The following is a 144179-nucleotide window of genomic DNA, read 5'->3' on the forward strand; positions in this document are numbered from 1 at the left end:
GTCAACAGACCAAGAAGAGAGTTGTGGTGTTGGCTGAATATATTGTTTACATTTGTGTGTGTGTGGGTGTCTGTGTCTGTGTGTGTGTATGTGTGTGTGTTTGTGTGATATCTTTTGTTTTCTTTTCTTCTCATATAATGTATAAGATATCTTGACTTTATATTAGTATTTAAGTATTGTTAATTATACATTATAGTATTTAAGTTATGGGATATAATGAAAAGAGTAAATATTACTCAAATACTTTATCTTCTCTTCTGGGAAAGGGGTCTGTGCTTTTTCTGTTTTATTCAGGATAGCTTTATTATGTCAGGTGGTATCATGACCTTGTCATTGTATTTATTTGAAGATTAAGTATGGGTTAAGGAATGGGTTTAGGTGCCAACTTAGTAAAAGGTAAATTTGTGTTGGTTAATTTTATGTGTCAACTTGACTGGGCTAAGGAATATCTAGATAACTGGTAAAACATTATAACTGGGTGTGCCATGATGTTTCCAGAAGAAATTGGCATTTGAATTAGTAGACAGAGTAAGGAGAATCAACCTTCACAAATGAAGGTGGGCAACCATCAATCCATTGCTAGTTCAAGTATAACACAAACATGAAGAAAGGACAAATTTCTCTCTTTCTTCTTGAAGCAGGACATCTATTTTCTCCTGCTTTTGGATATCACAGCATCTGGTTCTCAGACATTTGGATTCCTGGACTTAGAACAGCACCCCCAAACTCCCACTCCTGGAATACTTAGGCCTTTAGTCCTGGACTGGGAGTTACAACATTGTCTCCTCTGGTTCTCAGGCTTTCTGAGTCAGGCTGAATTACATCATTGGCTTTCCTGGTTCTCCACCTAGCAGATGGCATACTGCGGGACTGTTGAGCCTTCATAATCACATGAACCCATTTTCATAAGTTTTCTAACTGTCATCTATCTATCTATCTATCTATCTATCTATCTATCTATCTATCTATCTATCTATCTATCATCTATCTATCTATCATCTATTTATCATCTATCTATCTATCTATCTATCTATCTATATATCTATATATCTATATATCATCTGTTTATCTCCTACTGGTTCCATTTCTTTGGAGAATACTGATCAAAATAGTATAATTTTAATCTTCTTAAATTGGCAACACTTGTTTTGTGGCATATGTGATATATCCTGGAGAATGTTTCATATACACTTGAGAAGAATTTATATTTTCCTGTTGCATGAAAGTTCTATGTATGTCTTTCAGGCCCATTGGGTCTGTAGTGATTTTCTGTTGCTTATCAATTTTTTTTCCTGGATGTTTGTCCTTTGTTGAAAATGTGGTAATTGAAATATTCTATTATTGTATTGCTGTCAATATCCTTTTAAATCTGTTAGTCTTTCTTTATATAGTTGGATGTTCTGATGTTGGGTGCATAGATATTTACAATTGCTATATTTTCCTGTTGAATTTACCCTTGTATAATTATATGACACTTTTGGCCTCTAGGGACAGTTTCACCTTTAAATCTACTTGTCTGATATACATATAGCCACTCCTGGATTTTTGAATACTATTTGCATGGAATTATCTTTTTCATTTCTTTACTTTCAATCTGTCTTTCAATTTAGAGTAAATTTCTTGTAAAGAACATATAGTTCAGATTTTATCTATTCAGCCACTCTATATCTTTTGATTGGGAAGTTTCATCCAATTACATTTAAAGTAATAAACTGCAGGGAAGGATTTACTAGTGTCATTTTGTGAACTCTTTTCTGTTTGTCTTGTAATTCTTCCATTTCTTTTTTTTTTTCTTATTGTCTTTGTGTTTCTTTTTTTGTATTGATAAGTTTTAATTCTTCTCTTTTCCTTTGTGTAATATCTATAGATTTTTTAGAATGGTTAACATGGAGCTTATGTGTGATATCTTTTAGTTATAACGGTCTAAGCAGATAACAGCTCAACTTCACTTGTAGGCAGGAAGTGTATACTTTTACCTCTTCTGACCACCCAAAATGATATTGATATCACTATTAACATTTATTTATTTATTATGCTTAATTTTCGGGGTACATGTGCAGATCCTGCAGATTTCTTACATAGGTATACACCATGGTGGTAGTTTGCTGCATCCATCACCCCGTCACCTTCATTAGGCATTTCTCCTAATGCTATCCCTCCCCAATTCCCCCATCACCTGCTATTCCTCCCTATCCCCCCAACCTCCAGGTCCTGGTGATGTTCCCCTCCCTGTGTATATGTGTTCTCATTGTTCAACATCCACTTATGAGAGAGAACAACATCCACTTATGAGAGAGAACAACATCCACTTATGAGAGAGAACATGTGGTGATTGGTTTTCCGTTCTTGTGTCAGTTTGCTGAAAATGATGGTTTCCAGTTTCATCCATGTCCTTGCAAAAAATATGAACTGCATAGTATTCCATGGTGTATATGTGCCACATTTTCTTTCTCCAGTCTATCATTGATGGGCATTTGCGTTGGTTCCAAGTCTTTTCTATTGTGAACAGTGCTGCATTAATATGCGTGTGTATGTGTCTTTACAGTAGAATGATTTATAATCCTTTGGGTATACACCCAGTAATGGGATTGCTGGGTCAAATGGTATTTATATTTCTAGATCCTTGAGGAATCACCACACTGTTTTCCACAATGGTTGAATTAGTTTACACTCTCACTAATGGTGTAAAAGCATTCCTATTTCTCCACATTCTCTCCAACATTTGTTGTTTGCTGATTTTTTAATGATTGCTATTCTAACTGGTGTGAGGTGGTGTCTCAATGCAGTTTTGATTTGCATTTCTCTAATAACTAGTGATGATGAACTTTTTTTATATATGTTTGTTTGTTGCATATATGTCTTCATTTGAAAAGTTTCTGTTCATATCCTTTGCCCACTTTTTGACGGGGTTGTTTGTCTTTTTCTTGTAAATTTGTTTAAGTTCTCCATAGATTCTGTATAGTAGCTTTTTGTCAGATGGGTATATTGCAAAAAATAATTATGATTTATTGGTTGCCGGGTCAATCTATTGATAGTTTCTTTTGCTGTGCAGAAGCTCTTAAGTTTAATTAGGTCCCATTTGTCTCTTTTGGCTTTTGTTGCCATTGCTTTTGGTGTTTTAGTCATGAAGTCTTTGCCCATGCCTGTGTCCTGAATGGTATTGTCTAGGTGGTCTTCTAGAATTTTTATGGTGTTAGGCCTCACGTTTAAATCTTTAATCCATTCAGCATTAATTTTTGTATAAGGAAAGGATCCAGTTTCAGCACTCTGCATATGGTTAGCCAGTTTTGCCGACACCATTTATTAACAGGGAATCCTTTCTCCATTGGTTTTGTCAGGTTTGTCAAAGATCAGATGGTTTTAGTTGTGTGGCAGTCTTTCTGAGGTCTCTGTTCTTTTCCATTGGTATATATCATGGTGTTGGTGCCAATACCATCTCTGTGGCATTCTTTCTGAGGTCTCTGTTCTTTTCCATTGATCTATACCAGGGTTTTATTACCAATACCATGCTGTTTTGATTACTGCAGCCTTGTAACATAGTTTGAAGTCAGGTAGCGGAATTTTTGAGACAGAGTCTTTCTCTGTTGCCCAGGCTGGAGTGCGGAGGCTCACTATAACCTCCACTTCCTGGGTTCAAGCAATTCTACTGCCTCAGTCTCCTGAATAGCTGGGACTACAACAGCATGCCACTATGCCAAGCTAATTTTTTTGTATTTTTAGTAGAGATGGGGTTCCATGTGTTAGCCAGAATGGTCTCAAACTCCTGACTTCGTGATCCACCCCCCTCAGCCCCCCAAAGTGCTGGGATTGCAGACATGAGCCACAGCACCTGGCCAGATACACCCATTTATATTGTGCATCCATTAACATAATTTAGTTATAGTTACTTTTAATACCTATTTTTAAACTTTTATTCTAGAATTAAAAGCAATTTTCCCACTGCCATTATAGTAATATTGCCTGTATATTTATCTTCACCAAGAGTTTCACACTTTTCTATGGTCTTCTGTTGCTGTTCAGTGTCCTTTCATCTCAACTTGAAGAACTTTTCTTAGTATTTCTTGTAAGGCAAGTCTAGCAGTGGTAAACTTTCTCAGCTTTTGTTTCTCTGCTAGTCTTTATCTCCTCATTTTTGAAGGACAGGTTTTCCACATATAGTATTTGTAGTTGGCAGTTTTCTTCCTTCAGCACTTTCATCATATTCTTCCACTCTCTTCTCACCTGTAAGGTTTCTACTGAGAATTTAAAACCACTCAGTCTTAATGGGATTTCCTTGTACATGATAAGTCACTTTTTCTTGCTGCTTTCAGAATTCTTTTTTCTAATATTTAAAAATTTGATTATAATAGTGTCATGATGTGGGTCTCTTTAGTGTTTTGTTTGAGGACCTCTTGGATCTGGATGTTTATTTCTGTACTCAGTTTTGGGAGGTTTTCAGCCATTATTCATTTGAATAAACTTTCTGTTTTTTTCTTCATCTTCTTCTAAGAGTCCCATAATAAATATATTCTGTGGCTTGATGGTGTCCCATAAGTTCCTGAAGCTACCCTCACCTTTTCATTTTTTTTTCTTTTTGCTCCTATAGCAGGATGACATCAATTACCTGTACATATTTGAGTTCACTGATCCTTTATTCTGCTTGTTATAGTATGCTATTGAACCCTTCTTGTGAAGGGTTTTATTTCAGTGCAGTTATTGTATTTTTTAGCTCTATGATTTCTGTTAGGTACTTTTTAATATTTTCTATTTCTCTTTATCACCTGAAAATGTTGTGGTAGGTGTGTAGCCCAATTCCTTCTATCCTCAGGGAGAAACTGAAAGTGGGAGTTTATTGCTGGCTGGCTCTGCACTGAGCTGAGAAAGGCAACTGTGACAAATGCCTGCATGCTCATTCAGATTGCATGCACTTTCAAAACATTGCTTTGCTCTCTGTCCCCATACAAGCATAGCAAATGCTGGGCACCATCAGCTCACGAAGACAGGCAGATTAGAGGCCAAACTCTCAGGAAGCAGCCAGAAAAGTTGAGTGGGTAGTAGAGATGTATGGTCCAACTATTCCAGAGAAAAGCTGGACATTTGGTTTTATTGTTGAAGCAAGTTAGAAAAGAGAAGCCAGGGAAGTAACCACATGCCCATTCAAGTGTCCAGAGAACTAGTGATGGTCTGCCACTCAGCTCCCAGAAAAAAGCTAATTAGAAGCCAGATGCTCAGACAGCACTAGAAAAGTTGGAACTTCAGCTGTACAGTATTTTTTCACAAAGGAACTGAAAGCTGGGCTTTATTCTCTGAGAAGTCTGCAATGATCTGGAAGAAGAGATGTGAGAAGCCCCTGCATACCTACTTGAAACTTTCATTTTGTTCTCTGTGGTCCTGGGGAGGTAGTAAATACTTGAGTGTTACTCACTCATTCCCTTCAGCTTCCAGGGATAGTGAAGTCAGGGGCTAGTACCTCAGGACCCTTTGGTCCTCACTCCTTGGGGCAAAGCTGGAAAATGGGGGTTCCTTTCAGATTGCATGGTACTGTGTTACAGGTAGGGTTAATAGTGAGACTATCTTAGTTTTTCTCTACCAATTTTGATGTATTTTCTAAGTTGTCTAGTGTGCAGAAGACACTCAAGTAGTTTCCGGATCTTTCTCGGAGGGTATGATCCAAGTTTAACTGTTTATTTGGTATGTCTGTGGGTAAAGGGAGAGTCCTGAGCCTCACATTTTGCCATCCTGCTGATATTCAGAAATGATTCTTAAAAGGGGGAGAGAAGATGGGTTCTGGAACATAAATTATGAGAATGCCTTTTGATAACAAAAAAGACATTTATTCCATGGCAAGAATAAAGATAATTGACATATATATGTAAGTTGTTTAGGATATTATGAAAATGATGGTGTTCCCATCTCATGATTTGTATATTCTCAATTCTGTTCAAAGAGAGCCACAGCTGAATGTGTTGGGGAGGGTGGAAAATGAATGACTGGAAACGCATGGGTAAGTATGTTATAGTCAAAGCGGAAAAAAACTGAGATGATAAGATGGAGACTTGTATTGATTGATAACATGAATTAGGGTGAAAAGAAAGCTGTGGACCATTTGATGAGCTTGACAGAGAATGAGACATAAGGACCAAGAGGTGAGTATGTTACAGCAAAATGGAAGGGCATTCATAGGCACCGAAAGCACAATAGCCTAGAAGGAACCACGAGGTACAAGAAACACACCACCTCTTGACAGCAATATATGGTTTATGAGAGTTAGAGCCTCCACTTCAGTGGATCAAAAGTAAAATGGTATCCTCCAGGAACACAAGGTTTCTAATAAGGCAAATATTTTGAAGGATGGCTTTGGGAACACACTGAAGATTTATAAGGAATTGATGTACTTAGGTTTAGGGTTGTAAGAGGGCTTGGAGGAAAACTGGGAGACAGAGACAGAGAATGAGAATAAAGAAACAGAATATTATACATGACCAGAATTCAAAATCCTTGTAAGAAAATACAAATTCCCAACACTTACACTTAGAATTTCTGATTTAGTACATCTGGGTGACAACCAGGAATATGCATTTTAAAAAATATTACAAAAGTTTTGTTTTACACTCTAGCCTTGAGAAACATTTATGTTTTGTTGGATGCTGGGGAGTAAGGTAATAAAAACTTCATGTAGTGATTTTTATGGGGGAGAAAGAGCTATCACTGTGTATGAGGTTAGGTGTGTTGAACTGAGAAACACTTATTCATTGACATTTTCAACACTTTCACTTTATTGTTGAAATGTGACATAGTATACAGATAGTAATCACATAGCTATAATTCTATCTCTAAAAGGATTAGAGTCAAATAGTTTACATAGATTAAATGTCAAGCAACATTAAATCAAGAAATGAATATTCTGAATAAGGAAAAGCACGGCAAGAAGTTTATAAAATAAACTCCACTGACGTTTTTAGTGCTGCATTTTAACTTTGATTTTAATTTATTGAAGACATTGCTCCAAGTTTCTTTGCATGAAAGCCATAGTAATAAATCCCTTCACCAGTAAAACAGCAACAAATATAACAGGAATGTCAAAGAAAGATCATCTTGGATGTGGTTCAAACTTGGCTTTTGTTATACATGTTAAAATTTGCCTACAAATTTACTGTAATTTGGGGAGAATTAACAGGAAGAAATGAAGGTTATTAGAATGATAAATACATGGATAAATATAAAAGATTATTTTCTTTCTCTCAATTTAAAAAAATGTATATAACGACTTAAAGCAAAATTTGTAACATTGTCTTCTTGGTTTAAACTTAGCATAGATGAAATACAAATAGCAACTATAAGCATAAATAATGGTAAATCCAATGGAAAAAAACAGGTACTTATTCAGCATAAGGAAACAAATCTGGTATTATTTTAGTCTAAATAACCTCCTTTAACATTTTTTTTTTTTTAAAGAAAGAAAGGAAAAGAGAAAAGGGGGAGAGAGAACAGGAGTCTTGCTCTATTGCCCAGGCTGGAATGCAAACTAGAAACAGATATTAAAAACCTCTTTTATGCTGATGATTGTGCTTAACAGCAGAGACAGGAAGGAATAAGGAAATAAAATAACAAACAAACAGCCAACCAATATTTCGTTTAAATCTGTGAAATGCTGTGCAAGTGCTGAAGAGTGATTTGCTTCCATTTATGTGGTCATTTTCAAAATAGATGTAATGTGATACTAAAAGAAAAATGTATATTCTGTGGACCTGGGATGTAGAATTCTATAAATATTCACTGAGTTTACTTGTTCCAGGTCTGAGTTCAAATCATAAATGTCTCTGTTAATTTTCTATCATATTGATCCGTCAAATATTAACAATGTGGTGTCAAAGTCTCCCGCTATTCGTGTGGGAGTCCAAGTCTCTTTATAAGTTATTGAAAACTTGTCTTATATATCTGGGTGCCGCTATATTGGGTACATATATATTTATGATCATTGACTCCTATTGTTGCATTGATTTTTTTATCATTATGTAATGTCCTTCTTTGTTTCTTTCAGTCTTGGTTACTATTGTAGTCTATTTTGTCAGAGATGAAAGTTATGACTCCGGTTTTTTTGTTTGTTTGTTTTCTTTTTCTTTCCTCTCCATTTGATTGGTGAGTTTTCCTCCAACCTTTTGTTTTGAGTCTTTGTTGTCCTTGCTTATGAGATGGATCTGGATACAGAGTGCTGATGTGTTTTGACTTTTTAATTCAGTTTGTGTGTCTGTGTCTTTGATTGGGGCATTTAATCCATTTAAATTCAGGATTAATATTAAAATTTGTGAGTTTAATATTGTCATTTAATGCTGGTTGGCCATTTTGCCCATTAGTTGATATAAATACTTCATTATGGAGATACTCTTTATCTTTTGGTAAGGTGTTGGGATGACTGATACTGTTTGTTCCTTTCTGTGTATAGTGTTTCTTTCAGAAACTCTTGTAAAGCAGGCCTGGTGGTGATGAAATCTCTGAGTGCTTGCTTGTTTGTAAAAAATTTTATTTTTCCTTCATTTATAAAGCCTACTTTGGCTGGATATGAGATTCTTGGTTGAAAATTCTTTTCTTTGAGGATATTGAATATTGACCCCCACTCTCTTCTAGCTTGTAGGGTTTCTGCTGAGAGATCTGCTGTAAGTCTGATAGGCTTATTTTTATGGGTAACCTGACCTTTCTCTCTAGCTGCCCTTAGAATTTTCTCTTTTATTTCAACCCTGGTGAGTCTAACAATTATGTGTCTTGGGGTTGCTCTACTTGAGAAATGTATTTGTGGTGTTCTCTGTATTACCTGGAGATGAGTATTGTTCCACCTTACTAGGTTAGGAAAGTTTTCCTGAATAATATTCTGAAGAATACTTTCCAGCTTGGATTCATTCTCTTCATGACATTCAGGTACACCTATCAAACGTAAATTAGGTCTTTTCACATAGTCCCATATTTCTTGGAGACTTTGCTCATTCCTTTTTGCTTTTTCTTCTCTAATCTTGTCTTCTTGTTTCATTTTATTAAGTTGGTCTTTGACCTCTGATATCCTTTCTTCTGCTTGATCAATTCGAGTGTTAAAACCTGTGCATATTTCTCAGAGTTCCCATATTGTATACTTCAGTTCCATTAATTCACTTATATTTCTCTCTAAATTGTCTATTCTCGTTAGGATTTCATCAAATCTTTTTTCAAAGTTCTTAGTTTCTTTAGATTGGGCTAGAACATGTTCTTTTAACTCATGGAAATTTCTTATTATCCACCTTCTGAAGCCTAATTCTGTTATTGGAATGCACTCATTTTCCATCAGGCCTTGTTCCCCTGTTGATGAGGAACTGTGATCCTCTGTAGAGGGAGAGGCATTCTGATTTTGAGTATTCTCAGCCTTTTTACACTGATTTCTTCCCATCATTGTAAATTTATCCACCTGTCACCTTGTAATTACCAGCTTTCAAATTAGGTCTCTTAGTGGGCGTCCAACTTGTTAATTCCTAGGGCCAAAATGCGAGCAACCCACTGCGCCGACTAAAACCGCAGCATCAAGATTCTTGGTGCTTTTCTGTCCGGGAGTTTCCCATCTGGCTTCCCTCCTGAATCCCTTCTTCAATCAGCTCCAAACGTTGGCCAAAAGGGGAACCAGTGCCGTTTACTTTGCATCAAGAACCACCGCACCGGGGCACCAGCAAAACCGCAGAGCCGGCTGCAAGAGTTGTGCTGGCGACCTGTGTGGCTCCTCCGCTGGGAATCTCCTGGTCCTTGTGCAAGAAAGATTCGTCTGAAAGTGTGGCTTCCTCTCGTTCTCTGTACTTTCACTGGGAGCTACAAGCCTGAGCTGCTAGTGGTCAGCCATCTTGGATCTCTCTCCTCTTAACATTTTTTAGACATGATCCCTAGCTATAAATTCTTCTAGATATCTTTTATCTGAAGCTGCCTTTATTTTACCTTTATACTTAAAGAATATTTTTATTGCCTATAGAATTCTACTTTGACAGTTTTTGTTTATCTAGCATCTTAAAGATACTGTTTCATTTTCTTCTGTCCTTTAGAGCTTTGATGAGAAGCGAGACATATTTCAAACTGTTATTCTAATGTGTAATTTTTTTCTGACTCCTTTCAAGAGTTTGTTTTAATCTTTATTTGTGAGTAGTTTGATTTTAATGGCCTATGTATGGTTTTCTTTGCACTTTTTCAATTTTAGGTCTGCGGAGTATCTTCATACCTTTGGGCTTCTCTAACAAAATATTATAGAATGGATGGCTTAAACAACAAATACTTATTTTTCATCATTTTGTAGGTTGGGACGTCCAATATTAAGGTGCAGTCCTATTTGTGTCTCTAGAGAGGCAGAACTAATAAAATGAATGTATCCTATTTGTTAAAATAGGATCCTTTTTCTGGTTAACAAATTGCTACTTTCTTATTGTATCCCCACATGGCAGAGAGAGAGAGAGAGAGAGAGAGAGAGAGAAATTTCCACCGACTTCCTCTTTATATAATAATACTAATCCAATCATGGAGAGTCAATCATCTAATCATGGCTTCATCTAAACTTAATTACTTACAGAGGGCCCTTTATCTTTTTTTTTATTGCATTTTAGGTTTTGGGGTACATGTGCAGAACATGCATAGGTACACACGTGGCAGTGTGATTTGCTGCCTTCCTCCCCTTCACCCACATCTGGCATTTCTCCCCATGCTATCCCTCCTCAGCTTCCCCCCCGCCGTCCCTCCCCTATTTCCCCAATAGACCCCAGTGTGTAGTGCTCCCCTCCCTGTTTCCATGTGTTCTCATTGTTCATCACCGGCCTATGAATGAGAACATGCAGTATTTCAATTTCTGTTCTTGTGTCAGGTTGCTGAGAATGATGTTCTCCAGATTCATACATGTCCCTACAAAAAACATGAACGCATTATTTTTGATTGCTGCATAATATTCCATGGTGTATATGTGCCACATTTTTCCAGTTCAGTCTATTATCGATGGGCACTTGGGTTGGTTCCAGGTCTTTGATACTGTAAACAGTGCTGCAATGAACATTCGTGTGCATGTGTCCTTATAGTAGAAAGATTTATAGTCCTTTGGATATATAACCAGTAATGGGATTGCTGGGTCAAATAGAATTTCTAATTCTAGGTCCTTGAGGAATTGCCACACTGTCTTCCACAATGGTTGAACTAATTTACACTCCCACCAGCAGTGTAAAAGTGTTCCTATTTCTCCACATCCTCTCCAGTATCTGTTGTCTCCAGATTTTTTAACGATCACCATTCTAACTGGTGTGAGATGTTATCTCAATGTGGTTTTGATTTGCATCTCTCTAATGACCAGTGATGATGAGCATTTTTTCATATGTTTGTTGGCCTCATGTATGTCTTCTTTTGTAAAGTGTCTGTTTATATCCTTTGCCCATTTTTGAATGGGCTTGTTTGTTTTTTTCTTGTAAATCTGTTTGAGTTCTTTGTAAATTCTGGATATCAGCCCTTTGTCATATGGGTAAACTGCAAACATTTTTTCCCTTTCTGTTGGTTGCCAATTCACTCTAGTGACTGTTTCTTTTGCTGTAAAGAAGCTGTGGAGCTGTATTAGGTCCCATTTGTCTATTTTGGCTTTTGTTGCCAATGCTTTTGGTGTTTTGGTCATGAAGTCCTCGCCTACTTTTATGTACTGAATGGTTTTGCCTAGATTTTCTTCTAGGGTTTTTATGGTGCCAGGTCTTATGTTTAAGTCTTTAATCCATCTGGAGTTAATTTTAGTGTAAGGTGTCAGGAAGGGGTCCAGTTTCTGCTTTCTGCACATGGCTAGCCAGTTTTCCCAACACCATTTATTAAACAGGGAATCCTTTCCCCATTGCTTGTTTTTGTCAGGTTTATCAAAAATTGTATGGTTGTAGGTATGATGTGTTGCCTCCGATGTCTCTGTTTTGTTCCATTGGTCTATATCTCTGTTTTGGTACCAGTACCATGCTGTTTTGATTACTGTAGCCTTGTAGTATAGTTTGAAGTCTGGTAGTGTGGTGCTTCCTGCTGTGTTCTTTTTGCTTAGAATTTGCTTTGAATGCAGGCTCTCTTTTGGTTCCATATGAAGTTCATGGTGGTTTTTTCCAGTTCTGTGAAGAAAGTCAATGGTAGCTTGATGGAGACAGCATTGAGTCTGTAAATTACTTTGGGCAGTATGGCCATTTTCATAATATTGATTCTTCCTAACCATGAACATGGAAGTTTTCTCCATCTGTTTGTGTCCTCTCTTATTTCATTGAGCAGTGGTTTGTAGTTCTCCTTGAAGAGGTCCCTTACATTTCCTGTTAGTTGTATTCCTAGGTATTTTATTCTCTTTGTAGCAATTGTGAATGGCAGTTTGTTCTTGATTTGGCTCTCTTAAAGTCTGTTATTGGTGTATAGGAATGCTTGTAATTTTTGCACATTGATTTTATATCCTGAGACTTTGCTGAAGTTGCTTATCAGTTTCAGGAGTTTTTGGGCTGAGGCAATGGGGTCTTCTAGGTATACTATCATGTTGTCTGCAAATAGTGACAATTTGGCCTCCACCTTTCCTATTTGAATACCCTTTATTTCTTTTTCTTGCCTGATTGCTCTGGCTAGAACTTCCAGTACTATATTGAATAGGAGGATAAGAGAGGGCATCCTTGTCTAATGCCAGATTTCAAAGAGAATGCTTCCAGTTTTTGCCCATTCAGTATAATATTGTTGTTGGTTTGTCATAAATAGCTTTTATTATTATGAGATACATTCCATCAATACTGAGCTTATTGAGGGTGTTTAGCATAAAAGGCTGTTGAAATATATAAAAGGCCTTCTCTGCATCAATTTATATAATCATGTGGTTTTTGTTTATGGTTCTGTTGATGTGGTGAATTATGTTTATAGACTTGTGTATGTTGCACCATCCTTACATGCCTGGGATCAATCCTACTTGATCATGATGGATAAGTTTTTTGATGTGCTTTTGCAATCGGCTTGCGGTATTTTATTGAAGATTTTTGCATCTATTTTCATCATGGATATTGGCCTGAAGTTTTCTTTTCTTGTTGAGTCCCTGTCGGGTTTTGGTATCAGGATGATGTTGGTCTCATAAAATGATTTGGGAAGGATTTCCTCTTTTTGAATTATTTGGAATAGTTTCAGAAGGAATGGTACCAGCTCCTCTTTGTGTGTCTGGTAGAATTCGGCTGTGAACCCATCTGGACCTGGGCTTTTTTTGTGTGGTAGGCTCTTAATTGCTGCCTCAACTTCAGACCTTGTTATTGGTCTAGTCATAGTTTCAGCTTCCTCCTGGTTTAGGCTTGGAAGGACACAGGTGTCCAGGAATTTATGCATTTCTTCCAGGTTTACTAGTTTATGTGCATAGAGTTGTTTGTAATATTCTCTGATGATGGTTTGAATTTCTGTGGAATCTGTGGTGATTTTCCCTTTATCGTTCTTTATTGCATTTATTTGGTTATTCTCTTTTTTCTTTTTTATCAATCTGGCTAGTGGTCTATTTTGTTGATCTTTTCAAAAAACCAGCTTTTGCATTTATTAATTTTTTGAAGGGGTTTTCATGTCCCTATCTCCTTCAGCTCTGCTCTGATCTTAGTTATTTCTTGTCTTCTGCTAAGTTTTGAATTTTTTTGATCTTGCTCCTCCAGCTCTTTCTATTTTGACATTAGGGTGTCAATTTTGGATCTTCCCACTCTTCTCATGTGGGCACTTATAGCTATATATTTTCCTCTAGAGACTGCTTTAAATGTTTCCCAGAGATTCTAGTATGTTGTATCTTTGTTCTCGTTGGTTTCTAATAACTTCTTTATTTTTACTCTCATTTCATTGTTTATCCAGTCAACATTCAAGAGCCAGTTGTTCAGCTTCAATGAAGCTGTGTGGTTCTGAATTAGTTTCTAAATTCTGAGTTCTAACTTGATTGCACTATGGTCTGAGAGACTCTTTGTTATGATTTCAGTTGTTTTATATTTGCTGAGAAGTGCTTTACTTTAAATTATGTGGTCAATTTTAGAGGAGGTGTGATGTGGTGCTGAGAAGAATGTATATTCTGTAGATTTGGAGTGGAGAGTTCTGTGAATGTCTGTCAGGTTTGCTTGTTCCAGGTCTGAGTTCAAGTCCTGGATTTCCTTGTTAATATCCTGTCTGGTTGATCTGTCTAATATTGAGAGTGGAGTGTTAAAGTTTCCCACTATTATTGTGTGGGAGTCTAAGTCTCTTTGTAAGTCATTAAGAACTTGCCTTATGTACCTGGGTGCTCCTGTATTGGGTCCATATATATTTAGAATCGTTAGCTCTTCTTGTTGTATCGATCATTTTACCATTATGTAATGGCCTTCTTTGTCTCTTTTGATCTTTGTTGCTTTAAAGTCTATTTTATCAGAGATGAGAATTGCAACTCCTTTTTTTTTTTTTCCTCTCCATTTGCTTGATAAATCTTCCTTCATCCCTTTATTTTGAGCCTTTGTGTATCTTTGCATGTGAGATGGGTTTCCTGGATACAGCACATTGATGGGTTTGGCTTTTTATCCAATTTGCCAGTCTGTGTCTTTTGATTGGTGCATTTAGCCCATTTACATTTAGGGTTAATATTGTTATATGTGAATTTGATTCTGCGATTTTGATGCTAGCTGGCTGTTTTTCCCGGTAGTTGATGCGGATTCTTGATTTTGTTGATGCTCTTTAGCATTTGGTATGTTTTTGGAATGGCTGGTACTGGTTGTTCCTTTCTATCTAGTGCCTTTTTAGGAGCTCTTGTAAAGCAGGCCTGGTGGTGACAAAATGTCTGAATACTTGCTTGTTTGCAAAGGATTTTATTTTTCCTTCTCTTATGAAGCTCAGTTTGGCTGGATATAAAATTCTGGGTTAAAAATTCTTTTCTTTAAAGATGTTAAATATTGGCCCCCACTCTCTTTTGGCTTGTAGGGTTTCTTCCAAGAGATTAGCTGTGAGTCTGATGGGCTTCTTTTTGTGGGTGACCCGACCTTTTTCTCTGGTTGCCCTTAGCATTTTCTTCTTCATTTCAACCCTGGTAAATCTGATGATTATGTGCCTTGGGGTTGCTCTTCATGCGGAATATCTTTGTGGTGTTCTCTGTATTTCCTGGAACTGAATATTGGCCTGCTTTCCTAGGTTGGGGAAATTTTTCTGGATAATGTCCTGAAGGGTATTTTCCATCTTGGATTCATTCTCTTCGTCACATATAGGTACACCTATCAAACGTAGATTAGGTCTCTTCACATAGTCCCATATTTCTTGGAGACTTTGTTCATTCCTTTCAGCGCTTTTTTCTCTAATCTTGGCTTTTTGTTTTATTTCATTGAGTTGATCTTCGACTTCTGATATCCTTTCTTCTGCTTGGTCAATTGGGCTGTTGAAACTTGTGCATGCTTTGTGAAGTTCTCGTGTTATGTTTTTCAGCTCCTTCAATTTACTCATATTCCTCTCTAAGTTGTCCATTCTTGTTATTATTTTATCAAATCTTTTTTCAAGTTTCTTAGTTTCTTTGCATTGAGTTAGAACATGTTCTTTTAGCTCACAGAAGTTTCTCATTACCCACCTTCTGATTCTGTCATTTCATCACATGCATTCTTCATCTAGCTTTGTTCCCTTGCTGGTGAGGAGTTGTGGTCCCTTGTAGGAGGTAAGGTGTTCTGGTTTGGGGTGTTTTCCTACTTTTTGAACTGGTTTCTTCCCATCTTTGTGGATTTATCCACCTGTCATCTGAGTAGTTGTTGATTTTTCGATTGGCTCTCTGAATGGACATCCAGATTGTTGATGAAGTATTTCTGTTTTTTAGTTTTCTTTCTAACAATCTCTCCCCTCTGCTATAAAACTACTGAGATCCACTCCAGGCCCTGCTTTCCTGGGGTACACCTGTAACAGCTGTCGAACTACCTGTTTCTTCTTCTGCTATCTTTGTCCCTGAATGATGCCTGCCAAATGTCAGTCTGATCAGTCCTATGTGAGGTGACTCTTTGGATATGTGGGTGTCAGGGAGCTGCTTGAGGAGACTCTCTGTACTTTATACTTGAGGAGACAGTCTGTACTTTATAGGAGCTCAAGTGCTGAGCTGTGAGCTCCGTTGTTCATTCAGGGCTGCTAGGCAGGTACGTTTAAGTCTGCTGCAGCAGAACTCATAAAGCCCCTTTTTTTCTCAGTTGCTCTGTCCTGGGGTGTTAGGGCTTTATTTATGAGTATCCATTGCACTTTCCTGCCTAGCAGGAAGGCAGTCTAATCACTGCCTGCCTGTAGTGGTTATGCTGAGCTGCTGTGGTCTCCGCCCTGTTGCTGTGGGCTCCACCCTGCTGTCATGGGCTCTGCCCTGCTGTTGTGGGCTCTGCGGTTGTGGGCTCTGCCCTGCTGCCATATGTAAATCCCTGTAGTCCTGTTTATATGGGTGTGGTTAGAGCTTCTGTGGTAATGATGGCCTGCCTCTGTAGTGGCCAGTTCTCTTTGTTATGGTGGATTGACTTGGCAACAGCAGGCTGCATCAGCAATGGCAGTGTACCTCCCAAGTGCCTCAGTAATGGCAGACGCCCCTCCCTTTCTGAGCTGCACCATCCTGGGTTCAGCTGTGCTTTCCATGAAACTCTCAATTCTGAGCATTTCCAATTGCTGTTTTGTTTGTTTTTGTTGGCGTGGGACCCGCTGAGCCTGATCACCTGGCTCCCTGCCTCAGAGCCCTTTTTTTTTTTTTTTTAATGTTGATCAGTTGCCTCTCTTTCAGGTGTTCCAGTCGTCTGCTGAAAGGGTGCTGGGATCTGTGTGATTTTCTGTGCAGCCACCCACTGTACTGGCTGGAACCACGTTGCTGCCTGGGAATCTCCTGGCCTGGCTTTCTGTTTAAGTACCGTTTAATCAGATGAATATGCTAATCTGCCTTCTGAAATCTCCAATTGCCGGTTTAACAGGGCAACCAAAACAGTGAATTTTGTATGTAGTTCCGCTGCACTGTGGCCTGGCCCAAACAGCTGTGCCAGCCCAAACAGCTGTGCTGGTGGCCTGTGCAGCTCCTACACCTGGGTATCTCCTGGTCTTTGGGCTATAAAGATCCATCTGGAAATGTGGTGTGCACTCACCATTTGTGGTTTCAGTGGGAGCTACAATCCTGAGTTGGCCCTACAGAGTCATCTTCCTGGTGGGCCAGAGGGTTCTATATCTTAACACCATCCCATAGAGGGTTAGAGTTTCAACATAAAACATTTTGGGTGACACAAACATTCAGCCTATAACACTGATCTTCTTGCATATTTGCCAGATTTGAGAAACCCTGGACATTATTTCTTCAAATAAATTTTCTATCTTCCAGTTTACTGACTTGGTTCTCTGTCATCTCCATTTTGCTGACTAGTTCAACAAGTACATTTTTAAATTTTGGTTGCTACATTTTTCATTTCCAGAATTTTCATTTGGTTATTTTTCTAGCTAAGATTTATTGGAGATTTTCTATCTCTTCATTCACAACAAGCATTTGTTTTAATAACCACTTTAAAAATCATTCTCTGCTAATTCCATCATGTGGGTTATCTCAGTCTCCATTGGTTTTATTCTCTTTAAAATTAGTCAAATGTCCCTATTTGTCATGTCTGGTAATTTTGAATTGCATCTTGAGCATTATAAATGTGATATTGTGTTGGTAGTGGATTCTGTTATAGTCTTATGAAGAGTGTTTATTTTTTGTATGGTTTTGTTTTAAAAGGCAATTAAAGTGATCAAACTCAGAAATGCAAATTTGTTCTCAGGCAGAAGTTCAAATCTCAGATCAGATTTTTTAGACTTTTCTTGGCTACTTAGAGTCAGCCCCAGGCATGAGTCATTTAAACGTCAGTCAAACATACACAAATTTATTCTACAAAACTGAAGGCGTTCTCTTTGTCTCCTTTCTGGAAGTCTATCATTCACTTTTCCATGGCTATGGTTGCTCCAGTCTCTGTTCTCTGGTTCTTCATAACCGTAAGTTTATATTTTTTATTACAGTTTAACTTTTCATGGTGCAGACCAGGGTCTTCAATAGGTATAATGGCTTCTGATAAAATGAAATTTACACAATGTCATTTCCTTCTTCAAAGTCAACTTTGCTTCAGAGTTGATTTTGTTGCTTTCAAGAGTATTTACTAGAAAGTAGTTATTTTTCATATTTTGTCAGAGTTTAGTGTAGGGTAGTCAGTATGATAGAAACTTAGCAATTTCTAAGCAGATTTCTTTAAAGTATTTTGTTTAATAAAATTTGTATTATGCCATTTTTTACTCAAAGTTTTTGCAATGGCTTTTTCTCATGCTGAAAGTAATATCCAATCTTCTTTGCCTCACGTATGTCATATAGTTTCTAACTCCCTTATCACTTACAACCCTTGTTATTCAACAAACAATTTGTCCCAAAACACTGGCTCACAAAAGGTTAAGTTTCTTTTTGTCCTTAGGACTTTAATGTCCCCTTTGCCTGGGTCATTCTTTTCTTAGTATATCTAGCCCCTGAATTATATAAAGTTCAGTTCACTTCTTCAGAGGGCTCCTTCCTGGCAAAGCTATTCATTATTGATCCACCTATTGTTTATACTTTTAATTAACTTGTTTTGATTTTATTACATGTCTACCTATCTGAAGTTATTATTTACTGTTTAAATTTTACAATTGCCTATTGCCTGCCTCTGGAAAATAAGCTATACAAATATAGAAATTTTATTATATAATTAGGATTATTATAGTCACCTGGTAACTGGTGTTCAATATTTGAATAAATGACAAAAAAATTAAATCATAATGTATAATTTTAATTTCCATGCCAGTATAAATCAAATATTTTTACTGTCCAAGTGTTAGATACATATCAAAGTATTCTTTTATTAGTGATACCTCATTTTATAGCATTGCAAAGAGATAATGTAACCTATATACATATATTTAATTTATTGCAATATTCTTTGTTGTCTAGTATCTAATAAATGTTGGTAAATATTCCACTGGGATTTAAAAAGGAATCACAAAAGAATAGGTCATACTGCTTTTCTTCCTCCCATACAAACCCCCATACACAGAAACATAGATACATATATATATGTTAAAGTTTATGTCATTTGTGATGGCAGTTTTGTTGAAATATTTTTCTAAAAGCTTTTGTTTATATTGTACAATTCTATTTATTTTTAAATGAAATACTTCATGCCTGAAATTACTTTAAATTTTAAAGCTATTATTTGTTTTTTTAATATTTTCACTTGAATCTTATTTTAAGAAGTAACTACCATGACTCCTACTTTTTGTCATTGTGGTTGTTACTATTTTGTATATATTTATAATTTAGCTCTTTTCTACAACTTTAGGTTAGTTTATTGTAATGGCAACGCAGCTGTACTTATAAAGCAAATCTTGTTCTCTTTTTATACTCTCGTTCTAATTATTTTTGTGATGGGAAAAAATTGTATATAATAATGAAACAGATTAAATAAATGTTTCCTCTCATACATTTCTCAATTTAAAATTTTTCAGGTGATACAAGTGTTTTTTATAAAAATACTTCCAAAGTATATGATGTAAAAGTTTAAATGAGACCGAATTTAACCTTTTACATCATATACTTTAGAAATGTTATTACATAATTTATCATTTACATCATATACTTTAGAAGTATTTTTATAATATACTTTAGAAGTTTTTTTTACCTTTTAGAAGTAAAGGTTTAATTGAAAGATAATTTAAACTTTTATATCATATACTTTGAAGTATTGGTATAATAAAATTATTTCTATCACCTGAATAATTTAAAATTTAGAATATTCTCTTTTCATATTCCTTCCATTTCTTTACAACTCTCCACATTTATCAATGCCTAAATACAACTTTCTTCACTAGAGGTAACCATTGTTGTTAGCATAATATTTTTCAGACATGTCTATGTATTTATACATTCATATATATAATATAGTTTTATATAATGTTTACATAAATTTATTATATTGTATAAATTAGTCAGCAATATGAATTTTTAAATTTATAGTATGGCTTTATGAATCAATATATGTTAGCCCAATTTATTACTTTATGATGACATAATATTCTATGATATGACTTTACTGACATTTCTTTTTCTTCCTTTTGATGTATAAGTGCAAATTTTTTTGTTATAATAAACAAAAATTAATTAAGACTTTTTATGTATGTCTATAATGTATTAGAGGTATTACGTATTGTCTTAAAGTAGAATGGCATGTTGAATGGTATATACATTATTTTAATAAGTACTGCCATATTACTTTCCAGACTAGCTGTGCGGATTTATACCCTCAATAGAAGTACAAGTAAGCTAACATTTCCCCATATTGCCTGATCTCACATTTTTCTCATTAAAATTATTTTGCCTTTGTATTTATAAAATATATTTATAGGATAACTGGACATCTGTTCCCACTTGAATATCTAATAAATATCTACAACTTAAAAAAAATATATATATATATATTTATAGTGAAATATATACTGAAAACGAGTGAAACTATTTTCCCTAGTTTCTAGTTATTGTCTCCTAGTTTCTAGCTATTTAAAAACTTTAATCTTCAATGTCTTGTATTAAAGAAAGTTTTTAATTAGGGACATATTATTTTCCAGTTTTTTCTTTTTCTTTTTTTTTAATTGCATTTTAGGTTTTGGAGTACATGTGCAGAAGATGCAAGATAGGTGCATAGGTACACATATGGCAGTGTGATTTGCTGCTTTCCTCCCCTTCACCCACATCTGGCATTTTTCCCCATGCTATTCCTCTCCAGCTCCCTCCCTCATCACTGTCCCTCCTCTATTCCTGCAAATAGACCCCAGTGTGTAGTGCTCCCTTCCCTGTGTCCATGTGTTCTCATTGTTCATCACCCGCTTATGAGTGAGAACATGCGGTATTTTATTTTTTGTTCTTGTGTCAGTTTGCTGAGAATGATGTTCTCCAGATTCATCCATGTCCCTACAAACAACACGAACTCATTGTTTTTGATTGCTGCATAATATTCCATGGTTTATATGTGCCACATTTTCCCAGTCAGTCTGTCATCGATAAGCACTTGGGTTGATTTCAGGTCTTTGCTTTTGTAAACAGTGCTCCAGTTAACATTCGTGTGCATGTGTCCTTATAGAAGAATGATTTATAGCCCTTTAGATATATACCCAGTAATGGGATTGCTGGGTCAAATGGAATTTCTATTTCTAGGTCTTTGAGAAATCACCACAAGTCTTCCACAATGGTTGAACTAATTTACACTCCCACCATCAGTGTAAAAGTGTTCCTATTTCTCCACAGCCTCTCCAGCATCTGCTGTCTCCAGATTTTTTAGTGATTGCCATTCTAACTGGCATGAGATGGTATCTCAATGTGGTTTTGATTTGCATCTCTCTAATGACCAGTGATGATGAGCATTTTTTATATGTTTGTTGGACTCATGTATGTCTTCTTTTGTAAAGTTTCTGTTTATATCCTTTGCCCATTTTTGAATGGGCTTGTTTTTTTCCTGTAACTCTGTTTTAGTTCTTTGTAAATTATGGATATCAACACTTTTTAAGATGGGTAAACTGCAAAAATTTTTTCCCATTCTGTTGGTTGCCAATTCACTCTATTGATTGTTTCTTTTGCATGCAGAACCTATGGAGTTTCATTAGGTCCCATTTGTCTATTTTGGCTGTTATTGCCAATGCTTTTGGTGTTTTGGTCATGAAGTCCTTGCCTACTCCTATGTCCTGAATCGTTTTGCCTAGATTTTCTTCTAAGGTTTTTATGGTGCCAGGTCTTCTGTTTAAGTCTTTAATCCATCTGGAGTTAATTTTAGTGTAAGGTGTCAGAAAGGGGTCGAGTTTCTGCTTTCTGCACATGGCTAGCCAGTTTTTCCAACACCATTTATTAAACAGGAAATCCTTTTTTCATTGCTTGCTCTTCTCAGCACCACATCACACCTACTCTAAAATTGACCACATAGTTGGAAATAAATTACTCCTTAGCAAATGTAAAACAGCTGAAATTATAACGAACAGTCTCTCAGACCATAGTGCAATCAAGTTAGAACTCAGAATTTAGAAAATAACTTAAAACTGCACAGCTTCATGGAAACTGAACAACTGGCTCTTGAATGTTTACTGGATAAACAATGAAATGAAGGCAGAAATAAAGAAGTTCTTCAAACCCAATGAGAATGAAGACAAAAAAATCAGAATATCTGGGACACATTTAACACAGCCTCTAAAGGAAAATATATAGCAATAAGTGCCCACATGAGAAGAGTGGAGAGATCCAAAATTGCCATTCTATTGTCAAGATTGAAAGAGCTAGAGGAGCAAGATCAAAAAACTCAAAACCTAGCAGAAGACAAGAAATAACTAAGATAAGAGCAGAACTGAAGGAGATAGAGAAACAAAAAACCCTTTAAAAATTTAATAAATCTAAGAGCTGGTTTTTTAAAAATATAAACAAAATAGGCCACAAGCCAGATTTATAAAAAAGAAAAGACAGAATAACCAAATAGATGCAATAAAAAACAATAAAGGGGAAATCACCACAGATTCCACAGAAATTCAAACCATCATCAAAGAATATTAAAACAACTCTATGCACATAAACTAGTAAACCTGGAAGAAATGCATAAATTCCTGGACTCTTGTGTCCTCCCAAGCCTAAACCAGGAGGAAGCCAAAACTTTGAATAGACCAATAAGAAGGTCTGAAGTTGAGGCAGCAATTAAGAGACTACCACACAAAAAAAGTCCTGGTCCAGATGGGTTCACAGCCGAATTCTACCACATACACAAAGAGGAACTGTTACCATTCCTTCTGAAACTATTCCAAATAATTCAAAAAAAGGGAATCTTTCCCAAATCATTTTATGAGACCAACATCATCCTGATACCAAAACCCGACAGAGACTCAACAAGAAAAGAAAACTTCAGGCCAATATCCATGATGAACATAGATGCAAAAATCTTCAATAAAATACTGGCAAGCTGATTGCAACAGCAAATCAAAAAGTTTATCCACCATGATCAAGTAGGATTGATCCCGGGGATGCAAGACTGCTTCAACATATGCAAGTCTATAAACGTAATTCACCAAATAAACACACCAAAAGAAAACTCACATGATTATCTCAATTAACGCAGAGAAGGCCTTTGACAAAATTCAACAGTCTTTTATGCTAAAAACCCTCAATAAACTCGGTATTGATGGAATGTATCTCAAAATAATAAAAGCTATTTATGACAAACCAACAGCCAATATCATACTAAATGGACAAAAACTGGAAGCATTCTCTTTGAAATCTGGCACGAGACAAGGATGCCCTCTCTCACCACTTTTATTCAATATAGTACTGGAAGTTCTAGCCAGAGTAATCAGGCAAGAAAAAGAAATAAAGTGTATTCAAATAGAAAAGGAGGAAGTCAAATTGTCAGTTTTTTATTTTATGTCATGAATTATTTTATCTGATTCTGGAAGTTTTCTATGAGTAAGAAAAAAGCAAGAAAACTCCTGGCCTCAATTTTCTATAATTCAGTATCCTGATAATTAATAATCAGAATACTCTGTGATTACAGAGAGGCACCATCTTGGTCTTTACATATGTTTACTCTGTGGTTAGAGTTCTTTTTCCTTTGAAGTAATTTTTCTCATTCTTTTTTATCTTTTTTTCTCTATTCTTGTTTTTTCATTTTATTTCATTGAGTTGGACTTCAACCTCTGATATCCTTTCTTCTGCTTGATCAATTCGAGTGTTTAAACCTGAGAGTTCCTGTATTGTATTCTTCAGTTCCATTAATTCACTTATATTTCTTTCTAAATCATCTATTCTCATTAGGATTTCGTCAAACCTTTTTTCAAAGTTCTTAGTTTCTTTACATTGGGCTACAACATGTTCTTTTAACTCACAGAAGTTTCTTATTATCCATCGTCTGAAGCCTGATTCTGTTAATGGGATGCACTTGTTCTCCATCAAGCCTTGTTCCATTGTTGATGAGGAACTGTGACCCTTTTTAGAGGGAGAGGCATTCTGATTTTGAGTATTCTCAGCCTTTTTACACTGGTTTCTTTTCATCATTGTAAATTTATTCACCTGTCGTCTTTGTAATTACCAACTTTCAAATTAGGTCACTGAGTGGACGTCCAAGTTGTTAATTCCCAGGGCCAAAATATTAGCAACCCACTGCACTGGCCAAAACAGCAGGGTTAAGACCGATGGTGCTTTTCTGCCTGAAAATCTCCAGTCTGGTTTCCTTCTTGAGTCCATAATAGGCAACTCTGCCTTCCCAGAGCTCCAAATGTCGGTCAGAAAAGGAACCAGTACCATTTACTCTGCACCAAGAGCTGCCGCGCCGAGGTGCCCGCAAAAACCACTGTGCCAGCCACAAGAGTCGCACTGGCAACCCATGGGGCTCCTCCACTGGGATCTTCTGCTACGTGAGTAACAAAAATTTGTCTGAAAGTGTGGCATCCTCTCATTCTCTGCACTTTCACTGGGAGCTGCAATCCCAAGATGTTAGCAATCAGCCATCTTGGATCGTTCTGGGAGTATGTGAAAAGACCAAATTTATGTTTGATAGGTGTACCTGAAAGTGATGAAGAGAATGAATCCAAGATAGAAAATATTCTTCAGGATATTATTCAGAAAAAAATGTCTAACCTAGCAAAGCAGGACAATATTCAACCCCAGGTAATACAGAGAACACCACAAAAATATTCCTCAAGAAGAGCAACCCCAAGGCACATAATCATTAGATTCACCAGGGTTGAAACAAAGGAGAAAATACTAAGGGAAGCCAGAGAGAAAGGGCAGGTTACCCACAAAGGGAAGCCTGTCAGACTTACAGCAGATCTTTCAGCAGAAACTCTACAAGCCAGAAGAGAGTGGGTTCCAATACTCAACATCCTTAAAGAACAGAACTTTCAGCCCAGAATTTCATATCCAGGCAAACTAAGCTTCACAACTGAAGGAAAAATAAAATCTTTTATGAACAAGCAAGTACTCAGAGATTTTATTACCACCAGGCCTGCTTTACAAGAGCTTCTGAAAGAAGCATTACACATAGAAAGAAACAACCAGTATTAGTCTTTCTAAAAATATACCAAAAAGTAAAGAGCATCAACATAAAGAAGAATTTACATCAACAAATAGATAAAACGACCAGTTAACTTCATATGGCAGTAATCCTAAATTTAAATTGACTAAATCCCCCAATCAAAAGATACAGCCAAAACCCAAAGATATGCTACATGCAGACCCATTTCACATGCAAGGATACATAAAGACTCAAAACAAAGGGATGGAGAAAGATTTACCAACCAAATGGAGAGCAAAAATAAATAAATAAATAAATAAAAAGCAGAAGTTGCAATTCTCGAATCTGACAAAATAGATTTTAGGGATCAATTCAAGATAGTGCAGTAAGAACAACTCAGGATCACAGCTCTCAGTGAATGCGCAGAGGGTGAGTCAAAGCCACATTTCCAGATGGATCTTTGTTGCCCACAGAACGGGGAAATTCCCAGGTGTAGGAAAGACACAGGATGCAAGTGCAGCCATTTTGGCTGTTGCGGTTGCTTCAGCCGGCACAGCAGTGCAGCGGCACTCTGCAACACTCCACACAAAACACACTGGTCCGGGTTCCCTGCTAAACTGGCAATCTGAGTTATGGGAGGGCAGATTAGCATATCCATCTGATTCAATGGGAATTGGGCAGTGAGCCAGACCAGGAGATTCCTGGGAAGTTGCATTTGAGCCAGCACAGTGGGTTGCTGCATGCGAAATCACACAGATCCCAGTGCCCTAACAGTGGGCGACAGAAACACCTGGGAGAGAGCCATCCATTCAACTTAAAAAAAAAAAAAAGAAAGGCACTCTGAGGCAGGGAGCCAGGCAATCAGACTCGGTGGTTTCACCCCCACAGGGACAAACAATATGGCAATTCGAAATGCTCCGGGTGGAGAGTTTCACTGCAGGCACAGCTGAACCCAGGATGGTGCAGCTTGGTGGGGGAGGGGTGTGCACCATAACTGAGGCAATCTGCCCCTACCGAGGTACACTCCCATTACTGATGCAGCCTGCTTTTACAGAGGCAAACTGCCAAAACAGAGAGACTCTGCAGCAGGGCAGAGCTCGTGGCAGCAGGGCGGAGCCCGGGGTGGAGCCACAGCTGCAGGGAAGAGTCTGCAGCAACAGGGAGGACCCCACATCAGCAGGGCGGAGCCTCGGCAGGCAAATAGTGACTAGACTGCTTCCTAGCTGTGCAGGATAGTGCAACGGACACTCATAAAAAAGCCCCAACTCCCTGAGACAGAGCCTCTGAGGAAAAAAAGGGGTTTTAAGAGTTCTGCTGCAGCAGACTTAAACATACCAGCCTAACAGCCCTGAATGAACAACAACGCTCACAGCTCAGCACTTGAGCTCCTATAAAGTACAGACCATCTCCTCAAGCAGCTCCCTGACCCCTGTATATCCAGAGTCACCTCAAAAAGGACTGATCAGATTGACATTTGGTGGAAATCATCCTGGGAAAAAGATAGCAGCAGAAGAAACTGGTAGCATCCCTCACTTTTTTGCAGCTGATACAGGTGTACTCCAGAGAAGGAGGGCCTGGAGAGGACCTCAGCAGTCATACAGCAGAGAGGCAGGAACAGTAGAAGGAAAACCAAGTAACAGAAATACCTCATCATCAACAATCTGGGCGTCCACTCAGAGACCCAATTGAAAAGTCAGTAACTACTCAGATGACAGGTGGATAAATCCACAAAGATGGGAAGAAACCAGCACAAAAAGGAGGAAAACACTCGAAACCAGAACACCTTGCCTCTTACAAAGGACCAAAACTCGTCACCAGCAAGGGAACAAAGCTGAACAGAGAATGACTGTGATGAAATGATGGAATCAGACTTCAGAAGGTGGGTAATGAGAAACTTCTGTGAGCTAAAAGAACATGTTCTAAATCAATGCAAAGAAACTAAGAACCTTGAAAAAAGATTTGAAAAAAGGTTCGAGGAAATGATAACAAGAATGGATAACTAAGAGAAGAATATAAATGAATTGAATGAGCTGAAAAACACAACACGAGAACTTCGTGAAGCAGCACAAATTTCAACAGCCGAATTGACCAAGCAGAAGAAAGAATATCAGAAGTCGAAGATAAACTCAATGAAATAAAATGAGAAACCAAGATTAGAGAAAAAAACGCAAAAAGAAATGAACAAAGTCCCAAAAAATGTGGAACTATGTGAAGAGTCCTAACCTATGTTTCATAGGTGTACCAAAAGGGAATGAAGAGAACGAATTCAAGCTGGAAAATACTCTTCAGGATATTATCCAGAAAACTTTCCCCAACCTAGCAAGGCAGGCCAACACTCAAATCCAGGAAATACAGAGAACACCACAAAGAGACTCCATAAGAAGAGCAACCCCAAGGCACATAATCGTCAGATTCACCAGGGTTTAAATGGAGGAGAAAATACAAAGGGCAGCCAGAGAGAAAGGTCGGGTCACCCACAAAGGGAAGCCCATCAGACTGACAGCAGATCTCTCAGCAGAAACTTTACAAGCAAGAAGAGAGTGGGGGCCAATATTCAACATCCTTAAAGAAAAGAACTTTCAACCCAGAATTACATATCCAGCCAAACTGAGCTTCATAAGTGAAGGAAAAATAAAATCCTTTGCGAACAAGCAAGTACTCAGACATTTTGTCACCACCAGGCCTGCTTTACAAGAGCTCCTGAAAAAGGCACTACACATAGAAAGAAACAACCAGCACCAGCCATTCCAAAAACACACTAAATGCTAAAGAGCATCAACAAAATGAAAAATCTACATCAACTAATGGGCAAAACAGCCAGCTAGCATCAAAATGGCAGTATCAAATTCGCACATAACAATATTAACCCTAAATGTAAATGGACTAAATGCACCAATCAAAAGACACAGACTGGCAAATTGGATAAAAAACCAAAACCCATCGGTGTGCTGTATCCAGGAAACCCATCTCACATGCAAAGATACACAAAGGCTCAAAATAAAGGGATGGAGAAAGATTTATCAAGCAAATGGAGAGCAATAAAAAGCAGGAGTTGCAATTCTCGCCTCTGATAAAATAGACTTTAAAGCAACAAAGATCAAAAGAGACAAAGAAGGTCATTACATAATGGTAAAAGGATCGATACAACAAGAAGAGCTAATGATTCTAAATATATATGGACCCAACACTGGAGCATCCAGATACATAAGGCAAGTTCTTAATGATGTACAAAGAGATTTAGACTCCCACACAATAATAGTGAGAGAATTTAACACTCCTTTGTCAATATTAGACAGATCAACCAGAAAGAAAATTAACAAGAATATTCAGAACTTGAACTCAGACCTGGAACAAGCAAACCTGATAGGCATTTACAGAACTCTCCACCCCAAATCCACAGAATATACACTCTTCTCAGCACCACATCACACCTACTTTAAAATTGACCACATAATTGGAAGTAAAGCACTCCTCAGCAAATGCAAAACAATGGAAATCATAACAGTCTTTCAGACCATAGTGCAATCAAGTTAGAACTCAAAATTTAGAAACTAACCAAGAATCGCACAGCTTCATGGAAACTGAACAACTGGCTCTTGAATGTTTTCGGGATAAACAATGAAATGAAGGCAGAAATAAAGAAGTTTTTTGAAACCTACAAGAACGAAGACACAACATACCAGGATCTCTGGGACACATTTAAAGCAGTCTCTAGAGGAAAATATATAGCAATAAGTGCCCACATGAGAAGAGCGGAGAGATTCAAAATTGACACCCTATCATCAACATTGAAAGAGCTAGAGGAGCAAGATAAAAAAAAACTCAAAACCTAGCAGAAGACAAGAAATAACTAAGATCAGAGCAGAACTGAAGGAGATAGAGACACCAAAAACCCTTCAAAAAATCAATAAATCCAAGAGCTTGTTTTTTGGAAAGATCAACAAAATAGACAGACCACTAGCCAGACTGATAAAAAACAAAAGAGAGAACAACCAAATAGATGCAATAAAAAACAATAGAGGGGAAATCACCACAGATTCCACAGAAATTCAAACCATCATCAAAGAATATTACAAGCAACTCTATGCACATAAACTAGTAAACCTGGAAGAAATGCATAAATTTCTGGACACCTGTGTCCTCCAAATCCTAAACAGGAGGAAGCTGAAACTATGAATAGACCAATAACAAAGTCTGAAGTTGATGCAGCAATTAAGAGCGTACCACACAAAAAAAGTCCAGGTCCAGATGGGTTCACAGCCAAATTCTACCAGAGACACAAAGAGGAGCTGGTCCCATTCCTTCTGAAACTATTCCAAATAATCCCAAAACAGGGAATCCTTCCCAAATTATTTTATGAGACCAACATCATCCTGTTACCAAAACCCGGCAGAGACCCAACAAGAAAAAAAAACTTCAGGCCAATATCCATGATGAACATAGATGCAAAAATCTTCAATAAAATACTGGCAAACTGATTGCAACAGCAAATCAAAAAGCTTATCCATCATGATCAAGTAGGATTCATCTCGCAAATGCAAGGCTGGTTCAACATATGCAAGTCTATAAATGTAATTCACCACATAAACAGAACCAAAAACAAAAACCACATGATTATCTCAATTGACACAGAGAAGGCCTTTGACAAAATTCAACAGTCCTTTATGCTAAAAACCCTCAATAAACTCGGTATTGGTGGAATGTGTCTCAAAGTAATAAAAGCTATTTACGACAAACCAACAGCCAATATCATACTGAATGGGCAAAAACTGGAAGCATTCTTTTTGAAATCTGGCACTAGACAAAGATGCCCACTTTCACCACTCCTATTCAATATAGTACTGGAAGTTCTAGCCAGAGCAATCAGGCAAGAAAAAGAAATAAAGGGTATTCAAATAGGAAAGGTGGAAGCCAAATTGTCTTATTTACAGACGACATGATAGTATACCTAGAAGACCCCATCGCCTCAGCCCAAAAACTCTTGAAACTGATAAGCAACTTCAGAAAAGTCTCAGGATATAAAATCAATGTGCAAAAATCACAAGTATTTTTATAACCAATAACAGACTTAAAGAGAGCCAAATCAAGAATGAACTGCCATTCACAATTATTACAAAAAGAATAAAATACCTAGGAATACAACTCACAAGGAACATAAGGGGCCTCTTCAAGGAGAACTACAAATCACTGCTCAACAAAATAAGAGAAGACACAAACAGATGGAGAAACATTCCATGTTCATGGTTAGAAAGAATCAATATTGTGAAAATGGCCATACTGCCCAAAGTAATTTACAGATGAAAAAACATTCCAGGCTCATGGAAGAGTTAATTCCAGGAAGAATATTGATTCCAGGAAGAATCAATATCATGAAAATGGCCATAATGCCAAAAGTAATTTATAGATTCAATGCTATCCCCATTAAACCACCATTGACTTTCTTCACAGAATTTGAAGAAAAACAAACAAACAAAAAACCTTAAATTTCCTATGGAACCAAAAAACAGCCTGTATAGCCAAGACAATCTTAAGGAAAAAAAAAAAAAAAAGCTGGAGGCATCACAGTACCTCACTTTAAACTACACTACAGGGCTACAGGAATCAAAACAGCAGGGTATGGGAACCAAAAGTGAGATACAGACCAATAGAAAAGAACAGAGGCCTCAGAAATAATAATAATGCCACACATCTACAATCATCTGATCTTTGACAAACCTGATAATAATAAGCAATGGGGAAAGGATTCCCTATTTAATAAATGTTGTTGGGAAAACTGGCTAGTCATATGCAGAAAGCTGAAACTGGATTTCTTCCTTATACCTTATACAAAGAATTGGCTCTAGATGGATTAAACATTTAAATGTAAGACCTAACACCATAAAAACCCTAGAAGACAACCTAGGCAATACCATTCAGGACATAGGCATAGGCAAATACTTCATGACTAAAGCATCAAAAGCAATGACAACAAAAGCCAAAATAGACAAATGGGATCTAATTAAACTTAACAGCTTCTGCACAGCAAAAGAAACTCTCATTAGAGTGAACCACCAACCAACAGAATGGAAAAATTTTTTTGCAATCTCTTCATCTGACAAAGGGCTAGTATCCAGAATCTACAAATAACAAAAGCAGATTCACAAGAAAAAAACAAACAACCCCATCAGAAAGTAGGCAAAGGTTATGAACAGACACTTCCAAAAAGAAGACATTTATGCAGCCAACAACCATATAAAAAAAGGCTCATCAACACTGGTCATTAGAGAAATGCAAATCAAAACCACATTGAGATACCATCTCATGCCAGTTAGAATGGCAATCATTAAAAAGTCAGGAGACAACAGATGTTGGAGAGGATGTGGAGAAATAGGAATGCTTTTACACTGTTGGTGGGAATGTAAATTAGTTCAATCATTGTGGTAGACAGTGTGGCAATGCCTCAAGAATCTAGAAATAGAAATACCATTTGACTTAGCAATCCCATTACTGGGTATATACCCAAAGGATTATAAATAATTCTATTATAAAGACACATGCACATGTATGTTTATTGCAGCACTGTTCACAATAGCAAAGGCTTGGAACAAATCCAAATGCCCATCAATGATAGACTGGATAACAAAAATGTGGCACATATACACCATGGAATACTATTCAGCCATAAAAAATGATAAGTTCATGTCCTTTGCGGGGACATGGATAAAGCTGGAAACCATCATTCTCAGCAAACTGACACAAGAACAGAAAACCAAACACATGTTCTGACTCATAAGCAGGTGTTGAAAAATGAGAACATCACACACCAGGACCTGTGTGGAGGTGGGGTGCTAGGGGAGAGATAGCATTAGAAGAAGTACCTAATGTAGATGACAGGGTGATGGATGCAGGAAACAACCATGCCATGTGTATAGCTATGTGACAAACCTGCAGGATCTGCACATGCACCCCAGAACTTAAAGTATAACAATTAAAAAAAAACCCATATCAATTAAAAAAAAAAGAAAAAGAAAACCAAATAAAGCATGTCAATTTAAACAAAATAAAAATAAAATACCTAGTAATGGTATTGCTGGGTCAAATGGTATTTCTACTTCTAGATCCTTGAGGAATCTCCACACTGGAAACCATTATTCTCAGCAAGCTAACAGAAGAACGGAAAACTAAACACTACATGTTCTCACTCATAAGTGGGTGTTGACCAATAAGAACACATGGACACAGGGAGTGGAACATCACACATGAGGGGCCTGTCACGGGGTGCAGAGTTAGAGGAGGGATAGCGGGAGGTGGGGGAATAGGGGAGAGAAAGCATTAGGAGAAATACCTAAGGTCGATGATGGAGTGATGGATAGCAAACCACCATATCATGTGTATACCTATGTAACAAACCTGCACGTTCTTCACATGTACCCCAGAACTTACAGTACAATTTAAAAAAATAATAAAATTAATAAAAAATAAAGTCATTTTTGTGGTTTTTAGCTTGAAGAAAATACTGGAGCCTGGTGCTTCCAGCTTGAGATAAGTACAGTTGTGCTCATTAGATTACCCTTATAATAAATTTCCCCATTAACTATTTGCAAAACTGTCCAAACTTGCAGCCCTTTTTGTTTTTAATCTTGATGAGAATTCCAGGGTTCTATCCTGTCTATGCTTTCTCTGTATGATAAGTGGCTTAGACAGATTTTATTATCAAGTTATCCTTTTATATATCTTCCAAAATTCCTAAGTGCTCTGAGCTTATCAGTTTTCATGATCTGCTTTTTCACATTTTTATATTTCTTATATCATTTTAATGTGAGTTTAAGATAAAGGAGATATTAGTGCTACCATTTAGGCAGCCAGCTTTCTTTGACTGGAAGTTTACAATTAAAAACACCAGAACAAAAACTGAAAACATATTTTTAATGAAAATTATGTTATTAAGTTATAGGACAGGATACATAAAAATATTTCAGTAAAATTTAATCATTTATCAAAATTAGAAAATTTACTTACTAGAAAATACATTTTTAGTGATTGTCCAGACCGTTAGCCACTATTATTTAAAATCTTTAATAATAATATTTATAGACTGAATCTCCAAATAGGGAAAAAGAATAATCAACTAAAGTCTATATCGATTAAAAGAAACTAAAATTCTTATGCAATTAAAAAATTATCTCCCAATATTAAGGAATACAGAACATGCATAATTAATGTTAGCTCTCTGTCCCTATTTCCTAGTAAAGAATCATATACTCTCCTCTCACTCTTCCTAGGAAAGTATATGAAAGTTCTATATATACAAAATCTTAAAGTTTTATCTCCCCTAACATTATTTGATCATAAATTTCCCTCGTCAATGAAACATAGGACTTTTTCAAGTTATCCATGAAGTAAAGTGGATCAGAAATTTTCAGTGGATTAAATCCTTCTTTCACCAACTGATACTTCAATAGTTTGAATGTTCCTGTTGTTTCCATTTTTTCCTATAAAACAATTACCAGGATGAGTAGAATCATTTAATAGCTACAAAATATAAATATACAGTTACAACTATAGACAGTAATGTTAAATTATAACATTTTATATCTAGTGATATTTATAGTTGCTACTACTAATTTAATGTTAGAAATTTAAAAATGTGTTTTAGAATATTAAAATCTTTAGTTTGATTTACCTGTAAACTTTACTTAAATATTAACTTATTCAATATATAAGAGTTATGAACATAATCAACAAACTGATTGCAATTATGCCAAAAACACATAGGTTATCTCTTCAATTCAATGCCAATACAATGTTATGTACAGAGAATGCTATAAGATGCTAAGGAGATAAAAGCCACAAAAGACGGCAATTTCTACTACAAATTTATCACAAAAAGTAGAGTGCTATAAGAGCAGAAGGGGTATGGAATGTTCTCAAACATGGCTTAAATGTACCTAGAGGGGTTACTTGAATGCTCTAAAACTTGGGGTACCTCAGTGAATTTCCAGGGTCTTCACAGGGTATCTTGTTTTCAAGAGAAACTCAGTGACATCTATTAGTCACCACTAAGAAACTACTAGCTCAAGGTTCACAGTTTCAATAGTAATTGGTAATACATTTTTTTCAATGATGTCATATCTGTGCAAAATTGGGTTTTCAGTAGTTGCTGGGATAAAAATCAAGTGCAGCCCAAAATCATCATGGAACATGAAATCAGGCTGTTCCTATCCAGTCCAATCTAATTCCAAGGTCTGAAGAACTGTGTAGTGCCCAACTTACATCTCCTTAGTAAGTGATTGTGATTATTTGAAAATGAAATGAAAGCTTTTTAAAATTTATATGCATTATTTTTCAGGTGGCTACTAATTTGTTAGACCTAAATACTTATTAATTTGCTTTTTCCTTAGCTAATGAACAAATGTTTAGGTATTTGTTTTGAGCCAAGAGTGCTATGAGACATTAAAGATGCCATGAGTCTAGAAGGTTTAATAATCTCTGTTTCAAGGTGCTTAATGGAGACAAGAGTGCATTTCATTGTGAGAATCTCAGGCATGGATAAACAGTCTGTTTAAATTAGATGACATGTAGAGACCCATACAACATTCTATGAGTAGCTTGGCCATTTTTATTCATCCTTCTGGGCTATTTAAGTCAACTTCACTTGGAGCTCCCTTTCCTGATATTCCTTCCCTCCTCCATCTCCCCTGATCCAACACTATCGTCACAGCTAGATGTGCCTGTGCAAGCACACATATCCTTTTATTCTTTTTAAAAAATTAGAATCTCACTGTATTTATACAATTCGGTGTTCTAACATTTTTTAAGCTTAATATTATACAGGTATATTTTCCTGGGTCCTGTAATTTTATTCAAAATAGAACTTAGAGAATAGTTTTATAAGGTCTCATTTAATTATCATATTTTAATTAACCTTGCCTTTATTCTTGAACTTTTAGAGAATATCAAAAGTTTTACTACTATAAATATTCTTTTGAGAAATATATGCACATATAACTTTGATACACCTTTGATTACTTCCTAAGATGTATTTTGACTAAGTCAAAATATACACAAACTGTTAAGAGCCTGATTATATATTACCAAATTGTTTTATAGAGAGGTGATAACAATTGGTGTTTCCACATGCAGAATGAAAGAACCAGGTTTGTTTTATCCCAGCCACACTGAAGATTATAACCTTTCACATTTCTGTGAATTATTGGCAGAAAGCATTCTTCTAGTTCTACTTTGTGCTAAATAGATTTGTAATAAAATACTTGTTTGACTAATTTTGTTAGAAGTAACTTTTACTTTAGCATTCCTTTTATCAGATCATTTATTATTATAAGTCATGTATTAAACAAATATTTGACTTCTGTCAGGCTTTATTTCTAACTATAGCAAATATTATAATAAACATAACAGTCATGGTCCATGTTTTTTTCAGGTGTTTAAAGAGCCTAAAATACTTTCTTGTTTGTTTTTTTTTTTCTTTGGACAGAGTCTTGCTCTTTGCTCCTTCACCAGGCGCGAGGCTGGAGTGCAGTGGTGTGGTCTCAAATAGCCTAAAATACTTTGTAAATTTGTGCAAGGTTTATCTAATCTTCTAAAGTAGTCTCGTGCTAATATATTTCTTCTACTTAATGAAAGTGAATTTTGTGTTGAACTGGAAAACAATTCTTAAAATATTATCTGTCCTATGAACTTTCCACTCATCAAAATATATTACTTATGGGGTGAGGATGAGGAGGGATAAGAGGGAGCTGGGTATGGTTGTAAAAGGACAACATGAGGGAAACTTGTGATGTTGAAACTGTTCTTTATCTTTACTGTGGTCATGAATGCATGATGTTCCACAGGTGATAAAACTGTATAGAAAATATACACACAAATGACTGCAAGTAAAGCAGGAGAATTGTTAATAAGATGGGTAGATTATGTTAACATCATGATTGTGACATTTGCAAAATGTCATCCTTGGGGGAAAAAAGGTGAAGGACATCCAAGCTGTCTCTTATTGTTTCTTAAAACGGCATGTGAATCTACAACTATCTCGACAAAATTTCAATAAAAATATATTACTTCTGTTTCATATTTACTTACCTTTAGTGTTTCAGAGGGTTGTTGTTAAAACAATCTGAGACAACGTAAAAACTTAAAATTAAAAAGGCAAATGAAACACGTATTATGATCATTCAGAGGATGTGTCCCATTGAACAAGCAGTGAAGTGGCTGTAATGATTACTTGGTAAATACTGTAAACCTGAATATGACACAGATTGTTGCTCAATTAGGGGTCTAGTAGTGAAATAACAAATGTATTCAGAAAAGAAACTGGGTGGTTGGATGTTAAGAGATGATGAGTACTAATTTTGGAAAATTATATTTTAGGCACAATATTAAATAAATGATTGAATAAATGATTAAGTGAAGTTACCCAGTAGTTAAGTAAATTCATTTTCTTTTTACTATACTTTATGCCAGTAACCTCACAAGAGAAATTCCTCATCCCAAAATAAACAGACTTTGAATTTCTCACATGGGAAGGTTGCAAGTGAGGGGGAATTTGGACAGAACAGCAATAAAAATTAAAATCAGGATTGCTTAAAGCCAGATGCCTTTAGGTTCTGCACACATCTTTCAGTCTCTTTGATGTCTGCTTGATGAAACCTAATTCTGGGTACATAGCACCAAATGTCTTCACAAGATATGAGTAAGATGTGGTTTTGGATTGCCACCATCACTGGGACCATCACTGTGCTCTGATCCCTGACTGAAGAGGAAGAGAGCAATTCTATAATTAGGACAAAGACGGGTATGCCAAAGCATTTCATCATGCTCACTTTATAATTAGGCTTCAAACATGGCAACAATCTGCATCAACTCTACACACCATGCTTCTCATTATAACCTGCATGTTATCTAAAGGATACAATATTATTTTGCAATTAAACTACATCCTTGTTTTCTGGCCTTAAATTTGATAGTAAACTCCACCACTAAAATTACCTGAATTCTTAAAAATCGGGGGCATGCATAAGCTGGTAGAGATGTTACAACTTGTTCATAAAGTTTTTCCAAATCTAAAGATTTATTTGGTTTTAAAATAATAGAAGCCATTCCTGCTCTTCCTTCATAACCTGAAAAAAAGTTTGAAATAGAGTCCATTTTTAAGTACCAAATAAACTTCAACAGATAATTCTGTATACGCTAATTGACACACATGGAGACATTAAATCTATTTCAGTAATAATAAAACAACAGTAGCATAAAGGAGTCTGTGTCCTTCCCTGAACAAATGATTTACTCCCCAGAAATCATTTAAGGACAGGGAAGACCAGAGTCTCCCTCTAATTGTCTATAGTACAAAACAATTACATGGAATGGGAAACACTATAAATGACAATAAATTTGCATACTGCCATCACTAAAACAAATATTAAGAAAGAACATTTATTTAAAGACAACTATATTGCAGCAGAAATATACATCCTAAGCATTAATGTAAAATATTAAGTGTATATTTTTAAGTTAAGAAACTAAAAATTCATATTTTCATAATTAATTCCACAGATCATTTACTGCTTATGATGCCACCTGTGGCTTGCTACAGGTGTCAGAACGTCCTGGAAGCTTTCTCCAACACTCATCGGCTATTTATGAAGTTAACATTCCCTTCTTCTGCTCTCCTATCTAAACACTCACATCCCTGATCTCCTCAGCACCTAAAAGCATTCGCTGAAAAGTGGAGAATGGCTGTCTTACGACTTCTAATTGGTCACTTTTCTGTGATATTTTCAACATCATGAGACAATCATCATATGCATATTTATAAAGATAATGAGTCCAAATTTAAAAATAATTTTTAAAAAGATCCATCTTAACTGCAAGTCAGTATTTTTAAACACTTGAAGTAGAACATGTTCTTGTTTAGTGGTATGTACAATCACTAGTCATAAAAAGAAAAATAATAGATTAATAAAAAGCTGTAACTAATTTCAAGCAGTGAGCCATTGATCAGAGTTTTCAAGCTTTGCTTAAAAATACACATAGGCATTAAAATTAAGTAGATACCTTTTCCCTTGGTCAAAGGCATTACTTGCCAAGACAGTAATAAAATCTTTATCTTAATACACAAAAATTAAAATGTTGAATTAGTAAGACTATTACAAAACTAAAGAACAGTGGCAATTCTAAGAATCTTTCCAAATTATGAAATATATTTATACCTGATATAGCCACACCATAGACATTTGCTTCCTGTATGAAATCCAACATTCCAATAACATCAGCAACCTCTGTGGTTGCAACATTTTCTCCTTTCCATCTAAATGAAAAAATCAAATTCCAGTTAGTGCACCTGTATTTGAAAAACTAGGTACCAGTTTCAGTCTTAATGCCTTGCATTTGGCTGTGTGCAAGCACCTACTGACCAACATAATTGTAGTTTTCAAGATAAAAGGCATTTCTAAGGAAGTAATTCAACAAAATCAGTTTTGGTCTTTTCATTCAAATTACTTTATATCTCATTTGTATAATTTACTTTCTATAGTATGTATTGTAATATACATAAACAAAATAATTATAAGGATTATCATTATAAAAATCTCATTTTGTAAAATAATGAAGTACAAAGCATTCCTTTTATCTGGTAATAAGAACTGAAAGTAAAGCTCTAGTTGTCTTTTAGTATACTGACCCACTTTAATTTCTAGGTGTCAACCCCTTTGACTTCTCTAATGCTTTTGATGAATATTTTGCTTTAATTGAAATAGTTTTATATTAAGTGAGCTTATAACATGGTTCCAGAAGGCAAGGATGTAGGAAGTTACTTATTCATTCAAGCATTGATTCAAGTCATTGTAAAGCAAAAGAATTTCATAGGCCTAAAATAATCTTAGGGAATTAAAAAAGGAAATATGAGAAAGGGGATTTTTGCTGTTTCAAAATTTTTATCATTAGGTCCAGAATTAGACTACATTTGACCCAAGTGGTTTTCTGTTCTAACTCTACCATTTATCTTTTACATCTGTCTGCCAGTTTTACTTTCCTTAAAAAGAAGCTAACTGATTTGGTCTAAACTGATTCATTAAAATAATTATAAAATTTTACATCAAAATTTAACTGGTGGTTCAGTCTAGAAACAGATGGCCAATAAATTTTTTAATAAGGAGACATGGAGATAAAAGGGCTGTGTCTGCCCTGAAAGCTAAAGCATATGTGGTCTCTGACATTTCTATACAAGCACAGTTCACAATTACAGAACAAGCTGTACATCCCATGACATTACATACCTGAAAGTGTCTCCAGTACGGTCCCAAAAATAAAGGAAATTGTCCTGATCCTGGACTATCAAGTCTCCAGTGTTAAGGTAAACATCGCCCTTCTTGAAAACATCACAAAGCAATTTGTTTTTTGTGTGCTTGTAAGACCCAGCATAGCCAAAGAAGGGATTTTTTGCATGCACTCGAGAAATGAGAAGTCCAGGTTCCCCTGCAAGAAATAGCATTTTTTCAGCCCTCTGATTAAAACTACTGTTACACACACCATGCATGTGTTTGTATTATATCTGGCCATTACAACCAATGCTGCTTGTCTCAGCTTACTCTGAACCTATTTCTGTATTTGACATCATTTACCCTTGGCTCCTGTATCTAGCACATGCTTTCATAGATTACCACAAATACAAATTACTTTGGAAAAACTAATAAAAAGGGAATTGAATGGAAAGAAAAGGCTCATTGCATTTCTTGTACTTCCCAGGTGGGCAGACCAATGGCTGTTTTTGTTTTGGATTATGTAAATGTTACCACAGATACTACTGACATTTGTTATATAAATAAGTGTAATGATGGTGTTAATAAAATAATGATAGCATTTTATTTATTGTGCACTTACCATGAGCCCTTTGCAAATGTCATTTTGCTTATTCTGCATAGAAATCCTTTGAAATTGATATAATCCCTATTTCACTAGCAAGGAACTAGGACCCAGAGGGGTAAAGTAAGTTGCCATGCTCAAAGAGATAAATGGACCTAGAACTTAAATTCAAGATTTTATGGCAAAGTTTCTGTATAATACTATTTCTGATCCAATAAAGTCATTACTATAATAGAATGATTTATTTCTCTGGGATGCTATTCTGGAAAGCTTTGATGGGAAAGAGATGAAACACTGAAAAGTTTTCCTAGTCCATGGTACTTATTAGTTTCAGTTATGTTCAGATTCATTATCTGAAATAATTTTCCAATCAAATTTATTCAAATTAATTAAGATTTTTCTCAGCAATCTGCAAGGTAAAAGCTATTTCTAAAAGAAGGCAAGAGGACAAAGGACAGCAGCAATCACTGCTCCAGAAGTCTTCAAGGCTACTGTCCACTTGTTATGCCTGCTGTAAGGAGATGCGGTGTTCATGTGGACAGATGAAGTTGGCGTCCTGCAATCTATAATACAGAGTGATTTCTGTCTTTTTAATGCTCTGTAAAAAAAAATGTCTCACTCTTTCACCTAGGCTGGAGTGCAATGGCATGATCATGCCCCACCACAGCCTTGACTTCCCAGACTCCAGCAATCCTCCCACCTCAACATCCCAAGTAGCTGGACTACAGGTGCACACCACCAGGCCCAGCTAATATTTTAACTCTTTGTAGAGAAAAGTCTCACTATATGCCCGGCTGAACTAGAACTCTTGGGCTTAAGCAATCCTCCCATCTCAGCTTACAAAAGTGTTGGGATTACTGGCGTGAGACACCACACCATGCCAACAGGCTTTACTCAACTCCGATATCTCTTATTCCTGGGCATCCTGGCTTTCAAGGACACACAGGTCATGGGCAAAAGCAAATATCTGCTCCAGCAGAGTGTCATAGGATTATCATTATCATCATTGTCGTTGCCAACACCATCATCATCATCATCATCATTATCATCATCACCACTATTATACCCACTGAGCACTTTCTGGGTAACAGTCCCAGTTCTGAGTGTTTTACATATGTAATCCATTTAATCTTCATCACAAAACTGTAAGAAAGTCCCTGATAATATTTTCATTTTGAGGTTAAAAAATTGAGGTTTAAAAAAAGGAATTCACCAATGTTATACAGCTGTCAAATGCAGAGTTGGAGTTAAAAAAATTTTTTTTTATAATCAGGTCCTTCTGACTCCAAAGCCTTACTTCTGTGATATGTCAGTCTACATTCCCTATATTTCAGAATTTTTCAAGACTCTTGTATCTCCTTTAAACTTTACATTCTTTTTTTTTTCAGGACACAGGTGACAGTTTCTTCTCTGACAAACTAATTGTTGCAAATGTTTTAATAAGGCACAATGTATTCGTATCTTTCCTGTCTAGGCATAACTTACATTGTGAAAACACGGTGCTTAATGAAAAAAAAAATTGAGTAGCTCATAATGGGAATTCCAAAATAGAAAAACAGACATTTGGGGTCAACCAGCTTTTTAAGAAATCCTGAAGCTGCATAAGCACAGTTCTGGGATTCAAGTTTTAATACTAGATATTATTGTAATTTTAAGAAACGGAAGAGTAGAAAAGTGTGTTTAAAAGTTCTTTGCACTCTCCTCAGAAATTGCTTTCCCATGGACAGTGTCTATAGAATAGAATTAGAAAAACATATTTGACAAATTCCAGTAGGCTTGAAATTCAGAGATTCGGGAGATTTGTCGTTTTAATAGACAAAGCTTCTATTTTTTTTTTTTTCAGTCTCTTGGCTACCAGAAATTAAAACAGGTTTGCCACCTTTATCTTTACATTTGAAGTAAAGATTTAGGAAGTCATCTCTGAAATGTAGTTTAAACATATTTTAAGGCAATTAATTTTGGCCTGATTTATTCATACCAGATCTCTAAACAATTCTAAGTGCACATCTCTCCACTGCATTTTCTTTTTTTTTTTTTTTGAGACGGAGCTTCGCTCTTGTGACCCAGGCTGGAGTGCAATGGCGCAATCTCGGCTCACCGCAACTTCCGCCTCCTGGGTTCAGGCAATTCTCCTGCCTCAGCCTCCCGAGTAGCTGGGATTACAGGCAAGTGCCACCATGCCCAGCTAATTTTTTGTATCTTTAGTAGAGACGGGTCTCCCCATGTTGACCAACATGGTCTCGATCTCTTGACCTCATGATCCACCCGCCTCGGCCTCCCAAAGTGCTGGGATTACAGGCGTGAGCCACCGCGCCCGGCCCCTGCATTTTCTAATTTATTATTATATGCAGCAGCAAGTTAATTGAAGTACTTGCTTTCATGAAAATTTCTAACCTAAAATTGTAAGAAACTCTACCTTGGCAGTGTAGGGGAGTGAGAGGAAGAAGCTAAGGAGAGGAAAGTAACAAGCCACATACCAGGTCCCCCAGGAATATACATACATCTTATTTAATTGTCCACAATAACCTCACTTAATAAATAGTCACTTCTACTTTACATATGAAGAAAATAAGATTTAGACAGGCTGACTAACCTGTCCAAAGTTACACCATTTCTAAGTGTCAGAGACCTTGTTTAAATCCAGGTTGGTCTGACTTTTCATTATATCTAGAATGATAAATTAATTCACTAATTTTTATGTTATAGTTTGGCAACATAGGACATTAGACATTTGTCACTGTTACATACTAGACGTGGTGAATTAAGGATAGTATAAGCCAAATAGTTACCACTTTTTAATCTTAATAATTTACCATCTGAGTGATTCATCTGGGGCTCTTAATATCTAATAGTAAAATTTTTCCACCTACATTAAAATTCCAATGTTAAGTTACACAGTGAATCCAGTCATTATCTCCTTTTGAAATTCACTAATAACTACAGTGGGCCCTCCATATTAGTGGTTCCACATCTGTGGATTCAACCAACCTTAGAAAATATTTGGGGAAAAAAATAAAATAATAATACAACAAAATATAATACAAATAAAAATACAGTATGACACTATTTATGTAGCATTTGCATTGTATTAGGTATTATTAGCAATCTGTTTAAAGTATACAGGAGGATGTGCACATCTCATATGCAAATATTGTATCATTTTATATAAAGAACAAGTATCCATGAATTTTGGTGTCTACCCAGGGTTCTGGAACCAGTCCCCCAAGGATACTGAGAGATGTCTGTATGTAGGAGATCAGAAACTTCGCTTGAGGAGATGTACTAGTCTTACCTTTTTTCACACGAATACACCACCCCTGTTCATTTCTCATGGGTTCATCTTTCTGAAAATCAAACTTTATTAAGTCAAAAGTGAAAAGAAGCTGAAAAAAAAATCAAACAAAAACAAGCATTTAGTTACTTGTGCATTGACATCTACTATAGTAGACTTTATGTTAATTGAAATAAATAATTAGAATATGGATTTATTAAAACAACTAACTTTTACTGAAGACAAATAATATTTAAAAATCAAAACTAAAGTATTAGTAAGCAACAGTCATTTAGTGGCATTCACTTTCATTTCTTCTGTGGTACACTTTACTTTGCAAAACACTACTAATTTTAATCATGAATGAGTGGTATCAAGATACTGAAACCAGGCATTCAATTATATGCTCTGATAACTACATGTAAAAGGACCATTTTCTCCAGTCATTTATCTAAAATACCCCTTGAAATGAAAAGTCTTAATAAAACTAAACTGTAAGCTATATTAATGTAAAAATTGTGTTTGCCTTTTCCTCACAGTATCTTTTTCAGATTTTCTTTTTTTTCTTTCCCTTTTTTTTTTTTTTAATACTTTATGTACTGGGGTACGTGTGCAGAACATGCAGGTTTGTTACATAGGTATACATGTGCCCTGGTGGTTTGCTGCATTCATGCCCTCATCACTGACATTAAGTATTTCTCCTAATGCTGTCCTTCCCCTAGCCTCCCCATCACCCAACAGGCCCTGATGTGTGATGTTCCCCTCCCTGTGTCCATGTTTTCATTGTTCAACACCCACTTACAAGAGAGAACATGCAGTGTTTGGTTTTCTGTTCTTGTGTCAGTTTGCTGAGAATGATGGTTTCCAGCTTCATCCATGTCCCTGCAAAGGACATGAACTCATCCTTTTTTATGGCTGCATAGTATTCCATGGTGTATATGTGCCACATTTTCTTTAACCAGTCTATCCTTGATAGGCATTTGGGTTGGTTTCAAGATTTTACTATTGTAAACAATGCCACGTTAAACATAGGTGTGCATGTGTCTTTATAATAGAATGTTTTATAGTTCACTTAATGCTCCTAAACTAACATTTGATACTTATCTACACACTATAGTGTGAGATGGCCGATTTGTTCGAAAATGCCCATCGCATCAGGAACCAAAAATTGGTTATTTTCTCTCATCCCCAAATATTTTCATCTACTCTGCTCCTATCATGTCCATATGACCGTGTCATGCAGGCTTATTTGTCCACTAAATTTTCACCCTGGGAGAGAACTGCAGACTGGTTTAGTCCAACCTCCTCCTATTTTTTTCTTTTTTCTGTTTTTTTTGAGACAATATCTCACTCTGTCACCCAGGTGCAGTGCAGTGATGAAATCTCAGCTCACTGCAACCTCTGTCTCCCCAGCTCAAGCAATCCTACCACCTTAGCACTCCCATTCATCTGGGCTTACAGGAATAAGCCACTTCACCCAGCCCTCATTTTCATTCCATAAGAAAACTGAGGTTCTTGCTCAACAGTTAAACAATCTCAGTTCAAAAATAGTAAACCAACATGAAGGTAATAAAATTAAGTGACAATAAAATTATAATAGGAAGGATGAATTGAGGGAAAGCAGGAGAAAGGAAATGAACAAATATAGAACAAAAAAGTGGGAAAAGATAAGATGATGGAGATAGATGCAATAGTATTGTTTATTATCAAAGATTAAATGCAAATATCTCTGGTTCTTAGCATTAGTAAAATAAGCATGTAACTTGAGTTGTGACTTATTTGAATTAAAATATAAATGAGAGCAATTGATATTGATTGGGGGCTAATTATATACTAGGCACTGTACTAAGTGTTGAAGAGCTGTATTTAATTTAACTATCAAAACATGAGGTAGAAATTAATATCCTATTTTATGATTAGAGCTGATGAAAGAGGCAACAAAGCAAATATAGTTATTCTAGATATAAGACTGTTTATTAAAATGCGAGCTTGCATCTTGTTGATCTTTGTCTGTAATTGGGATAACAGGATATTGGCCACTTGCCTAATTGCTAGTAGAAAGAAAGAGTCCAGAAGTTCTGGAACTGCCTTTATCATCTTGGCCAAATAAGAACAGAGCCCTATTCATTACTCATTCTTTTCTCTCCTGTTTGAACATGCTTTGTTTTTTTGGAAAATTTGCCCAGTGACTTGTGATGTTACCTTTAGTGTTATTTTAGATTAATTGAGGAACCATGTGTGTGGGTGAGATTCATTCCAGAGCAAATTACTGTTCAGTGTGTCTGTTATCAGAAAATGGGACTCGATAGGCAGAAATGAAATAATTTTATAATTTCAATAAAATTAAATATATCACAACATTCTCTAGAAGTACATGGAGCAGAGGATCAATGCTCAGTTAGAAATACTTCTGTTCTCCTTCCTGCCATCAAGAGGTCCTCATGATATTACAAAAATGGCTGCATTATAATAACATAAATTTAAAAAATAGATGTCACACCTTAAAATCCCCCAAATGTACATGTTTATGTATGTGTATACGTGTACACATCTGGAGCATAGCTGCAGGATGTCCCATTCATAACAGAACTGTGCAATGCACACACACCTATGTGACTGTGCGTGTTGGCCCTGGGAATTTTTACCCATACCTACGTGCCTTTGCAGATTCAGATTTGTAAATTTATAAGTTGGAAAAGGAACACAAAGTTAATTTCCTTGATTAATACATGAGGAAAGTCTGAACCAAGAGAAAATTAACTTGTCAAAGTCACGAAGTCAATAGTTGTAGAGTCGGAAATAGATGTGAGGTATCAGTCCCTGTGTAGTAAAGAACTTAACCTTGCCCCCAAAAGAGGTCTAGCTTTCATCCCTGGCTTCTCAGAGGTGATCTTGAAGTCCTTGGAATGTCGTTCTTAATAGGAGTGCATTTTTTTAATCTAAGAACCTTGGGCAACTAGATGATAACAATATGATTTAGAATAGGGTCTCTAAGGCATAAAAAACTGTGATGGAGGGCGAAGGCTTTGGATCACCCAGCTTTACCTCCTAAAGGGGAGCAGATGGAGGCCAGCCATATGAGCAGTGAACCTGAATTACACAACCAAACCCACAGAAAGACTCCTGTGAGCTCCCTAGTTGGCATCAGGTCATGCATATTATTACACAATTCCAGGAAAGCAATGCTGTTCTGATTCTACAACACATTATAACTGGAAGCTTCACACTTGGTACTCTCCTGGATTCTCCTTTATGTATGCCATCCCTGGGCCAATTATAATCTAGATCCTTTAGATGTAGTAGGTGGAGTTTTGTGAATCCTTTTGGCTAATTATCAAATCTGAGAGTGGTCTTAGAGACTCCTGAAATTGCAGTTGATGTCAGAAAGGAGCATGGTCTTGGAACTCTTATTTTGAAGTTCTCTAACTTTCCTTATCCCTAAAAGATACCTACTTTTAAGATAATAAAATAGCTTATGAAAATGATTAATAAGAGTCATTTTATTAATCTCATATATTATTTTTAAATTTAAGTTTAGATGGTATTTAAATCTTAAATTCCATTGTATCTACGGATTTGCCAATATGACAGGAGAATAACCACTTCTTCCTTTCCTCCCTCCCAACTCCCATTTTTGGTAGTGTTATAATTATTTTTACATTGCCAGGTTTTATTACATGTATAAACAATTCAGAGTTGTTCAATCTTCTATATATGAATTGATTAAATGTTCACCATCAGACATTTTAACTGAAGGTGATTCTTTCATTTCTAAGTTACAGTTTATCTTCAAGTTTGGCCATAATTTTTCATTCAGTGGATTTTAGAAAGAAATATTGCATTCCTATAAATATGAGGGTATTATAGTTTCTGACTTCTTAAAACATTGAGAAAACCTCTTTGTTGACTGGATACTTGAGAAGCAACTTAGCCAAAACAAAAATTCTTAGGTGAAGACAATTCTTCCCTTTTTTCTAGACTTGAGTGTTTTGTTTTGAGAGATGCCTGAGACGTTTTCCATCCTCACCTGGGTTACATTTTAAACATTCTTTGCTTTTCCTACCTCAATATCTTCTTATATTTCTTTAATTTTTGTTTCATATTTTCATCTGGATGTATTTTTCTAATAATCATTCTGTCCCAGATTTTTCCTAGAAACATAGTGTACTCTTTTGCTAAAGATTCAAGTTTTCACTTTAAGGACATTTTCTTCTATTAGGGTAGAAATAATTATTTCTTTCCTTTGATCTGTTTTTCTGCAGAAACAACAATTAGGACACGTCAGATCATTGTCTATGTTTTCAAAATCCTTATTCTTAATTTTCAAATTATCATTTGCTTGCTCTTTTTATTGTGTTTAGGGGACTCCTTAATTCTACTGATCTTTCTCCCTAAGAATGTTTATATTCCTGTTGATTTTAAGTTCTTTTATGTAATGATCATCTGTGTAATAGTTACATTTTTCTTCTCTTTTTTTCTTTGAGCTGAGCATGCCTACTTTTAGTTCTTTTGTCGATTTATATTTTTCCTTGATCCTTCCTCTCTTTTGAGCTCTTATCTTCAAAGAGAATATGAATGGGATTTTTCAAGCCTGTGAGAAATTGTTTTCCTAAACATTTCCTGGCTGTTTTGGAGACTCTTACTATTTTGATGTGCATTCATATTTTTTCAGCTGCCTTTTATTTTTATTTATTTTCTCCCTTTTTCAAGCTTTACTTTATGTATTTTATATTTGTCTCTTCCTTGTTATTTTCCCCAGGTGAGAACACTACAGAAAAAGAGAAGGCAGTCCATCATTCTACTTGGGTTAGTCTCTCAAATACGTTGTCACTGAATTTTTTTATATTGTTTGTCTCGGGGGAATATGTGGGACAATATCTCTTCAGCTTTGTGCATTAAAATACTAAGTGTAGCACATAAAGACAATGAGTTGCAGGAACTTTGTGTTGCTGCCTTATCTTTCTCCTTCACTTGTAACATTCTATCTCTGGAGGCTGCTTCCCTCTGAGATAATAACCGTGATCCTCCATTAGGTTAGCATTTTAGAGAGACACTTATCAAATCTCCTCACTTAATTATGAGACAATCATTGAACCAAATTTTTCTAATTACCTGGTATCTAACAAAACAATGTGACTAAAATGATAAAAAACAAACTAGAAGTCATATAGTATCAGGCACAACTTTGTTCTTTTCATTTCCAAACTGAAAGGAAAACTAAAATGAGTTGAAAATCAGTTTTCCAAATAAATTGAAGACAATCATGACTTTTTACATGATTGACATTATTACAGTTGACAAAATTTAAAGTATTAGAAAATTATAATAAAGTCAGGAATATAAAATACAAATCATCATACTCTCATTGGTTGGTCATGTTAGAATGATTCAGCTTCACAATAAGGGCTCAATATCAATACCCAATTTGTAATGGAACCAGTGCAAAGAACTGAGAACATTAACTGCAAGGAAGGTAAAACTCAGTAAAATCAGCACTTACTTTCCCCAAAATCCTTTTGTTCAGAAGAAAGTGCATATCTGAGATGTCAACTATACTCTCAAAATCCCAAAAGAATGCATTATAAAAATAGTTTGCACCTTCTTTAGTTTTAGAGCTTTACTGTGATTTATACCAGCTTTGAATGGGCCACTAGACTGAAAAAGTGAGCTACTGTGGCATGAAAAACATGTCTGTCAATTACTCCCAGATACTGAAAAAAATCACCATGGATTAGAAAAGTAAATACTTTGTTGCTTCCAGGTGTTTTTTGAGGTATAGCAGTTTATTATACAGAAAACTACCTATAAAACTAAAGCAGTTAGGGATGAAAGTGACACAAACACACCAAAGTTCGCACTATGGGATTCTTAAGGATCTCCTCCAAGGCAGTTCTAAATATAGCTTCAGTAGGGTGCTTTGAAAACCTCAACAGCAATACTATATGATAGTGCTACTTTCAGGGAACAGGTGAGGCCACTGAGGAAACACATCTGAGGAGAGAGATTATCAGACAAAGACTTTCCTCATACATGTATGACTTTTGGAGTACTTTTGTTCTTGCAGTGTTTATGTCAGGTTTAGGAGTCAAAAAGTGAGTTGGGAAGTTTTTTCTCCTGCATTGTCTGGAAGAGTTTGTAAGAGAGAAATTATTTGCTCTTTGAATATTCATTATCCTCAGCAGGAAAGCTATCTGAAACTAAGGGAAGATGTTGGAGTATTAACTTATTTCATTTAGTGTGATAAAATAATTCTTGAGTCAATACCAGTAAGTTGTACATTTCTAGAAATTCATCCAATTCATCTAATAATTTCAAATTTATTGATATGAACTTACTCAACATATCCTTTATTACTGTCTTAAGTCTAAAATATCAGCAGCAATGTTCCGTTTTCCAGTCCTGATATTATTTGTGCCCTCTATCAATCAGAATCAATTTCTTTACTTATAAAAAATTATATTTCTATATATTTTTATATTCTTCATCAAATATCTTTTCTATGTCATTTCTGCTCTTTATTATTTCCTTTGAGTTTATCTTAGTTATCTTTCTAAAAATTGACTCATAGACATGGTTACTTAGTTCCATCCAATTTTCAGCTGTTCTTGGCTAAATGCATACATATTTTAATATAACACTTTCATTATGATTTAGCTTGTAGTATCTTCTAATTTCTAATAATATTTATTTCTTTGATGAATGGAAATTTAGAAATGTCTTATTTTTAAATATATAAGAGATTATCTAGTTGTCTTTTAAAAAAATTATTTCTACCAAAAATTAAACTATTTTCAGAGAACATAACAAATATATTCAATCCTTTGGAATTTGTTGGAATTAGCTAACTGGCCCAGTAACTTTTGTAAATGTTGCAAAAGTGCTTGAATAAAGTAGATACACTGCAATTGTTAGATGCAGGGTCTTTTATAATGTTGATTAGTGGTTTATTATTACAGAAGATGACTGAAGATTTATTTTCTCTTGCAGCTATATCAGTTTTGCTTTATAAAGGTTGGGACTGCTATGTTTACTTTTGCCTTTATTCTTAAAAAATTGTTGTTGAGTATAAGTTCCAGTTTGACAGTTATTGTTTCCAAGCTAGTTTAAGGTAAATGTCCAGCGTCTTTTGTCTTTTGTGGTTGCTAATGAGAAATCAGCTGTCAATCTTCTCCTCCTAAAACATTGGTTTATTTGGCTACTTTTAAGATTTTAGTGGTATCTTAATATAGTTTAAAAAATATTAAAATCCTGTATAGAATTGTTGAATTGTATCAATGATGGAAGATAAGTCGAAATACTGAAATAAAACTACTCCAGAAAAATGGAAACAGTCAAATTAATATATACCAGGGCCTATGCTTTCTATTTTTATATTATATCATTAAATTTGGAAACTGAACAAAAAAAGGCATCATTATGGTGATATGAGAGAGAAGACATAGAAGATAACTGAGGTTAGCATAACCTATAGCACCATCTCTCACCCACAGCCCACTACTCTATTTCTAGAAATTCTCAACTTAAAAATAGGTGATAATATTTACCATAATTTACAGGCACAACATCTAGAAAAGAGCTAGCAGACCTCAATATATTTCTTTCATAAGGAAAATGCTGTACTTACTTTGTAAAAGAAATTTGTTCTCCCAACTGCTCCAATTTTCCCAGTGTGGTTCATGAAAGATATGTTTGCTTCAGTAGCTCCATAAAGTTCACACACCTTTATATTTCCAAATCTGTCTAAAAATTCTCTCCATACTTCACTCCGTATACCATTTCCAATTGCCAAACGCACCTTATGATTTTTTTCTCCTTCTCTCTGTTAGAAGAAGATGTTTTACTTGTTATTAATTCCAGTTTCCAATTATTTCTTTTCTTCTTATTATTTAAATGTAAAGTATCCTAGAAGTAAGCTGCATATGTGCAATAATGAAAAGGCAGTTAAAATATGTGTGTAAGTCTATGGCAGAACTGTGTCCTAATTCTAATGAAACTAACACTGGCCATTGGTAGGAGTGTAAATTAGTTCAACCATTGTGCAAGGCAGTGTGGCAATTCCTCAAGGACCTAGAAATAGAAATTCCATTTGACCCAGCAATCCCATTACTGGGTACATATCCAAAGGTTAAATCATTCTAGTATAAGGACACATGCACACAAATATTCATTGCAGCACAGTTTACAATAGCAAAGACCTGGAACCTACCCAAATGCTCACTGATGATAGACTGGACAGGGAAAATGTGGCACATATACACCATGGAATACTATGCAGCCATCAAAAACGATGAGTTCGTGTCCTTTGTAGGGACATAGATGAACCTGGAAACCATCATTCTCAGCAAACTGACAGAAGAACAGAAAATGAAATACTGCATGTTCTCACTCATAGGTGGGTGCTGAACAATGAGAACACATGGACACAGGGAGGGGAGCACTACACACTGGGGTCTGTTAGGGGGAATAAGGGAGGGACAGTGGGGGCTGGGGAATTGGGGAAAGATAGCATGGGGAGAAATGCCAGATATAGGTGATGGGGAGGAAGGCAGCAAATCACACTGCTATGTGCGTACCTATGCAACTATCTTGCATGTTCTTCACATGTACCACAAAACCTAAAATGCAATTTAAAAAAAAAAAAGAAAGTAAAACTGGCCAAGAAAAATACAGTTTGTGTTTTTCTGTATCTGGAAGCAGCTCATTCTAAACTGCAGATCACTAAAGGCTTTTTTGGGTAAATGTCAGATAAGGAAGAAAGGATTTTTCAGGAAGAAAAAAATCACTGCTTTGATAATACTATGAAACATGCTTAAGTTTGGACTCTCAGGCTTAGCAGTAATTAGCTATATAATTCTGAACAAGATGTTGACTCAACTCTGATTCTTGGTTTATTCATCTATTTAAAAAAGATAATAATACTGTCTTTTTTATATACTGTAGTGTATAGTTAATACAAAGTGCCTAACATACAGTGAACAATAATTTGAGGCCATAGAATCAAAGTAATATTTGACCTGCAAATATTATGGCAACTGTACATAAGTATTGTTTTAGAATGGCAATATTCTCACATTTTTACTTTTCCTTCACATTTTAGAATTAAAGGAAAATATAGGATTCTATTTTGCTCTATATTCAATAAATAATGTTTTAACTACCATGAACTTGTACACTCACCTAAAATTAGAGTAAGAATATATTATTGGTGTAGTCACAGCAAATCCTGATATGCTCTGATTACCTCCATCATCACCAAAAAATGCAAAATAATAAGATGCAATAATAAATCAGCAACACCAATAAAATAGAGAAGTTGGCCTCTTTGGTACCTATAATTTAAAATGATCAGTAGATCACATTATTTATTCCAGTTTCTTCTCTTAACACCACTTAAATGGTTTTAAAGAGAAGATTTTAACCTATGAACTCTCAAGAACAAGAAGAAGTGAGTTGAGAGGTAATTTTGAAAACTAAAAAGTGAATAGACAAAAGGGCATGTGATTAAGCAGAATGGATAAGGCTGAAATGTAAGCCTGCAGGTTAGCACCCAACAAATGCTCCTGAAAGTGTCAAGCAATCATCAAAAAGAACGAGGAAGGCACAAAGCTTGGTATGAAATTTGTTTAAGAAACATAACTAAATATCTAGGTCTGGGAGTCTGCCCTTGCTATGCATTGACCGAAGACTGGAAAGTTCTCTCTTGAGATGTCTAACCAGACAGATACCAGTTTGGGTTGAGGAACTTACTGTGAAAATTAATTTTACAAAATACAGTCCTTCATGTTATATCCAACTGAAATGAATTCAGAGGCCACGGAGAAAAGCACCCAGGTCATGCATGTCTGTTCCAGAAACTGTTTATGTAATTCAACAGCAAAAGCACAAAACCTATCTGTAACTTTAAGTCTTACCTGGTTACTGCTGACACTCATCAATAAGAACTCACCAGCTCCCTTAAGGCACTGCCAGCACCAATAAAACTTCTTCAAAACAGCTTACATTACTCTGTTCTTTTTCCCAATAAAACCCCAGCCTTTCCTTTTGTTCTTCAGACAAATCTTGTGGCTACACTGGTCTATGTATCCTGAATTGCAATTTTTTTGTTTCCAAATAAGCCCTTTGCTTAGAGATGCATCTCTATGCAATTTTTATTTCAAGTTAATACTACTGAAAACAGGAGGGTTAAATGAAAGTCTACATACTAAAAGATAAGATGAGTAAACTCTTCTTCTCCTCTAATATCAGAATTCTGGAACCCCAAATCATACACGAGAGCAGGAAACTGTTCAGTTACTATCAAGGAAATTGGTCAGTCTAAGAGAAAAGATACTGACTTCTGGAAGTATCTCAGTAAAATGGCTGGATCTCTACTTAATCACCCTAGAATCTGAGCCTTTTGTTGACAAATCCCAGCTCTGTGCCATCAGGTATGTAGTGCCTCATTCTGAAATATGATGATTAAAGCATTAATTAAAAAAATCAAAATAGGTAAAAGGAATTAAAAGACATACAAGACACAAAGAGCATATCAAAAATACTGATAAGTAGAGCCCTATAGAATAATAAAATGAATAGAGAATAGGGAATTCTGAAGAGATTTTAACTGAGAATTTTCCAAAAGTGATAGAAAAACGTGAAGCCATGAATAAAAAGACCTAAAAACCTCAGACAGGTTAAACACCAGGGAAATACAGTTGGACATTTTCTGGCAAAACTGCAATAAAGAAAAAATATGTAAAAATTAAAGAAAGACAGAGGGCGAATTTTAAAAGCAGCCAGAAAGAAATAGAAACATCATTTCCAAAGAGGCAACGTGAATATTTATGGCTGATATTTCAACAATAATCATAAAGCTGGAAGACAATATGAGAATATTTCAAAGCTAGTACAAGAAAACAATTATCAACCCAGCATTCTATGCTCAGTGAAGAATTATTCAAAAGTAAAGGCAAAACATGATTTCAGACAAATAAAAATAGAAATTTTTTTTCTAGTAGAATGGTACAGATGGAATACTAAAGGCAGTTCTTAACACCAAAGAAAACAATATTATATATGAGCAAAGAAACAAAAAGCAGGAAGGAATGAAGAGGACCAGAAGAGAGAAGTGTTACAAAGTTCTTGCATTGCAAAGAAGTGGAAAATATGCTATTTGAAGATAGAATGTAGTAAGTTAAGAATGAATGTTGTATCTTCAAGATAATTACTAACAAACAAAATACATAAATAAAATAAATATAAAAAGATGTATAACTAAAAAACGAATTGATGAAAACTAATCATAAAAATATTATTTCAAAGGAAGATAAATGAGGAATGGGAACAAATACCAGATGAGACAACAAGAAGGAAAATAGCAAGAGAGAAGTTATAAAAGCAAGTATGTCAGTAAGCACACAAAATGCAAGTGGACTAAATATGTAACGGGAAAGAACTTTTAGAATGCATAAAAATATAAACTTCAACTATATACTGCTTATGAAAAATATACCTTAAATGTCACATGACCCCAAAATTGAAAGTAGTTGGAAAAAGGTAAGCTATACAATCATTACTTAAGAGGAAGTTAGTATAACTATACTAATATCAGACAAAGTAGACATTAAGTAAAGAAACATTTCTGGAGATAAAGAGGAATATTTAATAAAAGGGTCAATTCACTGTAATGATAGCAATCTTAAATTTCTGTTTACCTAATAATATAGTCAAATACATAAAGCAAAAATTGACAGAGCTGAAAGGAGAGATAAACTGAGATATTTTTAACTTATCTCTTTAGGTACTGATGGAATAAGCAGAATAAAACATAAGAATATGGAAGTTTAAAGAAAACTAAACAACTTAACCTAATTTGTGTATACAGAACAGTGTAACAAATCACTGAAGAATGCACATTTGTTTAAGTGCCCATGAAACATTTCCCAAAATGTTTTACAGCGAGTCTTAGCCAAATTCAAAGCATTAAGCTTCATTCAAACTATGTTCTCCGACCGCAATAAAATTAAACCATAGATAAATTACAAAAAGAAACTAGAAAATCTCCAAATGTTTGCATAACAATAATACAATTTTAAACAGCCCATGGGTAAAAGAAAAAAATTACAATGGAAATTAGACAATATTTTGAACTGTATAAGAAAAAGAAGACAGAATAAAAATTATGCTATGCAGCAAAAACAATACAGTAATAATATTTTATATTATAAAACTCTATGTATAGTTTGATATTTATATTATACATGTATGCATGTACATGTATGTACATAGAACTATAATATATGTATGTACATATATATTTATGTAATCATATAATATATAACTTTTCAGGAGTATTTCTGTGGCAAACAGGCTTGGAAGCTAGAGATGGTTTTTGGGTCACAGAGAAAATTTATTTACCCTCCATGATACTGAAGTCTCCCTCCTCTTCTGGAAGAAAATTTGTTTACATACCAGAAGATTTACTTGCATATGTTTATTAACTCTTCCTCAGATATGAAGAAAGGGCAGGTTTATCAGCAGCCCCTTAAATGACTCAGATGCTCCTAAGGGCAGTTCTCTTAGCTGAGGCATAGACCTATGCCACAGATATAGCATCCACCTAGGCCCACCTCTGCATTCCCCATAGGATGTGTGAGGAGAGGGAACTTTGTGGACATGAAATGTAAAGAGAAGGTTTTGATGCTTCCTGTGCTGTATAAATCCATTTGAACTCACTCTTTCCTTACTAACCAGTTTTATGGAAATATGGTGAGCCAATCAAGCAGCATGGTGTTGCTTATGGACTGCTTGAATGGTTGACAAAGTGTCGAGCAGGTACTTCTCAAAGAATACCTCCAAGCATCCAGTAAGTATATGAGAATATGCTCAACATCATTCATCATCAGAGAACTGCAAATCAAAACACCACGAAGTGGCAACAAACATTTACAAACATTATTATTTCTTCTTTAGCACCATAAATTTTCCACGAAGTGTTGGCAAGGACATGGAACAATTGGGACTCTCATAGACCATGAGTAGAAGTACCTATTCCTGCTGCCACTTTGATTAGCAATATCTACTAATGCTGAAATATGCATATAATACAACCTACCAATTCTACTTCTAATTATCTACCAAGAGATAATTATCTATTTGGCAGAGATATACATACATCTGCCAAAAGACACATATAAGAATGTTCTTAGCGTCATTATAAGTCTCAATTGGAAGTAATCCAAATCTATCAATCGTAAAATAGATATTTTTAAAATGTTGTGTTATAGTGACATAATGGAACAGTCTTCTATTAGTTTTCTATTGCTGCCATACAAATTTCCACAAACCTAGGTTCTTCGAACAATTCCAAGTTACTGTCTCACAATGTCTGTAGGTCAGAAGTCCACATCAACTTCACTGGTTTGAGGGATTCAGGACTTAATAAAGGTGAAATGAAAATGTTACTGGCTGGGATCTTTTTGGGAAACTCTTGGAAGTATCTTCTTCCAAGCTCATTCAGACGCTTGACAGAATCAAGTTTCTGGAGGGTGTAGGACTACGACTTTCTTTTCTTTGCTGGCGATCAGCTAGGGGCTGCCCTAAGATCATAGAAGCCTCTCTCCAGTTCTTGCACATAGGCCTCTTTATGTGAGAACAACAAATGACACATTGAGTACCTGTCATCTTCCAAATCTCCAACTTCCCACAGCCAGAGAAAATCATCTGCTTTAAAATCTCTTACAATTACAGTGTATCCATCAGGATAATCTTCCTATTTTAAGTTGTGTAACTATAATCACATCTGCAAAATCCCTTTTGCCAATGTCTCTACTGCACACATATTCATGTGTTCCAGGAATTAGGGTAGGGCATAGACGTATTTGAAGGAGCCATTTTTTTTCCCCTACCAGAACTCTAAAGCTACAAAAGAGAATGAACTAGTGCTATATGCCAAAACAAAGATGAATCTCATTGACATAGTGCTGAGTCAAAGAAGAAAGGTCAAAAGAATGTATACGTATGATTTCATTTAGATCCTATTTTTGAGAAACAGGCAAAGCTAATTTATACTGGGAGAAATCAGATTGTTGCTCACATTTAAGAGGACAGTGACTGACTGATACAGCACATTCTTTTTAAAAAAGAAATGCAATTTATTAAAAATACTTAATGTGTTACTAAATCTTAGGAAATGTTAGCTATAATGGGGAGTTTGAGATGAATTTGTGATAGACATTAGAAAGCTAAATTTAAAAAATAAAAATAAGGCAATTATTACTTATAAGGAATAAAAAGAAAAAAGTTATAATGAAATAAATACATTGTCTCAGCTATGAATAACATTTATATACTGTCATTTCTTCACAATAATTTACAAACTGGTTATAAACATATTTTAAACTCTCATAATTCTATTGGTGTCATGGAGACAGAAGAAATGTATGTGTGTGGATATCACATGAGTAGGAAGCCAGGCGGATAATAGTTAAAACTGAAAAATCAAGAAATAATAGAATACACATTTTACTGAGAAATATGGAGATAAGTAATAACTAAAAATGTCCTAGAAGTATTAAAGATGCTTACTTCTAGAGATTAAATACTGATAGTGCAGAGATATTACTTGTCCTAGGAGTACTATTTCATTTTTATAACTGTGTAAAAGTATTGTTTTGATTTTTAAAAATTCAGTTGAGATCAGGCATGGTAGCTCATGCCTGTAATCCCAGCATTTTGGGAGTCTGAGGCTGGTGGATCACCTGAGGTCAGGAGTTTGAGACCAGCCTGGCCAACATGGAGAAACTCTGTCTCTACTAAAAATAAAAAACTTATTTGGGCATGGTGGCGTGCTCCTGTAGTCCCAGCTACTTGGGAGGCTGAGTCAGGAGAATTGCTTGAACCTGGGAGGAAGAGATTGCAATGAACCAAGATTGCGCCCCCGTACTCCAGCCTGGGTGACAAAACTATTCAATCTTAAAAAAAAAAAAAAATTCAATTGAAAATAAGATAGCCAAGACTGTAGAATTATGTGAAACAACACTCTGACCTGTTGATTTCCTTAGACTGACATAAATAGAGTTTAAGGAGATTATTCTACAAATGGAGAAAAGACTCCACCTGCAGCTCCTTCCAAAACAGAGGGCTCTTTTCTACCATTAAATACAACCCACAGCATTTCTCTTCTGGTTCCCACCTTCTATGGGCATGGCAGATTTTGGCTGCCTGGCATGGAACTAGCTCTTGGATTCTCCACTGCCATTTTCTTGAGTCAAACAGCAGCATTGCAAATCTTAGGATTTATTTTGCTTGAACAGAGAACAATCTTTTATATAATATAATGCTTGGAAGCTTTTCAGGTATGAGATGAGTATTAGTGAGTATCATGATTTATGACATTCCTTGGCATTCTCTGGCATCCAATATGAAGGTGGTTTATAAACCAAATTCCATACGCTTTAACTTGTGTGGGCTACAGCTATACAAGCTCACTAAATAAAAACAATCACCTTAAGCAATTCACTTAATACAGAGAATCAAATTATCAAAACTAGGATCAAGACTTTTGTCCCAAAATATCAAATTCATTTCTCTAATGTCCAAGATATCATTTTTAAAAATTTTTCTTTCCTTTAAAGAAAACCCAGAAGACTATGCTTTGAAAGGTATGAGGAAAGATCAATTAATCTATTATTTAGTGTTGTATGGGAAAAGAAAATGTTTATTTCTTTTCATGTTGAAATATACATACGTTATAGAACATTTAGAGAATACAGAAAAATAAAAAATGAAATAATCTATAATCTTACTATATGGATATTATGTTACATATCTATATATACATTAAAAGTTACAATCACTATGATATGGCCATTTATTCAAATTCATTAATAAGTTCTGGACATTATTCTAAGTTGTTATCATTCAAATATATGATTTTCCATGCTTATATAATTATCATATAATTATGCCACAATTTATCTCTTCATCACCTGTTTCTGAACTGCTGCATGGTTCTTAAATGTTCATCATTATAAATAGTAGAGTGGATATCTTATCCATAAATTTTTGCCTCTCAGGACAGATCCCTGGAAAAAGTCAATAGTTGTAAATATTTTTATGGCTCTGTTACCAAATTGTTGGCTAAAAACGATGTTCTTATCTATATCTTATTGAGGAGAGGAAGATGGCTACCTCTTCAATGCAGAATTCCTAGAACTATGACATTTCATTTAATTTAAACTGACAACTCAATAAGAAAATATATTGTATTTTTAGATTTAATTTATTTTTTCTGTGTTTTTAACCAAGTTGGATGCTTGTCATTTAATAACATATTAAGAAGATTAACACTTTTTAAAAATAGTTACAAGCCTATGTTTCTTTTAGTTTGATTTTCATTTTTAACATTAAATTTAATGTTTTTAATAAAATAGACCATTCTCTGCTCTTGGTTATAGTTCTACTTAATATATGATTTAAAATTTTCTTATCCTATAAGCAAAAATATCTATATATTATTTTATTCTTATTTTCTTTATATTTACCTATTACATTCATCTAGAATTGACTTTATGACAAGGATGTAACATTTTTACTCTATGTAATGATGGTCAATTCAGATTTCATGAAAGTTTAATTTTAAAACTATTCAACTGCACTTTAAATAAGACTTACAAATAAAAGGTCTTAAATTAAGGCCAAGCACTGTGGCCCACGCCTGTAATCCCAACAATTCCAGAGGCCGACGTGGGTGGATCACAAGGTCAAGAGATCAAGATAATCCTGACCAACATGGTGAAACTCCATCTCTGCTAAAAATACAAAATTAGCTTAGTGTTGTGGTACATTCCTGTAATCCCAGCCACCTGGGAGGCTGAGGCAGGAGAATCACCTGAACCCAGGAGGCGGAGGTTGCATTGAACCAAGATGGTACCACTGTGCTCCAGCCTGAGTGACAGAGTTAGACTCCAACTCATTAAAAAAAAAAAAAAAAAAAAAAAAAAAGGAAATACAGACATAATTTGAACTCATTAAAATGTAAAATCTATAAGGGCAGGTATTGTTGTCTGCTCTGTCCTCTGCTGTATCCTATTACACAGAGCATGACCTGGTGCTTAAGAGGTGTTCACACATTTATGGATGGATGGAAGGAAGGGAAGGAAAGGAAGAAAGAGAAGGATGGTAGGGGAAACCAGCTTTAAAAAGCCTCAAATGTCCATGCTTTATTTTACCCATACTGTTCCCATGGTTTCAGTAATAGGAAATCATCAAAACATGAGTTTCTAATTCAGTGGTTTTTCTCCTTATTCAATGAAGCTGAAAAAATATTGGAATACTTCAGATTTATTTGTCAGATGCTTACATGTTTGCACACACACATTGAGTAAGTCACTTCCCAGCATGTAGAAAATGCTCATTTCATCTTCAACTACTTAAAAACCCTTTTAAAATTTAAAAGAGAACTTGCTGAGTGGCCCAGAGCTTTTAACACAGACATCCCAAGGTCCTGGATTTCAACAGATATTTCCCCCTGGCTTTCAGGACTATTCATCAAACTGATGATACCAATAAAGGAGTTACATCAACTTGAACCAAAACTCTGGTTTCTTCAAAAGGTTCTTTGAGAGCTGTGTCCCAGCAGTGTCTGCTGAGTTGCTGCAAGTGAGGCAGCGTTTGAACTGTAGGTACCTCCTACAAGGTCAAGAATTTATTTATTCATTTGCCAAAATACTCAAGCCTCTAACACCCTCCTAAAACAAAGACTCTCTTCTAAAACATGTGCTTATTCCTATTCAGAGAATCTCTGACATACTCAGACTGAATAAACTCTTTATGTGCCTAAGAAAAGTGGACCTCTCAGGCTCTGTTTAAATACAGGTAATTTTATATCAACTTTAATTTTTCAGGAAACAAAAGAATGTTTGTTGATAGGTGGAAAGACAGAAAAGAAACAAATTCATAGTGAAAACAGAGAAGCAAATCATTTCTGCCTTTAGCCTTAGATAACTAACAATTTAATGCATAAAAGTATGGTCTAACTCCTAAAGATCATCTAAAATATAAACAACATATGTTAGGGATTATAAGACGTCTTTTAATCCCTAACATATGTGGTTTATATTTTAGATGAACATTAGGAGTTAGACCTAAAGGTTATAATCTACTCACAATTATACATGTACTTGTGTCACACCAACACACCCTGTGTAATAGGACAATACATTCCAACAGTTTGCTTTCTTCACAGACACTCCAGTATTGTACACTGAAACAATACAGACACCAAGTCAAATGGTTATTGCAGAGCCAGTAAGAAGTAACACTAAATGCGAACAGGATGTCAGAGAATCTGGGGCAGAAAAACAGGCATAAAGAGATCAGACTTTCTTTTACTGAAGCAGGAAAGGAGTGTCTTGGGAGGAGAGAGCAGGGACCTCTTTTAAGAAAGGATTTGGTAATATTTAAATGAGCGGCCTGCAAAGTCAAGACAGCACAGGTTCCAGCTGCCCCTGAAAATCTTTTTAATGTTGCCTTTAACTCAAGTGTGAGTTTGGGCAGGTCATGGTTTCAGAGGTGACAGCTCTCAGTTTAACAAAGATTTCAAGGCACAAAAAATAGTTTGAAAAGATTTCTATGATCCCAAGTGTTACAATACAAAGAGGGCTTATTTCAAACTCCTCATTTTCCAGACATAATAATAATACGGGGATAGGAACTGTCACTTCAGACTGCTTACTCTGAATAGCCGCTTTCTATCCTGCAGCACGTGGGAGAACAGTGGAGGGAAAGCAAATGCCTCAGACCCAGAACATTCAAAGGTGTCATGTAGAGAAAGACCAGCTCCAACAGTCTGCAAGACTCGGCTCTAATCTGCATAACTATGTTAACTCACCTAAGAAAAGGATGTGTAGATGTGAAGGGAGATTGATTTTTTTCTGGAAACAGAAAAACTGTCACCTGAGCTATAATTACCAGTGCTCATTAATAAAAAGTTCTGAAAAGTGCAGGGACCCATTAGCAAGATATTTTCTGCAGTGTCCCAAATGCATCAGATTTCCAACTCCCTGCCTTCAGTGATACATGTGGGAATTCACTCAAGGTGGTTGCAAAAATATTAAAGGAAAAATACTAAAGAAAATAAAAGTTAGAAAATATAGTCTCAAACTCTTTTAAAAGGGCTAAAAGTTTTTTTCACATTTTCAGTAAAAGTTTCAGCTAAAAGGGGCCTAAATGCCCCTTACATTTAGTTAATAAGTAAAGCAAATAGCTAAAGTATGTAGAGACATTTACCTAATTTGTTTACTCATGTAGTCTTAAAATTAACCTTTAAGCTAAATTGCCCTCTCAAGGAAAAGTCAACCAAAAAGATAACCCTCTAACAGTGTTCACGTCAACCATCAAAACCTGTGCTTTAATCTTCAACCTCTGGTAGTGTTAACTAAAACCTTTGTCAGTTGAACTTTACTAAATGAATGCAAGTCTCTCTAGCTAGTAAAGGCCAGCAGCTATCACTTTACAGCACTCTCCAAAGTGCCTGTAAGCAGCCACAGACCCTCAGTCAAACCAGCAAAGCACAGTATCTGTGTGTCATTGTACTTTACTCATCTGTTGCTAAGTCAAAGTCTGAAAAACAAACTCCTGCAAGTAGTAACCCCCAAACTAGTGCCCAAACACAGAGCAACCCCAGCAGATTTATTTATCTGTTTTTATCTGATTTGTTAACCTTTGATTTATCCAAATTCCCTCACTGGATTTTGTCCCCTCCAGAAACACCAACTTTCTATAGAATTTAGCTTTCTTTGCAGGAATGAGACTAGGGAAAGATTATGTTGGTCATGAGCAAACAAATATCCCAGCAACTGGACTTGTTCTATTTGATACTCTCTTTTGTTTAAATATTTACAAATTTTTGTTGAGGATTTACTTTGTGTCAGGCATCATTCTAGGCACTAAAGACATAATAATACATAATAGTGGAGGGAAGAAGATTAAGAGAGCATTAATAAAGAAATTATATATAAAATATGTAATGGGAAGGGGTCCAGCTGGCATGATGGCTGAATAGAAACATCCACTGTGCAGCTCTGAGCAAGATTGAGGCAGAAGGTGGGTGATTTCTGCATTTCCAACTGAGGTAGCTCATTTATCTCATTGGGACTGGTAGGACAATGGATGCAGCCCAAGGAGGGTGAACTGAAGCAGGTTGAGGTGTTGCCTCACCCAGAAAGAGCAGGACGTTGGAGAACTCCCTCTCCTAGCCAAGGAAAGCCATTAGGGTCTGTACCCTGTACTCCAGCCTAGATACTGCACTCTTCCCATGGTCTTTGTAACCTGCAGACCAGGAGATTCCCTCTGGTACCTGTACCACCACAAGGGCCCTGGGTTTCCAGCACAATACTGGATGGCCATTTCGGCAGACACTAAGCTCACTGCAGCTTTTTTTCATATCCCAGTGGCACCTGGAGCACCAGAAAGACAGAAACGTTCAATCTCCTGGAATAGGGGCTGAAGCCAGGGAGTCAAGCGATCTGGTTCAGTAGGTTCCACCCCCACTGAGACCAGCAAGCTAAGATCCACTGGCTTGAAATTCTCACATCCAGCAGAGAAGTCTGAGCTCAATGTGGGACACAAGAGCTTGATGGGTGAGGGCTGTTGGGCTTTACTGAGGCTTGAGTAGGCAGTTTTAACCTCACAGTGTAAACAAAGCCACTGGGAAGTTTGAATTGGGTGGAGCCCACCACAGCTCAGCAAGGTGGCTAGAGGCAGACTGTCACACTAGATTTCCTCCTTGCTGGGCAGGGAATTTCTGAAAAAAGGCAGCAGCCCATCAAAGACTTCTAAATAAAGCCCCACCCTCCTGGGACAGAGCACCTGGAAAAAAAGATGGTGTGGACACAGCTTCAGCAGATTTCAACATCCCTGCCTGTAACTCTGAAGAGAGCAGTAGATCTCTCCACACAGTGTTCAACCGCTGATAAGGGACAAACAGCTTCTTCAAGAGGATTCCTGACCCCTGTGTATCCTGACTGGGAGATGTCTCCCAGTAAGGGCTGACAGACACCTCATCATGAGAGCACTGGCTGGCATCTGGCAGGCACCCTTCTAGGACAAACCTACCAGAGGAAGGAATAGGCAGCAATATTTGCTGCTCTGCAGCCTCCACTGGTGTTAACCAGGCAAGCAGGGTCTGAAGAGGACCTCCAGCAAACTTCAGCAGATCTACAGCAGAGGGTCCTGACTGTTGGAAGGAAAACTAAGAAACAGAAAGGAATAGTTTCAACATCAACAAAAATGGTATCCACTCAGAGAACCCATCCAAAGGTCACTGAGTTCAGAGACCAAAGGTAGATAAATACACAAAGATGGGGAGAAACCAGTGCAAAAAGGTTGAAAATTCCAAAAACCAGAACTCCTCTTCTTCTTGAAGCAATTACAACTCCTCACCAGCAAGGGAACAAAACTGGATGGAGAATAAGTTTGACAAACTGGCAGAAGCAGGCTTCAGAAGGTGGGTAATAACAAATATCTCCAAGCTAAAGGAGCATGTTCTAACCGAATGCAAGGAAACTAAGAACCTTCACAAAAGCTTAGATGAATTGCTAACCAAAGTAAACAGTTTAGAGAATATAAACGATCTGATGGAGCTAAAAAACACAGCATAAGAACTTCATGAAGCATATACAAGTTTCAATAGCTGAATTGATCAAGCAGAAGAAAGAATATCAGAGATTAAAGATCAACTCAATAAAATAAAGCAAGAAGACAAGATTAGAGAAAAAAGAGTGAAAAGAAACAAACAAAGCCTCCAAAAAATATGGGACTATGTGAAAAGACCAAATCTATATTTGATTGGTGCACCTGAAAGTGATGGAGAGAATGAAACCAAGTCGAAAAACACTCTTTAGGATATTACCCAGGAAACTACTCTAACCTAGCAAGGCAGGCCAACATTCAAATTCAGAAAATACAGAGAACACTACAAATATACTCCTCAAGAAGAGCAACCAGAGAAAAAAGTCAAGTTAGCCACAAAGGGAAGCCTATCAGATTCGCAGCAGATCTCTCAGCAGAAACCCTACAAGCCAGAAGAGAATAGGAGCCAATATTCAACATTCTTAAAGGAAAGAATTTTCAACCCAGAATTTCATATCCAGGCAAACTAAACTTAATAAGCAAAGGAAAAGTAAAATCATTTATGAACAATCAAATGCTGAGAGATTTTGTCATTGCCAGGCCTGCCTTACAAGAGCTCCTGAAGGAAGCACTAAATGTGGAAAAGAACAACCAATACCAGCCACTGCAAAAACATACCAAATTGTAGAAACCATTGACACTATGAAAAAACTGCATCAACTAATGGGAAAAATAAACAACTACCATAAAAACGGCAGGATTGAATTCACACATAACAATATTAACTTTAAATATAAATGGACTAAATGCCCCAGTTAAAAGACACAGACTAGCTAATTGGATAAAGAGTCAAGATCCATCAGTGTGCTGTATTCAGGAGACCCATCTCACATGCAAAGACACATGTAGGCTCAAAATAAAGGGATGGAGGAATATTTACCAAGCAAATTGAAAGCAAAAAAGAAGCAGCAATTGCAATCCCAGTCTCTGAAGAAAGCACTTTACACCAAAAAAGATCAAAAGAGACAAAGAAGGGCATTACGTTATGGTAAAGGGATCAATGCAACAAGAAGAGCTAACTATTCTAAATGTATATGCACCCAATACAGCTCATCTGGATTCATAAAGCAAGTTCTTAGAGACCTACAAAGATACTTAGACTCCTACACATTATACTGGGAGACATTACCACCCCTTTGTCAATATTAGACAGAACAAGACAGAAAATTAACAAGGATATCCAGGACTTGAATTCAGCACTGGACCAAGCAGACCTAATAGATATCTACAGAACTCTTTACCCCAAATCAACAGAATATGTATTCTTCTCAGCACTATATCACACTTATTCTAAAATTGACCACATAATTAAAAGTAAAACACTGCTCAGCAAATGCAAAATAATGGAAATCATAACAGTCTCCCAGGCTACAGTGCAATGAATTAGAACTCAGGATGAAGAAAGTCACTCAAAACTGCATAGCTACAAGGAAACTGAACAACCTGCTCCTGAATGACTACTGGATAGATAATGAAATGAAGGCAGAAATAAAGATGTTCTTTGAAACCAATGAGAACAAAGACACGATGTACAAGACAGTCAGCAAAAAGACAAAGCTGGAGGCATCACACTACCTGACTTCAAACTATACTACAAGTCTATGGTAATCTAAACAGCATGGTACTGGTGCCAAAACAGAAATATAGACCAATGGAACAGAACAGAGGCCTTGTAAATAATGCCACACATCTACAACCATCTGATCTTTGACAAACCTGACAAAAACAAGCAATGGGGAAAGGATTTCCTATTCAATAAATGTTGTTTGGGAAAACTGCTTAGGCATATGCAGAAAGCTGAAACTGGATCCCTTCCTTACATCTTATACAAAAATTAACCCAGATGGATTAAAGACTTAAACATAAAACCTAAAACCATAAAAACCCTAGAAGGAAACCTAGGCAATACCATTCAGGATACAGGCATGGGCAGGACTTCATGACTAAAACACCAAAAGCAAAGGCAACAAAAGCCAAAATAGGCAAATGGGATCTAATTCAACTAAAGAACTTCTGCACAGCAAAAGAAACTATCATGAGAGCGATGCAACCTACAGAATGGGAGAAAAATTTTGCAATCTCTCTATCTGACAAAGGGCTAATATCCAGAATCTACAAAGAACTGAAACAAATATACAAGAAAAAAACAAACAACCCTATCAACATGTGGGTGAAGGATCTGAACAGACACTTCTCAAAAGGAGACATTTGGCCAGGTGCAGTGGCTCACACCTGTAATCCCTGCATTTTGAGAGGCCAAGGCGGGTGGATCATGAGGTCATGGGATCAAGACCATCCTGGCCAACAAGGTGAAACCCTGTCTCTATTAAAAATACAAAAAATTAGCTGGGTGTGGTGGCACATGCCTGTAATCCCAGCTACCTGGGATGCTGAGGCAGGATAATCAATGGAACCCAGGAGTCAGAGGTTGAAATGAGCCAAGATCACGCCACTACACTCCAGCCTGACAATAAACAGAGACTCTGTCTCAAAAAGAAAAAAAGGAGACATTCATGCAGCCTACAAACATATGAAAAAAAGCTCGTCATCACTGGTCATTAGAGAAATGAAATCAAAACCACAATGAGATACAATCTCATACCAGTTAGAATGGCTATCATTAAAAAGTCAGGAGACAACTGATGCTGGAGAGGATGTGAAGAAATTGAAGAAACAGGAATGCTTTTACACTGTTTGTGGGAGTGTAAATTAGTTTAACCATTGTGGAAGACAGTGTGGTAATCCCTCAATGATCTAGAACTAGAAATATCATTTGAACCAGCAATTCTATTACTGGATATATACCCAAAGAAGTATAAATCATCCTATTACAAAGACACATGTCCATGTATGTTTATTGCAGCACTGTTCACAATAGCAAAGACTTGGAATCAACCCAAATTCCCGTAAATGAGAGACTAGATAAATAAAATGTGGCACATATATACCATGAAATACTATGCAGCCATAAAAAAGGATGAGCTCATCTCCTTTTCAGGGACATGGATGAAGCTGGAAGCCATCATTCTCAGCAAACTAACACAAGAACAGAAAACCAAACACCACATGTTCTCACTCATAAGTGGGAGTTGAACAATGAGAACACATGGACACAGGGAGGGGAATGTCACACACCTGGTCCTGTGGGGGATGGGGAGATGGGGGAGGAATAGCATTAGAAGAAATACCTAATGTAGATGACAGGGTGATGGATGCAGCCAACCACCATGGCACATGTATACCTATGTAACAAACCTGTAAACCTGTACGTTCTGCACATGTACCCCAGAACTTAAAAGTATAATATATATAGGCATGTGTACATATATATATATATATACATACATATATATGTGCACATGCCTACACATACATATATTCTACATATGTATATATGTAATGGAGTTATAAGCTCTAGGAAGAAAAATAAAGCAGTGAAAGGAGACACTTCCAGAAGAAGACAGACCTCATAATCCAGTGTCCATCTCCATTCTTCATGCTTGACTTCTCACAGCTTTCAAATCACATTGCCATCCTTTCCTCTTCACCAAGCTGATGAGAACGTCCAGTGCTCCTTCTTTGGCACCAGCGGTATGTTCAGATCAACAAATGCAAAACTGAATGCCCAGGAACTTTCCCCTGTGATACTCCTTTATCAAATAAAAGTTGAACCAGTCTTTTCCCCTGCTCTCCAGCCATTTTTGGACATGCTTGGGACTCTGCTCTCCTCAGAGGCTCTGCTATGTCAGTAATAAACATTTTTGAATTCTCTTGATGCATGATAACATCAGTCTACCCAGACTTTGAGTAGGGAGAACATCAAGCTGATTGAGTGACCACTCTGAGGAGGTATTTGATGGATTAGGGAGTGAGCTATACATATCTGGGGGAGAAACAGTCCAAGGGAGAAAAGTTCTGATGTACTGAAGCAAAGGCAAGGAGATAGATAGGCTGGAATAAACAAGGAATAAAGTATGGGGAAGGAATCAGGGAGATCACAGGAGAAAGAAACAGGTCCCATAGAGCCATGTAGGCCATGCTAAAGGGAGCTGGATTTTCTTCAAAGTAAAACCATCAGAGGGATTTGGGCAGTGATTTTACATTTACCATTTTACATTTTAACAAAATCATTCTAACAGCTATGGCAAGAATAGAATTCAGGGGTCAAGAGTGGAGTTAAGAAGAGGCTATTGCAAAAGTTTCTAGAGGAAAGAAGCACTTACATCTAAGCAACGGTGTAGTTTATAAGATGAGGTTTGATTGTGGATACAGCTAAAGGTAGAATCTGAAAGCTTTGCTCATGGATTGGATAGGAAGTATGACAGAAAGAGAAAGAGAAAACTTCAAGGGAGATTCCAGATGTTTTGTTTTGGTTTGGTTTTTTGGTTTTTGATTGATTACCTGGAAGAATGGAGTTGCCATTAACTAAGGCAGTCAAGATGGAGACAAAGATTAAATTTTGATGAGCCAGGGGGTGTTTAAAAGTTGGACTTTGACTATTTTTGAGGTAAGATGTCAGATTTCTAAGTGAACATGTCAGGTAGGAATCTAGATATAAAAAACTAGAAATCAAGAGAGAAGACAGGGTTGGAAATAACAATTTGAGAGTTAAGTTGCAGTGAGTATTTGAAACCAGGAACCTATCCAGCGTGTGACAGTTGAATGAAAAAAGTAACAGAGAGTGAGTCTGGGGCATGCCAAGGTCAAGAAGATAAAGGAAGATCCAGCAATGGGGACTTTGAAGCCATAAACTGGCATTCTTGAGCCTGGTTTATATGAGTTCAACCTAAAGACATATACTGATAAATGTAGTTCTGGACCTGGAAGGCTGAAGACTAGATCTTCAGTTTTGGCATATTCATTATGATAAAAAAAAATCTTGTGACCCTTCTTCCAGAAAGGGCCCCCTATTGTAGTCAATCTGTTCTACTTGAGTTAACTCATTAATCATTCTATCACCTCTGGATATAACTGATATTACATTCATTTTATAGATGAAAGAATAAGTAGGGGCTGCTCAAGACTGAGGGTGAACTAGCCCAAAATTACAAAGCTTATAAGACATGGTTGTTGGTTAGGCTTAAATTTCAGGTTCCCCAACTCCACAGGGCAAATAAATTAGTTGAATGAATTCTACTATGTTACATGGTAAATTAATAGAAAAGTTGTAATTAAATCCTTGATCTTCTTAATTCATTGTGTCCCCCCCCCGCCAGCCAATTGGGAATAAATGATATGGTAATGGAGAATTCTGGTAGTTTATCATTTGCTGAATATTCTTGTATTTCCTGACAAGCCCTCGCTGGACAACAATTGACCACTTCTGATCTTCACTTTATGTGTCCACAGCAAGGAAGTACAGGAATAGAAAATTTAAGGAACAGGCGATGTGAAAAATAGCAAATGAATACTTAAAGAAATAATCCTGCATATAAATTTTTAAATGTTAAATTACTATCAAATGTGGGAAAATCTTACTAACACACTACATCTACAACAAGAACACATAATCTAAGAGGAGAGAGAGACAGGTATATATTTAGGGTTTCTGGTTTTTTATATTTAGCCTTTTTGTGACTGGCTACTACAAAATTAATATTTTATTATATAAGTTTTATTTTAAAATGATAATGATCTATTTACACGGACTTTTACAATCAGTATTGTATGATTTTTATTAGTCAAAGGCCAATTAGTTTTTCAACACCTACAAAATTAATTTTATAAAGACATTCATGCAAAACATTACTTTTTTTTTTTGAGACAGGGTCTCACTCTGTCACACAGCCTGCTGGAGTGCAGTGATGCATTATAGCTCACTGCAGCTTCAAACTCCTGGGCTCAAATGATCCTGCCACCTCAGCCTAGCCAGTAGCATGTTGGACTACTACTGGCACACATCACCACCCTTGGCTAATTTTTTTTTTTTTGTAGAGATGGGGTTCTCACTATGTTGCCCAAATTGGTCTCAAACTTCTGGCCTCAAGCAATCCTCCTGCCTTGGTTTCCCAAAGGGCTGGGATTACAGGCATGAGCCACTGCACTTAACCTACATTTTGTTTAAAATCCTTCCATTTGTATTCAGCTTCCTTGTTTACAGTTTTTCACATGTGTCTCATAACTGAATTATGGGAATCAAGGGCCAATTAGAAGAAGTAGGTATTGTTAATTATTTTATATAAAGACAGGAGTTATGGCTTAAAGAAAACAAGTGAGCAACCAAAAGTCAAACAACAAGAGCTTGAAATTGACCCTATGTCGTTAGATTCCATGGCCAATGTACTGTCAGATGGATTTCTACATAAAGCTAAATTTCTTGAGAAATTTTACAAAGAAGGGATATATGTGTCCTCAGTGGAATTATGATGGATGGCATAAAAAACAGATAGGAAAAGATGTATGTATTTTACATGCACTGTTACCTATGAAATGTGAATCATTAAGTATTAAAATTAGCACTTATAAAGAGCCTTTAATATATACACATGGTTCTAAAACACTCCAAAATATTCACAAATTTCCATGTAATTCCACTAACATTCAGGTTGCTAACAGCTGTTTCTGTTAGCCCTTGTATTTCTACATTTAGAATTTCTAAGCAAAAAAGAATTTCTAGCATCTTACTAACTTTTCTAAATGCTTTTACACCTATTATGACAATATAAACATATCTGACTTATTTAAGGAAAACTGGGTTATGAAAGAGATTAATTTCCCAACCATGTAATAGTATGATTCAAATATTTGGGTAATAGAAATAATTAAAAAATATATAAATATCTTTAAGTAACTAGATCTTAGAGAAAAAATCAATTGTTTGTAAAGTTACAGAAAATTGTAATGAACCTATGTCAGAACGTCTTGATGACAACTAAAGTTTACATTAATTTTAAAATGCTATGTTTTAAAAGTTAAAAAATGCAGCGGGAAAAGTTTTCAAAATAATACTTTGATAGACTACATCTTTTAAAGCACATGAGAAGGGGAAAAGATGATAAAACATTTGAAGTTATATAGAAACTAAGAAAATAAAAATATGATTAAAGAGCAAACATTTTTAATATGTCCATTTTCAATAGAAAAGAAAGAATAAATGGAATGCACTTAACCAAGTACAAGGTAAAGCCAAGATTTCAGCCTATGACTGTCTTTGGTCCCATTCAAAAAGTAACTGGTAAAACAAACGAACAAGCAAACAAGTTCAAGATACCAAGATCAAGTTAGCATCATTCGATTTATTCTATTGAAATTTTACTCTCTGACACTGTTGAATCTTCTTCAATCCCATATCATATCTAGACATAATAAAGAAAACTCTTGAAAGGAATGAGAGATTCTTTGGAGAAAACAAAGCAGGTTTTCTTCCAAACTGAACTCTTACAAATTCTCACAGTGCCATAATTCACTTCTTGTGTTCCAAAATTTTTATTTTGACAGTCTCAGAAAAACAAAACAAAATGAAAAATAAAATAAAATCCTGTAAACTCTTAGGTGCTCACTGCAGGATTGTCTAAGCATTACTAATGAAAAATTTAACATGATTTGTATAGTTTAAAAATGAATAGAAAATATTTATTGAGTACACAGGTACTTAAAAGTACCTCTTTTTTTATAAAGGGAGTCAAGTGTAAGACATTTTGTCAAATTTCAATATGCTTTACCAAAAGTATTCCTAATGATAAGGATGTTTTCTGGATTCCAGGGAATTCCTTAGCTTTTAAGAAAACAAAATAAGAAAAAGAGATATAATTTTTAGAAAACTCGTTACTAATAAGTATAGACTATGCCTTGAGAATGTCAAAAGGTAAGTGATCTGCATTGACTATAGACAAATATATAACCTAAATGTCAAACTACAAATAGTAGCTTGAAAAATACACATCATATATGCATCACAATATAGGTCCTTGCTTTGTTCATTAGGTCCTGTCTTTTGTACTATTCAAGCTTCAAATGCCTGCTTCCAACTGCCCATTTAGCTGCTTCACCTGGATGCCTAACATATCAAACTTAACAAATCTTAAAAAAAAAATTTCTTTTTAATTCCTTGTATTTTTTTTTAAATCTCAGCAAGTAGTTCATAATTTACCTAGATGTTTGAACCAAAAACCTGGGATTTGTCCTTGATTCTACGCATTCCTTCACTTCCTATACTTGATCTAACAAGTCTTATTGGCTTTCCAAAAAAATATAATAAATAATAGATCCCAAAGTGGTATCATGTTTTTCCCAGTTTTTTCTTCATTTTTTACAACTATTCTGATGGGAATAAAATTCAAGTTTCTCCTCCAAGATTACCAAGATTGACGCCCTACAAGATCTAGTCAATGGATGGCCCAGCATACCCTCCTTCTCTTCAAACATTCAGGTGGCATTTTTGGTTTCTTCTGTCATGACTGCAACCTCCCAGCTTTTCTCCACCTGGATCCCATTTGTCACATCAGGTCCTCAGGTCATAGGTTACTATTTCTGTGAAGTCTTCCCTGGCTACCCAATCTAAGTAGCAATGTTCTACTCCCACCACCCATTATTCTCCACCACTGCATCCTGTTTTGTTTCTTCATAACACTTGTCATTGTCTGTAATTGCTTTCCTTCTGTGTTTGCTGGGTTTATTTTCTCTCTCCCTCATCAAAGAGAGTTTAAGATCTATGAGAAAAGCAGTCTGATTTGTCCTGTGTGTCCATGTATATCTAATCCTACAATATTACTTAAATGAATGGATGAATTTTTATTTTTATTATTATTATTATTTATTTATTTATTTTTGAGATGGAGTTTTGCTCTTGTTACTCAGGCTGGAGTGCAATGGCACCATCTCGGCTCACCACAACGTACACCTCCTGGGTTCAAGCAATTCTCCTGCCTTAGCCTCCCGAGTAGCTGGGATTACAGGCACGCGCCACCATGCCCAGCTAATTTTTGTATTTTTTGGTAGAGACGGTGTTTCACCTTGTTAACCAGGATGGTCTCGATCTCTTGACCTTGTGATCCACCCAACTCAGCCTCCCAACGTGTTGGGATTACAGGCATGAGCCACTACGCCCGGCCATTTTTATTTTTTATTTTTTGAAACAGAGTCTTGCTCTGTCTGTCACCAGGTGCTAGGCTAGAGTGAAGTGGCTCTATCTTGGCTCACTGCAACCTCTGCCTCCCAGGTCCAAGCAATTCTCCTGCCTCAGCCTCCCAAGTAGCTGGGACTACAGGCGCATGCAACCATGCCCAGCTAATTTTTGTATTTTTTAGTAGAGAAGGGGTTTCGATCTCTTGACATTGTGATCCGCCCGCCTCGGCCTCCCAAAGTGCTGGGATTACAGGCATGAACCACCGCGACCGGCCTATGATTGGATGAATTAATTAGTAAATGAATAAGTTACATATATGGTCCTATCCCTAGATATATCCCTAGATAGGGCTAACTGTTGGCTGTGTTAAAAAGAATTATTTATATAAGAAAAACTCTGTAGCAGGACTCCCCCAGAGGATCACTGATATCTAGAGTTCCAACACATTCTTCACCAATTAATATTAAAGGCATCATTAATATTAAGAAAATACAGAACTGGACCCAATCAGATTATATGACGGTGCATCAGTAAAATAGAAAACTTGGCAGATTAAAAGTAGGGGACAGCTGCTTTCCTAGGCTCAGGGAAAGAGAAGAACAACCCCATCTCACCATGACTAAGAGGAGTCAGTCTCTTTCTGAAGATAATGCTGCTGCCAGCAGTTTTAAAGTGGCACATCCAATGTTTATACCAAAGGATCTTTTGTAACTGGAGTTTTGAAAAAGAGAAGCAGTGGGGATGGGGTGCATGTTTGAGACACAGAAATGGATAACTGCTTCTGACCAGAGAAAACCAACCCTAGGGAGTCTTTGTGTGACTACACAAAAACATTCAACTCTCACTATGACTTCTGCCTGCAGGTAAATTTCCTTTGGAATATGCTACTTACCCTGAGATTGTCAAGAAATCTGAATCTATTTAGAAAACACATGGTTTTGCTTTCTTTTAAATAACTGTCTGTGGGGCTTCAAATTATGGCTTATGAGACATTCAATTGTAATTCTTTGAAGGTGAGAACCAGGACCATGTCATGTGTTTATTCTCTGGCTCCACCTGAATCCACTGATCCTGGCGGTGCAGCAGAAACCACCCCTTCCTTTCAAGGGAAGGTCATTGAAAGGATTATTGAACAATAAAGATGCAAGATCTCCTTGAAGGGAAAAGATGTCATAACAGAATGACCTTCTCCTTTTCCTAATTTTTAATGCCAAGACCAGCTTGTACTCATTTTGTGTGAGATCAGCAAAGGAGATTAGGTAATACTATGCGTCTCTGCTTTAAAAAAGTTATTACGTTTTCCTTTGGGTAAAGCAATATTTATTTCCCTATTTCCTCCTCAGTTTGAATTCAGGTAAGCATTTGCAGATTATTTCATAAATATCATTTTTTCTTCAAAGAGATTTATTTAAAAATTAAAATTAAAAATTAAATTAATTTTTTTTGAGACAGAGTCTCACTCTGTCACCCAGGATGAAGTACAGTGGCACAATCTCAGCTCAAACAACCTCTGCCTAATGGGCTTAAGCAATTTTCCTTCCTCAGCCAGCTGAGTAGGTGGGATTACAGGTGCTCGACACCAGGCAGCTAATTTTTGTATTTTTAGTAGAGATTGTTTCCCCATGTTGTATTTTTGCATTTTACAAAAAAAAAAATTGTATTTTTAGTCAAGATGGTTTCCCTATAGTGGCCAGGCTAGTCTCAAACTCCTGACCTCAAGTGATCCGCCCATGTTAGCCTTCCAAAGTGCTGATATTACAGGCATGAGCCACCATGCCCAGCCCTAAAAATTAAATGAATTAAAAAGCAATCAGGTATTCTGTTTTCAATTCTCAGTTCTTTTAAATTCTCTGAAACTATAATATTTTCTCCAAATTAGTGCAATACAGATTCAGAGCAGTAAAAAGGATATTTTATTTCATTAAAATATTCAAAGGAAAACACTGAGAAAAGATGTGTAACCAATATAAAAAACTATTAATACCTTTATTATATGAAGTGGGAGTTCCAATGGATAAGGTAAAACATTATGTATCAAAGACATAAATGAGTATGAGACACAAAAGAGACATTTTAAAAAGGAAAATACAACGGAAACTGTCCTGCCCTGCCAGTAATCTTAGCAGAGCACATTAATATAGGTTTTGTTTCTAGTTTATAAAATTACAAACAAAAGTAAATAATCAAATTTACTTTTTCTAATTGAAAACCACTGAGGCATCTTTGTTCAAATGAAGTCCTATTGAGGAGCTCAGGAAATTGGGTTTAACTCATGATATTTGAAAGGGCAGGCCTTGGAGTGGCCTGCTTTTACTCTTCCTCACCATGTTTCAGGGACTTATGGGGGTGCTTAAAAGAGTTTCTAGTTTTCTAAGAAGCACAACTGGAAAATCACTATTTTTAATAACACCCAGTAGTGACAGACACTGTGCAACAGATATATTCCTATGATGTGTATGAGATTCTAAATCACTTCAACCACTTTGAACAGTAATTTAGAAATATTTTATGAAAATCACAAAAGCATCCATATAGTTTGGCTATTTACATTCACTTCTAAAAACCTGTATCAGCTCTAGTGCGTGAAGATACTAAATGCAGCATTATTTAAGTTTGTATATTTAAAAAATAAGTAAATGCATGTATTCAACTATTAGATAAATATTAACTGACCAATGACATTATACAAATTGATTCACTATTAAGGGATGAGAGGACGCAGGAGTGATGGGGCACATGGTTTAGAAAACAGATGAATTTCACTAGGTAGCATCTTGTGTTCTGTACTAAAGTCATGAAATCTCATCTGAAGGTGACTTCAATCTTACTGGAGAGCATTAATTCCCTAAGTTAACCTAGTCCAGATATCATATTACCAAAAAGTACAGGGAAAACTGAAGAGAAAATATGTAAGGTTGTGGCATTATAATTGTTTTACTGGGATAACTCAGGTTAAGACTACATTCCTTATCTGAAGCAAGGTCTCCTTGAGGAGAAAAAAATTAAAACAAAGTAAAATATTTCTCTGGAACCCTCTGTCTTAGTTATGAATCTGTTCAATCTATAGTTATTTGAAGCACTCCAGACAAGAAATGAGGAAGGATGGCTTCTGCCACAAGGAGGTGGGTCAGAAGTTCTACATGGGTTTCTCCTTGGTAAACTCCAAGCTCTAAACGAATCAAAGCATTTTGTACATCAGATTATCCAATTTCACAGTTTTTTCTGTGTCCATCTTCCCTCTGTAATTCCATATCTTTAAAGAGTCTTATTTAAATCCCTCCAGCCTGTCAGCTATGCTCTGGGTAATTTATTGAAGAATTACATGTCCATATTTTAGCCAGAGAGAAGAAGAGAAGATATGTCAGCACACCATTCATGCCTTAAGCAGGTGTGATGATGGCAGAGGTGATAAGTGAGAGATCCTCTAATCTAGGAAACTTGGGTCTCAAAGGCCAAGGTTTTGTTGCCCCATCCCACATAAGGCAACATCCTACTCTGTTGTCATTTTTGAAGCGGCTGATGTGCATTTGATTTTTAAAACAATCAGATAACTAAAGAGAAATAATTTGTAATAATAAATAATAATATAATTAAAGAAATAAATTTGATTAAAGAATGTCACTTCTTTATAGTCTCAAGAATGCTTAGAAAATCATAAAGTTAAAGAGGAGCCATTTGTAGAGAGAAATGAAACTAGGAAAAGGAAATAACTTCTGAGGGTTAAAAAAAAATGAACCAATAAAGATAAACTTCAGGCTATTTCAACTGTCTCTGCTTATCTGTTTTTCAGATGGTGGCAGTTGATCGAAGGAAAGTGAAAATGATTTCTTCAGGTAAGGAGACAAGTGCAAATCAAAGCAATGTGGGTTTCTTTTTTTTAATTTAAGGTAAAACAAAACAAAAATATATCCTGACTATAATCACTTATTCAAAAGAAAAAAATAGAAAAATAAGTTATAATCAGTGTCAGTGGTAAGTAGTTTTTTTTAAAAAAACAACATTTTAAAAGATTATTTTAACCTTTGAGTAACTGCTTTATTAAACACGGCATGCATCTAATTACATAATCTGATGCATGTTATGTTTATAGAAATTATAATTAGTCTAAACACAAAGTCTTTGGGTCTGTCCTATCCCTATTTTGCTACAGTACAAAGCATGTTAGTACATTCTTGGATCACTCTCTTTTTATTCTCTCTCATTTGTCTCATTTCGTCTTGGGGTATTGCATGCATCTTTGTAAGAGAGCTAAATTATGTTCTGAATGAAGGTAGAGTATAAACAAATAAATGAAAATAACTTTTTCTATCTCAATACTTATTATTTCTGACATTTTTTTTCTGATAATGAGTACATCTACCTTAGGTTGTTTGCAAAGGTAGCGACAAAGTTCTCCGATATACTGAAACACAGTCACATCATGCTTCTTGCAGTCACTCCAAAACTGACTTGCTGAGAATTTCTTCTTTAACACACAAGTGGCACCTATAAGGAAAGATAAAAACCGGCACTAGGGAAAAAAATTCAAGGGCAGAATGAACATAAAACATAAACGATGTTGCTCTGTCTAGAACACGTTTGCTTACGTCTATATCTTTGATAACTCATCATCAATAATTTATATCAAACTCATTTGGAAACGGATTTTATTGTCCAAAAACTTTGTTCAAAATATTGCAATACACAGGACAAAATATTGCAATACGACAGTCAAAATTTACCATATATTGAGTGCTTTCCATTTCTCTGGAACTGTGGTAAGTACTTTATTTTATGTAATCCTCACAACAATTGTGGGGTTAGCAACCCTATCCCTATTTCACTGATGAAGAAACAGGCTCAGAGAGACTATGTGGCTTGCTTCAGGTCACCCGGTTTAAAAAGTACTGAGTGGGGATTGGGTTCAGAGCTCTCTGACTCAATGCTCTTAAGTATCATTTCATGCTGTTCATTGAGAGTTAGAATATTAGGGCAGGACTATAGATAAGAATCATCCTTCTTCATAGAAGCCAAGAATATTCATTTACTTTTCAACTTGAATATATACATATGATTCATTTTTCAAACCTTAATGCAGCCTCAACATATCTTGAGGTCAATTGTTAGTTAGGTTGACTTAGCAAAAGTTCATCAATGACTGCAGAACCTGATTTTGACCACAATGTACATCCACGGAAGTTTTTAATGTTTTGACTCTCATCTTTATTTATGATGAATACTAATCACATTCTAAATATTCTATTCTAAATATTACAGCATTTTAGACATATACAAGTAGCACATAATCTCTACTGTTTGTATATTGTTTTAGGCCTAGAAACTGACACATTATCTTGCATATTTTTATGAATGGAATCTACTGAGTCATGAGCTCTACCAACTAATTTATTGAGTATCTATGGCAGATTGTTTGCAAAGATGGCCTCAGCAATTTCTTCAAGGCTCTTACTTTTGCAGTGTAAATTCGCTCCATCTCCCTTCAAGAGGTGGCTTCTATTTCTCCTGCCCTGGAATCTTTAATTTAGGCTGGCCTATGACTTGCTTTAATCAATGAAATGAAGGTGAAACAATCTATGTGACTTAAGACTAGGCCTTAAGATTTATGCAGCTTTCATACTCACTCCTTTGGAACATTTCTACCACCATTTGAGGAATATGGGGTAGGTTGTTTGAGGGTGAGTAACCACAAGGAGAGAGAAGCCCATAGCCAGGTCCAACTACATGGACAAATCCTCAGGAAACTGGTCTTTTCACTTTAGGAAAACACTGAATATGCCATAAAATTGTGTGCTTTTTTTAAAAAATAAATATTTTATTATAATGAAATAATATGCATGTAATCACTCTAAATTCTACTGATAAATTTTCAAATGTCAGTACACACTTGTTCTAATTATTAGGCACTTTGAAAACTTAACAAAAAGAAAATAAAGTCTTACCCAACTCAACACATCCAGAAATTCCCAGGATAGCTCCTGAACTATGATACAGAGGAAGGGTTATATAAACAATGTCATCAGCAGTACAACCAAAAGCCCACAGGGCAGCAGAACCCCTTAAAACCTGCAGCTGACTAATCACAGCTGCTTTTGGTAAACCTGGAAGAGAAGAAAAGAACAGAAATAAATAAATAAATACACACACACACATACACACACACACACCTACCTGCATATACATACATATTCATATAACTAGAAAGGATGTAATAGAAAGGAAGACTATGCTGATAACAACTACACTAGCAATTGACACAAAATACATCAAAGTGGTCTATCTGCTTTGTAAAAGAGGCCATGCTGACTTTAGCAACACTCCTTTTACATGTTGCTAAGACTGGATCTCAAACGCTATGTAATTTCATAGTTGGCCTTTCTGGATAGGTCTAAGGTTCTAGAAATTAATACAGCAGTAGCGCACATTTCGTTTCAGTAGCTGTCTGATAGAGTACTTGGGAGGTAAGTTTTTGTGAGTCCTCATGTGTCTGAAAATGTCTTTTTTTCCACCCATACACTTGAGTGGCTGCTTGTACAGAATTCTAGGTAAGAAATTATTTTTATGCAGGACTTCTAAAGCATTGCTCTATAATCTTCCGACTTCCAGTATATATATTGATAACTTGTCAGTCTTTCTGATTTCTTTTCCTTTGGATGTAACATAGTATTTCTATTTTTTATATCTTTGGAATCTTCTATTAGTTTTCAGTAGTCTATAATCTCATGATGACTTGTTCTGAGAGCAGTCTCATCTATCCATTACACTGGGAAATTTGTAGATCTTTTCAGTCTAAAAGCTCAGGTCTTACAGTTCTAGATACTTTTTGAATTTGAAAAAATATAACAATCATCGTGCTCATTTGGTGTTTGTCCTACTTGACAATATTTTCTTAATGTTTGGTAGTACAAAGGGCATGGGAGTATCCGAACACCTTGATCCAGCCTCGTTGCTCAGTGTATGATACTCGGCTTTTTGGATTCAAACACCACTTTTGACACTTGCTAGTTGTGTGACCTTCGACAAGTCACTTTGTTTCTCTGAGCCTCCCTCTCTTTTGAAAAGTGACTCCATACAACTTATACAGTTGTTGGGATAATTAAATGGTCTGTGTAAACCATTCTGAGATCCTTACATCTTCTTGTAAGCATGCTTTCTCAGATGGTTGGTCACTACACATGGTAGAAATTTGCCCAAAACTGTTGTTTTGCAAATTTGTTGCATCCATTTTATCCTTAAAAAGATTGGCTCATACCTGTTGTTCCAGAGGTAAAAATGTAAAGACAAGTAGACTTGAGGCATGAGACAACATGGCGGCTGCGTGACACGGGCTCATCAGATGAGGTGCCCAGTTTTTCTTTGAGTGAAATTATGCCTTGTGGAACAGAATCTTTCATCCCCCAAACACTGATATCTTCTGGGAGGCTTGGAAGGATTTCTTCTACACTTCCAAGCAAATCTAAAAGCCAAAGGGTTGGGAAGAGGTAAGCAAACTTTAAATCTCAAACCATTCACTTTGGATTTGCTTTTGTGTATTAAAGCAGGGATCAAATGTAAATAAAAAACTGACTTACTTCTCATGTTGGATAAGTAATATCACAGTCATTTTATGGTTCTGTTTCTACAGGACCAACTGAAAGGAAAATTTAGTTATCACCTGACAGACCAGTGCAAGCAGTCCAATTTAGACTGAATTTGAGAGACTCTATCATGCAACTTATGGGTTTCAACCCATCAATTTTTAAATACAACTATTTAAAACTCTGTCTGAATCTAAATTTAGGATACTGCACTAAACATTTTCCTTGAAGTATAATTCAGTAGCTAGTTATTCGAAAATGCTGCCTGTAGGCTACTATTTAGTTCCACTGTATTGTAAAACATAGTATCCCCTGACTGCTCTGAAATCACAATATCATTGTGGTTTAGAAATCATTCTAAAGCCAAAACTTAAGTGAGTATGGCCTCCAAAAATGGAGGAGGGTGGGAGAGAGAGGTGAAGACTGAGAAATTATCTATTGGGTACAATGTTTACAATTCACAGTTTAGGTGACAGGCACATTAGAAGCCCAAACCTCACCATTAAGAACTATATCCATGTAGGGAAGAGATCCAAGATGGCTGAATGTTAGCAGCTCGGGATTGTGGCTCCCAGTGAAAGCGCAGAAAACAAGAGGATGCCACACTTTTAGATGAATTTTTGCTGCTCACGGACCAGGAAATTCCTAGCGGAAGAGCCCCATGGGTCGCCACCGTGACTCTTGTGGCTGGCACAGCGGTTTTGCTGGCACCTTGGCATGGCAGTCCTTGGTGCAGAGTCAGAAAAGCACCATCAATCTTAATGCCACTGTTTTAGCTGGTGCAGTGGGTTGCTCAGATTCCGGCACTGGGAATCAATAAATTGGACATCCACTCAGAAACCTAATTAGAAAGGCGGTAATTACAAACATGACAGATGGATAAATTTATAATGAAGGGAAGAAACTAGCCTAAAAAGGCTGACAATACCCAAAATCAGAATGCCTCTCCCTCTACAGGGGATCACAGTTCCTCATCAGCAATGGAACAAGGTCTGATAGAGAAAGATTGTGTTCCATTAACAGAGGTAGGCTTCAAAAGGTGGATGATAAGAAACTTCTGGGAGTTGAAGGAACTTGTTCTAACCCAATGCAAAGAAACTAAGAACTTTGAAAAAAGGTTTGATGAAATGCTAACATGAATAGATAATATAGAGAGGAATGTAAGTGAATTAATGAAGTTGAAAAACACAACACAAGAACTTCATGAAGTATGCACAAGTTTTAACAGCTGAATTGATCAAGCAGAAGAAAGGATATCAGAGGTTGAAGACCAACTTGATGAAATGAAACGAGAAGACAAGAATAGAGCAAAAAGGATAAAAAAGAATGAGCAAAGACTCCAAGAAATATGGAACTACGTGAAAAGACCCAATCTATGTTTGATAGGTGTACCTGAATGTGATGAAGAGAATGAATCCAAGCTGGAAAATACTCTTCAGGATATTATTCAGGAAAACTTTCCCAACCTAGCAAGGCAGGACAACATTCAACTCCAGGTAATACAGAGAACACCACAAAGATATTCCTCAAGAAGAGCAACTCCAAGGCACATAGTCGTTAGATTCACCAGGGTTGAAATGAAGGAGAAAATATTAAGAGGAGCCAGAGAGAAAGGTCAGGTTACCCACAAAGGGAAGCCTATCAGACTCACAAAAGATCTCTCAGCAGAAACCCTGCAAGCCAGAATAGAGTGGGGGTCAATATTCAACATCCTTAAAGAAAAGAACTTTCAGCCCAGAATTTCATATCCGGCCAAACTAAGCTTCACAACTGAAGGAAAAATAAAATCTTTTGTGAACAAGCAAGTACTCAGAGATTTTATTACCACCAGGCCTGCTTTACAAGAGCTTCTGAAAGAAGCATTACACATAGAAAAGAACAACCAGTATTAGCCTTTCTAAAAATATACCAAAAAGTAAAAAGCATCAACATAATGAAGAATTTATGTCAACTAATGGTCAAAATAGCCAACTAACATCAAATTGCAGTAATCCTAAATTTAAATTGACTAAATCCCCAATCAAAAGATACAGCCAAAACCCATCGGTATGTTGCATCCAGACCCATCTTACATGCAAGTATACATAAAGACTCAAAACAAATGGATGGAGAAAGATTTGTCAACCAAATGGAGAGCACGAATAAATAAATAAATAAAAAGCAGAGGTTGCAATTCTCGCCTCTGATGGAATGGATTTTAAAGCAACAAAGATCTAAAAGGATCAATGCAACAAGAAGAGCTGACGATCCTAGATGTGTACACACCCAATACAGGATACATAAGACTTGTAAAGAGACTTGGACTCCCACACAGCAGTAGTGGGAGATTTCAACATCAATATTAGATAGATCAACGAGATAGAAAATTAATAAGGATATCCAGGACTTCAACTCAGATCTGGAACAAGTAAACTTAATAACATTTATAGAACTCTCCACTTTAAACACACAAGATGTGCACTCTTATCAATACCACGTCACACCTACTTACAGGTTTAAATGAAATATTGGTTGGCCATTATTAAGCACAATTGATGGTATAAGGGAGGTTTTCATTACCCATTTTTAGACTGCATTCTAGCCTGGGCAATTAAGCAACACTCCCGTTCTCTCTCCCTCTTCCTCTTCCTCTTTTTTCCTCTTCTTCATTCCTTTTTTTTCTTTCTTTCTCTCTTTCTTTTTTTTTTTTTTAAATAATAAAAAAAAGAAACTTTCCGTGACAGCGCTGTAACAGCTGCCGCTTACTGCGTTCTTACTAAGCGCCAAGCTTTATGCTAGGCACTTCTATTTAGTCTTCACAGCAACTCTGACATGGGCACTATTATTATTAAACTCACTTTACAAATAAGGAAACTAAAACGCAGGGATGATCCAGCTTGCTTAAGGTTACACTGCTCATAATTGCTAAAGCCAAATATAAACCCAGCAGCCTTCTGAACCGCTGCCCTCTACTGCTTCTAGGACGTTCTCATCTCTCCTTTCTCTGAACTCCCATTATACTGTACTGAGGTTTCTGGCATGTGATCCTGTGTCCTGCATGGCTAGTAAAAAAAAAAAAAAGAAAAAGAAATATATCCATGTAACAATCCTGCACATGGACTCCCTGAATCCATAAAAATAAAAAATATAATTAAAATTAAAAGTAATGAATACGTACTAGGTACAGGTCAAGTAAATTTTAAGTGAGGGGACTCAGAGAATTTCTCTGGATCACATTAATGAAAGATAAAAGCCTCTGAAAGCAAAAGGGGCAAAAGAATGCCTTCCAGAAAAGGCAGTGAGACCCATGGTGCAAGGGAGGATATGACTGGCAGGTAAGAGTGGACCCTCCATCGGCAGCAGTAGGATGCAAGGTCTGGGCAAAAGCAAAGTCCAGCAGATAAGAAGGAAGAGTAGAAAAGCCTGAAGAATTGGTGTCGTCAGGACTGAAGGACTTACGAATGCTGGCAAGATCAAGGGCCTGGGTCACAATTCAAGGTTCAGAAAGAAAAAGGGACACGTTTCTTAGGAAGGATCTGATACAAGGATAACAAAGGAACAGTTGTTGAGTTAAGACTATATTGAATTAATCTGTGAAACTGAACCAGACCTTCTTGATTTGCCCATTAACCCAGGGGAAAAAAAAAATGTCACCTGTTCCAGAGGGGAGAAGTGGTGGAAAACAAGAGAGACAGAAGGTGGGAAAGGGTCCTTGATGAGAAAATAATTAAGCATTGAAGTACCCGACACTCTATGTGTTACAAAAGAAACAAAATGGTATCATTCATTTACAGTCTTTTGTGTAAGCAAGTGAAGAATCATTTTTTTCTCCAGAGTAGAAAGACATCCAATTATTTATATTATTTAAATTCTTCTTGAATTCACCATTCCCTTACTTTAGCATGGATCTCTGTCATAAAGTTCAACTTTTATATTCTACATGGCAATTCTGATTTCATTTCCTTATGTACGTAATATGCTATACATTTAGAAGGTCCAAGGGATTTCTAAATGCTATACAGCTTATCCTAAAATCTATATTAAAATCATTGGGGATATTAGACAATAGTACCCTACTAGCCTTTTGGAGTTAGTACAAGGAAAACCAAATATTACTGGAAACTACCAGAAGCTAAAAGACAAGAAAAAAATTCTTGGATCCTTCTGAGGGAGCATAGACCTGCTGACACATTTATTTTGGATGTCTAGCCTTGAAAACTGTGAGAGAATAAATTTCTTTTGTTTTAAGCCACCAAGTTTGTGGTACTTCAGTATAGCAGCCTTAGAAAACTCCCACACCAAGCTCACAAGTTGGTGGGTGGTAGAATTAGTCATCTAAACTATATGTTAATTAACTCTAAAACTATAAAATTACATCGGAAAAGAAATGGATGGCAAAAAGGAAGAAATAATGGTGTCAAATGTAAAATAAATCCAGATCAGCCAGTCCCGGTGGCTCACGCCTGTAATCCCAGCACTTTAGGAGGCCACAGCAGGTGCATCACCTGTGGTCAGGAGTTTAAGACCAGCCTGACCAACATAGTGAAACCTCATCTCTACTAAGAATAAAAAAAAATTAGCCAGGCATGATGGTGGGTGCCTGTAATCCCATTTACTCAGGAGGATGAGGTGGGAGAATCACTAGAACCAGGGAGGCAGAGGTTGCAGTGAGCCAGGATCATGCCATTGCACTCCAGCCTGGACAACAAGAGCAAAACTCTGTTTCAAAAAAAAAAAAAAAAAATCCACATTGGAATGCTTAGGTACTGTACACAAAAATAAATATGGACCTTTACACCTAAAGTAATTATATTTCTCTCTAATTTTTTAAGGAAAACATTAAAAAATAATCACATGATACATTCTGCTTTGAATCTGAATTCAGAGTTCTGCATTAAACATTTTCCTGGAAACATAAATCAGTATCTGGTTTCCTCAAAAAGCCAACCATCAGTCATTGGGTTAGTTCTATAATGCAATATATTAGGGGAAAAACTCTTACTTTCATAAAATCTATAACCCAGATTGATCACAAAACACAGCAAGAGAAATATGTCAAGTGGGACTAAGAAGTTTATAAATAAAAACTGCATGAAAGTAGAAGGCAATACAGAAATTCTGGGGTGATTCCCTAGAGTATGGGATTTTCAGCTGGAGAATGTGGATTCAAACACCACTTTTGACACTTGCTAGTTGTGTGACCTTTGACAAGTCACTTTATTTCTCTGAGCCTCCCTCTCTTTTGAAAAGCGACTCCATAAAACTTATACAGTTGTTGGGATAATTAAATGGTCTATGTAAACCATTCATTATGGTGTCTGACCCAGAATCAGTCCTTCTTAAATAGAAGCACAAGTCTATTTCAATAATACATTTTTCCCTTCATGATTTAACTGCCCTGATCATATGCACACAAGTTTCCACGTGGGTTTATGTCTTTTCACTCAGTTGTTCCCACATTTTTTAGGGGAGCAGATAGAATATTATTATAATAATACATTATATTGTGATTATAGGCAACATTATCCAAAAAAGAAAAAGTCAAACATCTCATTTGATGTTATTTCTAACACATTTCCTGTTGCCAATGAATAATTATTACTGAAATGGCACAAAAAGGCATGTTGCATCTGGCTTTCTATTTTTTAGTAACAAAGTGGTGAAATTAGAAGAGTAAATGCGGATCAAAGCAACCTACAGACAGATTTATTAGTAAGTAAATTATACATATATATATATATATATTTTAAGGCAGTGAATACTACAGTAGTATTTCTGCAAGACTCAGATCCCATGAGGGCTATTTCCTCATGCCTTCTTAGTTATTAACAGTAGAAGAACCCTCCTCTTTTTAGCCACAGAAGAGCTAACCACCTTACTCCAAACTTGTGTCGGAGAGCATTTTAACCTTAGCCCTGAGGGTTGGGAAGTAGTTATGGATGTACTGCTACTGGAGAGGACAAGAAAGCTGTTGAAGCACAACTCACTAGGGTTGCGTATCACACTTATGTGGGTTTCCCTCCATTCAACAAATCTCAAATGAAGAGGCCTGGGCAAAAGTGACTTTTTACTATGGGTGTCTGTCTCTGCCATTATGCAATTAAAAATAATGACCGTATCCATTTATCGAATATACTTTATGGTCCTGGTATTCTGTTGACTCCTTTACATTTAATTCACACAAGACCCAATGATAATCATTGATCAAATCTAAGTGATATAGCCTACTACACACTTAGGCTGTATGATATAGCCTATTACTCCTAGACTACAAACCTGTACACCATGTTACTGTACTGAAAATTGCAGGCAATTCTAACATAGTAACACATGTTTGTGTATTTAACTATATCTAAACATAGAAAAGGTACAATAAACATAGATTATTACAATCTTATGGGACTATCACCACATAGGCATTCCATCATTGGCTGAAATGTCTTTATAACGATTTTGCCTTCTATTTTTAAGTTATACCTCTTGGAACTCTATGTATTCAGGCATTTCCATCTAACTTTAAATCACAGTGTAGTTGTTTAAAACAGGACCTTAAACATATTGTTTTGGTATATTTTAGAAAAATTCTATTTTTCATAAGTTATATAGAACCAATTCCAAACAGGTTTCAAATGTCATGCCAAATAAGGTGCACTGTGATAGGTGAAGTTTTCATCAGGGCTAGTATCTGCTAACTGTCTTTAGGAATAAGTCAAAAGTAAAGGTTTCAGCTAAACCACGAAGCAAATATTGTTATTGTTACTAACAAAAGTAATAGTTGCTGTGTACTCAAGGGGAGACAGGCAAAGTGCTATATTTTAGAAACTGAAATGGTTAAAATTAAGTAAGTTGTTTAAGGTAACACAGCTTAGTAGGTTGCAGATCAAAGCCGCAAAACATGGTCTTTGATTTCAGACCACGAGACTATGTAGTCCAATTGTTTCTGAGACTGTCAATTACACTTAGATATAACTGAAAAAAATACGCATTCAGGCTACACAAAGTATGAAAATAAAAACTGCCAATATTAAAACACCAGGTTTTTTAATACACAGATAATTTTAAAAAGTCAAAATTTTTACAATACTATTATTTCCTTCCCACATAGTCTAAAGACTAAAAATACTTACAGACCTTATCTGTGTATTTTGGATTAAAACAAATATCAAATGGCATCCCAAATTTCCCTGGGAAACTTATTGAAAATTAAAGTGTTTGAGATTAAACCTAGAGCTTTCCCCTTTTCATCTCTGATACTGCTAATATTATCTGCTCCCAGGATTATCATCTGCTAATCTATGCTTTTATCTTTACTTAGAACAAACAGAACTATGTTGGGGTGCTTTTTTACATCAGGTAAAATTTGTATGCGATTATATCCTTTGGCATGTTTAGTCATAATAACAATGCTGATGATGATAAATAAGAATTCTTTCCATTTTAAAGTACCTTATAGATTACAAAATGTTTTTATGTGTTATTTTGGTGATACACACTTACAGCCATGAGAGGTAAATATTAACCTTATTTCAAGGGTGAGGGAAGCCTGGTTATAGTGGGTAAATAATCTACTCAAGCTCATACATCTAGGCAAGGTGGCATGAGAACTGGAGTCCAGATTTTCAAAATCATGCAAAATCATAAAAGGCTTCTGGTTTACCTTTGTCTTTTTTTTCCTTTCTGTTCCTGCTCATTCCCTCAACTCCATCTTCTCGCTTCCCCTCTCCTTTTCTCCTTTGTTCCCCCCACCCCTTTCCTTTTCTCTCTTACCTTCTCTCTAACCATCTGCTTTCAGTACATTTTCTACTGCTCACCTGCCTCAGGGGCTCTATGTGTATTTACAGTGACTCCCTGCAATCATAAAGTTCTCTTAGCCAATTCACAAACAGATATTGATGTAGCCTTGAGGAAGAGTTCAAGAACTAGGTTGTAAACTCTTGAACTGAGGAAGTTTGTTTTGTTCACTGCTAAATTTTCAGGACTTAGCACAAAGGAGATATTCAAGAAATATTTATTACCTGGATGAATGAGTGAATGAATGACATAATAAAAACTATGAGATCCACGTGAACACTTGGTAATGTTTAATTTACTTGCATATTTTTGCAAAAAGTTGTCCACTCTCTACTGCTCATTTTGTAACTGGTTTTGATGGTGGCAATATGGTTGGGATTTATTGTTTTGATGTCAGTGTCACTAATCATCACTCCCAAAAGGTACAAAGCACTTTAGACATACTAGGTACCCACACGGTTTCAGATTTACCTGCATATAGCGTATATTTTGTTCTTCATTCTTTCTTAATATACCACATATTAAATCATTATAAGTATAAATAGAGAACTTAAAAAAACTATTCAATTACCCTGAACTCTTTCAACTTAGATTTGAAGGATTTCAGATTTCTCTTCATAAGAAGTAAAAATCCTGTGTCTTCTCTATAAACACACAATAATGCATGCAGCCTTGCACTGTTAGTTTTCATGAACTGTTACATTCAAACTGTACAGGACAAACATTCTTATTAACAACCAAGCCATTGTAATTCTCCAAATGACTTTCAACCATAAAGGCAATTGCTTTTTAAAGACTAAGAAGAGTCAGAGGAAAAATAAAGGCCCTTTTTAACAGGTTTTTATTTTTGTTTTCGAGACTGAGTTTTGTTCTTGTTGCCCAGGCTGGAGTGCAACAGTGCAATCTTGTCTCACTGCCACCTCCACCTCCCGGGTTCAAGAGAGTCCCCTGCCACAGCCTCCAGAGTAGCTGAAATTAGAGGCGTGCACCACCACGCCTGGCTGATTCTGTATTTGAGTAGAGATAGGTTTACCCCGTTTTTTAGGCTGGTCTCAACTTTTGACCTTAGGTGATTTGCCTGCCTTGGCCTCTAAAAGTGCTGGGTTTACAGGCATGAGCCACCATGGCCGGCCTCTTTTATGTTTTATAGAAAGTGTTATGTATGCTGATAGATAAAATATATAGCTCATGTGAACTTTTATTATCTTACCTACACACTATGATGTCCATACATGATGTCTATTTTACTTTTCAGGACATTTCTAAATTTCTACTTGCATGTAGTATAATAGGCTGTTTCGCATTTACTTTTTCTTTTTCATTCCTAGACTCAGCTAGGTCAACAGTTACTTCTGTTACAAAAGAAAACTATTGATTTTAATAGGAAGTTTAAATGGCTTCATGGTTCAGTAGCTAGAAAAGGCAGAGTTCTAAGCACTGATATGTACGTGGTTTCCTCTTTACTGCCCATGGAGACATTGACTCTGGGGTTTTTATTTATAGTATCTGTTGAACATATATTTACTGAAAAGGAATGATGCTTGAATACTGTCAGGAGCAAAACTAATGTAAAGAAAAGTTATGCCTCCTTAGAAAGGTGGCAAGGCTGAATGTGAGAAATACACATTATGGTATCAGAGAAACATGGGTTTGAATCCTAACTCTGCCATTAACTTACTAACACTAGTGATGATAATAACAGTTTGGTCAGTGACAGACCACATATACAATAGTAGTCCCATAAGATTCTAGCACCATATTTTTACTACTCCTTTTCTGTTTTCACTTAAAAATACTTACCACCATTGTGTTCCAATTGCCTACAATATTCAGTACAGTAATAGCCTGTACAAGTTTGTAGCCTAGGAGCAATAGGCCATATCACAGAGTCTAGATGTATAGTAAACTATGCCATCTAGGTTTGTGTAGGTACACTCTATGATGTTCACACAACAACAAAATCGCCTAACACATTTCTTTTTTCTGGTGGGGGGTTGTCTCGTTCTACCACCAAGCTGGAGTGCAGTTGCACAATCTTGGCTCACTGCAACCTCGGCCTCCCAGATTCAAGTGATTTTCCTGCCTCAGCCTCCCAAGTAGCCGGGATTACAAGTGCCTGCTGCCATGCCCGGCTAATTTGTATATTTTTAGTAGAGATGGGGTTTCACCATGTTGGCCAGGCTGGTCTCAAACTCCTGACCTCAGGTGATTGTTCCACCTCAGCCACCCAAAGGGCTGGAATTACAGTTTTAGGCCATCGCACCTGGCCCACCTAACAAATTTCTAAGATAGTATCCCTGTCATTAAGTGATTCATGACTGTACATACTACTCTTTCTAACAGCTAACATCAAATAAGGTTGTAGCAGTAAAATCCAAATGAGGTCCCTTATTAAAAGCCCCAGGATTACTCTATAATCATAATACAAATCATTTAAATTCACTAAAGATCTAGTTAGTACATTCCAGGCACTCAGCTAGCCACTTTATGAGAGGTGTATCATTTAATCCCCAGAATTATACTGTGAAACAGCTGGTATTATCACCATTTTAAAACTAAGTAACGTGAGATCCAGGGTAACCAACGACATTATCTTTAATCACACAGCTAGGAAGTGGCAGACCATACATGAAAATGGGGTCTGTCTGGCTTATCTCTGTCTGAGCCACATGATTCATCTTTTTTTAGTGTGCTAAAAACAATATGTATATATTGTTCACCAAGGAGACTCCAGATGCCAACCAAGGAGACTCCAGATGCCAACAACACAGTGTTTTAAGTATAAAAGTGATTCTGATCTAAGGTACATCTTATTATAAAATCTGTTAATTAAAACAGAATTTTTCAGTCTTTGGAAAACATTTATCTTATTTACATTTGAAAGTATGCCAGAAAGAATGGTTGACTTCTCCAGCAACCTACTTACTGAGCCAATCAACTAAATAGTCTTGGTTTAAAACTTCAGCATCTCAAAGTGGCTTTTTTAAATGCAAAAACTGTTGGTCTTAAAAACAAAAATAAGAAAACAATGCAATTAGTTGTTAGCAAGCAAAGTAAAAGCTGCCATGAGCAAAACTGCAGAATTAATTGGTCGTAGTTAAACAACAATTCAATCAACAGAAAAGTTTGAATGCTCTATTCTGAGAGGTAACCAGTCCTATGTACTTCAAGATGAATCTCTCAGGAAAGCAGCTTTGGAAATGCTTCTTTGGCCTCAATACCATGGCCATAAAAATCTTTCAGGGATACTGAGGCCCTCTTTGTTTGCCCTTATAAATATAACTTATAGCTTTATCAATTATTAGCACAACTTGGAGTTTACATTTGCTCCTAGACCCTTTCCTCCTGTAGTATAAAGAAGCTTAAAATCAATGCTCAAGAATAAACATTTGCCACTTTATCAGAACATAAGTTGAACTGAAAAGAACTAGGAAGAGTGATAGCCTTGAATGATAGCCTGTTTTCTCTATACAGGCTAACTCATTTTTTTTTGATATACAAATATTGTATGATAAAGGTTATTTGGAAAGTTCTGTGCCTTAGAGATAATCAGTGTATAAATATATTTTTCCATACTGTTCTGTGAGTCTAAAAACTTTATGTGAGGTATCGCTATGTACCTATTAATCTAATATACTTAAATATTTTCATTAGGATACTTGCACTTCCTCTTTCTGCACCATTCTTCCCCATGCAAGAAGAATCTTCATAAACCATTTATATTATACCAAATAAGAATCAATTTTCATATTTCAATTCTATTTTTTTTAAACAACCCATCTTCCTAGGTTCTTTACTGATTAGCCACTAAACCACAGACTTTATTTACAGTTCAGTGTAAATATGTGTAGCCTAAGATGTCTTAACTCCAACTTAGGGGGAGGAGGAAGAATAGACCTTAGTGAAAAAAAAGAAAAGGATGCATGGATGGATCAGGAGAAGAAATAGAAAGGGACCTAGATTCAGCCAAGAGCCCACCTTCTGGCTCACAGGTGGGAGGGCAATCTTGCCAGGTAAGTCCTAGCTTGCAGACTTTATAAAATAAGAGCAGACAGGAAGAAAGGAATTCATGCACTTCCCATTAAACATAATCTGTTCTGCAAATGTAGTCATCCTTGATAAAATATAATTAGAGGTAGGTAGGTGTGCCACAATGAAGATAACTTTCCTATTCATCGTTTTGCCAAAGACGATAAAATTTAGAACTGACCAAGTTCTCTATGTGTTCTTGCACTCACTAAAGGTACCAATGGCAGCAAAACTGTTCCTGTCTCAAAATGGTAGGAAGCAGAAATTTCATGAAAGTTTTTTGAAAGTGTATGTTCTTGAAAGGAGGAGATAGGTGTTAAGCCACCAGTCACAGAATCATAAAACTATTTTGTACTCTTAACATGCACACTTCACTCACCCAAAGTATTAGTTATGAATTATCCCAAAGGAAAAAAAAAAGGATAGGAAAGCAGATGGGTTGCTATTCTGTATTAGCAGACCACACCCCATACTCTACCTGCGCCCACCACTAGGGCCGTGGGCCCGCAGGTGCGGATGCAATTCAGGAGGGAATTGGCGCGAATGTTGGAGTTGAGAAAGGCCACCACGCAGCCCAGCTTCGCCAGCCCGAACCATACGTGAATGAAGTCCGGCTCATTGCTCATCAGTAGAGCCACCGTGTCCCCCTTTTTCAGCGAGGAATAGTTCAGGAAGACATGGGCCACTCTGCTACTCCTTTTGTCTACATCCTGATAGGTGTAGATGTCTCCCTCATAGATGATAAAAGGTTTCCGAGGTTGCCTTTTGGCATGACACAAGAATTTATCCAGCACAGTCACCAGCTCCCCTCTCTTCTTATACTTCTCCAGCCGAATTCCAACGAGCACCACCTTCAACAGGAACCAGAAGTCATCCCAAAAGTAAGGGAACAGGAGCTTCTGCAGGAAGTGCAGGACGACCATTCCGGCCCCTACAACTGTTAGCCATGACAGAAGCATGGGGGCCACGGGGGCAGAAGGCAGCTCTGCTCTCAGCCCCACCAGCCTCCTTCTCTTCCAGGCACAGCTGTCCACGCAGACCGCAGATCTCACTACTCAGGGCTGACACCTTAAGTTCTTGTCAGAGTTTCCGGTGCGGGTGGGGGAGGATCCTGCGAAACAGAATCAGAGGTTTGCACCGAAAAGGTCGCCCCAAGGGGTGCTGAAGATTAGGCTTAAGTTACTGCATGGCTGCAGAGCAGGGAGCCTCTGACTACTGCGAGAAACCAAGACAGGCACCCTCAGGGGTCTTGGAATCTGCTACCCCAGCGCTGCACCCTCGCCTCCCAACCGCGACAGCGGCCCCTCCCCTGCCAGGTTCTCCAGGACTTTCCAGCTCTCTTCTCCGTGAGGGCTGGGTCAGTCCTCTCTGCTTTTTCGACCCTAAGCAAACCCCAAGGGAACCCCACCACGCTCAGACGGTGGTCCAGGGGCAGATGCTTTTTCCCCTTGGCGTACTTTTTCTGCGATCGTGACTTGAAGGCTGAATTCGAGCCAGGAAAAGCTGGGGTGATGATGATTGAGAAGTGCAGTGATTTACAGTCTCCACGCACCAGAAACAGGGGCTCAGGACCGCGCAGGGGCTCAAGACCACGCCTCTGCGGCGCAGCCCCCGTCCAGCCCCGTCCAGCCCCTTCCAGCCCCGCCCAGACCCGCCCAGCGCCCAGGAACTCCCCTCCGCACCGGGACCGGAGAACCGCTCCTAGGCGACCCACGCGTCGCGTCGGCTGGAAAAGGCTGCCCTTACCCCAGCCGCAGCTCGCACTCTAAATGTTGTTAGACTGGCCGGGTGTACCTCTCCTCCGAACCTCACTAGGAGTGTCGCCCGCCCACCTTTGGCCTCCAGGCTCTGGGCCAACCACATCCCCTGGCGCGCGGCCCCTGGGACAACCTGGGCCCCTCCTCCTGCGCCTCCCTGGGCGCGCGTCCTACCACCTAGATCGGTGTGGAGAGCCGACCTGCTCACACCCCAAGGAGGAGGCACACGACTGGCATCTCCGGCGGGGAGTGATGTGACAATCTTGGAGGGAAAACTAGGGATCTCAAAGGCTTGGGATGGAAGGAGAACCAGGTTGCTGGAAGTGGGTGGCGCGGAGATCCTGGCTAGGCTTTTAAGGTAGAACAGTGTTACACAAAAGGTCATCCATTGAATCAATTAATAAGAACTAAACTAGAGAACGGAAAGAAAATAACAAACATCAAAAAATTGCAGAGAGAGAGAGGAGGGAGGGAATATGTATGAACAGGACAGATCCAATAATATTCTGTAAGAAAGAAAGGAATATTTGGACACACCACAAAATTGTACTGTTTTTTACAAAAAGTATTTTTGAAAATATGTTGATAGGTTGGTTTTCACATTTATATTAGCACGATATCGTTAGAGGGCGAAGATAGCGCATTTTACAAAATTTGGCAACAATATTGATTAATTTGAAAGCTTCAGTCGATATCCATATTTAAAAGTAAAAACAAATCTTATAATGTTACCTCTGGTCCTTAAAAATAACAAGATTCCCTCCTTCCTGAGACAGACCAAATAAAGAATTGTCATGTCTTCAAACTAAGTATTCTAAAGGGAGTGGGAAGGTGGAGAATTAATAAGTAAATGAAAAGGATAGTAAAATTTCATACAAAGATGGAATTTTACTAAAGATAGAAAAACTAAAGCACATTTCATTACACTTGTTTTTTGTAGCAGACACCATCATCCCAGCTGTCTGCTTTTAAGTGTGTATAAATGGTTAATTGCATGTATTAAAATAATTAGGATTGCCTCACATTGTCAGGCATTTCTCCCTTCTGCCTCATGTTCTGCAGACTAATTCTGGCTAACCTCAGATTCCATAATAAAAGAAAACTGATAATTCTAAAAACAAACTCCAGTTTATTAATCTGAAAATGATTACTCGGAAGTCACAGTAAAGAGCTCTTAAAGCCAAAGGAATATAGACTCTTAAAGCCCCTTTCTGTAAATGACAAAAAAACGCTTTCTGAATTTACTCAGGAGCTCTGATCTTTATTCAGAAATATCTCTTTAATTAGGAAACAGTATCAAGTAGTCTATAATTTGAACACTTTACAACTTAAAGAGCATCTTTGACATTCGATTGTTTTCTCTCCTAGTCTAATTAAGTCACCTAGAAATAACAACATTTAAAGAATATGGAGCAGTTGGTCTCAGACTTTTATATTTTTAAATGAGTAGAATCTGTCCTTCTTCAAAGGAAAAATAATAGTACACTAACCTAGGTGTGGCATTTGTTTTATTTTGCTACATTTAAAACATTAAGCACACATTACAACACTGACCATCTACTGTTACCACTCTTTCATAAAGGGAGAGTTTATTTCAACATTTAAAGGAAGGAAGGGAATATCATTATAGTAGAGGACCACATTTTAAAATGAATAAAATTAAATTCACAAAAAAAAAAAACCCTCATTTTGCTACACTTATTTTTCTTATCATGGACATTCTAATACCATACCAAGGCATGGAACTAAATTTTTAGCAATTATGGATATAATGAATCTAGAATATATTTGTCACCATAAATATGAGCTTGTTTGATTTATTAGGAAAAACTACAGGTAAGTATATGTTGGGACAGAGTTTATACTAACCCAAACCAATTTTATGCCTGAAATTTCACCATGGAAGAGGCAAGCAATGAAAAATCTTGGGACAGTTAACAGTATTGTGTATATTCCTATATTAGCCATGTGTCTGTTTCTATTTTGTCCAGAAATTTTGCATTCACTTTCAAATGTTACCAAAGGCAGCTAAGTAAAATAGACACAATTTTTAGCTACAATAGTTAATTATTTTGAAATGGGAAAAATATAGCCAGAGTTAGTTGCAAGTGAGTAACTCTATCATTTAAGTAAAATATATACATTGAAATTGTCTAGACATTCCTGTTAATATTACTTTTGACTAGGGACAGTGCAATATTTCTCTGGTTTTCCTTTAGAAAATATAAAGATTTTATGTTTTTGTTTAATGTTATTTGAAAATAAAAATATTGTGACTAAATGAAAATCAATGCTAAGAAAAAGTTTATTTTCAATCTACATATGCTCTGCTCAACCCCTTCTTCCTTTCTGATTTCACTTTCCTCTTTAACCCACTACCAACCACCTTTGTACCCTCAGTTCTATAGAGGATGAATTATTTAGTGGGTAGATAAGAGTAAGACTGAACAAATAGCAGCATATGACAGACATGAACTCATTTTATGCCCACAGGATTTTGCAACTGTAACCTAAGAATTCTGACTCTGTGCTGTCAAATCACTTGTCTTCAGAAGTCTTCTGATGCAATTTTATAGCAATCATCATTTGAATTATGGAAAGTTTGAGTAAAAAGCAAGAGAGAGATTCAGAAGGATTCCAAACAATGCTGAGTTGGTGGCAAAATGTCATGATGAGTGGTTGCAATGGGCCAAGAAGCGCTGAATATCTAGACTGCAGCTGGGGCTTGGGAAAGGGGGATGGCAATGAAGTGAGCGAGAAAGTTGAATGGGAGAACGTTTAACGCAGGAGTCATCCACTTTAGAATTCTACCTGGGAATAGGGTCCTGCTCAGTTTTTAATTACTGCTTTTAGGATCTGATAATAACTTGGGTTTTCATGGGAAGCTTACTCTTCCTATAATCTAATGTTTATTTGTATTCATGAATAATCATTGCCCAGAAAATTATTTGACACAAGGACTCATGAAGCAAACTGAACATTAAAAATCAGGCATGCTGTCTGAGAATTGGCAGCTGTTAACATTACCACATGTCAGACACATCAAACACTTCTTAAAATATAAAAATTTTATAGCACCAAATAAGTGATCCTATAATGATAGACTTGAGAAAAATTTCCAAACAAATGAAATATTTAACTATCATTTTCACCACTCATTACAAACTATGCCTAGAAATTTATGCCAGTCAGGACCCTGCCAAGAGGATATTTTACACATGTATTTTATTCATGTTTTAAAAAAATAGCTATCTTATATCCAGATACTTCTAGTTATGACAAGTCCCCTTTTTCAGTGTTGACAGAATTTACTGTTCAGAAAAGATATTTATGTAAAATTTTATCACTGACACCGAGTTCTCAAGCCAGCTTCGCTTCTATTTTATAAGCCACCTACATAGAGACAGTTTATCTGATCATTAGTGAGGTAAATCAAAGAAACTCTCCAGCAACTTTTGTTAGGAATTAACAACGCTCCAGTGTTGCATTGAGTCATTCCAAGTGCTCCCACTCTTGCATGTCCCAGAAGGTCTAAGATTTAGTCTCAAAGGTATATGAGGGGAGAGTGGGACTTCAGAGATTTACAGTAGAAATACCATCTCAATATATTCTAAAAATGTACAACACTTAATTTTTTCTGAAATTTTTTTTTCAATGACTTGATCATAATAACTATCTTTCTTTGGGTAGGCAGGTGGTTTAGCACTGGCGGCCCAGGGATGGCAAGACTCTGCCAACTGGTGGTCTCTGCTTATGAATTCAAGGCAGCTGCTTCAGCTCTTGCTCTCTCCTAGCCATCAGGATGGGAAAATGAGCCCAGGAAAGTTATAGCCAATATCTGTTTCTTTGTTTCAATTTTAATGTTTAGCTTTTCATTAAATAAAAAATTTGAAACATTTTTTATTTTCAAAAATAATGGTAGAAACAATAAAATATTGACCCACCCCCTCAATATGCTCATCATACAGGTTTAATTATTGTTAGTATTATATTCAAATTGTCTTATCTATTTGTTTTTAGATATTTTAAATAAATTGCAGACAACATGGCATTTCTCTTCCAAATATCTCAGGTTGCATCTCCAACAAAAAGACATTTTCTTACCTAATCACAATACCATGATCAATCCTGATGAAATTAACAACTCTTTAATACCATCTAATATTTAGTCCACTTAAATATTTAAGTTTTTTCAAAATGTATTATAGAGTTTGTTTGCCTAAACTGGAATCGATTTCCTATCACAATCTTCTTATCTTTGCCAGAAATTTACTTATTAGAGAGAACAGGCCACAGATTTTGTAGAGTGTCCCACTTACTGCATTCATCTGACTGCTTCTCCCTGCTCTCATTTGTGTTCCTCTGCCCTCTAATTGCCCCTAAAATATATTAAGTCTAATTACCATGTTTAATTTCATGTAAACTAGTAATTAGACTTAAAGCCTTCATGAGACTCAGGTTAAACATTTTGGCAAGAATATTTCATGGGTGATGCTATGTACTTTATATCATATTACATGAGGATAAACCTAATATCTGCTTGGTGTGAATTAGACGACACATTGCTATTGATGATGATACCTGACTACAGGTTTCAGGTGGTCACATTTGGTTATGTTTTTCCTCTTTTGATGTGCAACTGCACAAGAAGCAGGAAGGGTACTTAGACCCTGTGTGAATGTTCAGTTTTCTATCAATCTTTCTCTCTTGATTATCTTAGCACCCATTAGTGACTGCCCATTGATTACCTAAATCAATTATTTGAGTTGAAAAATGATGCTACTAGCTGACATTTTTTCTACAAGAAGAGCTTTATTTTATTAACAAGAGCTGTATGATTATTCTGAAATAGAGTTTATACAATAAAGTGAGATGGAAAGTCAATTCTTTCCCCAGAAATCAGCTTTGAAAGTGAGGACTTCATGCAACATTTCTCTGTAACTGACAAGTTCTTTTTAATGTTGTTTTACACAATATATTATATTCTAAATATGTAAACCATTAAGCTTAAAAAATACATATATTGGGTTGGCTTTCATCTGAACCCTTTCACCCCTATTGCTTTTATAGTAGTGCATTTATAGTATCAATAGTATTTATAGTAGTAATTTTTGCTTTCCATTCACTTTTCCATTATTTATTTCTGCAAATACAAGAAATACATACATATTTATATTTTTCTCTTTTTTATTTTGCAAAACATAGCTTGCTGTATATAGTGATTTATACGTTACCTTCTTCACTTAATGTATCCTGGTGATCACAACCTATCATTATGCAGACATCCTCTTCATTTTATATATGGTTGCATATACTTTACTGTGATATAATATGATAACTCATTCAACTCCCTCCCTACTGATGGACATTTAGGCTTGCTTCCATTTTTTGCCATTAACAAATAGTGTTACAATTAATGATTTTGCACATGTTACATACTCTCTAGCTGCCACTTTAGGATAGCTTCTTAGAAATGGTATTGCTGGGTCAAAGGGTAAACATATCTGTGAATTTCTGAATCATGATGATTTTCCCTTTGTATTGGTTGTACTATTGGCATGCCCTGCATTAGTGTATGAGAATTTTGGGAAAGTGGAGGTTTCTAATAAGATTACTTTTTAATAAGAAAAAGCAGGAAATACTAGGAAATATATAAGATGTTCTAACAAATATGTGCAAATTAACCGAAGTTATCTATTGTAAAGGTTTTTGTTCTATATTCCAATGTCATTAAGTGTTGCATGCCTATAATATGTAAATTTTGTTTTATTTGACATGGAATTATATAATTGAAAATCCACATTAGTTTTACGCTTCCCACAGTAGTAAATTTTCTGCTTGTATCATATAGCAAATTAGGAAAACACATTTAAAACCAAAGCTTTTGGTTTGTATCATACAGCAAATTAGGAAAACACATTTAAAACCAAAGCTTTTGGTTTGTATCATACAGCAAATTAGGAAAACACATTTAAAACCAAACCTTTTGGTTTGTATCATATAGCAAATTAGGAAAACACATTTAAACCAAACTAAACAAATAGATCTTCTCACAGGTGAGAAATATGGTAGCAGTGTGGCCTTAAAATCCAGGCCTAATGGTTACACACAAGGAATGTCTGATGTTTTTCAACAAGATAAACTTGTCAACTCTTTACATTTAACTTCTGAACTCACAGAAAGATTCCAAAAGGCCTAATATGGACTATTTTCAATCTGAAGATGTCCTGAATAGAACTACAAGTCTGATAAATTTTTTATTGTTTTTGTTTTTTTGCTAATAAAAGACAGAAACAAATGGAGAAAGCCCACTACTCCATTACAGCTATAGGTCTCCAAGAAACTGTCAGTGCCAGATCTTGTGGCCTGGTTCTAATAACCTGAAAACTGAAATAGGTCTAGTGACTTGCACCTGTTTCTAAAAGTCAGAGGACAAAGGACACATCTTCTATCAATAACATGCCAGAAGAACCTCAGGCGAGAGGACTTACCTGGTGAGGGAGAAGCACAGTTAGAACTGGCTGCTGTCTTCTGGCTGCATCATTGAAGGTCAGGTACCTGAGTGCCTCATAAAACTCAGGACCATTTTTGAAAAGGTTCTAGAGGAAATTCTAATTAATTGAGTCAAATCTTGCCAGGAATGCTTATTTCTGGCACTCTACCTATGCCTTGGCATGATACTAGTGAACTACTGGTGATATTAAGCGTACAAAAACCTGAGCTTCGGGGTCACCCGATGATGTCCACCTGACATAATGACCCACACTGTACAGAACATACCTGTCTAGATCAGGTGGACCAAAAATTTTTCTGTATCTGTTCTTGGCACACAAGCACTCTAGGATCTGATCTCGGTGGACCTGCATATTGATCTTCACACTCAGATTAAACAGGATTGCCCAATTCATCCTCTGGCTGTGAATCATCGCCAGCTATGTACACTCACATTTTCCTATCCTCTGCCTTCCAAGATTACACAAGACTAAAGAATCCTAATTCATATTCTTCTCTTACTGAACCTCTTTCAAAAACTCCAGATACATATATAGTTCTATGCAGTAACCACTTCCAAGCCAATGGCAAATGCAGAGAATGCTGCAAGCTGAGGGGTGCCTCCAGTACTGTATTACCTAGTCTATCATTCACTTCTTTGGAACACATTTGCCACATTGTAATTATCTCCAGGCATTTAGTCAGAATACTTTCTTCATTACAACAGCTTTTATTCCTCTCACTATCATTGTAGCTATTCAACAGCAGGCTAGGATTCAGAGAAGCTGTATGACAAATAAAAAGGCCCAAAGGAGACAAATCAACGATATAAAACTAGGGCCGTAGGCACAACTTCTTCAGGTCCCTATGTATCAGACAGCCTCAGCAAGCATAAGCTACAGCTCTTATCTCTCCAATATTACTCTACTTGAACCTTCCACAAAACAAAAAAGAGGTTCTGTGGCTGATGCTCAGGGTCCAAGCTAATATAGCAAGAAAACATCTACCTGAAACTTCTTTCCCGTTCTTCCCAAATTTGAACCCTGGCGTTATCATCCCCTCCTATTTCTGGCCCGCAGAATCTTCCCTACTTACACCTCCCACTTTATCAGCCTCAACATGAAGAGCAAAGAACTAGGAGATATGGCGAGGTAACCCTGTTGTAACATAACCACAATGGCCAGTTATATGATCAAGTTGCACTATGGGGGTGGGGGTGGATGGAAGGGATATGGGTATGCCTCAGGCATACTATAGTTCTTTAACTTCACTGAGTCAGCAGAGCCTTTCTTTAGCAAAAAAGCACCTATTGAAAGGTTGATAAGCAATGTTACCTGATACTTTAAGTACTCTTAGCCCTTGTGTGGGAGAATTATCACTGCTAGGACCCATTCTACTAGAAGTGCTGCAGGTGCCAACATCTATCTGTAAATTGGAATATCCCTGTCTTTTAACTTTTGCAGCTGGTCATCCCCCACTGACTCTCAGGCTGGATTAATCTTTAAATTACCATGGTGCCCGAGATCTATTTGATAAATGACAAATGCATCAGAATTTAACTCATGAAAAGATAATTTGCTGAAATATTGAGAACATTGTTAATGCTTTAGTTTTACTTTAGCATTTCTCTCTATTGCTACTTATAACTCAGGGCTGCCCTGTATCTCCCAGAGGTAGTCAAACACTGAAACGGGTGTAAGACAATTAAGTGGCCAGTGTGCCAACAGAGGCAGGGAAGGGGTAGACTCAAATGCAGGACAGAAAGTTTAAGGGCCAGTCTACCATTTGAACATAAAGCAGGAGGGACAGCACAGAGACAAGGGTAGACGGTGGAGCAGAAGATGTAGAAGAGAAGGAACTCATTTAGCAAAGTGGAAAGTTTCCTAATAGCCCATTTTTCATCCTAGGAATGATGCTTCATGTATTTCCTCACACTAAATTAGGAGAAGGGTGGGATAAGCTTACAGATTATGTAGACTCATTGTGGAAGTAGGATAAGAGAGGGATTGACAAATCTTCACAAGGATTTTTTTCCTCAAAACTTCCTAATTATTTAATAATGCCTTTGAGGACTATGAAGTGAGCTCAATAGATTTTAGAAGATAGAATAAAGGGGTTGAAACAGACAAATTACTTCTTTACTATGATTTCTGATTTATTTACAGCAACAAGCTTGAGGATAATCCACCCACTTCCTATTCCACTTGCTTCAGTAGTTTATATTTTGCTTTTAGCAAAGCTGGCAGATGGTTTTCTGATGTGTTCTAATCCCAGGCTGGAGTGCAGTAGCACAATCTCAGCTCACTACAGCCTCTACTTCCCTGGGCTCAGGTGATCCTTCTACTTTAGCCTCCTGAATAGCTGGGACTACAGGCGTGGACCACCACACCTAGCTAGTTTTTGTATTTTTAAAATTTTTAATTAATTCATTTTTTATTGCATTTCAGGTTTTGGGGTACATGTGAAGAGACACAATTATCCCATGTTTCCCAGGCTGGTCTGAAAATTCTGGGCTCAAGAGATTCACCCACCTCAGGCTTCCAAAGTGCCAGGATTTCAGGCATAAGCCACTGTGCCCAGTTCTGTTTGGCTTCTGTACAGATACAGATTGCAGAAGATTTTGGAGAAAAATTTACACTTTCTTACCAGATCGAAAATAGAGATTCATCAACATACACATACAGCAGTATCTACCACAGAGGCATTCACAGTAGTATATAGATTATTTTGGTGTGTTTGTTTTAAACCTACGACAAGGTAAATAAATCAGAATTAGCATACATAGAATGTATATTTTAGAATTAGTACATATATTTTAGTATCTAATAAGAAATATTATTACTAATGAAATTTGTCTTCTTTAGATTACTATATTTCTTATAAATGTTCTGTTTTTAAACAACTTTATTGAGATGTTTTATAATATAAAACCTATACATATTGAAAATGTAGTTTAGTTTTGATATATGTACATGCATATGAACCATTCACCACAATCAAGATAATGGATATATCTATCACCTCCTGGACTTTTCCTCTCCACCATTTCTGTTCCAACTTGTTCTGAAGTAAATCCTAACAGTGCTTTCTGTCACTATAGATTAGTTTGCATGTTCTAGATTTCCATATAAATGAGTCATATAATATGCACTCCTCTTTTTATTTGGTCTGGCTTCTTTGGCTCAGCATATTTACTTTTAGATTCATCTATATTGTAACTGTAGAAAGGGTTTATTTCTTTATGTTGATAAGTCATATTCCATTGAATGGTTAAACCATAATTTGTCTATATCCATTCACCTTCAATGGACATTTGAGTCATTTTCCAGTTTGCCTATTACAAATAAAGTTGCTATGGCCAGGCATGGTGGCTCACACTTGTAATTCCAGTACTTTGGGAGGCTGAGGTGGGCGGATCGCTTGAGGTCAGGAGTTTGAGACCAGCCTCACCACCATGGTGAAAACCTGTCTCAACTAAAAATACAAAAATTAGCCAGGGATGGTGACAGATATCTGTAATCTCAGCAACTTGGGAGGCTGAGGCACAAGGATCGCTTGAACCTGAGAGGTGGAGGTTGCAGTGAGCTGAGATTGAGCCACTGCACTCCAGCCTGGGTGACAGAGTGAGACTCCATCTCAAAACTCAACAACAATGACAAAAAACAAATAAAGTTGCTATGAATATTACACATCTTTGCCTAGGCATGTGCTTTTGATTCTCTTGGATAAATACCTAAGAGTAGAATGGGTGGGCCATAGGGTAAGGTTATATTTAACTTTTGAAGAAGTGGCCAAAATGTTTTCCAAAGTTCAATTTTTCAGTCCTACCAGCAGTTCCAATTACTACACTTTACCAACACTTGGAATGTTAATTCTTTTTCACTTGAGACATTCTAATGCCTGTGTTGTAAAACCTAAGTGAGCTTTCAATTTTTTTTTCTGAATGAGTAATAATCTTGAGCTAGTTTGCAAGTGCATATTTACCATCATATATCTTCCTTGGTGAATATCTGCTTAAATCATTGATTTATTTTTGTATTGGGTTTTTATTATTTTCTTATTGAGTTTTGAGAGTTTTTGAAAATGTATTGGATAAAATTGTTGAGGCTAGAAAACAATACCCAAAATGAAGCCCTCAGAAGCAGCCTCAGAAGCAAAACTTTTTCTTTCACCTTGCTCTTCCCTCCATCTCTCAGCTCCATTTTCTCCTGAGGTTAGCCATAGAAATGAGAATCCCTTTTCCCTAAAGCAGTTTACAGAAACCAGAACTCCTTTCCTTACAGCCAGCCATAACAGCTCAAATTATTACTTGAATTTTTCCTTCTCATTTCTGTGTAAGAACCGGCCATAAAGAAATTATCTTGTTTGACTGTAGAGCCTAAGACCCCAATCCAGAGAAGGTCCTGCCCTATACCCAGAAGGAAGGAACGCTGCACAGAGGGGCAAGAAAAAAAATCTAGACAGGATTGGCTGGGCTTCCCCACTCGGTCCATTAGCATTACATCATACCTGTTTTGTCTAATCATATTTCTACATGGTTGACCATACTTTGTTGAACCTAAGCATAAAAATGAACATTTCCCCTGTTTCTATGGGCCTTCATTCTGAAGGCTCCCGTGTATACACACTAAAAAAAAATATGTATGCCTTTTGTTTGTTTTCCTTAAGAGATGCAGTCTCACTCTGTTGCCCAGGCTGAAGTAGAGTGGCACTATTATAACTCACTGCAGCCTCAATTTCCTGGGCTCAAGCCATCCTCTCACCTCATCTTCCCCAGTAGCTGAGATTGCAGATGTGAATGACCACACCTGGTTTGTATGCACCTTTTTCTCTGGTTAATATGCCTTTTGCAAGTAGATTTTTCAGTGAATCTTCAGAGGCCCCTTCTTGGCCCCTAGAAAGTCTTTTACCAACATGTGATTTGCTAATATTTTCTCCAAGTCTGTGGCTTAAAAATATATATATTCTCTTAAGACTGTCTTTCAAAGAATAGAAATTCTCCATTTTAATTTTTATTTATGTTTTTTTTTTCTTTTATGGCTCATGTTTTTTATATTCTATTTAAGAGGACTTTAAACTAAAGTCACAGATTTTCTCTTAGGCTTTTGTCTAGAAGACTAATAGTTTTAGGTGTTACATTTTTATCTAGGTGTTACATTTTATCTAGTTTGAGGTGTTACATTTTTTACATTTGTCCATTTTGAGTTAATTTTTATATGGTACAGGTATGGATGTAACTTTTTTTGCATACGGATATCTTTTTTCAGCACCATTTGTTGCAAAGCTATATACTTTACAAAGAATTTCTTTTGCAACTTTGTAAAAAATCAGTTGTTCATACATGTTTGGTTCTATCTTTGTGCTATTTTATTCCATTGATCTGTCTGCCTGTACATAAATTTTTCAGTGTCCTCACTTCTCAAGCTATCTAATAAGTCTTGAAATTAGGTATCATTAGTCCTCCTATGTTAATTTTATTTTTTAAGGTTTTTTGGCTTTTGTGTGTCCTTTGCATTTTCATTTTCATTTTAGAATCATTTTGTCAATTCCTACCAAAAAAAAAAAACCTAGGAAAATTCTTACTCAGAATGCAGTCTATCTATAAATCAATCAGGGAAGAATTTACATCTTACCAATGTTAATCTGTCAATCCAGGAACACAATATATCTCTTTTTAATTTCCATCAATAATTTTTGTAGTTTTTGGTATACCTGTATTTTGTCCAGTTTTTGCCAAATTGATATATAAATATTTCATATTCTTGATACCAATATAAGTAGCATTTTTAAAAATTCAATATCTGATTTTTCTTTGCTAGTATAAAAAATAATTGATTTATTTTTGTTCTTGTACCCTGGAACTGTTGCTAAACTGACTTATTAACTATATTAACTTTTTTGCACACTCCACAGGATTTTTTACGTACATGATCATGTCACTAATGAGTAAGATTTACTTCTTCATTTCAAATTCAAATGCCTTTATTATTTCTATTTTTTTCTTAATGTGTTATCAAAACTTCCAGTACAATGTTGAATAGAAGTGGTGAGAGGGGACATCCTGGCCTTATTCCTGATATTGGGAAGATAGCATTCACTATTTCACCATTAAGTGTAATGTTAAATGTAGATTTTTTAATAGATACTTTGAGTCAAGTTGAGAAAGTTCTCATCAATATCTTGTTTGACAAGAGTTTTTATTGGGAATGGATGTTGGATTTATCAAGAGATTTTCTTCTGCATCTATTAAGATGGTCATATGACATTTCCTTTTCAGTCTAAAAATATTGTGAATTGGCTGTGGTGGATCACACTTGTAATACGAGCACTTTGCGAGGTTGAAGCAGGCAGATCGCTTGAGCCCAGAAGTTAAAGATCAGCCCTCACAACATAGTGAGAACATCATCGCCATAAAAATTACCAAAAAACAAACAAAAAAAGAGTCAGGTGGTGGCGCACACCTGTGATTGCAGTAAAAGCTGAGGTGAGAAAATCGCTTGAGCTAGGGAGGCAGAGGTTGCAGTGAGCTGAGATTGTGCCAGTGCACTCCAGCCTGGGTGACAGAGTAAGATCCTGTCTCAAAAAAAAAAAAAAAAAAAAAAATGTGAATTATATTTATTAATTTTCAAGTGTAAGAACCAACCTTACAATCATAGGATAAACATCATTTTGTCAGAATATATTATTCTTTTTATATATTTTTGGATTTGATTTGGTAACGTTTTATTAGGGATTTTTTATTCTTTTACCTTTGTCCGTGAACAATATTGGTCTCAACTTTTCTTTCTTTGCTTGAAGTTTTTTCATCTGGTTTTGGTATCAGGCTAATAACTTCCCTCATAGAATGAGTTAGAAAGCGTGATTTCCTCTATAATCTTCTGGAAGAGTTTTGTCGACTAGGTATTCTTTTCTTCCTTAAATGGTAGAATTAATCAAGGAAATGATCTTGGCCTGGAGTTTTATTTGTCAGAAGTTTCATAAGTACATGTCCAATGTCTTTAATAGATATAAGGTTATTTAGATGACCTATTTCTTCTTCCGTGTGCTTTAGTTGTTTTTAAATGAATTTATCCATTTTATTTAAATTGTCTAAATTTTTGGCATAAAGTTGTTGATAGTATTATCTACTGTGACAGGCAGAATAACGGCCCAACAGAGATACCCACTTTTTGGGCATTCAGAAACTCAGAACCTATGACTGTATTACTTCAAATGGAAAAAGGAAGCACTTTGTGGATGTGGTTAAGGATCTGGGGATTATCCAGGTGGACCTAATGTAATCTATCTCATTGTTCCTTATACATGAAAGAGGGATACAAGAAAGCCAGAGTCAGTGAAAGATTTAAAGATTCTACACTGTTCATTTTGACAATAGAGAGAGAGTCCACGACCAAGATTCAACAACCTCCAGAACCTGGATAAAGCAAGGGAACAAATTTTCCCCTAGAGCCTCTGGGAAGAATGCAGGCCTGCCAACACCTTTAATTTAGCCAAGGGAAATCTATTTCTGACTTCTGGCCCCCAGAATTATAAGATAATAAATTTGTGTTGTGTTCAACCACGAAGTGTATGATAGTGTAGTAATTTGCTACAATGGCAATAGGAAAACAATATATCTATTAGCCTTTTTAATATCTGCAGAATCTGTATTCATAACATTTCTCCTTAATATTAGTAAGTTATTTTTTCTATCTATTTTTCCTGATGAGTGGGTCTAGAAAATTATCCATTGTATTTACCTTCTCAAAAAAGCAAAAACAAAAAAATTTCGGCCAGCTGTGGTGGCTCACACCTATAGTCCAAGCACTTTGGGAAGCCAAGGTGGGAGAATAATTTTGAGGCCTGGAGCCTGGGCAACATAGCAAGACCTTGTCTCTGCAAAAAAATTTTTAAAAACCTAGCCAACCACAGTGATGTGCACCTGTAGTCCCAACTATTCAGGAGGCTGAGACAGGAAGATTGTTTGAGCCCAAGAGCTGAAAGTTACAGAGAGCCATGATAGTGCCATTACAACAGTCTGGGCAGCAGAGTAAACTCCTGTCAAAAAAAAAAAAAAAAACTTTTAGTTTCATCAACTCTGCTTTTCTGTTTTACTAAATTTCCCTCTGATGTTTATTTCCTTTATTTTTCTTATTTTGAACTTAATTGAGTCTTTTGTCCTTTTTTCTATTTTCCCAAAGTAGAACTTCAATGCTTTGATTTTCGGCTAAGTACTGGTTTAGGTACATCTCCTAAATTTTGAAATGTACTGTTTTTAATTTTATTCTGTTCAAAATGCTTCCTTTTTGTGTCTTATTTGATTCATGAGTTACTTATAAAGGTGTTATTTAGTTTCCAAATCTTTTCAGATTTTCCAGATATATTTTGCTTATTTACAATTTAAATCTGTGGTAGTCAGAGAACATCCTACTTTTGATTTGAATCATTTGAAATGTATTGAGACTTGTTTTATAACCCAGAATATGGTCTGTAAATGTTCCAAAGCAAAGGTGCTTAAAAATAATGTGTTTTCTTCTGTTGCTAGGTAGAATGTTTTGTAAATGTCAATTAGGTCAATTTGGTTGATAGGGTCAAACAAATTTTCTATAGCATTACCGATTTTCTGACTAATTGCTCTATAAAATGTATTATTATATGATATGTTCTATATAATTTATTGAGAGTTATTAAAATTTATATTTTACTACATTTTTGTACTTATTTCTCCTAAAATTTCTATCAGTTTTTTGCTTTATGTATTCTAAATCTCTGTTGTTAGATGCATAAACATTGAGAAATATGTTTTCTTGAATACTTTATACTTTTATCATTATTAAATGACCTGATAATATTCTTTCTTCTTAAATCCATTATGTATGATATTAACAGACACATTAATAACATTCATCTTCCATGTTTTTACTTAACATGCTCAATCTGTCTTGCAGTTTCTTGAACCTATGGAATCAATTATATTCATTGTTTAGCCATTCTTTATTAATTCTATCACAAATATAATTTGTGTCAATTTCCTTCTTTTCTTTTCTTTTTTGAGGCAGAATCTCACCCTGTCACCCAAACTGGAGTGCAGTGGCATGATCATAGAGCATTGCAGCCTCTATCTCTCAGGCTCGGCCCCAAAGTGGCTGGGACTACAGGCACATGTCACCACACCACAGTAATTTTTTTTTAAATAATTTTTAGTAGAGACAAGGTCTCACTATGTTGCCCAGGCTGGTCTTGAATTCCTGAACTCAAGCAATTCTCCAACCTTGTGTCCCAAAGTGTTGGGATTACAGGTGTTAGCCACCATGCCCTGTCCCATGTCCATTTGAATGGATTGATTTAGCTCTTCAAAATGGGTCCCATTTTCCTTTTTCTTTACATATCTGGTAATTTTTTATTGGATGTTAGATACTGTCAATTTAACTTTGTGTTAGCTATGTTTGTATTCCTTTCAATAAATATTGACCTATTTTTTGTGATGCAATTAAGAAACATGAATACAGGTTGATCCTTTTGAGATTTATGTTTAAGCTTCATTGGGAAGAAAAAGAGTGATGATTAGTGTAAGACTAATTTAGCTCTAATACCGAGATAAAATTTTGCTGACTCTTCTATCCAATATTGAGTGACTGATAGGGTCTCCACTCTGTATGGTTAGAATAGGAAACATTTCGCACCCCACATATTCCATCTTATCCTTTTGGTTGGCTCTTCCCCAGCCTTGGCTACTTGTACTCACATGCATGACTGATCTGAACTCAGCTGAAGATTCAAACAGTACTCTCCACAGATTCAGAGATTTCTCTGGGTGGCTCTCTCCTATGATACTATGCATTCCAACCTCTAGCTTTGTTGATCTCTCTGGATTCTAAGATCTATCTCCTCATCTCATACAAACTGCCAGATCCTAGCCAGTTCTCTCTCCCTGTACTGTGTCCTAATATTCTCTGCAGTCAGTAAACTGGGGCTGCTGTAGGGTTCACCACATTTTTTCCCCTATCTTTCTGGGATCACTGTTCTTTTTTGCTAGATCTCCAATGCCCTAAAAACCATTTCTTTCTTATAATTTTTTCCAGTTTTTAAGTTGCTTCAGGGATGAGATTTAATTGAACTCTATTAGTCTAACTTTACCAGAAGCAGTAGACTTCATGCCTAGGATTTCCTTATCACTATAAATTAGATATATTCTTAGCTTTCTGTCAAAATTGTTTTTATTGCTTTCAGGAAGTACCCAACATTTTGTATTCTTCAGCAAAGTCCTGAAATGTAAAAATGATTAGCTAATTAATTCTACAGGGAGATTAGCCCTTGCATTATACATTATTGTAAAATTACAAAAGATTTTCAGTACTCTTTTCTTCCAGAATAAAGAAAATACTGAAATCAGAAATTCAGATTTGATTGAACAGGAAAATCTAACAAAAAGCTACACCAGGAAATTATGCAGTGAAAATCTTATTATTGAGTGTAATATAGCAAGATCATTTTCATAACTACCTATATTTCTTCTCCTTTTTGCAATATAATTACTTAGCATACATAGTAAAATTTATTTTTCTTAGTGTCACTTTTTTGAAATATTATTTCATGAAAATTATTCTATGTATGTATGCATTTATTTATATCTTAATGATGCTGTATCATCTATTCTGCCTCCATTATTTAATGGAAAGACGGTGTATATATACACATATATATGTTTATATATACACACACATATATATATATAAAGTAGAAACCTAATCTCACTGAACCTCTATGCTCTTTTCTGGTAAATAAAATATAAAAATCCCACAGGAGGAAGTTGTGAAGATTTAAGGAGTTAATGTATAAGAATAGATTTTGTAAAATGTAAAGTGTTTATAAAGAATCAGAAATGTTATTAATGAAGCTAAAAGTCCATTAGCTTTTTCATAGAGTTTAAAGTTATTTATTATATATGAGTATGTTTATTATGTATGAAAACCTTAGGTTTGTCAATATGTTACCTGTTTTTTCTTTCCCCTTCCTGGACAGTTATGTTAAGTAACATGAAATACTATGTCATTAAATAATTTGTTTTTTGTTTTCTAAATATTGTTTAACTTCCCATCTAAATATGATTGTTCTTATTGCCGAATATGTTATCATGATAAAGTAATTTATTAAACATATTTCATCAACCCTAATGGTAACTCTGTGACTAAGAGCAATCTTGGCTGGTGTAGCATATTGTATGTTTCACTCAGATGCATTTCATCCTATATTGGGAAAATATTTACGCTTCTCTCTCTCTCTCTTTTTTTTTAGACAGAGTCTCATTCTATTCTCCAAGCTGATTCTAGCTCACTGCAATCTCCACCTCTCAGGTGCAAGTGATTCTCTTGCCTCAGCTTCCCACGTAGCTGGGACTACTAGGTGCCCACCTACTGCACCCAGCTAATTTTTGTATTTTTAGTAGAGATGGGGTTTCGCCATGTTTCCCAGGCTAGTCTTGAACTCCTGACCTCAGGTGATCCATACACCTCAGCCTCCCAAGGTGCTGGGATAACAGGCATGAGCCACCTCACCCAGTGACTGTTCTTGAAGAGGAAAGAGAGGACAGAAAGGAAAAAGATAACTTCTAAGAGAATTAGTAAGAGAATTTTGATATTGGTAGACCATTTTGCTTAGCAAGTGGAGATATTTCCAAATAAGTCTTTTTTTCTTTTATTTTTTTTCAAGATGGGGTCTCACTATGTTGTCAAAGCTGGTCAAACTTCTAAGCTCAAGCAATCCTCCCACCTTGGCCTCCCAAAGTGTTGCGATTACAGGCATGAGCCATTGTGCCCAGCTCCAGTCTTTATCCTCTATGAAGAAGAAGTCCACATCTATCCAGATGTGGACAAAGGCACAGTCAGGATGACCATGTCTTGCTATGTTATGCAGCTCTTAAGGAGAGGAACACAACTTATCTGCTACTAAGCAATATACCAGATTTCATACATGTTTTCAGTGGCGGCCAAGTTCAACCATGTTAGACTCCTAAAACTCATGCTCAATCCAATTTCTGCTTACACTGTCGTCACTAAAGCAGTGCCAACATGTTGGTATTGGGTGATGGTAAGTCCTATTCAATAGATACTGACCATATGCTTACTGGCTTTTATAAAAATGTGTTAAATATTTCAGACATTTGTTTAATGAATATATTCAGTACTTATTGTATACCAGATACTAACGACTTCAAAGGATACAGCATGAATATAACAGTTACCTCTACAAGAAAGGGTGGTGGACATGGGGCAACCAGTATGATAGTTTATATAATGAAGGAATGAACAAAGTATATTAAGCAGCTAAAGAAAAGAATTCTTGAGTTTCTCGGAAAAGTCAGAGAAATTTTTCTAAAGGAAGTGACATTTGAAATGAACTTTTTAAATCAAAGAGTAAAGGTGAGCCAGGCACAGGCGTAGGAGTTTCACCTGAGTTCTATCCAGGCTTGGTGTGGTACAGCAAAGTAACTTGGTCTGTTTGCATTTTACTTTAACCATCTACCACCAAAGATTGTGGCAGACATTAAGTGTAATAATACTGATAAAGAACACTGCATGCACATCATAAAGCTTCCAGTATGTACGCTATATTCTTGCGTTCTGTGCTATTTAGTACAAGATATTTACTCGTTCTAGGTATTAGGTTGACATCATCTGGCTCAGGACTCACAGATGAAGAAAAGCAGAGCCAGTGAGGCTGATCAGCCAGAGCCACACAGGTAATTAATCACCTGAAATTATTTCCAAGGTTAACTTCTGACTCTTCTAAAAATATAATTCACTTAACCTTTTTTTTTACTCTACATATGCTAATATTTCAAGGTTACTATGCCTAAGTAAGGTAGAACTTACAAATGTATAATAAAATGACTAAGATATTAAAAATCTTCACATTGTTTTAACTATTATAATCCTTCAAATTATTATTATTATTATTATTATTATTAGAGACAGGCTGTCTCACTGTTACCCAGGCTGGAGTGCAGTGGTGTGATCACAGCTTACGGTAACGTCAGACTCCTGGGCTCAAGTGATCCTCCCAGTTTAGCCTCCCAAGTAGCTAGGACCTAGGGGCATGTGCCACCAGTCCCAGCTAATTCAGTAGTTTTAAAATGAATTAGATAAAAGATTAAAACTTGTATCTTCTTACTTTAAAAATTGTAAGTATTTTCCCCTTTCTTCTTGATAACATAAATATTTGTGAGTATAATTTTATCTGTCCTTCCTGGAAGCTAACTTTAGTAGCCATATTTTTATGATGTTCACACAAGGATGAAATCACCCAAAAACATGTTTCTCAGCATGAACCCCCATTGCGAAATGACACACGACTGTATTTGGCCCATGAACAAGAAATATTTTTTCCAACACATGAATACTTCATTGGATAAACTAGATGATGCCCAAACAATTATGTCCCTTCACATCTCAGAATTCAGCAGATGTAGGCAGCCCAGCTTTAAGTATGTTCAAATCTAAAATCACAGGGAATACCTGTTAATCATGTATTTACATTGTTTAAAAGCTCTACTGCTCAAGAATTTATATGAATAATATCTGAGCCTTACATCTATTTCTCAATATCACAGCACAGGCAAAGAGAAGAAAAATTTCTAAAATTGCATTTTTAAATGAAAATTCATGAGCTTAATGCTGGCAAATACCACATTTCCAAATTTTTCTAAATATCAAAACTGCTATTGATAATCATATTATATTTTTACTAATTGGATCTATATGCCCACTGGGTAAGGTAATCAGTCTAAATGAAATTGTTTAGACTAATTTTTACTAGTAAATAGTAAAATCATTTTTTTTTTTTGCATTTTTGTTAACTGACCAGTATTTCAGGCTTGTTTCATTTGATATTTCACAAGTGCTTATTTGCTACGAGAACACAGTCATGCTCACTTAACTTCGATGCAGTTCTAAGGAGTCATCACATTTACATGTGAGAGCTAATCCAGTGCAAATTTCGGAAACTGGTGACATTTTAAGTATAAATTAAAGTTTTCAACAGATCTGCTTTGGATTTATATACAAAACATTTTGTCTGAAATCTCTTATGCAATGAGGATAGTTGAAATGTAAAAATATAATATTCTAAAGAGGAAACAAAAAACAGAACTTAATGAGCACTTGCCCCACCAAACCTACATCTTTGCATTTGAGGACATTTTGCTACGGCCTATTGATGAGAAACTGTGCAGAAATTTAGGCACCATCTGCATGAATCGACTAGGAGAATTTACACCAGCCATCTAGTTCATTACTGGAAAGAATTAAACTAGATCTCACAGTCTATTAACAAATTTTAAAAATACCGATAATAATAATGATACTTACGAGGAAATACATGCTCCTTTACATGGTCTTTAGATGACTGCCGATGACATTAGACACATTTTTGCTTCACACACATTTCTTTATTCATACATACCCAAGACAGGCCTCTAGTATGTGAAACGGAGCGGCCATAAGGACTTGCTTTAATTCCTCAATGATACAACTAGGGCTCCCTTCTCTTTCATCCCTCACTACTGCCTTCCCCTTTCTCCACCATTGACTCTTAGTCTTTTTTTTTTTGCCTGACCCCAACTCCAAACAGGGTTTTTGACAGTAGAAGGGATATAATAAGGATTCTGTTGAAGAAAGGAAAGTGAAAACTATCCCAAGATGGATTCTTCCTCTACTTATGTCTCACCAGAAAGCTGCATTATCTATTCTCTCATCAAACCTTCAGCTTTCAGTGTTCCCATCCTTTCCTTCACAGGCCTCTAATGTAGATTTTGCAAAGAATCTCCTAGATAGTCTTTTGCATAAAGCAGAGGAAAAATACCTAATATTGAGTTAAACTTTAGGGAAATAGATTGCAAGTGATTGCAAACCAGAGAAACCAACTTACACAGTGGCAGATTTATAAAGAAAGGGAACTACTAGAAAGGCAGGAGAATCAGACATGGGCAACGTAAGGATAAAAGGAGGCTGGACATAATGACTACAGCTAAAACCATATTACCAAACACCACGTGGATGCAGATACTGTTATCCTTCTTGCTGGCTACTGGGTGCAACACGGGGCATCCAGGCTGACTCCACAATGAACAGTGTACTCTGTTGTACCACTACCAATGCAGCCAATGTTAATTTATGCTGCCAGAACAAATTCTTGTTCCAGACCAAGGAACTGGAAGGGTCACGTGCTCATCCCTTACTTCTAGGGGCCAGAGAAATAGTGTGTCTGGACGGTGGCAATTTTATAGTAGGAAACAGGCCCTATCTCTCCAAGTTTCAGGAGGTAAATAAGCTTCCATAGTGAGGATTTTCAAAGCCCTAAACAGTCGAAATAAACTGAATGCCCAGTATAGCGTGACATTTTTGAGATGATTTGAAATGTTTGTGTTAGTTTTTAGACTTTTCAAATTTAAAATGTTTTTTAATGTTCAAAGCAAAGTTCTTCAAGCTGTGAGGAATAATCTATAAAACAGTCATAAAATTGACTTAGTGAACCGTGATGACTCACACCTTTTAATAGAATAGAATATGCATATCACATAGTAGGATGAGTTTTGTTCCATAAAACTTTTGTTCAGCTTATGTCTACGTAAAGGTACATACTTATTTAATTATGGTCTCAAATGCTTTTATTGCTTCAGATCACATAAAAAAGAAAAAAGAGTTGATAACCACTGCTCTGAAAAACTGTATACTTGGTTCAGGAACTGGGGGCTAGAGAATCACTTTGGTTTCATAGGGCAATGGCCTGGGAGAAGAACAGAAGAGCAGTGGCCATAGCAAGAAGAACAGACCAGGACAGTAGAACTGGAAGTATGTGGACCACTCTCCTGGCCCTATAAGAAAGGCAGTTAGAAGGTGATGCAGAACCAGGAGCCCCTGGGGACTTTTTTTTTCTCTTCCTTTATCCTTTACCCAATAATGAGTGGAACTCTGTTCATATCCCAATAATTATTCCCAGTGACAAAAGAGAGTGTGTTGGAAGAGATTACAGTCATGAGACATAATTTGTCATCTCAAATAATAATCTGCTATGAATTTTCCCCTGAGAGAGCTTAGAGTATATTGTTGGAGTCCATGTTCTCACTACTAAATTTAGGCACACTGTGAGTTAGGTAGGCTCCCTGTATAATGTCCAATATCTAAGTAACTGACTCATAATAATTCTGCAACTTCCTCTAATAGTTCTAAGTGGAAGTGGAGATTGGCAAAAGCCATGTGGACAATAGAGGACATATCTTTTAGTTTAAACTATAAGCAAGCAGTAGAAACCATGTGGAAACTGCTTTGTCATCTTTCTCATCGGGTGAAAATACTTTTTAGAGAGCTTAAAACATTGAATTTGGTATTTGTGCAAACTATAGTAATATTAGATATTTTTGATGTTGCCATACTTTGTCATTATTCATTTTCAGGTCTCCCTAAACTGAGTTATAAATAATTTGAAGTTATTGAGAGGAATTCTCTCAAATATATTTTGTGGGGGGCAGATCTAATGCAAATATCATGTTGATCTTCCTGTGTACCATGCCAGGGCATTTCTTCTTGCCAGGGAAGGGTGCACTGAATTGTATAATTTATCCAATGATTAAACATTATTGGCTGAGTGCGGTGGCTCACGTCTGTAATCTCAGCACTTTGGGAGGCCAAGGCAGGTGGATTGCTTGAGCTCAGGATTTCAAGACCAGCCTGGGCAACTTAGTAAAACCCCATCTCTCCTAAAAATACAAACATTAGCCAAGTGTGGTGGAGGGTGCCTATAATCTTACCTTCTTAGGTGGCTAAGGCATGAGAGTTGTTTGAACCCAGGAGGCTGAGGCTGCAGTAAGCCAAGATTGCCCCACTGCACTCCAGCCTAGGTAACAGAGCAAAACTCTGTCTCCAAAACAAAACAAAACAAAAACATTGTTTTAGAATTCAGACAGCTTGGTGTGGTTAACAGGACATGGAGCTAGATGAAAATTATCCTCTAAAATATAGATATACATTTTTCTCACAGAGAACTACACTGTGAACTTCTTGACAGTCAGGAATATGATTTATTTACTTCCTTGTGCTCAAGCTGAATATAAAGCTCGACACATAACTGACCTTCAACAAGCCATTCTTGAATTGACAGTCACATTTCTCTCTAACATTTACTGAGCACTTACTGTGAGCCTGTTACTGTTCTATGGCCTTACTGTACATGCTTTACTAACTTAATCCTCACAAAATCCCTCTGAGTTAGATCTTACTTCTTATAAATTTTACAATTGAGAAAATGAGAAAGAGGAACTCATTACTTAAAGTCACGCAGCTCCTGAGAGGCCAAGCTGGACTCTTAATATTGCCAGAGGATTTATAGGAAAGACCAAAATGAGAATAAAGGTAAAACTATAAAATTTCCTAACAGTGTGCCATTTAATTTGCTCTGCCTCCTTTTAGTGAAAACTTTCATGGCTGTAGATTAGAATCTGTTTTAGTGGGATGAACCAGAATATCTCTGAATAATAGCGGCTTATGTAAGTTAGAAATTTATTTTATTATTGTGTAAAATAAGTCTGGAGATAGAAACTTCATTCAATGTTTTCATAAGAACACAATTCCTAGGGTGGCTTGCAAGATTGCTGAAGAGGAAGAGCTCCAGTCCATAGGTCCCAGTAAAATCAATGCAGGAGGTGAGTGATCTCTGCCTTTCCAGCTGAGGTAGCTGGTTCATATCACTGGGACTTGTTGGACAGTGGGTCCAGCTCAAGGAAGGTGAGCCAAAGCAGGGTGGGCTGTTAGCTTACCTGGGAAGTGCCAGGGGCTGGGGAACTCTCTCTTCTAGCCAAGGGAAGCCATGAGGGACTGTCACCTGCACTCTGGCCCAGATACCACACTTTTCACACAGTCTTTACAACCTGTAGACCAGGAGATTCCCTCTGGTACCTATGCGACCACCAGAGCCCTGGGTTTTCAGCACAAAACTGGGTGGCTGTTTGGGAAGACACCAAGCTAGCTGCAGCAGTTGTTTTTTATTTTCATACCCCAGTGGCACCTGGAATGCCAGCAAGACAGAACCATTCACTCCCCTGGAAAAGAGGCTGAAACCAGGGATCAAAGTAATCTGGCTTGGTGGGGGGTGGTGAGCAAGCTAAGATCCACCAGCTTGAAATTCTTGCAGCCAGCACAGCAGTCTGAGCTCAACCTGGGATGTTTGAGCTCAGCATGGGGAGGGTCATCAGCCATAGCTGAGGCTCCCGTAAGTGGTTATATCACAGTGTAAACAAAGTTGCTGGGAAGTTCTAACTTGGCAGAGTCTACAGCAGCTCAGCAAGGCCTCTGCAGGCAGACTATGTCACTAGACTCCCGCCAGGGACTTCTAAATCAAATCCCACCTCCTTGGGGCAGAGTACCTAGGAAAAGGGGCTATTGCGGGTACAGCTTCAGCAAACTTAAAAGTCCCTGCCTGGTAGCTCTGAAAAGAGCAGTGGATCACTCAGCACAGTGTTTGAGCTCTGATAAGGGACAGACTGCCTGCTCAAGTGGCTCCCTGACCCACGTGCATCCTGACTGAGACATCTCACAGTAGGGGCCAACAGACACCTCATACAGGAGAGCTCTGGCTGGCATCTGGTGGGTGCACTAGTGGGATGAAGCTACCAGAGGAAGGAACAGGCAGCAATCTGTGATGATCTGTAGCCCCTGCTGGTGATTCCCAGACAAGCAGGGTCTGGAGTGGACCTCCAGCAAACTCCATAGACCTGCAGCAGAGGGGCCTATTAGAAGGAAAACTAACAAATGGAAAGAAATAGGCTCAATATCAACAGAAGGATGTCCACGCAATGACCCATCCAAAGGTCACCAACTGCAAAGATCAAAGGTAGATAAATCCATGAAGGCTGAATTTTCAGCTTTTCAGAAAAAGGCTGAAAATTTTAAACTCCAGAACACCTCTTCTCCTCCAAGGGATCACAACACCTCGCCAGCAATGGAACAAAACTGGACAGAGAATGAATTTGATGAATTGACAGAAGCAGGTTTCAGAAGGTAGATAAAAACAAACTTCTCCAAGCTAAAGGAGCATGTTCTAACCCAATGCAAGGAAGCTAAGAACCTTAAAATAGGTTAGACAAATTGCTAACTAGAATAACCAGTTTAGAGAAGAAAATAAATGATCTGATGGAGCTGAAAAATACAGCACAAGAACTTTGTGAAGCATACACAAGTTTCGATAGCCAAATCAATCAAGTGGAAGAAAGGATATCAGAGATTGAAGATCAACTCAATGAAATAGAGCAAGAAGACAAAATTAGAGAAAAAAGAGTGAAAAGAAATAAGCAAACCCTCCAAAAAATATGGGATTACATAAAAAGTCCAAATCTAAATTTGATCAATGTGCCTGAAAGTGATGGGGAGAATGAAACCAAGTAGGAAAACACCCTTCAGGATATTATCAAGAAGAACTTCCCAAACATAGCAAGGCAGGCCAACATTCAAATTCAGAAAATACAGGGAATACCACAAAGATGTTCCTTGAGAAGAGCAACCCAAGACACATAATAGTCAGATTCACCAGGATTGAAATGAAAGAGAATATACTAAAGGCAGCCAATGAGAAAGGTCAGGTTACCCACAAAGGGAAGCCCAGCAGACTAACAGCAGATCTCTCAGAAGAAATCCTACAAGCCAGAAGAGAGTGGGGGCCAATATTCAACATTGTTAAAGAAAATAATTTTCAACCCCAAATTTCATATCCAGCCAAACTAAGCTTCATAAGAAAAGGATAAATAAAATCCTTTATGGACAAGCAAATGCTGAGAGATTTTGTCACTGTCAGGCCTGCCTTACAAGAGCTCCTGAAGGAAGCACTAAACATGGAAAGGAACAACCAGTACCAGCCACAACAAAAACAGACCAAATTGTAAAGACCATCATCTCTATGAAGAAACTGCACCAACTAATGGGCAAAATAACCAGCCAGCATCATAATGGCTGGATCAAATTCACATATAACAATATTAACCTTAAATGTAAATGGGCTAAATGCCCCAGTTAAAAGACATAGACTGGCAAATGGGATAAAGAGTCAAGACCCATCAGTGTGCTGTATTCAGGAGACCCATCTCATATGCAAAGACACACGTAGGCTCAAAATAAAGGGATGGAGGAATATTTACCAAGCAAATGGAAAGCAAAAAAGAAGCAGCAACTGCAATACTAGTTGCTGATAAAACAGACTTTAAACCAACAAAGATCAAAGGAGAAAAAGAAGGGCATTACATAATGGTAAAAGGATCAATGCAACAAGAAGAGCTAACAATTCTTAATATATATGCACCTAATACAAGAGCACCCACATTCATAAAGCAAGTACTTAGAGACCTACAAAGAGACTTAGACTCCCACACAATAATAGCAGGAGACTTTAACACACCACTGTCAATATCAGGCAGACCAACAAGACAGAAAATTAACAAGGATATCCTACACTTGAACACAGATCTGTATCAAACTGACTTAACAGACATCTACCAAACTCTCCACCCTGAATCAACAGAATATATATTTTTCTTAGTACCACATCACACTTATTTTAAAACAGACCACATAATTGAAAGTAAAACACTCCTTAGCAAATGCAAAAGAATAGAAATTATAACAAACAGACCACGGTGCAATCAAATTAGAACTCAGGATTAAGAAACTGACTAAAAACCACACTACTACATGGATACTGAACAATCTGCTCCTGAAGGACTACTGGAAAAATAATGAAATGAAGGCAGAAATAAAGATGTTCTTTGAAACCAATGACAATGAAGACACAATGTACCAGAATGTCTGGGACATACTTAAAGCAGTGTGTAGAGGAAAAGTTATAGCACTAAATGCCCACAAGAGAAAGCAGGAAAGCTCTGAAGTCAACACCCTAACATCAAAATTAAAAGAAGTAGAAGAGCAAGAACAAATAAATTCAAAAGCTAGCAAAAGACAAAAAGTAACTAAGATCAGAGCAGAAGTGAAGATAGAGACACCAAAAAACCTTTCAAAAAATCAATGAATCCAGGAGCTGTTTTTTTGAAAAGATCAACAAAATAGATGGACTGCTAGCCAGACTAATAAAGAATAAAAAAGAGAAGTATCAAATAAATGCAATAAAAAATAATAAAGGTGATATTACCACGGATCCCACAAAAATACAAACTACTATCAGAGAATAGTATAAACACCGCTATGCAATCAAACTAGTAAGTCTAGAATAAATGGATAAATTCCTGGACACTTACAGCCTCCCAAAACTAAGCCAGGAAGAAGTAGAATCCCTAAATAGACCAATAACAAGATCTGAAATTGAGGGAGCAATTAATAGCCTACCAACCAAAAAAATTCCAGGACCCGATGGGTTCACAGCCGACTTATACCAGAGTACAAAGAGGAGTTGTTACCATTCGTTCTTAAACTATTCCAAACAATACAAAATGAGGGAATCCTCCCTAACTCATTTTACGAGGCCAACATCATCCTCATACCAAAACATGGCAGAGAGAAAACTAAAAAAGAAAATTTCAGGCCGATATCCATGATGAACATTGATGTGAAAATTCTCAATAAAATACTGGCAAACTGAACCTAATAGCACATAAAAAAACTTATCCATCATGATAGAGTTGGTTTCATCCCTGGGATGCAAGGCTGATTAGACATACACTAATCAAAAAATGTAATCCATCTCATAAACAGAACCAAAGACAAAAACCACATAATTATCTCAATAGATGAAAGGGAAGGCCTTCAGCAAAATTTAACAGCCCTTTATGCTAAAAACTCTCAATAAACTTGGTATCAATGGAACGTATCTCAAGTACTAAGAGCTATTTGTGACAAACCCACAGCCAATATCAAACTGAATAAGGAAAGACTGGAAGGATTCCCTTTGAAAATTGGCATAAGACAAGGATGCCTTCTCTCACCATTCCTATTCAATATAGTATTGGAATTTCTGGCCAGGGCTCAGGGAAGAAAAATAAATAAAGTGTAGTTCTTTTAGGAAAAGAGGAAGTCAAGTTGTCTCTATTTGCAGATGACGTGATTATATATTTAGAAGACCCCATTGTCTCTGCCCAAAATCTTCTTAAGCTGATAAGCAACTTTAGAAAGTGTCAGGATACAAAATCAATGTGCGAAAACCACAAGCATTCCTATACACCAATAACAGATAAGCAGAGAGCCAAATCAAGAGCAAACTCCCATTCACGATTGATACAAAGAGAATAAAATATCTAGGAATATGATTAATGAGGGATGTGAAGGACCTTTTCAAAGAGAACTACAAACCACTGCTCAAGGAAATAAGAGAGGACACAAACAAATGGAAAAACATTCCATGCTTATGGATAGTAATAGTCAATATGAAAATGGCCATACTGCCCAAAGTAAATTAAAGATTCGGTATTATACCCATCAAGCTGCCATTGACTTTCTTCACAAAATTAAAAAAAACAGCTTAAACTTCATATGGAACCAAAAACGAGCTCCCATAGCTAAGACAATCCTAAGCAAAAAAAAAAAGAAAAGAAAAAGCGAGAGGCATCATGCTACCTGACTTCAAACTAAACTCAAGGATACAGTCATCAAAACAGCATGGTCCTGGTATTAAAACAGATATATAGACCAATGGAACACAACAGAAATAACACCATACATCTACAACCATCTGTTCTGTGACAAACTTGACAAAAACAAGCAATAGGGAAAGGATTCCCTATTTAATAAATGGTGTTGAGAAAACTGGCTAGTCATATGCAGAAAGCTGAAACTGGATCTCTTTCTTACACCATATACAAAAATTAACTCCAGATGGATTAACAATTTAAATGTAAGACCTAACACCATAAAAACCCTAGCAGAAAACCTAGGCAACACCATTCAGGACACAGGCATGAGAATAGCTAAAACACTTCATGACTAAAACACCAAAAGCAACGACAACAAAAGCCAAAATAGACAAATGGAATCTAATTAAACTAAAGAGCTTCTGCACAGGAAAAGAAACTATCATCAGAGTGAACAGGCAACCTACAGAATGGGAGAAAGTTTTTCAAATCTACCCATCTGACAAATGGCTAATATCCAGAATCTACAAAGCACTTAAAAGAATTTGCAAGAAACAAACAAATAACCTCATCAAAAAATGGGTGAAGAATATGAACAGACACTTTTCAAAGGAGACATATATGCAGGAAACAAACATATGAAAAAAAGGTCATCAACACTTGTCATTAGAGAAATGCAAATCAAAACCACAATGTGGTACCATCTCATGCCAGTTAAAATGGCAATCATTAAAAAATCAGGAGACAACAGATGCTGGAGAGGATGTGGAGAAATAGGAATGCTTTTACACTGTTGACGGGAGTGTAAATTAGTTCAACCATTGTGGAAGACAGTGTGGTAAGTCCTCAAGGATCTTGAACTAGAAATACCATTTGACCCAGCAATCTCATTACTGGGTATATACCCAAAGGATTATAAATCATTCTACTATAAAGACACATGCACACATATGTTTACTGTAGCAGTGTTCACAATAGCAAAGCCTTAAAACCAACCCAAATGCCCATCAATGACAGACTGAATAAAGAAAACGTGGCACATATACACCACAGAATACTATGCAGCCATAAAAAATGATGAGTTCATGTTTTTTGCAGGGACATGGATGAAGCTGGAAATCATAATTTTCAGCAAACACAAGAACAGAAAACCAAACACCCTGTGTTCTCACTCATAGTGGGAGTTGAACAATGAGAATGCATAGACACAGGGAGGGGAATTTTACACATCAGAACCTGTACAGGGGTGGGGTGCTAGGGGAGGGATAGCATTAGGAGAAATACCTAATGTAAATAATGGGGTGATGGATGCAGCAAACCACCATGGCACGTGTATTACTATGTAACAAACCTGTATGTTCTACACATGTACCCTAGAACTTAAAGTATATTTAAAAATGAAAGAAGGAAGGAAGGAAGGAAGGAAGGGAGGGAGGAAGGAAGGAAGGAAGGAAGGAAGGAAGGAAGGAAGGAAGGAAGGAAGGAAGGAAGGAAGGAAGGAAGGAAGGAAGGAAGGAAACAAACACAATTCCTGTCTTTCTGATCTATCAGAATCAGACTATCACGAGGTTTCTCTTTTCAGGTCTCTTCATGACCCAGAATGGTCTGTGAGACTCCAGGCATTATATCTGAGATTGTGAGCCGAAAGATAGACAAAAGGCAGAATAGTGATTTAAAAAAAAAAAGATTTATCTTTTTCCTCTGCAAGTCAGCTACCTTTATGTGACCTTGACAGAAATCACACATAACACTTTTGCTGACATCTCGTTGGCCAGTGTTTAGTCACGTGATTGCAGCTAGGTTTAATGGAGGCTGTGAAATGAAGTTTTGGCTTTTTCTTTTTCATGCATCAATGTGCTCAGCTAAAAATCGGAATTCTGTTACTAAAAAGGAAAGGGTAAATTGATATTCAGGAAGATAATTAGTTTCTGCCATACTGCCTAAATAATATGTCAACTATTCCATGAAATCTTTTTTTTTTTCTTTTTCTTTTTCTTTTTTTTTCTTTTTTTTTTTTTTTGAGACTGAGTCTTGCTCTGTCACCCAGGTTAGAGTGCAATGGTGCAATCCCAGCTTATCTCAACCTCCACCTCCCAGATTAAGCAATTTTCCTGCCTTAGCCTCCAGACTAGCTGGGATTACAGGAATGCAACACTACACCTGGCTAATTTTTTATTTTTAGTAGAGACAGGGTTTCACCATGTTGGTCAGGCTGTTCTGGAACTCCTGATTTCATGGTCTGCCTACCTCTGCCTCCCAAAGTTCTGGGATTACAGGTGTGAGCCACTGCACCCAGCCATCTTTTAACTTCTAATGTGATATGATCTCTCCTTTCATTGAATTCTACAGAACATTCTGTGTGCTTCTAATTAGTTTATGTTACCGATAATTACCTGTAAATACTCTTGCCTTATCCTTACAATTGAGGCTAAGATCTTTGAAACTAGTTACTATCACAGTTTTCCTTGTATTCTATGCAGTACAAATAATAGCCAGTAAGGTGTGCACCTAAAGTTAAATAAACAAATTTTTTTAAAATTGAAACTAAATTCAAAATAAAAAAAAAAGAACAGTCTTACACTGAATAGATGCTCAATAAAAGTGAAACTGGAATCTCTTTTTTTAGGTACCATTTGGGGAAACAACTGAATGGTCATAAATGAAGTTCCTATGAAGACATAACATGTAGATTATTTCTAATATATCAGTTAGACTGTATGTTTTTCAGTAAATTAGAATTATTTGAGCTCCTATTTTGACATAAGTAGTGATAAATAATACAGATAATTCTAGTGAATCATACAGACGTGTTTGAATAACACAGAAAATGCAAATGATGAGCTATAATCATTATCATTATTCTTTTTTTCAGAAAGATTCTAAACAGAGTTTAACCATCTGTATAGTTACAGATGAGCTGTATGAGCAAATCCCCAGTATTATCTGAAATAGGAACACCAAAATGTAAACAAGAGAGCGTATCACAAGAATGATGGAGAAGCTTTTCTCAGAAACTGATTTTAGTAAAAGCTAGATATATTGGATTCCTTGATAATTACAAAAAAGAAATCATACCTTATATAGTAACACACCTGATTATTGGGAGATGCATTCAGAAAGATCTTTACCCAATGGTATTTCAGAGGAGCCAGGAAGAACTGAATGTTGACAGAAAGTAATATGGCTGAAGCCAGGAGCTCCAGGAAAAAGTGGTACTGAGCGACCTGGCACAGAAACAGGAAAGTATGGGCATGGTTGGTGAATACCAGGGCTTTTGCTGTGATCTAGAAGGCATCTGAAGTGGACAGACAGTGGGAGAAATGGAACTGAGATAAAGGATGTGCCCCAAATTCCTATGTTGAAGCTTAATCTCTGTGGTATTTGGAGGTGAGGTCTTTGGCAAGTAATTAAGTAATGCAGGTGGAGCCTCATGAACGGGACTAGTGCCTTTTTAAGAAGAAACATGAGCACTGCTCCAGTCATTTCTGCCAAAAGGAGCAAATTAATCATGATATTCAACCCATTCTCAAACCTCTTCTCAAAGTATAGATCATCCTAGATTCCTGCCAAATTGAACCACTCATTGCTATCTATAAGCTCCGTGCTCTCCTCCTCCCACACTTTTGTTCCCCATCCCACCACCTGAACAAAGTCTCCCTCTTATTCAAAACCCAGTTAAAAATATCCCTCTGTCTCGAATCATCTTCTGACACTCCTAAATCCCAATAGGACTTGCTTCAGTGCTGGCTATAGTACAGTGTAATTATTAAAGCATAGCATTTGTGGGAAGAAAAATGCCAACTGGAAGCTTGCCCTGGTACAGACTGTGTGATCTGAAGTGAACTATTAATCTCTCTAAAAATGGAAAGAATACTACTGACCTCCCAGGGCTGAGCTAAGGATTACACAAGATAGGGCTCAAAGTACAATACCTATTATACAACATGATGACTACAGTTAAAAAAATGTATTGTATACTTGAAAATCACTAAGAGAATAGATTTTACCTGTCCTCATCACAAAGAAATATGTGTGGTAATGCATTTGTTTGCTTGACTTAGTCATTCAACAAAATGTACATATTTTAAAATGTCATCTTATATGCCATAAATAAATACAATTTTTATTAATCAATTTTAATAAATAAATACTTTTTTGGATAGGCACGGTGACTCACACCTGTAATCCCAGTACTTTGGGACGCCAAGGCAGGCAGATCACAATGTCAGGAGTTTAAGACCAGCCTGGCCAACCTAGTGAACCCTGTCTCTACTAAAAATACAAAAAAAATTAGCCAGGCATGGTGGCAGGTGCCTGTGGTCGTAGCTACTCAGGAGGCTGAAGCAGAAGAATCGCTTAAACCCAGGAGGTGAAGATTGCAGTGAGCCAATATCATGCCACTGCACCCCAGCCTAGACAACAGAGTGGAACTCCATTGGGTATTTTGTTTTAATAGAGGACCAGTACCAAGAAATGGTCACTGTTTCAAATATTTTTATCTTGAAAAATATTTGAATCTCTCATCATCTTGTGATAAATGTCTTATTAGTGACAAATACTTAATAGGTGGCAAACTCTATGCCTGGCACTGTTCTTGGTCCTAAAGATACAGCTGTGAATAACAAGGGCAAGTCTTTTCTTGCATACATTACTTTTCAGTGTTAAGACAATAAAGTATATAAATACTTTTTTTAAAATAAGATTTTGATTGGTTTTATGCAGAATATTAAAATTAAGTCATGTTCAAAGAGGGATTAAGTAGCTACTTTGTATGGGTGGTTATGGTAGTTTCTCCTAAGATGGGACATTCTGGCTCTGACCACAATCTTTTCACCACTACCAAACAAAACAGGATATAATAGTACAACTTTCCTTTTTTAAAATATATATATATTTAAAAAATATATATATATATAATTGTACTTTATGTTCTTGGGTATATGTGCAGATTATGCAGGATTGTTGCATAGATACATACATGGCAATGTGTTTTGCTGCCTCCATCCCCCCGTCACCTATATCTGGCATTTCTCCCCATGTTATCCCTCCACAACCTCCCTACCCACAACTGTTCCTCTCCTAGTCCCCCCCAACAGACCCCAGTGTGTGATGCTCCCCTCCCTGTGTCCATGTGTTCTCGTTGTTCAACAACTTTTCTTATAAAAATTTATTATAACATGTGGTTTTTTATGTCTGTCTTCTTTCAGTAAGCATGTTTTCAAAGTTCATCATGTTGCAACATGTATAAGCACTTCATTTCTTTTTATTGTTGAGTAATATACTATTATATCAATATACCACATTTTACTAGTTGATGGACCTTTGAGGTGCTTCCACTTTTTGGTTATTATAGATGCTGATGCTATGAACAATCATGTAGACATTTTGTGTGGACATGTTTTTATTTTTCTTGGGTATATGCATAGGAGTAGAATTCCTAGATCATGCAGTAGGTAACTCTATGTTTAACATTTTGAAGAAGCACTAGGCTTTTCCAAACTGTTTTTTGAATTTTATATTCCCACCATCAGTGTATGAGGGCTCTACTTTCTCCAAATCCTAATAATTTTTATTTTGGTTTTCTTTGACTGTAGTCATTCAGCAGGTGTGAAGTGATACCTTGTGGATTTCAATTTGCATTTCCCTGACAAATACCTGCATTAAACAGGAGGGTATTTGTATATCATCTTTGAAGAAATGTCTATTCAGACCCTTTGCCCATGTTTAAATTGGATTATTTGTCTTTTCAATTATGAGGTTGTAATTGTTCTTTATATAGTCAAGATACAAGCCCCTATTCAGATACATGCTTTGAAAAATTTTTCTTCCATTCTATGGGTGTTCTTTCTACTTCTCTGATGGTGTAATTTGAAGTATGAAATAGTTTGATTTTGATTATACCTATGTTTTATTTCTTATATGTTTGAGGTCATCTCTAATAAACCATTTTCACATCCATAAGTATCACAAAGATTTTTGCCTACGTTTTTAAGAGTTTGATACATATGTTTTCTAAGAGTTCTGTAGTTTAAACTCTTATATTTAGGTCTCTGATCAATTTTGAGTTAATTTGTGTGTGTGTTGCAAGCTAAGTATCCAGCTTCATTTTTTACCTGTGAATACCCAGTTGACCTAGTACTATTTGTTGAAAACACTATTCTTTACCCATTGGATGGTCATGACACCATTTTGAAAATTATTGTAAATTTGAGGGTTTATTTCTGGACCCTAATTCCATTTCATTGATCTATATGTCTATTTTTAGACCAATATCATACTGTCTTGATTACTATAGATGTGAAGTAAATTTTAAAATCAAGAAGTGTGAGTCTTCCAATTCTGTTCTTTTCCAAGACTGTCTTGGCCATTCTATGGCCAAATGACTGTTTTGGCAATAATTTGCATTTCCAAATTAAATTAAGGACCACATTGTCAATTTTGGCAAAGAAGTCACTGAGGACATTGGTAGGAACAGCATTAAATCTGTATCTCAATTTGGAGAATATTGTCATCTTAACAACATTATCTTCCAATCCATTAATATAAAATGTCTTATAATTTTTTAGGTGTATTGTAATTTCTTTCAACAATATTTTATAGTTCTTAAAGTATAAATTTTACACTTCTTTTAAAAAATTTATTTGTAAGAATTTTATTCTTTCTAGTGCTATTATAAATGGAATTGTTTTCTTAATTTTATTTTTTTCTGCTCATTTCTTGAAAAAATTTTTTATTCAGCTGTAGAAACACATCACATTTTATAAATGTATTTTTAACTAGGCTCTTACTGACTAAATTTTATGTTTCTGGGGTTGCGGTTTTTCTTTCTACTTTTTCTTTGAACGTTTGCATGATCTTACTATATTTTATACAAACTTATTTAAACTATTTGGAGTCAAAATAAAAAATAATCAATCTGGGTACTGTATTAATCTAGTTTACAAATTATATATATATATATATATATATATATATATATATATATAATTAAGAATATTTAGATCTTCTTCATGATCATATCACAAATTTTCTTCTACCCCACCCTTTTAAGTCATTTTTCCATTTTTATAAAGACAAAATAATTATGAATATAATCTGCTCCAGTATATAAATCTGACACTAAATTACTGAATAGCAAATTTAAAAACTTGTTTTCATTTTATAATTTACAGAAACAGGCTTGATAGTATTTATTCCTTAAAACTGTTAACAGGGCCGGGCACGGTGGCTCACGCCTGTAATCCCAGCACTTTGGGAGGCCGAGGCAGGTGGATCACGAGGTCAACAGATCGAGACCATCCTGGTCAACATGTGAAACCCCGTCTCTACTAAAAATACAAAAAATTAGCTGGGCATGGTGGCGCGTGCCTGTAATCCCAGCTACTCAGGAGGCTGAGGCAGGAGAATTGCCTGAACCCAGGAGGTGGAGGTTGTGGTGAGCCGAGATCGCGCCATTGCACTCCAGCCTGGGTAACAAGAGCGAAACTCCATCTCAAAACAAAACAAAACAAAACAAAAAACTGTTAACAGTTTGTTTATAGAAATTTTTAATGTTTTTTCTTCAAGAGCAAATATACTAAAACAAAAATGATTATTTGTCAGGGAAAGCAAGTATATTAACAAGTTTTTAAAATCCTTCCATAGAATGTGTATTAAGACCACTTAAGAAATGGAATTATTAATTCAAAAGGAAGAATTTTGTTGCCCCCAAAGACACATTTTACTATTTTTGCTTTTCCTTGAATTTTAAAAATTGAATGTCTTGAGACATTCTGAATTAAACAAGATAATTGCTATATATGAATTATTTGCCTAAAATGGTTATTTACTTCTTAAGTTGAGATTGTGATGCAGACAGAAATGAAACTGCTCTATCCAAATTCTCTGCCTTCTGCTCCTAATGAAAATCATTATCTATTGAATTCCAGGCAGCATGCCAGGGATTTGACACTGAGTCATTCCGTCTTTTAACATTACTTAGATAATCTCAGTTCACATTTGTGTTATTTATTCTAGTTAGGTATTTTTCAGAACAATTACAATAATTTGTCCAAGTTTATACAACTAGAAAGTTACCAAGCCTGGATATGGACCCACATCCAGACTGACCCCTAAGTCTGTGTTTGTTTCATTGTATTCCACTGTCTCCCTGCTGGTTTATGACCACATTGTATGACTAATTGATTCACATGTTTGTGGATAGCACAGTTAAGAACATTGGAAATAAACACGGATTTAACTGTAATTGAGTTAGGCATGGGAAATGGCTGTTACTTTGAAAGTTTGTGATTTTCAGTTAGAAATCTAAGAGAATGCATAAAAATATGAAGGATTAATACTTATTTCTTCAATTGTATCCACTAAATGGATTTGAATCACTAATGAATGTGTTTCTAAGAGTCACAAATGTGTTCTAAATTGGCATATGCTTTTAGAATTTTCAGGCATTTAAAGAAATTATTTGTAAGACAGTTGACACTTGAACTACATGGATTTGAACTGTGCTGGTCCACTTATACCTAAATTTTTTTCAACCACTCAGATGAAAATACAGTCTTTGCAGGATGCAAAACCTGCCTTATATAGAGGTTGTGAGTCTTTCCATAGATGGAATTCATAGGGCCGGCTGCAGGACTTGAGTATGTATGAATTTTGGTATATGCGAGAGTCCTAGAATCAATGCCCTGCTTATACCGAGGAAAAGCTCTATAAAATGATTCCATACCTAGGATATGTCTTTATTTAATCTCTGACTACCAAATTGTAGATTTAGGCAGGATGATGCTCTAAACAGATTGGGCAAAATGATACTCTACATAGAATGGATCTCAAAAAAAAAAAAAAAGTTTTCCCATGGGTCTATTTCTACATATACAAAACAATTTATAATTATACATAATAGCACATGTACAAAAATTATTTAATTTGATGTCATCTATTGTGTCATCTGCCATCATACTTCTTGTATATGAAAATATAAAAGCTGACATTTTGTTCAGAAAAACTCACTTTTATTTATACCATGAATCTAAATCTGACTAGTTATATGAAAATAAACACCCCTCACAAGCAGGACAAATGTAAAAGCAGAAAGATGACCCAGATATGAGAATATTTCTAGTGGTTTGTTAAATGGAAGCTCAGATTAGAAAACCCAAACTTGAGAAGGAAATACAAACGAAGTAGAAGTGGAAAGAGAAGAGCTCCTTCCAGCTTATGCTAAGCACATTTGAAAGAGAGATACTACAGTTCCATTGCAGTCCAACTGGCATTTTGTTAAAATAGTGGGCCCTAAAAACAGAATTATTCTGTATTTCCATTTTGGCCAGTCAAATAGATGTTTGAAAAGTTGTCCTAAGCAAAGGCTTTCCACAAAACATGCAATAACTAACTCTATTATAACAGCTCCTCCCTATAAACCTGCCTCCTTCCTAATTGTGAAAGAGCAGATTTTGGTCAGTTTTCCAAGTTGGCTACAGAGAGAGTGTTGAAAAATGACACATCCTGTCTTGAGGCCATTTGACCTCACCTCTAAGATCTTCATTTCAAAGTTTAAGAGCAACTTTGAAACATACAAAAATCACTTTGTTCTGTGACAATCCTCAAATTGTCCTCCATGATCACCAAGGGACAGAATTCTCCACAGGAATGAAAGTAGTAAGAAACAAAGTATTATGTTTACCATAGCCACACGTGGGCTAAGTAAAAAGTCATCCTAAGTTCATGTTTTTTCTCCAATAGAATCATTGTAAATCTAATTGTAAGATCCCAAAATCATGTATAAAAAGGCAGTACAGGAGGAGGACTCAAGATGGCGCAGTCAGAACAACCCAGGATTGAAGCTCTCGGTGAATGCGCAAAGAGGGTGAGTCAGGGCTGCATTTCCACACGGATCTTTGCTGCCAACAGAACAGGGAAATTCCCAGGTATAAAAGAGATGTGGGATGCCAGGCACAGGTTTTGGCTGGTGCAGCTGGCAGCCGGTGCGGCCGGTGCTGTAGTGGAGTGGCGCTACACAGTGCTCCACACAAAGTGCACTGGTCCGGGTGCCCTGTTGAACTGGATATCTGAGACTTGAGAGGGCTGAACTTGAGACTGAATGGGACTTGGACAGTGAGCCAGCCCAGGAGATTCAGGAAAACAGCGTTTGGGGTAGCGCAGTGGGACAAACAAAATGGAGATTCCAAACGCTCCTGGTAGAGAGGTTCCCTTAGGGCACAGCTGAACCCAGTATGGTGCAGCTCCATGGGGGAGGGGCGTCCGCCATTACTGAGGCAATCCACCCCTACTGAGGTATACACCCATTGTTGATGCAGGCTGCTGTTGCTGAGGCAAACCGCTACAACAGAGAGACTCTGCCACAGGGCGTAGCCTGTGGCAGCAGGTCGGAGACCGCAGCAGAATGGCAGAGCCTGCAGCAACAGGGCAAACCTCACACCAGCATGGTGGAGCCTCAGCAGGCAAATAGTGACTAGACTGCCTCCTAGCTCGGCAGAACAGCACAACAGACACTTAGAAAGAAAGCCCAAACTCCCCAGAGACAGAGCATGTGAGAAAAAAAGTGTTTTTTTTTATGAGTTCTGTTGCAGCAGAATTAAACGTAGCAGCCTAACAGCCCTGAATGAACAACAGAGCTCACAGCTCAGCATTTGAGCTCCTATAAAGTACAGACTGTCTCCTCAAGCAGCTCCCTGACCCCTCTATATCCAGAAGACTAACATTTGGCAGGCATCATTCTGGGACAAAGATAGCAGAAAAAGAAACTGGTAGCATCCCTCACTGTTCCGCAGCTGCTATAGGTGCACCCCAGACAAGCAGGGCCTGGAGTGGACCTCAGCAATTTGTACAGTGGAGGGGCTAGACTGGTAGAAGGAAAACCAAGTAACAGAAATACTTCATCATCAACAATCTGGGCGTCCACTCAGAGACCCAATCGAAAGGTCAGCAACTACACAGACGACAGGTGGATAAATCCACAAAGATGGGAAGAAAACAGCACAAAAAGGAGGAAAACACCCAAAACCAGAACACATCACCTCCTACAAAGGACCAAAACACCTCACCAGCAAGGGAACAAAGCTGGACAGAGAATGACTGTGACAAAATGATGGAATTAGACTTCAGAAGGTGGATAATGAGAAACTTTTGTGAGCTAAAAGAACATGTTTTAAATCAATGCAAAGAAACTAAGAACCTTGAAAAAAGATTCGAGGAAATGATAACAATAATGGATACCTTAGAGAGGAATAAGAATGAATTAAAGGAGCTGAAAAACACAATACGAAAACTTCTCAAAGCATGCACAAGTTTCAACAGCTGAATTGACCAAGCAGAAGAAAGAATATCAGAAGTCGAAGATCAACTCAATGAAATAAAATGAGAAACCAAGATCAGAGAAAAAAGTGCAAAAAGGAATGAACAAAGTCTCCAAGAAATGTGGGACTATGTGAAGAGACCTAACCTACGTTTGACAGGTGTACCAGAATGTGATAAAGAGAATGAATCCAAGCTGGAAAATACTCTTCAGGACATTATCCAGGAAAATTTCCCCCACCTAGCAAGACAGGCCAACACTCAAATGCAGGAAATACAGAGAACACCACAAAGATATTCCACAAGAAGAGCAACCCCAAGGCACATAATCGTCAGATTGAACAAGGTTGAAATAAAGGAGAAAATACTAAGGGCAGCCAGAGAGAAAGGTCAGGTCACCCACAAAGGGAAGCCCATCAGACTCACAGCAGATCGCTCGGCAGAAACACTACAAGCCAGAAGAGAGTGGGGGCCAATATTCAACATCCTTAAAGAAAAGAACTTTCAACCCAGAATTTCATATGCAGCCAAACTGAGCTTCAGAAGTGAAGGAAAAATAAAATCCTTTGCGAACAAGCAAGTACTCAGACATTTTGTCATCACCAGGCCTGCTTTACAAGAGCTCCTGAAAGAGGCACTACGCATAGAAAGGAACAACCAGTACCAGCCATTCCAAAATCACACTGAATGCTAAAGAGCATCAACATAATGAAGAATCTACAACAACTAACGGGCAAAACAGCCAGCTAGCATCAAAATGGCAGTATCAAATTCACACATAACAATATTAACCCTAAATGTAAATGGACTAAATGTACCAATCAAAAGACACAGACTGGCAAATTGGATAAAAATCCAAAACCCATCTGTATCCAGGAAACCCATCTCACATGCAAGGATACACAAAGGCTCAAAATAAAGGGATGGAGGAAGATTTACCAAGCAAATGGAGAGCAAAAAAAAGCAAGGTGAGCTGCAATATATCAGAGTGATGTGTTCACTAGTCAAGTCATGAAAAGTACTTTTCCCTAGAGTCTCTGTGGGGATTAAGGTCCTTCCAGCATCTTGATTTTGGATTCTGGCTATCAGAACTGTAAGAGAATAAATTTCTCTGGTTTTAAACCATCAAGTTTGTGAAAAATGTCACAGTAGTTTAACGCACTTTCCAACCCCCCCCAACACACACATATTCATAATCAATATACTCATTTATAGCTTCTGCTAAATAAATCTTAACCACTTCAAATGTTCTGCAATGTTTGGCAAATATTTCTGAGTGCTTAAGTTCCAGTCATTATTTTTCCCCAGAAGTTAGTCTCATGAGTAAGAGAATTACAGGGTAGAAGGAACTTGAGAATTTCTATAATCCTTTCTTTTGTTTACAGAATGCTTTTCATCTCCAAGCCAGATGCCCTGTTAAAGCTGCATGCTTAGAGATGACTTACTTTCTAAAGGAGATGTTTCCACTATGATAAGCCTATCCCTCATGGATTATGTGAAGTTGCATTGAAGGTTTGGAATGTGTGAACCAACTGGTTTTCTGTCTATGACCATCTTATTAAATAACCCAGGATTGGTTGTAATCCTACATTTTAGCACAATTTAAACAAGGAATATTTTCTGTCAATGAACACTGATGATGATTCCTTTAAGACTAATGAAGGAAATAAATTTCCAAAGTGTCAGTATGTATGTAAGTGTCTAGGTCATGGAACAAATAAGAGGACAATTATAATGTTTCTTCCCTTTCTATCCCTCAGGGGTAAAAACGTTTATCTTTTTAACATCCCAAGTGATTACAATCAACCTATTCCTAGACTATTACAAGCAACCTATTCTTAGAAAATGAAAAGTTTGCTAAAAGCAAACTCCTAAACAATGTTTTTGTGAAAGGAGATCAGTGTTAGACTTCTGAACCCTGTTCTTGATGGCCCAAGATAAGTTTCTGTACTTCAGAAATCAAGTGGGGGATATATTCAGAATATATTTTTTGTAAACAGACATAGATGAGTCTCAATCACTGGAGAAATGTTCAGAAATAACTTACAGAAACAATAGTGTCATTCTGTCTTTGAAAATTTTATTAACATTTTGTGCTTAAGCCTAAGATTAAAGCATTATCTTTCCAGAGCAAAGATCTGAGATCCCAGCCAAATGGTTGGTTTTTTATATAATCATTGTGTAATTAAGTTCTTTTGTATTTCAATTATCTTTCCCTTTGTGATCAGCTGCAATCAAGCATTCTTTGCATTTATAACTGTCCCGTAATAAGTATTTTTAATTAATTAAATGTATTTATTTGAAAACAATCTCAAAATTACCAAAAAAAGGGTACATACGATATAAAGAATGTTTTCCCTTGAATCACTTGAGAGTAAGTATTATTCTTAAAGTGAATTGGTACAAACTCGCCTTTTTTTTTTTTTTTTTTTTTTGAGATGGAGTTTTGCTCTTTTCACCCAGGCTGGAGTGCAATGGAGCGATCTCGGCTCACCGCAACCTCCGCCTCCTGGGTTCAGGCAATTCTCCTGCCTCAGCCTCCTGAATCACTGGGATTACAGGCACATGTCACCATGCCCAGCTATTTTTTTGTATTTTTAGTAGAGACGGGGTTTCACCATGTTGACCAGAATGGTCTCAATCTCTTGACCTCGTGATCCACCCGCCTCGGCCTCCCAAAGTGCTGGGATTATAGGCTTGAGCCACCGCGCCCGGCCCCAAACTCTTCTAATAGTTTGAATAAGATGTATTTAAGAAAGAAGCACTGAGAATAGCCAACTTGTCCACATGTTTTAAGATGTAGTTTTCACTGTAATTCCAATATTTTAAGGACTAACCAGGTTCTTTTTCAAAGGAATCTATCCTATTTGTTTTTTCCCTTTTTGTCTTTAGATGATTTTTTTTCCATTACCTGATAAGTTTGGTCTCCTAATCTTTGATTTTCTTTTTTTTTTAAATTGTACTTTGGGTTCTGGGGTACACATGCACATCTTGCATCCTGCAGGACTGTTGCATAGGTACATACATGCCATGGTGGTTTGCTGTCTCCATACCACCACCTACCCATCCTCATCACCTACATCAGGCATTTCTCCTGGTGTTATCCCTCCTCATCCTCCCTGCCCCTTGCTGTCCCTCCACTCCACTCCTCTCTACCCCTGCACCTAGCCCAGTGAGTTTTATTCCCTTCCCTGTGCCCAAGTGTTTTCATTGTTCATCACACACCTACGAGTAAAAATATGTGGTGTTTTGTTTTCTGTTCTTGTATCAGCTTGCTGAGAATGATGGTTCCTAGATTCATTCATGTCTCTACAAAGAGCATGAATTTGTCATTTTTTATGGCTGCATAGTATTCCATGGTGTATATGTGCCACATTTTCTTTGTCCAGTTTATCTTTGATGGGCATTTGGGTTGGTTATAGGTCTTTGCTATCATAAACACTTTCACCATGAATATATGTGTGCATGTGTCTTTATAACAGAATGATTTATAACCTTTTGGGTATATACCCAATAATGGGATTGCTGGGTCAACAGTAATCAAAACAGTATGGTGCTGGTACCAAAACAGAGACAGAGACCAATGGAACAAAACAGAGGCCTCAGAAGCAACACCACATATCTACAACTATCTGATCTTTGACAAACCGGACAAAAACAAGCAATGGGGAAAGGATTCTCTGTTTAATAAATGGTGTTGGGAAAACTGGCTAGCCATATACAGAAAGCTGAAACTGGACCCCTTCCTAACAACTTAGACAAAAATTAACTCATGCTGGATTAAAGATTTAACCATAAGAACTAACACCATAAAAACCCTAGAAGAAAACCTAGGCAACACCATTCAGGACATAGGCCCAGGCAAGGACTTCATGACTAAAACACCAAAAGCATTGGCAACAAAAGCCAAAATAGACAAATCGGATTTGATTAAACTTAAGAGCTTCTGCAGAGCAAAGGAAACAATCATTAGAGTGAAATGATAACCAACAGAATGGGAAAAAGTTTTGCAATCTACCCATCTGACAAAGGGCTAATATCCAGAATCTACAAAGAACTAAAGCAGATTTACAAGAAACAAACAAACCCATTCAAAAGTGGGAGAAGGATATTAACAGACACTTTCCGAAAGACGACATTTATGTGGCCAACAAACATATGAGAAAATGCTCATCAACATTGGTCATTAGAGAAATGCAAATCAAAACCACATTGAGATACCATCTCATGCCAGTTAGAATGGCAATCATTAAAAACTCTAGAGACAACAGATGCTGGAGAGGATGTAGAAAAATAGGAATACTTTTACACTGTTGGTGGGAGTGTAAATTATTTCAACCATTTTGGAAGACAGTCTGGTGATTCCTCAAGGACCTAGAAATAATATTTGTTTTTAATTATGTAGAAGACCTTGGCTCTTTTCCTGACTTTTGCTGATACTGATTTTTTTCTTAGTTTTTCTCTCCTTTAAAATTTTAGATATCTGGATTACAGCTTTATCAGGAATGTGTGTATGTGTTTTTCAAAAGAGCTTTACTTAAAAGCACTTTAATTTCACCCCTTTATTTGAGCAACACTAGGCTAAAACAAAATTTGGCTGAGGTTATGTTTGTTTTTACTTCCTGGAAATTAATGATTTTTTACATTTTTATATTTAGAATGTAAGTATATACAAACAAAATTAACTTGTTTAAAAGAAAAGCTGGCAACTGTAGATAAAAAGAAACTTTCTGTGCACTACACATTTAATTAGATGAAAAGGAGAATATATTTTAACCATGGAAGTTTCTGAGGCCTTTGACACACTAGATTTTTCATGGAGGCCAATTTATATGAAGTGAGTCTTATCGACAGAATGCAACTTCAGTTTTAGAGTTTGGTTACTTATTTTTTTAATCACATAAATTTACCATGGATGCAAAGATTTCCAAAAGGAAAAAGTACTAGTCTACTTAAAGACTTACAAAAGGAAAAAGTAGTAGTCTAGAGAGGAATTAGAATTCCTCTAGATGAAAATTTTAAACTTATTTCTTTTCAATGTTTGTAATTCATAAAAGATAATCCAGTGTCAAGTTTCTATATCTACTCGTCTGATCATAAATTTTGCAAGGACGTGAGCATGTTCTTAAAACTTTCATGTATTGGCTCAATGGCAGTGTTCTTACTTGGGTAATACTATAAGAGATTTAACACAACACCATGAATATAGATGCACTTAAAGCTATTTGTTTTAATTAAGTGTTTTAGTTTACCTGGTCCTAGAAGCGATAAATAGTAAAATTCCTATGCACAAAACTTTAAAAATTATTTCATTCAGTTGATAATTTTAAAGTGAGTATTAAGCCATATTAAATGTCAAACAACAATTAATTATCCTCTGTTGATCTCAGGTGCCAAAGAGCAAGTAGAAACAGTAACATTGTTATTACCATCTAACAACTGGGTGAAATTGAGGCGGGAAATTAAGGAAAGAAAGAAAAATCAAAAAGAGAAAAAACAAATTCTCTGTGTTAGGCTGAAGGCAGTTAATGGGCAAAGTCCAGGAACAGGACTTTGAATGTGTCTTAGTCCAGGAATGTATCTTAGAAGCTGGAGCTCAGAGGAATGTATTATGAGCAGTTTTCCAGCACTCTCTCAGCATAAGGAGAGAAACATAAACTTTCTTATACCTTACCCCTATAATATGAGTAAGCTTAGGAATTTATAGGTATCAGTCTCCTGTATAACTTCATGTAGTCTGTTTTGTATCTAAATAACACAGGGAAGGCCACGAGAAATGTCTAAGCAGATCAGAACCACAGAACCAATGTGCCAGGCCAAAGGCCAAAAGATAAACCTGTGCAAGACTCTGTCCAAACAAGCCTGAGTCCAAGATAAAGGACACCTGGCCCACATACCAAGAGTCATATATAAGCCTGTCACAATTGTGATTAACTGCTTTTGTTCTTGCTTCTGTAAACCTGCTTCCTGCTTCATGTCTTCACACCCTTGGATGCATAAAAGGCCCTTGGTCACTTTGTTGCTCAGAATTTCTGGATGTGAATCTACTGAGCCAATTTAAGTTACACATTAGATAAATCCTCCTGTAACTTCATCAGTCTCTCTGGTTCCCTGATTTCCCATAGCCTTTTCTGGGGACTCGCCCAGGATTGGAGATGATCAATTTATTGTCTCCTTGCCTGTGGGATTAGAACCCCAGGCTGGGGGAGACCCAAGACCCTAGGTGCCAGTGGGAGAACTTCAGCCTGGAAAGGAGATTGGTTCTCCTGCAACCTGGTACCCTTTTCCCTGACAGCACAACGGAACATACAAAGGGGCTAGAGAATGATTACAGGAACAGTGTAGTTTCTTCGGAACCATGGTAAGGTTTTGGGGCCCAGGGCAGGACCCATCCTGTGAGGACAGAAGGGGAGCCTGATCACATCCCAGGTTGTAATTACTAATACGACACAGAGGGGCTGGGGGTGGCGAGAGTGGCTCACCAATTCAGATGAAACTTACACCCCAACCAGAGAGGGAACTGGGAGTGAGGAGGTGTGTGAAAGTGTGAGAAAGACATGGTTCTGGGAGGAACCAATGCGGGAGTGACGTGGGGAGGCACAGATCTCTTAGAGTGGACTGTTTGCTTTGAAGTGAGTGTGGGTCCAACTAGGGCTAGGGAGAATCCACATATGGCTAGTAGGAGCTGCCCTATGACTACAGCAGTTGTAGTGGGAATAAGGTACTCCCTTAGCTAAGCAGCACCTAAATCTCCTATAATAGGAACCGGTGTGGTCAGTCCAGAACAAAAGAGAGAGTGTACTTTATAAAGGGAGGAAATGAGAGGAAAGTCATCGAAACCCACCCTATTGGAAAGTATGTTAAAGAATTTTAGGAAAGGTTTTGGAGGAGATTATGGAACTAAATTGTCCCCTTGTCAGGTGGCCAGCCATAGGAATGATAGATAGGGAAAGAATTGGCCATGTACATAGAGTGGTGACTGGGATCGAAGGATAGCCTGGGCATCCAGACCAGTTTCCATACTTGGACTCCTGGTTGAATGTGGTACAGACATGCCCAAAATGGATGAAGTTTTGTTTGGCAGATTACTGTAAGACCTTAGTGGCACGGTCTGAATCTAAAGTAATGAAAGAGTCTACAGTGCCAGGGTCCCTGGAGGAAAAGTAGCAAGAGGGTAGCCAAGAAATGCCAGTCCTACAAGCACCTCTAGAGGAGAGAGTTTTCTGCCTGCTATGTTCCAATATACCCACCCTTGTCAGGGCTAGGACAGAGTGCCTAGAAAATGGCCCTGGAAGGGTCAGGCTTGGAAGGGAGCTGGCCTCAAACATCACCCCACAAAGGAGAACCAGAGCCCCCGCCATGAGAGTCAGGGAAGGAAACTAAGGTGAAGCCGTGAGCCACCTCTGATCTGGCCACACCTGAGTCTTGCAAATGCCTGTTTGTGAAACCTGGGCACAAATCTAGCATTCTAAACAGGGCCAAGTTCAGGGAGGGCAGCGAATTTTTGTCTACCAGTCTTTCTCCACTACGGACCTCCTAAACTGGAAACAACACACTCCCTCCTACACAGAGAAGCCCAGGCCCTTATAAACTTGATGTGGTCCATCTTTTTGACTTATAACCCTATTTGGCCAGATTGCCAACAAGTCCTTGTTACACTGTTCAACACAGAGGAGCACCGGAAAGTGACCCAAGCGCCTCTCCAATGGTTAGAGAGCAGTGCTACTGAGAACACAAGTGACGTCAGGCAGTATGCTCAGGAGCAGCTCCCAGAGACAGACCCTGAATGGGACCCAAATAAGGCAGAAGAGCGTTAGCATCTGCAAGGGTATTAAGAGGTATCAACATCTGCAAGGTATCCCCACGTCAGTCCTAAATAGGATAAAGGCCTGTAGGAAAAAGGCAATAAATATAGGTATTCAGAGATACTTCAAAAGGCCGATGACAGCTCAAGTCACTTCTATGAGAAGTTCTGTGAGGCATCCCAGCTGTATACCCCATTTGACCCTGAGGCTGCTGAGAATCAGTGCATGGTAAATACAACATTTGTTGGTCAGGCCCAGAGAGATATTAAGCAAAAACTTCAGAAACAGCTGAAGGTTTCACAGGCATGAATACCTCCCAGCTAATAGAAACAGCTACCAAGGTATATGTCAACTATGAGCAGGAGGAAAAGCAAGAGGCTGAATGCAGGCTTAACAGGCAGGCTGAACTGCTGGCGACAGCCCTTGTTAAGAGACCAGCATTGTGAGGGGTCGAGGACATGGTTATGGGCATGGAAGAGGTCAAGGTAGATAGAGATTTGACAGCCAACCGAGGCTAGAGAAGGATCAGTGTACATGATGCAAAAAGAAAGGACATTGGAAAGATGAATGTCCAGAGAAGGACAAGGGCAGTAGACACGGCAGAGAAGCCTGGCCAAAGCCTCTGGCTGCAAGCTGTTGCATCTTGGAAAAGCAGATGCCGTCTTGATTAGCTGGGCAGAACCTGAAGGCTATGAGTACTGAGACAGACCGGGCTTCATCTTTTAAGACCCCCAGGAGCCTACAGTCATGGTAGAAATTGGGGGCCAATGGATAAACTTCATGGTAGACATCAGAGCAGAACATCTGGTGGTAACTTGACCCATTGTGCTGTTATCTAAAAATTATACAACTATTATGGATGCAACTAGAGTTTCAGAGAAAAGGCCTTTTTTTGCCAGTTAAGGAGGTGTGTTATTGGAGGATGAAAGGTCCAGCATGAATTTTTATACCTCCCAAACTGCCCAGTCCCTTTATTAGGAAAAGACTTACTCC

The 144179-nt window shown here is 36.7% G+C and overlaps 1 protein-coding gene across 1 annotated transcript; it reads right to left on the minus strand.

Annotated features, from left to right (window-relative positions):
* Positions 1–32878: 32878 nt before the first annotated feature.
* Positions 32879–95007, minus strand: SLC27A6 (solute carrier family 27 member 6). The gene is made up of 11 exons (XM_002744634.5): positions 94683–95007; positions 93704–94336; positions 81102–81305; positions 79792–79950; positions 78213–78337; positions 50741–50935; positions 43138–43228; positions 39260–39458; positions 38195–38292; positions 36975–37105; positions 32879–33463 (listed from the first exon to the last, which is right to left on the minus strand). Exons 2-11 carry the CDS (start codon positions 94182–94184, stop codon positions 33287–33289), a joined length of 1860 nt encoding a protein of 619 aa, XP_002744680.1. The 5' UTR covers positions 94185–94336; positions 94683–95007; the 3' UTR covers positions 32879–33286.
* Positions 95008–144179: the final 49172 nt, after the last annotated feature.

This window comes from Callithrix jacchus, chromosome 2 (assembly GCF_049354715.1).
Source record: "Callithrix jacchus isolate 240 chromosome 2, calJac240_pri, whole genome shotgun sequence".
Taxonomy (NCBI): domain Eukaryota; kingdom Metazoa; phylum Chordata; class Mammalia; order Primates; family Cebidae; genus Callithrix; species Callithrix jacchus.

Excerpts from the sequence above, each read along its gene's own strand:
- SLC27A6 (XM_002744634.5), bottom strand. The coding sequence starts at position 94,184 with ATGCTTCTGTCATGGCTAACAGTTGTAGGGGCCGGAATGGTCGTCCTG. Across the intron at positions 81,306-93,703 it reads GGCCCTAGTGGTGGGCGCAG|ATTTGCTTGGAAGTGTAGAA; the intron begins GTAGAGTATGGG and ends TTTGGCTTTTAG. Across the intron at positions 38,293-39,259 it reads CGTACTGGAGACACTTTCAG|ATGGAAAGGAGAAAATGTTG; the intron begins GTATGTAATGTC and ends TTTTTCATTTAG.